Source organism: Panicum virgatum, chromosome 3N, assembly GCF_016808335.1.
Source record: "Panicum virgatum strain AP13 chromosome 3N, P.virgatum_v5, whole genome shotgun sequence".
NCBI lineage: Eukaryota > Viridiplantae > Streptophyta > Magnoliopsida > Poales > Poaceae > Panicum > Panicum virgatum.
The window spans coordinates 24082979-24221230 of NC_053147.1; the positions used below are offsets into that span (position 1 = coordinate 24082979).

General features: G+C 46.1%; 14 protein-coding genes and 2 long non-coding RNA genes across 42 annotated transcripts in view; 7 read left to right on the plus strand and 9 right to left on the minus strand.

Moving 5' to 3' along the window:
* Window positions 1-190, minus strand: part of LOC120665252 — a 1537-nt gene extending 1347 nt beyond the window's left edge. Inside the window, exon 1 of the long non-coding RNA XR_005671124.1 lies at window positions 28-190. This is a non-coding gene — a long non-coding RNA (uncharacterized LOC120665252). The remainder of the gene's footprint in view (window positions 1-27) is intronic.
* Window positions 191-962: 772 nt separating this feature from the next.
* LOC120665250 lies at window positions 963-5569 on the minus strand. Of its 11 annotated transcripts, XM_039944755.1 has the most exons (4): window positions 5245-5569; window positions 3924-4161; window positions 1730-3359; window positions 967-1408 (listed from the first exon to the last, which is right to left on the minus strand). In XM_039944755.1, exon 3 carries the CDS (start codon window positions 3254-3256, stop codon window positions 2573-2575), a length of 684 nt encoding a protein of 227 aa, XP_039800689.1. In that variant the 5' UTR covers window positions 3257-3359; window positions 3924-4161; window positions 5245-5569; the 3' UTR covers window positions 967-1408; window positions 1730-2572. The 11 variants fall into 11 exon arrangements, with proteins under 11 accessions (XP_039800694.1, XP_039800693.1, XP_039800692.1 ...); XM_039944760.1 differs by lacking the exons at window positions 3924-4161; window positions 5245-5569 and having other exon boundaries at window positions 963-1408; window positions 1730-1775; window positions 2508-3907; XM_039944759.1 differs by lacking the exons at window positions 3924-4161; window positions 5245-5569 and having other exon boundaries at window positions 963-1408; window positions 1730-1861; window positions 2508-3907.
* A 3077-nt stretch (window positions 5570-8646) lies between these two features.
* LOC120665253 lies at window positions 8647-11779 on the minus strand. 5 transcript variants are annotated; one of them, XR_005671128.1, is made up of 4 exons: window positions 11358-11779; window positions 11035-11129; window positions 10837-10932; window positions 8647-10491 (listed from the first exon to the last, which is right to left on the minus strand). It is a non-coding gene; the product is annotated as an uncharacterized LOC120665253 (long non-coding RNA). The 5 variants fall into 5 exon arrangements; XR_005671127.1 differs by lacking the exon at window positions 10837-10932 and having other exon boundaries at window positions 8647-9881; window positions 10361-10491; window positions 11358-11766; XR_005671129.1 differs by lacking the exon at window positions 10837-10932 and having other exon boundaries at window positions 11035-11089; window positions 11358-11777.
* Window positions 11780-12318: 539 nt separating this feature from the next.
* On the minus strand, window positions 12319-14824 carry LOC120665254 (laccase-12-like). Its single transcript, XM_039944764.1, has 3 exons — window positions 14573-14824; window positions 12902-14399; window positions 12319-12804 (listed from the first exon to the last, which is right to left on the minus strand). Exons 1-3 carry the CDS (start codon window positions 14699-14701, stop codon window positions 12674-12676), a joined length of 1758 nt encoding a protein of 585 aa, XP_039800698.1. The 5' UTR covers window positions 14702-14824; the 3' UTR covers window positions 12319-12673.
* Window positions 14825-27954: 13130 nt separating this feature from the next.
* LOC120665256 (probable glucuronosyltransferase Os01g0926700) lies at window positions 27955-31400 on the plus strand. Its single transcript, XM_039944766.1, has 2 exons — window positions 27955-28468; window positions 30026-31400. Exons 1-2 carry the CDS (start codon window positions 28357-28359, stop codon window positions 31168-31170), a joined length of 1257 nt encoding a protein of 418 aa, XP_039800700.1. The 5' UTR covers window positions 27955-28356; the 3' UTR covers window positions 31171-31400.
* A 168-nt stretch (window positions 31401-31568) lies between these two features.
* Window positions 31569-37166, minus strand: LOC120665255 (ATP-dependent zinc metalloprotease FTSH 8, mitochondrial-like). The gene is made up of 8 exons (XM_039944765.1): window positions 36972-37166; window positions 36635-36863; window positions 36478-36555; window positions 36015-36148; window positions 34347-34832; window positions 33345-34112; window positions 32930-33157; window positions 31569-32317 (listed from the first exon to the last, which is right to left on the minus strand). The coding sequence occupies exons 1-8, from the start codon at window positions 37032-37034 to the stop codon at window positions 31838-31840; spliced, it is 2466 nt and encodes an 821-aa protein (XP_039800699.1). The 5' UTR covers window positions 37035-37166; the 3' UTR covers window positions 31569-31837.
* A 23013-nt stretch (window positions 37167-60179) lies between these two features.
* LOC120665258 (putative laccase-11) lies at window positions 60180-62918 on the plus strand. The gene is made up of 4 exons (XM_039944767.1): window positions 60180-60484; window positions 60614-60765; window positions 60902-62238; window positions 62365-62918. The coding sequence occupies exons 1-4, from the start codon at window positions 60365-60367 to the stop codon at window positions 62493-62495; spliced, it is 1740 nt and encodes a 579-aa protein (XP_039800701.1). The 5' UTR covers window positions 60180-60364; the 3' UTR covers window positions 62496-62918.
* Window positions 62919-68521: 5603 nt separating this feature from the next.
* Window positions 68522-71495, plus strand: LOC120665260 (peptidyl-prolyl cis-trans isomerase FKBP20-1-like). Of its 2 annotated transcripts, XM_039944770.1 has the most exons (7): window positions 68522-68620; window positions 69523-69652; window positions 69906-70059; window positions 70342-70475; window positions 70559-70638; window positions 70730-70822; window positions 71113-71495. In XM_039944770.1, exons 3-7 carry the CDS (start codon window positions 69909-69911, stop codon window positions 71255-71257), a joined length of 603 nt encoding a protein of 200 aa, XP_039800704.1. In that variant the 5' UTR covers window positions 68522-68620; window positions 69523-69652; window positions 69906-69908; the 3' UTR covers window positions 71258-71495. The 2 variants fall into 2 exon arrangements, with proteins under 2 accessions (XP_039800704.1, XP_039800703.1); XM_039944769.1 differs by lacking the exon at window positions 68522-68620 and having other exon boundaries at window positions 69906-70017.
* Window positions 71496-71963: 468 nt separating this feature from the next.
* Window positions 71964-78409, minus strand: LOC120665259 (probable protein S-acyltransferase 16). Its single transcript, XM_039944768.1, has 7 exons — window positions 77876-78409; window positions 74054-74146; window positions 73869-73970; window positions 73714-73791; window positions 73502-73600; window positions 73322-73417; window positions 71964-72475 (listed from the first exon to the last, which is right to left on the minus strand). The coding sequence occupies exons 1-7, from the start codon at window positions 78149-78151 to the stop codon at window positions 72365-72367; spliced, it is 855 nt and encodes a 284-aa protein (XP_039800702.1). The 5' UTR covers window positions 78152-78409; the 3' UTR covers window positions 71964-72364.
* Window positions 78410-80144: 1735 nt separating this feature from the next.
* LOC120667686 lies at window positions 80145-82791 on the plus strand. The gene is made up of 4 exons (XM_039947712.1): window positions 80145-81966; window positions 82090-82294; window positions 82375-82547; window positions 82622-82791. Exons 1-4 carry the CDS (start codon window positions 81345-81347, stop codon window positions 82789-82791), a joined length of 1170 nt encoding a protein of 389 aa, XP_039803646.1. The 5' UTR covers window positions 80145-81344.
* Window positions 82792-84581: 1790 nt separating this feature from the next.
* Window positions 84582-90825, plus strand: LOC120665261. Of its 10 annotated transcripts, none has more exons than XM_039944780.1 (10): window positions 84587-87515; window positions 87593-87632; window positions 87735-87772; window positions 87869-88042; window positions 88140-88328; window positions 88397-88654; window positions 88733-88966; window positions 89064-89219; window positions 89296-89454; window positions 89540-90825. In XM_039944780.1, the coding sequence occupies exons 1-10, from the start codon at window positions 84720-84722 to the stop codon at window positions 90521-90523; spliced, it is 5028 nt and encodes a 1675-aa protein (XP_039800714.1). In that variant the 5' UTR covers window positions 84587-84719; the 3' UTR covers window positions 90524-90825. The 10 variants fall into 10 exon arrangements, with proteins under 10 accessions (XP_039800712.1, XP_039800711.1, XP_039800706.1 ...); XM_039944781.1 differs by having other exon boundaries at window positions 84588-87515; window positions 87887-88042; XM_039944778.1 differs by having other exon boundaries at window positions 84582-87515; window positions 87593-87772; window positions 89070-89174.
* An 8670-nt stretch (window positions 90826-99495) lies between these two features.
* LOC120665263 (glycerol-3-phosphate acyltransferase 5-like) lies at window positions 99496-102169 on the minus strand. Of its 2 annotated transcripts, none has more exons than XM_039944783.1 (2): window positions 101176-102169; window positions 99496-100681 (listed from the first exon to the last, which is right to left on the minus strand). In XM_039944783.1, exons 1-2 carry the CDS (start codon window positions 101811-101813, stop codon window positions 99760-99762), a joined length of 1560 nt encoding a protein of 519 aa, XP_039800717.1. In that variant the 5' UTR covers window positions 101814-102169; the 3' UTR covers window positions 99496-99759. The 2 variants fall into 2 exon arrangements, with proteins under 2 accessions (XP_039800717.1, XP_039800716.1); XM_039944782.1 differs by having other exon boundaries at window positions 99496-100725; window positions 101220-102168.
* Window positions 102170-106956: 4787 nt separating this feature from the next.
* LOC120665264 lies at window positions 106957-111133 on the plus strand. 2 transcript variants are annotated; one of them, XM_039944785.1, is made up of 12 exons: window positions 106957-107224; window positions 107317-107431; window positions 108041-108111; window positions 108473-108519; window positions 108587-108731; window positions 108822-108875; window positions 108955-109153; window positions 109343-109404; window positions 109537-109637; window positions 109782-109836; window positions 109917-109964; window positions 110811-111133. In XM_039944785.1, the coding sequence occupies exons 1-12, from the start codon at window positions 107053-107055 to the stop codon at window positions 110987-110989; spliced, it is 1248 nt and encodes a 415-aa protein (XP_039800719.1). In that variant the 5' UTR covers window positions 106957-107052; the 3' UTR covers window positions 110990-111133. The 2 variants fall into 2 exon arrangements, with proteins under 2 accessions (XP_039800719.1, XP_039800718.1); XM_039944784.1 differs by having other exon boundaries at window positions 106959-107224; window positions 108819-108875.
* A 2848-nt stretch (window positions 111134-113981) lies between these two features.
* On the minus strand, window positions 113982-120079 carry LOC120665265 (GPI transamidase component PIG-T-like). The gene is made up of 6 exons (XM_039944786.1): window positions 119536-120079; window positions 118488-118819; window positions 116302-117495; window positions 115990-116139; window positions 115695-115869; window positions 113982-114458 (listed from the first exon to the last, which is right to left on the minus strand). Exons 2-6 carry the CDS (start codon window positions 118782-118784, stop codon window positions 114286-114288), a joined length of 1989 nt encoding a protein of 662 aa, XP_039800720.1. The 5' UTR covers window positions 118785-118819; window positions 119536-120079; the 3' UTR covers window positions 113982-114285.
* A 3559-nt stretch (window positions 120080-123638) lies between these two features.
* Window positions 123639-125839, plus strand: LOC120665266 (probable protein phosphatase 2C 49). Its single transcript, XM_039944787.1, has 4 exons — window positions 123639-124313; window positions 124428-124781; window positions 124862-124967; window positions 125087-125839. Exons 1-4 carry the CDS (start codon window positions 123921-123923, stop codon window positions 125452-125454), a joined length of 1221 nt encoding a protein of 406 aa, XP_039800721.1. The 5' UTR covers window positions 123639-123920; the 3' UTR covers window positions 125455-125839.
* A 60-nt stretch (window positions 125840-125899) lies between these two features.
* On the minus strand, window positions 125900-126545 carry LOC120665267. The gene is made up of 2 exons (XM_039944788.1): window positions 126232-126545; window positions 125900-126131 (listed from the first exon to the last, which is right to left on the minus strand). Exons 1-2 carry the CDS (start codon window positions 126415-126417, stop codon window positions 126084-126086), a joined length of 234 nt encoding a protein of 77 aa, XP_039800722.1. The 5' UTR covers window positions 126418-126545; the 3' UTR covers window positions 125900-126083.
* Between the last annotated feature and the right edge of the window lie 11707 nt (window positions 126546-138252).

A 138252-nucleotide genomic window follows, 5' to 3' on the forward strand; every position in this document is an offset into this window, starting at 1 on the left:
AAAAAACACGACCGCCCCTGCGCGTACCTGATCGATGACGATCCGCCGGGGAACCGGACCACTCCTTCCGTGACGTTTCGCGCCCTCCGCGCTGTCCCGTTCCGTGCCACCGCACTGCCCTGCCTGGCTGCCTCCCCCCCCCCCCCCCCCCCGAAACAGCACAAGACTACGCGAGCAAGGAGGAGCAGCCGAGCAAGCAGGCAGGCAGAAAAGTCCCACTCCCCTCTGCGACGCCAGCGCCAACTGCCACCGCGGGGGGGGGGGGGGGGGGGGGGGGGGGCATGGCATGGGGCTCGTCGCGCTCGCCGAGCCAGGGGAGGCCGGCCACAGCCCACAGCCAAGGACAGAGCATGAGCGCATAAATACGTCTCGATCTGCCTGCTCCCCGTGCCCGGTCGCCCGTATGATTGGAGCTCCCCCCCCCCCCCCCCCCCCCCGGCCCACGCCACGGGTTTGAAGGCGACCGAGCGCGCACGCGGCCGGGCGTCGGTATGTTAGGTGCCCCGTGTTCCATTCCGCATCGTTTGTTTTGTTCCGGCAGCGACGCCAGCGCGGGCACGCGGCGGCGGCGGCAGGCAGATATTAGCTGGGCGGGCCGGGGCTGGCTCAGCTCCGGCGACGGCGACGAGACCAGCCAGCGCGTCGAGAGGACCCGTCGGCCAGCTACCGATCGGCTGCAATTACACACGGGGCGCCGAGACTTAGTGCGATGTGAGTTCGGTGATGCATGCCTAGGTGCGGTTGCTGGAGGACTAGAAGAAGAATCTCTCGATCCGGTAGAAGCAGTTCCTTGCGAACAGCGATCAGATGGTTTCTATAGTATAATCTCCATCTCTTTGCAGCCACGCCAGCGTCTTTCTGCAATACCCGTGCGTAACGCTCGTCGAACGAGGCTACTTCTGCTGCTCAGCCGAGCACTTGCCTACTCACAGAACACTGGAAATCCAACCGTCCGACACCACTTCAGCTTTGAATAAGCTTAACAGAAGTTGAGAAAAGTCTTTCAGGAAAAAAAAAAGGTCATGGTACACACCGATTCAGCAGTACACCTTGGGGGTTTATTGACACCAACGAGATCCAAGGACAAAATAAAAGGGGATGATCCGGGAGGCAGGTTCGCAGGAGTTGGGACGGCACCGTCGTCCTTCGGCGCCGCGCGACCCGGAAGACGGCTTTTGTTCCTCATGATTCAAGGGCGTGGTGGGTGGCCCATGCCGCTCAACCACTCATCATGCACGTCACTGAACCCAGTGTCATGCCCAACCAACTTTTACCTCCCCCATGATCATGGCCCGGCACTGCATTTTTTTTAAATAATAGCAAGAGCATGCTCTGTCATATCCGGACTGCATATCCCCCCGCCCGGCCGGGCGTATTCCTATCCGGACTCTTGGCCCGTGTTTAAATCCTGTAAACGCAAAACGCAAAATTTTTGTAAATCACTTGTATGGTGTATTAAATATAGTTAAAAAATAAATTATATTATAAAAATGGACGGTAAATAGCGAGACGAATCTAATGAGCTTAATTAGAACGTGATTAGACACTAAATTACTACAGTAATGTTACAGTAAATATATTCTAATAATAGATTAATTAGGCTCATTAGATTCGTCTCGTAATTTATAGACGAGATCTGTAATTAGTTTTATAATTAATCTACATTTAATACTTCAAATATTAAAGATTCTTTTGTAAAAACATAAAATGTAAAATGAACTAACCACACCTGGTCAAATTTCTCTGCCGCGGGGAGGAGAGGATGGAGCAAATCCCTGAAAAGATTGGTGTCACCGCCCTCAAACAGGTCAAAAGATAGCATGTAGTATGCATCTTTTTTCTACCTGTGATGACATGATGGCTACTTCTACATAAAAAAGATAAGACCTGCTTATAAGAGAGAGAGAGAGAGAGAGAGAAAAACAGATAACGGGAACCACTTTCTCTCAGATCCTGTAGCGTTCGCTTTCCTCTCTCGAGTCCTGACTGACAGCTCCGTTTTTCTTCGAAGTGAATACCGACAGCCCCATTTGGCAATCCTAACAAGCAACAGCGTCCAAGAGATAAACAGCTGCGCGATGTGCAACTGGGTGCGATCCTGGTACGAAAAAGGGTGCTCGCAATTCTGTGGAACAATGAGTGTGGGGAGGTGAAGGGACTGTAGGAGCGGAGGAATTCCAAAGACTGCACTGTACCGTAGCTACAGCAGCGAGTGCTGTCCAGTACGGCCAGAAAGTGCCATAGAACAGATGGCTTCATTGATGGATTATTTCAGGGGACAAGGCTACAAGAGTATAACGAAATGTAAGATCCATGGAAGGGAAATTTGCCTTTGGAAAAAAAAACCTATGTTTGATTTGCTGAAACACTTTTTGTTCAACAGATCTATACAGCTGCTCCCAGCAGAGGAGGAGGGGAACACTTGCACCGACACTGACCAAACGAATCCAACCGAGAAAGAATTAGGACCTATGGAGCTGGAGATTACAAGTCCAGCCGCAGCGTACCTGTTCTGCGGTGCTGAACCGATCGAGGTTCTCGTGGCTCCATCAGAGACCGATGCTCTGCGGTCTCAGTGAGCCACCGCGGTCCGGGACTGCAGGGTGATGCTCTTCTGGCTCGGGATGGCGAGCATGGCGGTGTGGTCCAGGAAGTCCTTGAGGTCCACCACCGACTGCAGGATCCGCCTGAGGTCGTCGGCGCGCATGAACCCGGCCGCGCCCAGCCGGCGCACGGCGTAGACGTAGATGGTGAGGCAGCCCTTCCGGAACTTGAACCGCGCCATCTCGCTGCCGGTGAGCCCGCGGATGAGCTTCTTGTTCACGTCCCCGAGCGGGATCATGGCCGGCCACAGCTGGTCCACGGCCGCCTTCATGCTCTCGGACTCGAACACGAAGAGCACCACCTTGGACTTCTTGGTGCCCAGGCCCAGCGTCAGCGTGTGCCACGCCTGGTGCGCCAGGATGGTGAAGCTGGTGGGCATGTAGGTGGTGGTGGACGGGAACGGCAGGCTCTGGCACTCGCTCAGGTACGACGGCGGGATGTCCAGCAGCCGCAGCAGCTCCAGCGGCGACGCCCGCCGCACCGTGAACGACTTGACGATGAACTGGCCCCCGAACCGGATGCCCTTCACGTCGGCACACGGCTTGAAGTGCGCCGCCTGCTCCGTGCCGCCCTTCTCCTTCTCCTTCTCCTTCTCCTTCTCCTTCTCCTTCTCCTTGTGCTTGTGCTTGTGCTTCTTCTTCTCCTCTGCCATGGCGTGCTTTCGGCTGGACTGAGCTGTGCTGCTGGGATGGTGTCCGGGGGAAAGGCTGTAATGACGAGTCCCACAGCTCCCCTCCCCCCTCTCTGTGCTATGCCTGCTGGTACCATATCACAAAGGTGCTGTCAGAGTGAAGGGCCAGCCGCTTGGGCATTAAGGAAGATCTAAGCTTTACCATTTTTGTAATGTAATCGGACGGGTAGGTTGGTCAGACAACGCGGAGGCTCTGTTGGCAACGCTCCCCCATCTTTGCCATAGATATATATATATATAATAATAAACGTGCTAACACTTGTTTATTTCAGAATCTTTGTACACGCACGCATGCGTGTCTACTTCTGTGTTGATGTGTATAGTTTTGCCTGTTCCTTTTGGTGTAGTGTAGCCCTACAAAGTAAACCAACTAGATGATGCTTCTAAGTGCCTGCTCAAAAAGGCAGCAGCACATGATTCCAGGTTCTGCAAAGGAGCAATGAGACCCCATGGTGTAAATCTAGTTCCGAATTTCTTTTTCAGATGTTCTAGTGGTACTAAGTTCCGAGATGATCAGTATACATTTCTTGGAGCAATACCATGGAACTATGGGGACAAATAAGATGGATCTAGAGCTGCCAATGAGACAATCCAAAATAACAGCTATACAGCATATCTTGAAACGTACCTGTTCACGCAATTGATCTAGTAAGAAACATCCAATGCTCCAGAGTCTTGACCTCAGTTCACAGAAGAAGAAGCAGCAGCAAGTCTCAGCAGATCAGGTGAACCATTGCTTTAGCTTCTGCTGTCCTCTCCACTTCTCTGGTCACAGCAGCTATGAAAGCGAGTGGTCTCGCCGATCTGTCGGAGACTCCTCAGGTGAATATCTTGACATATAAGATTATCACCCCAGACAGCTGTTCCTACACTTGGAAGAATGCTATGCTTAAAAGAGAATCCATTGAGGAATCACTGCAACAACGACAGCAGAACAACTTATATTTAACCCAACACAATTAGATCATACTGAATATTGACACTGTACAGCAAGCTCCCAAATCTGCAAGCCATCCAAATTTGTATTGAATATCTCCTCTTGAAATATTATGTATCTGTAAGGCTTCTTTTCAAAAGGGGATTGACACATAGTTCATTTCAGTACATGTGGAAAGAATCAGATTTACCAACCTGGTAAAAGGTTTACATCTCAAATCAATCCTTATAAGAACAAAACCAATTTTCTTTTTTGAAAACTATAATTTTTTTTTGAAGCACGTACACGAATAAATCAAATCGAGATGCAAAACTTGTCTAAAAAGAAGTTCATTATGTTCCCTGCACAGCTCACGCTTAAATTGTTTTGGATTGAAATCCAGTGTCCTAGTTGATATATGGAGACCACTTAAAACACCAAGGTGAGCACATAATGTACACAAAACGAAATCAAAAGGAACAGCAAGAAGCAGGTCACTCAATGCAGATTATTGATTCGCTGGCACCAATGAGAAGCAAATTTTTTTTTCAAAATTCTGTTCTAGCAGCTCATCGGTGCTTGATGCTATAGTTACTGGGCAACCAATTTTTCAACTACCAGCATTTTTTAAGGAAAAGAAAACGTGATAGAATCATACTCTGCTTTGTTTCAGCAAACAATAATAAAATGTATTCTGGCTTTTGATTCGGACGAAACAAAATTTGGCTTATTAGATAAGACTGTTAAACTGCCACCCATGTTCCAAATGAGAAACATGAATTCAGTTGGACAAAATACCAGGCTAAAAGCTCGTTACATTCACAGCAGGAATGCTCCTCCACCAAAAGGCAGTGGGCACAACACGACCACCATTGCCTAGAATTGGTTCTGGAACCCTAGGGGCAATCATAGTGAAACGACACGGTTGCATTTGCACCACACAAGCAAGCAGATAAACAAGTCAATCGACGAGCATGGCGAAGAATCAACTACAGGCAAGCAAGAGACATCGATTCTACACGTTGTTGGTCACCTCCAGACGGAAGACCGAGCGGAGCAGCAGGCGTCTTCTCACCTCAGGCCAATACCATCGAGCACCTAGCCTGCAACCTAAAGCAAAACCTGATCGCACAACACGGACTCCAGCGACCCTGCTTCCCTCGGGAGCAAATGGCAGGTTGCTCCAAGGGAAGGCGATCGGGGGGTCTCGAGGAGAATTGGAGGAAGAGGGGGGAAGCTGTCATCCTGACACGAGTCCGCATCTGGTTGGCTGACGCAGCCCGGCGGGAGGTGAGCCGACGCGGCATCGCGGGCGCCAGCGCGGCTCGTCGGGTCAAACCCGGAAGAAGCCCTGAAAGGCAGAGGGGGGAGACCGGCGGTCTCTGCGTGCAATTCCCGCGGGCTCTGGCCGGAGGGGACGCGCGCAAAAGAATGTCGCCTTCGTGACTTGGCCCGTGTGGGCGATGGGCCCTTAGGCCCGGGCGAATGGCCACGGCGCACGGCGCCCTCTCGCTGGTGATGATGGGCCACAGCGCTGGGCCGAGGTCTGCGTACGGCCTTTTTAATTTTTTTATTTTTTAAAAATGTTTTTTACAGAAATATATTTTTGGTTTCACAATTTACAGTTTTATACCCCTGTCGGACGGTAGGGACCTATATATAATTAAAATTTGAGTGCTATCGCATGGAGGCCCCTACCGCCCGATGGAGGGGCGACAGGCAGGCCGACCGCCCGGCAGGGGGCGGCAGGCTCCCCCCAATATAAAAGCTGAGGTCCTCCCCCACACCTGCATTTGCAGCGAACAACATCCATAGAGGGAAAAAGGAGAGACGTGGAGTGAGGGAGGGAGTTGCAACAGCGAAGCCCTGCCGGATTCCGCAATTGTGATCTGCAGGTAAGTTATGTATGAATCCATTAATATTGTAAAGCAATTTAATTTAATTAATGCTATAGTATTAAAATTTCAGTTCAGTATTAAAATTTCAATTTATTTACAGACTTGTTTCTAAATTAATTATAAATTAAAATAGAATTAAGTTTTGGATAGTCAAATATAGTATTAAACTTGTTTCTAAATATTGCAGCATAAGGCAATGACTGCCTCCAATTTTGGAGGATTTTCATGGACCGAAGAAAAATCTAGTATAATACTTGAGATCATAACACATCTTGTAATCAGTAAGAAATTAGATCTATTAGCGGATGGTACGATAGAGATGGTGTTGTCAAAATTAGTTGAGTTTAAAGATTTCATATTGTTTTGAGGTATTACAACGCAAGATGTAAAGAAATACCTGCTAGAACGTCGGAAGATATACATTAGGGTATGTGAACTAGCGAATCATCCTAATGTTATTGGATTCTTACAAAGTACTTGTAAGATATGGATGCGATCAGAGGTGCATGAGATGCACGTTAAGGTAAGTCTTATTCAGTTCTAATCCCGTCCGTCATTTGTAATCCATATTTACGAAATAGTAAAATTATTGTGTAATTATATGCTAGGATTACCCCGAGAACACGGAGTTGATTAACAAATTGATACCAAATTTCCGTAAATTGGTATGTATCTTCGGTGGACTTATGCCACAAACTAGACGAAGGAGGTGGAGAAGATCTTCGGGTGATAGTTCTTGGCCTCCGCAAGAACAGATGACCGGAGTTTCGTCAAGTGTGGGGGGGCTCTGCTTTTATATTGGGGGGAGCCTGCAGCCCCCTGCTGGGCGGTCGGCCTGCCTGCCGTCCCTCCACCGGGCGGTAGAGGCATCCATGCGATAACACTCAAATTTTAATTACATATAGGTGCTGGGCGGCGGCAGGGGGCCGGCCGCCCCGCAGACGGGCGGTAGGCCCCCTGCCGCCCTCCTGCCGGGCGGTAGGGGTATAAAACTGTAAATTGTGAAACAAAAATATATTTATGTAAAAAATGTTTTTAAAAAATATAAAAATAGAAAAAACGCTGCGTACCGGGCCTGCTGATGGGCTGACGTCGGACTGACTCTAAATCACATGAAAAAAAAATCTATTTACCTCTCTCAATTGTGGGCAGAGTTTACGCTTCCATCCTGAACAAGAAAACTAGGTATTTTGACTCCTCGAACTGCCATACCGGACATATGATCTCCACTTTCTCTTAGTGATTTGGTGGTAGATATCCGTAAATATTGTTATTCCGTTTCATAAGTTTAGCCAAAATGAATTCAAATTCCACAAACCCATTTGAGTGGAAACCAAAACGAAAAAAGTAACATGTTGATTTTTACTAGCGTCTAGTGTTAATTGTTCACTAGGTGAATGCCGGTGCATTGCCACGGGTAACAGGAAAAAAAATTCATGAAAAACCACGTGAATATCCAAGATAAATAGAAGTCATCAAACATAATTTTCACACAATAAATAGATCATTGACCAAAGATAAATAGGAGTGCTCGAACATATAACCAGGACTATCATCAAAACACCTGTCACGAATGTTGGTCAAATTTGGACTCATAATAAGAAAATAATAACATACATTGATGTTCAAGGCCAACTATATGCAAACAAATGTACCACAGAATATGAAAAATATTGTGGATCTTTTTTGTAAAGAACTGTGTGGACCTTATCATCCTATTGTTTTGGGACACATTAAGATCCACGCACAGGAATTTCTTTTGCATTGGCTGATTGAATATATGCCTTCAGGAATGGCAGGATCTATAGTAAAGCAAAGAAGTAATGACATCTATTCACTGAAATGTGCAAGCATCGTAAATTAGTAACCATGGCTCTTCACTTCCTGATGAAGAGAATGAAAACAAGGTATTATATCTGAAGAAATGGAAAACTACAAATGCTGGTCAATGAGGGAAAAATTATCTTCTATATGCAACTGAAGAGATTCCGCATGTTTTTCTCTCTTTACTTCTATTCTTCTTGAAGATATCATTCAATATATCTCATGTTAATTATTATGAAACTGCAGTAGGCATATGATCCAACCTCGAAGAATCCCCAACTCTTTCCTGGTAAATATGTTATTGAACCTTTCACTACAAAAATATTTGCCTACTTTAGAAACAATCAAGACCATTTTCTACCTATTAGAAAAAAATCAAAACCAGTATTGCATTTTGAATAATATGATCTCCACTAAACATATATTTATCAAGTTCGAAAATAACTCAGGTGAATGGAAAAACTGCTGTGGAAACACATTGAGCCCACCTACTGAGTTTAGAGTTTGCAGTAAGCTCCTACTACCTTGGAGAAATTATTTATCTGGTTTCCAAGTTTCCTAAGAAATGGATTTCAAAATTTTAGCATCAAGAAAATGAAGGATGTTAAACAAACTTGCTATGAGGATATACTTCATATTGAGCAATAATGAAATCAGCAACCTACTGCTGATTCTAATCAAATCAGAAGTGCAATATCAATAGTACTAATATATATTTGGCACAAAAAAACACTTGTTATTTCTACTCATCAAAGTGGATGTATCAGGATTCTCACAATAGGAACTAACAATACTCACTAAGCACAAGAATGCCTCTTCCGTAATCTGAACCTTCCAGGCAATGAGAAAACACTTTCAGGGACATCGAAAAATGTTTCAGTTGAGAAATGACACAGTCGATCTGCCCTAACCCAAAAATTCCATCAACTACCCTATCATCCTTCGTCAGGTCTCCTAACTGTAAGCGCCTGTTGGTGCTTGCTTATTTCTTTTTTATAGGACCTCCGTTTTCAATTGTGCTTGCTTCTTGGAAAATACATTTAGAAAAGTGCCACCTTGATTTCTTGTCATGGCCAAGATTGACATCGTTCTCTGAAATTTTCACTTGTCAAGGAGTAGTGGTCATGTTAGCCTTCAGAATACCCTCCTTGTCAACCAATAATTGTATGGAGTTAAAATTAGAAAAGAGAATGTGAAGGAAAAAATGTTGAAAATAAAAGCTACACCAGAAATGATAGTTTTTCAAGTTCCACTTGCAGCCAACAATGGTATAATGTAGCTCCAAATGCCATGTGAGTCTAATCCAAAAGCTGCAAAAGATTCTTTGACTGGTCAGCAGTGGGCACTATAAGATATCATGCAATGCTATGTCTAACAGTGGTCACTATTCAAGCATCGAGCTTTATCACGGCAAATACGAATGTACAAAGGTTTTACTTATTCATAAGAATTAGAGAGAGAGGCATTCATTGTTTCTCCCAACTGAATAAGGAATCAGTCAAACTACAGATGTATACATGTGTGTGGCATGTGTTGTCCCAGCATTGTTTGCCCGAAACATGAGGTATAAATTGCAGTATAACAATGCTGGTTTTTTAAATAAAGGATTTTCTTATACAGCTATGTTCATGGAAATGCCATACACATCCCTCATCAGTAAAATCCTTCATTATCCATCATTGGTTTGATGTGCTCTGACTTAATTTTGTCTGAACCAAGAACCATGTGCTTTCTGATTTCAAAAAATAGAGTGAAATGCAGAAAAAAAAATTATGTGGTTGGTGGCAGAAAAGAACACACCTCACCCGCTGGTCCTCAAAATCCTTTGCTCTGTACACCACTTTTACCCCACTTGCAGCATCAGGAAATATACAATCAACTAATTGAATAAGCATTGTAGTAAAGATTTCTTTTAACAACAGAACAAAAATATTAACACCCATGTATCCTGTAACAAAGTGAAAGAGAAACCATGCCAATATAGACAGGTGGAGCACAATATATTAAAGGTAAGAAGCAATATTTAATATGGAAGACAATATATTAATCTAGTTACTCCAGTCGAATCAATAAACAGCATGTGAACTCATAATAATAAAGTATCAGCAAATTGTGTATGAAGTATATATATGATTGCCATCTAGAGTGGCTCATCATATATGGCTGGTCACTACATAAATTAGTTTTTCTTTGCACCATCAAGGAAAAAAGGCAACATGATTTATCTGCTAACATCAGCTCTTATTTATCAGCTGACAACAGGGCTTAGAGAAGATTACTAATTCAAACTGTACATCAGTCCACTCATGAAATATGTTATCTAATATAATGCGCACAATGATCTCAACCTTTAACAGGATAGCTGATAAGTAGTCCAAACTCATACTGAAGAAAACACACATCAATTATGTTTTGAGTGCATCTCACCAGGTATTACATTCTTCAACTTAGGAGTGCTGAAATTGGCATCTGATTGTGGAGCACCTCATTTCACAGTATATGGGTCTCTAAAAAGGGGCTTTTCTTTGAGGGCTCCAAAGAGGTTGCTTCAAAAATATCTACAAAGGATAACATCATCACTATAAAGAAAGGGAAAAAATAGGGAGCAATCATTTACTAAGATAGGTTCATGCCCGTGCGTTGCTACGGGGTAAACAAAAAAAATAATGACAACAATGGATATCTCATATAATGATTTACTACATTTTTATTAAGTTTAAAATTCTATCCCCTTAGGCTTAGCTTTTGTTATGCCATACATCCATATCAGCCATCCCATAAAGTGCTTATGACTTCCAAGTCCCGGCAAGCAGGTGTTTGAATGGCTATAGATCTTCGCATCAAAATTATCTATTGCTGAGAAAAGGCCAAGCTGAAGTTAAAAACTGAGAGAAGAATATTACAATTCTAGATGGGATGGTCTGGACATCGGATGCAGCTATCTCTACCCAACACCGGGTCATCAATTCTTCTAGCACCCATAAGTTTACCCGATTGACCTATTGTCAAAACCACTCAAAATGATTCTTTTCTTTTCAAATTACTGAAATAGTTTGCATGCTATGATATTTCAACAAATAGGGGATCTGCATGATGAGTACCTGTGGTCTGTGGATCCTCGACAAATGGTCTGCGGAGTGCGGACTTTGACTGAACCTGACCCTTGCCCATACACTGGAACAAATCAGAGAAGATCCTAGTAATGAAAACCAATTGAAACAATCGATCTGTCAGAGCAAATAAGGCATCACATTCTTTCCAGGGAAAGATGCAATCAACCCAATATCGGATGGATCGAGGAAGGAGGAAGCAGTGGAGAAGATCCATTTTTTTCGCGATTGTTGGAGGACTGGAGGAGGCGCACGAGGGGAGGTCGGAAGCGCGTGCGTGGGGGTGTGGGTGAGGAATCGGAGACGACGGTTACCTTGGCGACGTTGAAGATCTCGGACGTCATCGTGTACGCCTTCTCGCCCTTCTCGACGGATATCGCGGCCCGCACTGTCTGTCGCCCGTCGCCGCCGCGGGAGGCCGCTGGCCCGTCGTCCGTCTCAGCGGCTGCCGCCTGAGGCTGGCGCACCGGCCCTGCCGCTCATGGAGGCCGGCAGCACGATGCGACGGACTGTGCCGGCGGCGAGCGGGATTGGGGGGGCAGGAGGAGCGGCGGGACTGTGGGGGAGGAGCAGCGGGATTGGGTGCTGGGGCGGCGGCGGATCTAGGATGGGTCATGGGGAGGGGGGCGGACGGTTTTTGGGTGGGGCGCGGGACGGACGAAAACGAGACGGGCGCGGTTGGAGGAAGCGAAGCGGCGCGGCGGACGAAGGATTGAAAGCGTACTGCGGACCATTTTAAGCGTAAAAGACGAAAAAAAATCTCTCTTAGGAATTTTTTAGTAGTAGAGAAAACTAAAAAGATTCACAAGGTTATAATGTAACTCTCTAAACAATGACCTAGATATACCTTATTTGGCCAAATAAATGGGGAGTAATACCATCTACTCAAATCGTAACGAATGTCCCTACTATATATATCCATTAGTTGATTGAGCTGTACGGCTTGCTACAATGTATTCGAACATGTCATATGTACGGTTTGCTGGCTGTACATTTGTTGCATCAAAGTGAATGCCAATATCAACTGCTATACATCCATTTGCTGATCACTACCAACGACCTAAGCACTGAAATCATAAAATCATTGTTCTAAAAGCATTTTACAAGGATGCACGTGCTACGGAAGGAGGTCGATCACCTGTCTGTGAAAGTTATTATGAACCAGGCCTGTAATTGGACGGTGGCAAAGTATGTTAGAAAAGTATGAGATTTGAAACAGATAAGTATGCAACCGTGTAGTTCAACAACACAGACCATATATCGTCATCAAAACCATTATTAAAATTTGCACTCTTTATTAATTACTGCGGCAAGCAAGATGAAGGGTTACATTGAATTAGATACACGTCACAAAAAACCTTCAGGGCAAGCTTTTGAGCTACAAGAAAGGTGACAATATCGCGGTTCAATGAAACAAAAAAGAAAGGAAACACTTATCTGACATGGTCAGTCCCCTGAGCAATAATCAGTTAATTGGTTGAAAAAACACATGATCGATCATGTAATAGCAGAGTGAATGGCAACTGATGATCGAGCAAACGAAGCAGTGATTTGGAGGGAAATGATAGATGCATGTGAATTTGTGAAGCGATATTGGCCATTGGTCTTGATGGGGGAGTTCGTTTTGTTCCTAGCATTGAGGCAGATCCGACGGCGGAGGCGGCAGCTTCTGGTTCGGCAGGCTCCCGTCCTGCACCAGCCACGCCATCTTCAACCCCCAGCTCATGTGCACCTCAAGGTGACAATGCATGAACCACACGCCTGCACACACAGCAAGTACCATGGATCGATGAAGAGTTTAGCAAAACATCGCGAACTTGGGACACATTATGCAGAGACGTGCATGCTGTACACGCACCTGGGTTGTCGGCACGGAAGCGGATGGCGACCCAGCCGCCGGCGGGCACGCCGACGGTGTTGCGCTCGACGGGGTCGACGAGGTTGAACTTGGCCGGGTCGCTGACGGGGTCGAAGTTGCCGAACCCCTGGCCGACGACGTAGAAGTTGAAGCCGTGGAGGTGCAGCGGGTGGCTCTCGGCGCCGAGGATGCTGGTGTCCTGGAGCACCAGCTCCACGGTGGCGCCGAACGGCAGCACCACCACCTTGGTCCCGTTCATCACGTTGGTGTTGTTCGGCGGCGGGCCGGTGTAGTTGAACGGCACCAGCGGGAACGCCGGGAAGTCGGTGGCGTAGACGCCGTTGGACCTGCCGGCGAAGTGCGCCTGCAGCAGCGCCGTCGCGGGCAGCACGAAGGAGACGTTGTTGATGGACGCCGCGAACCGGGACCCGTTGGGGCCCTGGCAGGTCCCGTTCACGGCGCACGGGTGCGTGCCGAGCCCCACGGTGAAGAAGAAGCGCCGGTCGATGCTCTGCGGCACCGCCGCCGGGTACGCGGCGCTCGCGAGGCTGCGGAGCTTCGCGGTGTAGCTGGCCACGAAGTTGGTGTCGTTGATCTGCGGCAGGGTCGGCGCGAAGATTGGGAGGTTGCTGCTGCTGGCGGCGGCGGCGGCGGAGGAGGGGTCCTCGTACTCGAGGATCCCGGCGACGGTGGTGTTGTCGAAGGTGCCCTGCGTGTTGGTGTAGGGCCGCGCCTCCATGTAGTAGCGCGCGCCCGGGAACGCCGGCTTGGCGGCGAGGAGCACGTTGCTGGTCTGCCCCGGCGCGATGACGAGGGTGTCGACGGTGAAGGGCTTGACGTAGAGCGCGTCGACGTCGACGACGGTGAGCGTGTGGTTGGCGACGGAGAAGAAGAGCTCGTCGTTGAGCGCGGCGTTGATGAGCCGGAGCATGTACGTCCTGCCGAGCCTCACCCTCAGCCTGAACGTGTCCCGCGGCGCCGAGCAGTTGTAGAGAGGCCCGGGGAGCCCGTTGATGGTGTAGGCGTCGGAGACGTCGGGCCCGCCGCCGGTGCGCAGCGCCCGCGCGATGACCGCCTCGGTGTCGTTCCGCCACCACTCGCCGAGCATGAGGGGCACCTCCTCGTCGGGCGTGGGGAACGGGTAGGGCACGCCGGCGGGGGGCAGGATGACGATGGGCCCGTAGAGCGTGGCGCGGAGCCAGGAGACGTGGGCGTGCCACCACAGCGTGCCGCGCTGCCCCGCGATCCGGTAGCGGTAGACGTAGCGGCCGCCGGGCTGGATGGGGCACTGCGTGATGTAGGCCGGCCCGTCCGCCCACCCGCTGAGCAGCTGCCGGACGCCGTGCCAGTGCAGGCTGACGTTGTAGGGGGAGCGGTTGACCACGGCGACCTCGACGTGGTCGCCCTCCCGCGCGAACAGCGTCGGACCCGGGTACTGCCCGTTCACCGTCACGATGCTCTTCGTGCCGCACAGCCGCGTCACGCTCGCCATCCGCACCTGCCATGCATCGATTTGGTTGCGTCGTCAGCATGGCTAGGCCAATCGCCAACAATGCTCATCGATCGCTGCTGCCACTTTTAGCTAGCTATCTAGCTTTGCTGTGGTCAAAATTAAAGGTTGTTGATGCATGAGAGCGATCGAGGCGCGTGAGCTGGACCAAACAGACTTACATCGAACTGGTACTTCCTCGTCTCGGCCTCGGCTCCCACGGCGGCGAGCAGCAGCACCGCCGCGGCGACGGCGACGGCGGCGACGGCCGCGGCGGACACGCTGGAAGGGACAGCAGAGGAGGACGCCATTTCTCCGCGCGCTTTCCCCTCTGCTAGCTACCTCCTCCCTGCACTGCTGCTAGATCTCCTGGAGCTAGCTCCGCCGCCAAATGAAGCGAGAAGGCAAGCTCTCCGCTTCTGCTGTGCTGCGATGCTGGGGGAGGCACGGCGGGTGGCCTATATATACACCAGTGCTGGGGATCGGCCGGGGCACTCGATCGCATGATCGACAGGTAAAGGTTGCATGCAGACGAACGATGGGGGTCTCAGCGATCGACCAATGCATGGCTCGTATCCACACTCACTCGGTGATCCTTTCCTGCTGCGCGCACACTGTTGTTGCTTCACGATTGCGCTTGCACTGGCCGGGGCTTTTGCTCCGTGTAGTAGCTTTCGGTTGCCGTTCGGCTTCGGGCGATTGGTGAGCTCTCCCGGTCTCTCGCCGCGTCCCGGCTATAGCTAGCGGCTCGGCGCGCGTGCAAGAACTCCTTATTTTTGTAGCTTTGGAGTGCGGCCAAAGTCAACCTGCATGCTGCCTGCGTGCGTGCGTCGTCTGGTCTCTGTACTGTGCTTATGTCGAGTTGTTCTTCAATCTTCATGCATGTGTGCCTACTGTATGTTAATGTTGACACGCAACAATCGTCTCTTCTTCCAATCTGCAATCATGCCAACAACGGATACAGTGAGCTAATACCGTGCCTGTGTGGTTTGGGATGACAATTGCACTCGCGGACGCGGGTATCCGCGGATTTTAGACCCGACGGATGCGGGTTTGAGATTTCACCCGCGGGTGGATCCGCACCCATCCACAAACAAAGAAACTCTAACTCAACGTGCTTAGGTAAGGCTTATTCCAACTATCCTAACTATAAAATGAGCACAAAAATTTATAGATTTATTATTAGTTTGTCGTTAATACTTTGAATTTGGGAATTTGTTATTAGTTTGCCCTTATTACTTATAGAAATGTAATGTTTGACTATTTAAATTAAAAGATTTGTGCATTTTTATTATATCTTTTGTCACACCCGCGGGCGCCCGAAACCCGCGGGTGCGGGTGCGGGTGCGGGTGCGGGTGTAGAAATGCACCCGCGGGTCTACCTGCGGGCGGGTTTTTTCCAACCCCGCGGGTTTGCCTACGGGCGGGTTTTCATCAAACCCGCACCCACATCCGCGGGTGCCATCCCTAGGTTTGGATAACCACACCAACCTGGCTTGTTAGTTTCAACGGAAGAAAACTTGTTTGTTTCCTTTTCTTTTCTTTCCTTTTTCTTCTTTTCTAATTAGCATGCATGGAGGAAGGGAAACAGAATTTGGGTGTTTAAATGCCTCTGACACCTGAATTTCTAGTTACGGTCAATTTATGATTTACAGTTTCTAAGTAGTACATTAGAGTTACAATGATGTGCAGTTTCTAAGTAGTACCACTACCACACCTAAAAGATTTTTTTTTCTAAAAGTAAGTTGCATGCGTGCCACAAGTTTCAGGTGTGATGTAGACCTTGACTTCCTAATTTTGGACAACAGCAAGATTATTTGAGTGTTGCTTGTTCAGCAGTTGAGAGGAACCAAGGTGTGGGACTCTCATAATACTCGGTCACAACCTTGATAAAAGAATCCCCTTGCTTGCAAGATCTCTCCTGTCTGGTCTCCTTGTCCCGTTAGTACTCTCTCAAGAAGGCAGACACTTGAGGGCTGCTCATCAATTCAGGGCCAAGCACTACTAGCACTACTAGAAAACAGACCATGGAAATCGGTTGGAAACGGCCTTAGGAACCGGTTTTCCAACCGGCTCCCCCAAACCGAGACCAATAGCCTCAGCCTAAAACACCGGATTATTCACCCGGTGCCTTAGGCACTCATTGGTACCGGTTGGAAAGACCAACCGGTACCAAAGAGGCTATCATGCTGACGCAAGCTGGCAGCCCTTTTGATACCGGCTGGTCTTTCCAATCGGTACCAATGAGTTTTCTCTATTTTGTCCAAATTCAGTTTTGTTTTTTATTTATTACTATCTACTTTTTTATAATTGCTAAGCGTACCCGAGCTCTACAGTATTATACGATCATTGGTCGTGTTCAATTTCACAGAATATTTAAAACTAACTAAAAGTCAAATAAAAGCATATAATTAAGGTAATTAGCTAAACTAATATATTTACAAATATACAAACAACAATCACGTTTAGAAATATTTACAAATGTCCAAGTCATATTTATAGTCCAACTACTAGGCCCTACAGGACGTCGATGGAAATCCTCTATGGATGTGAGGTCGTGGTACAACTCGCCTCTAGGATCCAGGATCTTGTTCAAAAGGAATCCGGCGAGCTGCTCGCACACGGCATTGATCCGATCCGTAGAATAAACTTCATCCGCGATTCGACACATCTATCATTTAGGAGAAAAGGACCGATATATTAATTTCGCGTTAGTATAATTAGAAAAATGTAATAGTGAACGGTTTGTATGTACTTTTAGGTCCTCCGTAGTAGGCTTCCCGCATGAAGACATGATGTGCAAGAAGTCACATACGTAATACCCGCACCAATCAGTTCCTTGTTTTTGTCTCGCACACTTAAGGAGAAACAAATAAATTACTCAATACAGAACAATTTGGGATTACTTAATTAGAAAAATGTTCGTGAATCAACATACCGGATAATCCATTTTAACGTTCAGTTCGGGCCTCCATTGATCACGTCCTTTGTTCGTTTTCAACAAAAATTTCCACACCCTGCGCTCAAAGTTAAGTTTGATATTCGACAATTATTATAAACTAAAAAAAGATTTGATTGTGCAAAATGAACTTACCTGTTCAAGGGGTCTAAGATATGTTGGATTACGGACTTTGGTTTTCTCATTGAGTCGAACACTACAAGATTGCCGTTCTCTACGGCAAGTATGAGTAAAACCCAATGACAACTGCAGATATGGATAGCATATGTACATGCATTTGACTTAGTATTTATTTAGAAATATAAAAGAGGATTGAGTCGACCAAAACTTATCCATAGTTGTATGGTATGAATATATAGGATTTATAATTTTGCTTAGTCAACGAATCGTACATGTTTTGGCGCGTTTCCTTATAATTTTTGTTGAGCACTTTCTGGTTGACTAGCAACGGAGACATAAAACCGATCTGATGTTGCCATCCTTCTTTTCGGCTTCTTTGAATCTCCATACTAAACGATACAATAGAAATTATATAATGCACACATATATTTACGTTGCTTGTTAACAAAAAGTATTAATGTAGAGGTAAGTGATACTTACAAAATCCAAATGGTGATGATAGAGGCGTCGAGGGCTTTGTCGATGGTATATGTGATATAGATTGTCGAAGTACACCCAGAAGTCGTCCTCCCCGCGGAAGAAATCATGGTCACGATATTTGACTCCAAACATTTTCATTTCGTCATTCGACATTCGTAGGTACCATCTATGCAAATTGAACATCTGCGTGCCCAGACTCATCTCATGTTCCTCAGTGACAAAAGGTTTTCCATGCTCGAATGGAGCAACAACGGGAGCGACAGGGACATCCTCCTCTTGCCCCCTTGCCTGCTCTAGCGTTAATCCTGTTTCAGCAATAAATTGCGCCTCGTGTAGGTCCGCCTCGTGTAGGTCTGGCAACCTTGGCACTCGGAGGGGCTCGAGTTTTTTTTTGTTGTGTGCCAAGATGAGGAATGGTCTTGCCATATTTCTTCTGATTTCTCTTCTTGTGGGTCTTTATTAGAGTCCGATCATAGTCCGAGTGTAAGCTTTTCGGTTTTTGTGGGTTGTCTACGTTTGCGAGAATCTTTTTTCCTACCTCTAAAGGTACCTTTTCTCTCTTCGGGGGAGGGGGGGCTTTAGTCTTCAACTGTTCTTTTATATATCGAGCATTATCCTCTTCCAACTCCTCAGCGGTCTTCTCGTAGGTTAATTTTCTTTTGACCGTTTTCTGCTTCTTCTTTGAGGGTCCAGCCGCTGGGAGGGATGATGTCTTTTTCTTTCCTTTTTCCGGTGCTGGAGGAGTTGGAGTAGTCGTGGCCCTTTGCCCTGGCAGAGACGGTGGTGAGGGAGGTGGTTGTGGGGACGATGGTGAGGGAGGTCACAGAGACGGATGATCGGTCTCCACGGGAGCCATTGTGCTTGCAGTAAGTTTGATGTTGGCCTTGCGCCATAGAACGACCATGTGCAGTGTGTCTCCCAATGTCTTCTCTCTATCCCCTCCAATGAAGTTGAGCTCAAGATCCTCATTATTTCCAACTATATGCTCAACTGTGGTAGAGGCGTAGCCAGGGGGTATCGGCCTTTCATGAATTGTAGTAGAAGGACTCAGTGGCAGGGCTGACCCATATGCTACATGAATGAATATATTCTTTGCTCGCATATGTAGCTCTCATGCTGTCGCCATGGTGATATCATCCACTGGATACCTCTGGTCATCTACTGCCGGTGGCTCAATCTGGGGGTGCTGATCAGCTTGTACGTCGGGCGCCGCTGTGGATGCACAGCTGCTGCATCGCTGAGAGGCCGGGCTTATCGCAACATCCGAGTGCAATCCACCAATGCCCCTTTGGCTCAGAGCTAGCTGCACTGCCTCATTGACCCTAGTGTCCATCTGAGATTCCAAGGACGCAACCTTCCTGTTCATCTCTTCTTGTAAGGCACGGAGTTTCTCTTCTTGTTCGGCTTTGCTCTTTCGGTGAGTCTTGTAAGAGCAATCTCCGGCCCAAGCAACTTTCCATGGGACCACACCGATGCTGCGGGCTCATCCAGGGTGTTTCGAATTCTTTAATGCCCTGGTCAGTTCATCATTCACCCTTTGAGGCTGGAATGTTCCTTGTTGGGCCTCATCTATTGCTGTGACCAGATCGCGGGACACTTCTTGCATATGTTGTGGCACGATCAAAGTTCCATCCAATTGGTTTAGTGTCGCGCTGTTAGCAAATAACTACCACTTGGATCTATCCGGCCATTCCCAAGTCGCAGGCCTGATGCCTCTATCCATAAGGTCCTGCTCCATCTTCTGCCATTTTTTAACTGCCTTCTTATACCCTCCAGCCCCAAAGTGGTAGTTGTACTTCTTCTTTGATGCATTTGTCTTGGCCTGTTTAGATTTTCCTTGGGATTCCTCTGATAGTTTGTATTATTTGAACTCCTCCCAGTAAGGTTTAACCTAAGGAAGATCGTCCCAGTTCGGCTCCTTATCCTTCTTGATGTACTCGTCTCGATAGCTAAGCTCTTTGAGGTCTACTGTTGTCATTCCGTACTCGTCGATATCGACACTTTTTTCTGTCAGTTTAACTCATTGGCAACGAAATAGAGGGATCTTCAGCGGCCCATAGTCGAGTTCCCAGATCTCTTCAATGTAACCAAAATATGAGTTCGTTTGGCCACTAGAGTCAGTGGCATCTATACGAACACCACTATTTTGATTGGTGCTCTTATTATCTCGGGATCTTGTATAAATGTGTATCCATTAATTTCATATCCTTGGTACATCAGGCTTGAATTTATCGGACCCTTAGCTAGCCAAGCTAGCTGCTCGTGAATTTCATCGTTGGCCATGACTTCCTTCTGCAACCAGGTGGCGAATGTATCGTTATGATGTTTTGTAATCCATGTCTCAGACTTCAAAGGGTACATGCTTCGCACAATTTGCATGTGCTCCTCCATGTATGGAGCCACCAAGGCTGATTGTTGCAGAACTGTGAAATGTGCTTTGCTCAACGTGGCATGATCTGTGGCATTTACTGATTTTCTTCCAAGTGTGCCCTTTCCAATCAGCCGCCCCTCATGACGTGATACTGGAACCCCAATTGGGCAGAGTTCTTTCACATAGTCAACACAAAATTCGATGACCTCCTCTGTGACATAACCCTTTGCAATGCTTCCTTCTGGATGAGCCTGATTACGAACGTATTTCTTTAGGACTGCAAAGTATCGTTCAAAAGGGAACATATTATGAAGGAAAACATGATCGAGAATACTAATCTCTTTGACCAGGTGAACTAGAAGATGCGTCATAAAATTGAATAATGATGGAGAAAATATCATCTCAAGACTAACTAAACTTTGGACTACATCCTCTTGTAGTCTGATTAGACTCGATGGATCAATTGCCTTATGAGAAATTGTGTTGAGAAATACGCATAGTTTTATGATTGTTGCTCGAACATTAGCTGGTAGAATACCTCTAAGTACAACTGGAATTAATTGCGTCATCAATATGTGACAGTCATGGGACTTTACGTGTGCGAATTTCTTCTCTTTAAGGTTTAGTAGCCTCTTTATGTTCGAAGAGTAGCCTGATGGGACCTTGATACTGTTCAAACAGTCGAACATACTTTACTTCTCTTTCTTGCTAAGAGTGTAGCACGCAGGACCTAGGTAATGACGTCATTTATCTCTTTTTTCTGGATGTAGGGCGGCCCGTTGTTTCATACGTTGAAGATCTTACCGTGCTTCCAGTGTATCCTTTGGCTTACCGTAGACACCAAGGAAGTCTAGAAGGTTCATACAAAGATTCCTTATTAGGTGCATCACATTAATTGCATGGCGGACCTCTAAGACTTCCCAATAAGGTAAATCTCCAAAAATACTCTTCTTCTTCCACATAGGTGCACGTCTGTCATCACTCTGCACACTTCTGCTGCCAGGTCCTTTTCTGAATACTACTTTTATATCTTTGACCATTTTAAACACTATTTTCCCACAATGGTGCCTAGGTTTGGTACGATGATCTGCCTTTCCACCATAGTGAGCATGCCTCCTCCTTAATGGGTGCTTGATCGGAAGAAATCGACGATGACCCATATATACAATCTTCCTACAGTGCTTGAGATATGTGCTGTCCGTTTCTTCTAAACAATGGGTGCATGCCCTATAACCCTTATTGGAATGTCTGGACATGTTGCTTAGTGCGGGCCAATCGTTGGTGGTTACGAAAAGCAATGCACATAGGTTAAAATCTTCCTCTGCGTGCGCATCCCACATACGAACACCCTCCTCTTTCCACAACAATAGAAGATCGTTAATCAGTGGTTTCAGATACACATCTATATCGTTACCAGGTTGCTTTGGGCCGGGAATAAGCACCGGCATCATAATGAATTTCTGCTTCATACACAACCAAGAAGGAAGGTTGTATATATAGAGTGTCACAAGCCAGGTACTATGGCCACTGCTCTGGTCACCGAAAGGATTCATGCTATTCATACTTAAGCTGAATCTTATATTTTTCGTATCATTTGCAAATATTGGGAATGTTCTGTCCACCTTTCTCCACTGCGACCCATCAGTGCGGTGTCTCAATATATTTTCTTGCTTACGTTCTTCTTTGTGTCATCCCATCAATTTAGCATTAGTTTTGTTCATGAACAAATGTTTCAGACGTGGTATTAGAGGGAAATACCACATCACCTTGGCAGGCACCCTCTTCTTGACACGCATCCCCTCAACGTCGCCTGAATCATCTCGAGGGATCTTATACTAGCATGCATTGCATACATGGCATGAATTCAAATCTTCATACTCACTTCGATATAGGATGCAGTCATTAGAACAAACATGTATCTTCTGTGCTTCTAATCTTAAAGGACAAACAACCTTTTTTTGCCTCGTATGTTGTCTCCATCAAGGTGTTACCCTCAGAGAGTAAGTTTTTTATAAGTTTCAGCAACTCATCGAATCCTTTGTCAGACAAACCATTTGATGTCTTCCATTGCAACAATTCCAATGTGGTACCCAACTTCTTTTGGCCTTGTTTGCAATCTGGGTACAATAATGTTCTGTAGTCCTCCAACATACGCTTCAGATCTCTCGATTTCTTTTCTGTTTCGCAAACTTCCTCAGTTTCGCGCAGCATCTGACCCAGATCATCTTCTACGTGTCCTTTAGCATCTTCTTGAGGCTCACTCATTGTAGTGTCATAAAAAAAGGCATCGTAATTGCCTGCAAAGTCAGGAATCACGTCCTCTTCTTCTTTATTATTATCCATCATAATTCTTCTTTCTCCATGCTTGGTCCAAACATAGTAGTTCGGCATAAAACTACTATTGAACAACTGACTGTGGATGGTTCTTGATGATGAGTAATCCTTCACATTCTTGCAGTTTTTGCATGGACAGCGAACGGAACCACCGTACTTGTGTTTCTCAGCAACTTTTATGAATTCATGCATGCCATCAATGAACTCCATTGAACGTCGGTTCGTCATGTACATCCATTGTCGACTCATCTGGGTTCAGATTCATTTATTAGCATCAAACGAGTGTCAACATAAATCATTTATTAAACAATATTGGAAGTAAAAATAATAAATTAAATAAATCAATGATTGATTACGAAATAAATTGGAGTGTCCTCAAAATTATATACAATAAATAGTTATATTATGCATAATATAATAATAAAATAACCCAATTTCTAAATACATCTTATTAAATAGTTATCTTATGCCTAATAATTTATATAACAATAATATAAAACCATAAACTAAATCGGGCCCAAACTAGATCTACAAATATTTATCATGTGTATAAACTAAATCAAGTGCTAACTACATCTACAAAATTAATTTGCTAAAGCATTGGAAAAAGTATTACTAACCTTTTTAAAAAAGTGAAAAATCCACCTCCCCTCCTCGGCTGCCATAAACAGTGAGTCACGATAGGTTGGAGGGAGGAAGGGAGCGGGGTATTTATAGTGGCAGCACAAAGGCACCGATTGGTGCTGAACAATCTGTGCCAAATATTAGGCATCGACACCGGTTGAAGTTACCAACCGGTGCCTTTGCCCTGGGCACCTGGCGGCACCGGGTCATCGCAAGACCCGGTGCCATTGTCAGCGCATTAGGCACCGGGTGGTGCCACCATCCGGTGCCTATTCCTCCTTGGGCTTTTAGTACCGGTTGGTGGCACCACCCGGTTCCTATTCGCGAGTTTTGGTACCGGGTGGTGCATTAATCCGGTACCAAAAGTCCTCCTTTTGAGCGCAGCTGGCCAAAGGTACCAGCTGCAGCAGCTGGTATCTTTGGCCAGGACCTTTGGCCCGTTTTCTAGTAGTGTGGAAACCTAAATTTTCCTGTAGTTGGATGGAAAAGTATTGTATGAAGTTTCTGGTGGTATGCGCCATGGATGCGTAGCCATTGCAAATGGTGCTGTTAAAAAGGCTGATGTTCTGTCCGTTGCTAAGGCGGTTGCAGCATCAAATTCAGCATGTTATCGAAACATGGCCAAAGAAAATTGACAATTGCGTCAAGCAAATAGGTGCTTACATGAGCGTGTTGACCAGTTGGGCGAACTAACCAATGTCTTGATATTGGTACAAATCTAATTTCAATTTTGACCTTCAGTGACTTAGGACAGAAAGCTCCTATTAGTATTCGAATTCTTAACCATGATATTTTTTTCCCTGTTAACCATGATATTATCTTTCTTGTAGAATCTTTACAGTGATTTAGGAAAGGAAGTTCCATTAGGCTTAAAGAGTCGCCTTGCAGCATTAACAACAAATATAAGTACGATAGTGACTTGATACTTGTACATATGAATCCATTGTTAATTATTGTAAAGAGACGGTCCAGCTGTTTTCTTACAGCTAATTGAACTAGACCACTGATACATTTTGATGTTAGAAAGAGAACACAAAGTGCAGCAGTCATGAAGTGGCCTCATGTTGATGGTTACTATAGTTTGCAACTTTGCATCTTAGTTTAACTCTCATGGTAAGCTGTCAAAACTAATGTCCTCCCTTGTGTCAAAACATTCCTGCACTTGTCTAGTCACACACATACTAGTGCCATTGACAATTTGAGACTTTGAGTGCTTCATGCTTGGTGTTGGTCGGAACTTAAAAGAGTTCGATTATGTTTTACTAATTTCTAAAATGCGATTGCTTATTTACATGACTATCATTTTTGCAGTTACCTACTAGTTCATCTCACGCCGGAGATGACATGGAAGAGAAGGATGATATGGAACACGAGGACATGGAGGACCTTGATGGGGAGGGCCTTAATGAGCCTGACATTGATTAGGAGGACTTGGATGGGGAGGATATGGATGGAGAGGATTGGGATGGCGAGGATAGAGGTCAGGAAATGGATGGTGATGGAGAAATCATTAGCAGCAACAAAGGTGGATCAATCGACGATGACTTTCATGACTTCTGCAATGAAATTTGTTGTAAGAATGGCTGCTAGTGCAATCATCAATCAGCAGCAAACATGGTGCTGACTGACTTTTGTCTTTTGAATACATATACCTGTTTTTTGAACAACATATGGCTGGACAATGATTACTTATGAGTAGAATGATCATGTACTTGTCAGCTCTATTATGATGGCAAAGATATTTGTGTATCTAGTTGCCAATGTATTTGGTTGAACTCTAGCTTTGTAATATGGATGCTAGTGATGTGAAAAATTATGAACCATATAATGTTATCTTGAGCCTGAATATTTCTTGCAATACTATTACTATATTAGTGCCTAAAATGCTAGTCAACAGAATAAATAAAAAATCATGTCTGTTGTGTCCGACAGGAAGTAACTCAATTTTTTTGTCAGTCGGTTTGTCAATTTTTTGTGAGTAGACTCCCATTAGGGATATATTAATTACACTGATGGGGAACCTACAGAGAAGTTTGAAATTTCCCTGTCGGTAAGGTCCCATAGGGAAATGATTCTCGACGGCTTCTTCAATTTGACAGAGACAAATTTTCTTGTGAATTACCACACAGGGAAATCCCGTCAGGAAAATTATTTGTGTCGGGAAACCGGGAGGCCATTGTATTTTCTCTGTCATTTTGTCCCTGTCGGGATTTGCCTGCCGATTTGCTGTCAGAATTAATTTTTCTTACGGTTTTCCCTTATATTTCTGACTGTTTCTGGCACACATGGAAATTTCAGTTTCCAATAGCGAAGGTATAAGATGACATCAATTATTTGGTCGGATAGCTCTTGAAACTGATGGTTTAAGTCTAGCCAACACCATTAAGCACATCCAGTTTCTTCATTCTATGCCGTCACATATACAGCAGCCGGGAACATGACTGTGGCTAAGTGTAAAAACCTTCCGTAAGTTCATACGGATCCCAATATTGTTCTGAAAACATGTCTGCTAAGTGCCGTCATAAAAAAACATGGCTGCTGGATCGGCCGGTAGGTGAGCTCTCGTGACTCAGGGTCGCATCAAAGCCGGCCGTGGCTGGCTTAGCATGCTGCTGCTGATAAGTGATAGACCGGGAGCGCAGGCAGGCAGGCTGGCTGGCTGGTCCATGCAAGCACTCTCCGTAGCTTTGGAGTGCGGCCAAAGTCAACCTGCGTGCGCCTACTGTTTGTGTTCAGTTGTTCGAAATTCCGCGTGCGTTCATGGCTTGGTTGGCACGCACAATTGTCTCATCTCTTTCTTGCTGCAAATTTCACTAAAAACATTTAAACTGAAGCATATCCATCTTCCAAATGGTGGTTAAATTCTTGGTTAAACAGCTCAGGAAATGATGTAGACATATTTCTGTAATCGACAGAGGCTCACACTCACTCAGTTTCACTGCTCAGTTTTCCATCATGGTCGAATTTCTGATGAAATTTGACTTCCTAGAACATTCAGTGCAAGTATTAACCAGTTGACAGTCGATCGGTTGACAGACGTTTTATCGGTTTTTTAAGGCCCCCGGGGCTCCACCAACCCCTTAAAAATGTGTTAAATCAGCAGTGGTTGAGTTCTTCGCTTTATTCTTTCAAAAAAAAGGGGGAGTTCTTCGCTTTGAGTGACAAGTGACCTTTAGTGCAGATATCCACTCCAAGTCTGAACCTTTTTAGCCGATTTCAGGCCTCCTAACCCTTTACCCTTACATGCCAAGGGAGTGCATGCACAAGCAAATAAAAAGGACTTCGAAGACGGCGACATGACCTGGAGGAGGCTTGGCCACCCAGCTGACGATTCCTGATAGCCTTGCCACTGGTTCTGAAAGGCTCGACACAATCTATCATGCGACGATTACGCGTGGCGATCTTTTGCCCTTCCAAGTCTCCTGGGGAAGCAGAGAGGGACGCCTTAACCGACCTGGTCGTCTGGATGAGATGCCTGCTTTCCTCTGACTTTGTACATGGGAACAGATAGATGACCAAATCACTACAGTACATTGCATACCTTTTCTTTCTTGTTCCCTTTCCATCGTCCCTTGTCTTCTGTTCGGTATGAATGCATACTGAGTTACTGACACATTTCAATCTTCTAGAGACCATGTCGTAGGAATCTGGTGAGTGATTACAACACTCGGTCGAACAAAGCAGATTGTACAGGTTCTCTGATCAAAAGGCAACAGACTTTTCATCATTTTTCACATAGGTTCGTGAAGGATGCCAGTTTACTTCCAACCGAAGACATGTAGATAGTATAAGCATACTGGATACAAGTAAAACGGCTTATTTGGCTCAAGGTAGCATCTACCATGTCAGGTGGGACTAGCTCTCTTTTGCGGTATGTCATCTGTGGACAGGACTCTTCAAGAAGATAAGAGCACATGAGTCCGCAACGGAACGTCAGAACGTTCGGTGATGCCTTGAAAAGGGCTGGGGGTGGTCCCAGGATTTCTTTCTCAGGCAGAAATCATGCAATATGAGGTACTTGCTCCTCATGCTGCTTTATCAGTTCAGCTGTTTTCTTATAGGCCTCACCAACTCATTCCCTGACCTGATTGCATGCTTCCTGATAACCTGATTGCTGCAAGATCAAGCCCTACATTACCTGAGTGGCCCTACCTAGCTACCTACACGATGCCGTTACAACTTATGTGTACATTCGAAAATTTTCCAATCAGAACCTGAAAGGCTGAAACAAACTGTGAATTAGAGATTTTCCATTAATACGCCCAAAAAAAAAATCTACTGCATGAGGTAGTATTGTGGTGAAGGCTCAACATAGGTACATGAAACACATTGACAAAACAACATGAGGAATTGGCTTTTTACTTGTCAAATTGATGCATGGAAACCAATTTGAGTAAAGCATAACGATGCCTGTGCAATCAAGTATCTAGGATAATTAAGAACCCTTGCCAAACAAACCAGCATTTGTTGCCAAAATGCAACAGCATTGTCCATATTCAGGAAGCGGGCATGATTTAAGTGGCGAAGTATATTACCTGCAAACTATAGTTATGCACCAAGTTAAAATAACCATTGATCCATTCTAATAAAAACCATTTAGAAATTTGGGAGACATATCGATGGATCCTTGCTATTTGACACAAAGCGCCAGATAAATGAATGTGGGGTGTGTGCGTGAGCGGGGGGAGTGATGGACGAACCTCCATCCACCTACCTAGCAATTGATGTATGGAAGGCTAGGGAAAAATATTTAAAGATCAGCAAGAGACAGCATTCCTACCCTCTTTCATGATCCTTTCTCCCTCTGAGGTACGCATGTACTGTTATTGTTCCTGATATGTGATGTTGTCAGTGTGCAAGAGGAGAGGAGGAAGAATGAAGCAAGCCCAGGAAAGCTCCATTTCACCTCTCCACCAAACGCTTCTTGGTAGGAAAATTGGCACAAAAGCTTCCCCCTTGCCTTACACCTTTAACTACCACTGTGACTATTACCTAGCTCATGAACATGTGAGACCAGACAAGGGGAGGCTTGGGAAGGAGACACAGGTGCTGCCAAGGGGCTTGCGGGGAGCATAAAGATGAGGCCGGTCTTGGCAATCGCCATTCTTGCCACCACCGCTGCAGCAGTGCTCTTCCTTGGGTCTGAGGCGCAGGAGGTGAAGCAGGATCACCATACAGAGAGGATCTCAGGTGTGGGGCGGGTTTTCTTTTCCTTGTGCTATTTCCTTCGCGCTTTCCATCTTGCCTAAATGCTGTGATGTGTCTCCTGTATACTTCTGCAAAGAGTAAAACCTCCATTGCTTAAAGATGACATTAGCAAAGGGGAAGTGTTTACATTCCCTTGTTCAGTATTCAGTACGCATAAACTGCAAAGGGTAAAACCTCCACTGCTTAAAGATGGCACTAGCAAAGAGCAAATGTTTACATTCCTTTGTTCAGTATTCAGCAGGCATAACTGAAAGACAAAGAAAAAAAATCTATTTTTTCTTTGGAAAAATGTATGTTTTGGCTACTGTTGTAGAGAAGATCTGAAGGCAATAGGCTACAAATTAAAACAAACATTTGAGATCTTCAAGTTTGTGGTAATGTGGAAGTTTCAAATTTACATGAGTAGAAACTGGGACCTAAAAAATGCATCCTTCCTGCATGAGACAACTGGAGAGCAATACATCATATTTGGCTCTGAAAATTCCTCTAATTGTGACCTATGCCCAGAGGGTATTAATGTTGGCTTATGTTGCACTAGTATGAAACACAATAATCAATAAGGCAGGCAATCAGGACACCTGTTCATAGTTCATATCCTGTAGCTGTGCTGTTTCCATCAGCACATCCTTCTCCATGAATGGTCTTCCCACAAAGACTCCATAATTCAGGAACCAGTAAGGAAAAAGAAAAGCCGGTACTGAAAGAGAAAACAAAATATGAATAACAATTATAAGATGGAATTATTCATTTGTGCACAAAAATAAACACGACACCCGTTTCATCACTTTCATGTCAGGATTAGATTTGAGCGTAAGCCTGCTTAACTTGTGTCTCCAACTCCCCGAATTAGAACCTTCAAGCTACTAGTATATCCAGTTAACAGTAAGTGATGTACCTAGCCCAGCAATGAATGTATAGTTGTCAAGTTAATTGTATACTAGACCTCAGGATGTCATGAGAAATTGAGAACTGAACCAAAGCAGAAACCTTTCTTTGCTCACCAAAACCCTGTCGTGATAGCCACTCCTTTTTCGAGCCCGATGGTGCCAGCGCCAACCGGGGGGGGTGCTCCACGCTCTTCTGCACAACCACTGCCGGCGGTGGTGTCGTGGCAGGAAGGGAGCCGCGAGGAGGGGTACGGTGGGGGCGGCGCGGTGCGTGGAGGTCGCGGACGGCGGCCGTGATTTGGGGGGAGGCGGCGGCGCGGGGGAGGGAGGCCTGGGAGGGCAGCGGCGGAGGCGGTGGGGGCGTTTCAGCGTGTGGCCTATGGTGGAGCTGCTCCCCTCTGTCGAAAATTAAATCAAACAAATTCAGATGTGCTCATTCGCGATCAATGTGTCAGATGAGAGATGACAAACCATGGCCGTTTGGAATGTGAATTTCTAAAGAAACTGTATAATTCCTCCAAAAATACTACAAATTTCACGTATTTCAGACTATTGAGGCCTCAATTCTGCGCCAAAACTAAAAGATGTGTCATACACTACCCCACCCCACCCCACTAGCCTTGATCATCATTCTGAACCTGATGGAATGCAGGCAGTGCCGGCGATGTTCTGGAGGACGACGCTGTCGGCCGGCTCAAGGTCTACGTGTACGACCTCCCGGCCAGATACAACACGGCGCTGCTGGAGAAGGACCCGCGGTGCCTGACGCACATGTTCGCCACGGAGGTGTTCGTGCACCGGTCCCTCCTCTCCAGCGCCGTCCGCACCCTGGACCCCGAGGAAGCCGACTGGTTCTTCGTGCCCGTGTACACCACCTGCGACCTCACCGCCTCGGGCCACCCGATGCCCTTCGACTCGCCGCGGATGATGCGCAGCGCGATCCGCCTCGTCGCCGAGCGCTGGCCGCACTGGAACCGCTCCGAGGGCGCCGACCACTTCCTCGTCACGCCGCACGACTTCGGGGCCTGCTTCCACTTCAAGGAGGACAAGGCCGTGGCGCGCGGGATCCTGCCGCTGCTCCGGCGCGCCACGCTGGTGCAGACGTTCGGGCAGCGGCGGCACGCGTGCCTCAAGGGCGGCTCCATCACCGTCCCACCGTACGCGCCGCCGGCGCGCATGGAGGCGCGGCGCCTGCCCCCCGGGACCCCGCGCTCCGTCTTCGTCTACTTCCGCGGCCTCTTCTACGACGCCGGCAACGACCCCGAGGGCGGGCACTACGCGAGGGGCGCCCGCGCGTCGGTGTGGGAGAACTTCCGGAGCAACCCGCTGTTCGACATCTCGACGGAGCGCCCGGCGACGTACTACGAGGACATGCAGCGGGCGGTGTTCTGCCTGTGCCCGCTGGGGTGGGCGCCGTGGAGCCCCCGGCTGGTGGAGGCGGTGGTGTTCGGCTGCATCCCCGTGGTCATCGCGGACGACATCGTGCTGCCCTTCGCCGACGCCATCCCGTGGGCGGACATCGGCGTGTTCGTCGCCGAGGAGGACGTCCCGAGGCTGGACACCATCCTCACCTCCATCCCGGCGGAGGTGGTGCTGAGGAAGCAGCGGCTGCTCGCCACCCCGGCCATGAAGCGCGCCGTGCTGTTCTCGCAGCCGTCGCAGCCCGGGGACGCGTTCCACCAGATACTCAACGGGCTCGCGCGCAAGCTCCCGCACGGCGACGGCGTCTTCCTGAGGCCCGGGCAGACGGTACTCAACTGGACGGCTGGCCCACCGGGGGACCTCAAGCCGTGGTAGGTAGCTGGTAGCCGTCAAATCGCCATGGCTGAATGGTGATGATGGGCTGCTGGCCATCAGGCAAATGGACTTTTTTTTTTTGCTCTTCTTCCACCATAGAAGATAGCTGCAAACTGTTGTGATACGTACGTGAATGTTCAGCGTATGTGAATGTCATAGCCAAAACTTGCAGAGATTTTACTCCTGGTGCATGACTCATCACATAATGTCCCTGCAACCACCTTTTCCAATGTGCCTGTGCTCGTCTATGATTAGAACATTTGCCCAACAAAGCAGAGCACACCGGTTCCCTGATCAAATCAAAATTCAAAAGGCTATGACTTTCTATTATCTGAGTACGGATTCGGCTAAAACACAAGTCATTGTCATTTGCAGCCAAAAAAAAACATGCCTTCAGATGGGACAAGCACTCTTTTCGCGCCAACTCCTCAGTCGACAGAATCTTTCATTCAGGGAAATACAAGATTCAGAACGTTTGCAGATGCCATGATGATTGATGAGCTCAAGGCATTCTATCAACCGGACTGCCACCCTTGTGGAAATCCAAATGCATTTCCACATCGGCATAATCAGACGAGGGCGCTAATTTATACAGTTTTCTTATGCTGCAACAAACAAGAATCTATCGAACGAGCATGCAATGTACAGCTCTAACTTAGAGGAAAAACTACGTGGGTACAACCTCGCCAAGCGAGGGAGATGCATCATCATCAGGCAACTCGGCATTCTTTGCTGGTGCTTGGCTCTTGTCATCATCATCCTGGAACCCCTGCTTAAAGACGTCATAGTTGGTTGGTTCTGCTGCCTTGAAAGGGCGTTCTCCCAGTACCCTGGTCAGATCGTCCTGGTGGAGGACTTCCTTCTCGAGCAGCAATTCTGCAATTTGGGCTACTTGCTCCTTGTGCTCCGTTATCAGTTCAACCGTTCTCTTATAGGCCTTGCCAACCCATTCCCTGACCTCATCGTCAATTATGGATGCAGTTTGGTTGCTGTAAGGTTTGGTCATTTCGAAGCCATCATCCCTCTGAGGGAAGGATAGAAGCCCAACCTTTTCACTAAAACCATACACGGCAACCTGTGCATAGGTCATTTTGGTAACTTTCTCCAGGTCATTCTGAGCACCAGTTGAGATTTTGCCAATCAAAACCTGAAACAAAGCTCAATTAGAGCCTTTCAACTAATATGCTTAAGAATTTCTAATCGTAATATTGTAAAAGATTTAGTAGAGATCTATGCAAATAAATGGATATCCCAGCACGAGATATTGGAAGACAGGGAATTGATTTTTTTTGTATGTTCCAAGACATTTTTCAGTTACTTAAGATTATATACAACATTTAGAAGGCAAACAATTTGATGAATGTGGTTATCTCATCGTGGGCATCACATGGGCAGAGGAGATGGTTAAAAAGTCTGCTAGTTCCCTTAAATGTGGTCAAAAGTCTTATATGGTGCAGTATTTTGATTTACCAAATGAATTGAAAATTTTTCTACTGTAATAATGTGACAAGAATGACCCTATCACATGATAGGGTCATAATTCAAGTGGCGATAATAACAACCAAGCATACAATAATTAATGCCATTGTTGAATGTAGGAAGTTTAAAAATAACAACTGATTCATTCTACTCAAACCCTACAATGGCTAGAATTGGTTAGTCTACAAGAAAACAATTTGGGAGAAATATCCATGAATCCTAGCTATAGGCCTATAGCATGAAACATCAGCAAAAATAATATACGAAAAAAACTTCGTACCTGTTCTGCAGCACGGCCACCCAATGTCATGCACGTCATATCAAAAAGCTGCTCTTTTGTCATCAAAAGATTTTCATTTGGGACGTACTGTGCAAAGCCTAATGCAGCTGTTCCACGAGGAACAATGGTAACTTTTAGAAGATGCTCTGCATGCTCCAAGAACCATCCAGCAACAGCATGCCCAGATTCATGGTAAGCAACAGTACGTCGCTCCAGTTTACTAATGACCTGCAAATTGATTAACATGCTCAAAGGCCACAGCAAGGAATAAAAATAAATGTACACAAAAAATACATTACACACAAAAGAAGGCTGCTAAATTAAGTGGGATCCAAACGGTAAGAGATTCAAACAAATTTCACATATAAGCTTCATAGGTTTAGTCAAAGGAGTTAAAATATTGAGTCCCCATTACCTTATTTTTCTTCTCCAAACCACCAATAATCCTATCGATTGCAGACTCAAAATGCTGCATTGTAATCTGAGTTTGCTCGCTTCTTGCAGCAATTAAAGCAGCTTCATTACAAACGTTGGCAATGTCAGCTCCAGCAAACCCAGGTGTCAAAGCAGCTAGCCTTTGCGAATAAAATGAAGGTTCATTGTCCAGCTTAAGCTTTTTAAGATAGATGCGGAATATTTGATCACGACCCTTTATATCTGGCTTGTCGATTGTTATCTGGCGATCAAACCTTCCTGGCCTCAACAATGCCTTATCCAGGATGTCAGGCCTATTTGTCCCAGCAAGAACAACGACACCAGAAGTTGTTCCAAATCCATCCATTTCTACAAGCAGCTGGTTCAAAGTACTCTCACGTTCATCATTTGAGCCTGAAAAACCTCCACGTCCTCTTGCACGACCAATAGCATCAATTTCATCAATAAATACAATACTAGGAGCACACTGTCGAGCTTCTTGGAACAAGTTCCGTACCCTGGATGGTCCAACACCAACAAACATTTCCATGAAATCTGAACCAGAAATAGACAAAAAGGGCACACCAGACTCTCCTGCAGTAGCTTTGGCAAGAAGAGTCTTCCCTGTCCCAGGAGGGCCTACAAGCAGAGCACCTTTGGGTATTTTAGCTCCCAACTCTTCATACTTCTTGGGGTTTTTAAGGAAATGCACAAACTCCATTATTTCTTGTTTAGCTTCATCACAACCAGCTACATCCTTAAAAAACACCTGGACCAACAAAAAAGCAAGTGTTATTGAAAAGACATATTCAAGAATTTCAAGAAGCTTGCAATTTTTTTCTTAAGAAAATGGTAAATCTACTGTAAAATACTAAAATTAAGCAAGTGGAGTTTCAGAGCTCAAAAGTTAGCCTGTCTGTGATAAAACATTTTTGTTGTTACCATAAAAAATAGAGCCAAGCAAAAGTGTTAACATAGTGACAAAAGAAAAGAAACAACACACCTTATTTTTGGAATTTTTGTCCATCTTTGTCACAGTAGCTTTTCCAATGTTGAAAATACCACCTCTTCCCTTCCCAGGACCACCTCCAATGCTGAAACCACTCTGCATCCTTTTCCCCATCAAATATATCAATCCAACAAGAAATGCTGTTGGGGCAAACCTCATAACTTCTTGGAACCAATTTACTTCAGCAACATAAGTTACTGGGACAAAATCATGTGGATCTATTCCCATCGCTTCCTGGGCTTCCTCTAACTTCTCTTCAAAGGAATCAACACTACCAATATTGAAGTAATACTTGCATCTGCTAGGAGCAGGCTTGCCTGGAACATCAGTGGTAGAAATATGGGTATCTCTATTTTGACCTTGGCTCTTTGGCTGTGGTGAATTCCTGATATAAACCTTTGCCACTGATTTATTTGAAACAACAATGCGATCAACTAAACCAGGTTCTAGTAGCTTGTTCTTGAACTCTTGGAAGCTTATCTGCAGATATTTGAAACAAACGGTATTGTAATGACCATTAACTATAGTACATGTCCCATCCAATATCGACACACTCAAGGGAACATATATGCTTATGATCAAATGATATTGTTGGACAAAATTACCAATTACACAAAATAAAGAGCTCCCAATATCACATTCACATTCAAAGGCTAGTAAAAGAAAACTTCAGGTACAAAGCACATGACAGCAAACTAACGATTCTGCTGCACAGGACACTAAGAGTCTAAGACAGATATACCAGCACAAGTGGATCAGAGGAAGAACTTCAAGTTAGACCAGTAAATTACACAACGGCTATTCTGCAATAGCGTATTGTCCACACTCTATACAGACAACATCTCTCCCTCGTTTATATGTGTAGTCAGAATGTGAAAACCATGTAAGTGGAAAGTGATGATACTCTAGCTACTATTTCTCATGTTCATGATAAAAATCCAGTTATAAGTACAGTGCTAGCCCATAGCACTCCTTGTGTATATTATCTAATGCTAGCTAACTAATATTGGAAACCTGACTGTAGCTGTTAGTGGCTTAAATACAGAACTTAGACTTTTAAAGTCATTCCGGTGGTGATATAGTCTTTTTTGAAAGGATTGAAAGACTAATATTTGGAAGGCAAGAAACGATGCTGTATTTGAAAGGATTGCTCCCAGTGTTGATAAAGCCCTCTTGCTTGCAAGGGAAGAAGCTGAACTATGGACGCTTGCAGGTGCAAAACGGTTAAGTGCAGTGGTCGCTGTCGTGCTACCTGACTAGGAATTGCTAGCGACAGCCTAGTAGTGTTGTTGTTGTTCTTTTTGGCGCCAGTGTAATGTAATGTCTGTTTGAACCGCCAATGGCTGGGGCAGTGGTGTGTGTTTTGGGTGTGTAGTGGTGTGTGTATTTGGCTATTTTAGCCTTTCCTCTTCTTAATGCAATGATATGCAGCTCTCCTGCATATTCAAGAAAAAATATAGTATTTTTTCCTCCATTTCTTCTGAATCTTTCAGGGCAAACTAATTATGCAAGTGTGAACCGAACCAAAAAAAAACACAGGTCTACTGTTTATCTGTTCTATGGAACTAAACATAGCTCAAGAAACATAGGTTATCAGGAAAAGAGCAAATGAACTAATGATTTGCAGAATTATTTCCAGCAGAGTTAACAAAGTAAACTCACCTCCTTCTGTTCTGCCGTGCCAGACGACATGGATGTGAGCATCAGGCCAAGAATTAATAGAGGCGCAAGGAAATTCTGCAGATGTTTCATAGCACTCTCCTGGAAATTCCATCTCTCGTCTGTATTAGATTCCTCTGCGGACCACAAGGTTGCAGTCCCATCAAAAGCGAAATAGTTAGCACTGAATTCATAAACCTACGAATAGAAGCACAGTGCGCAAAAAACATTTGTCCATTTCTAGTCAACAACCATGTCAAATGATCAGTAAAACTATTCGCCAAAGCAGTTGCAGCATATGAAAATCCATAATCACATGCCGATTGCACATCTTGTTGGTCAAATATATTCACCGATTCCATTTTCTACGAGTGCATCAAAAGCTACACTTTGTCTGAACTATCCCGTGTATCCATAACAGGCTACCCTCCTCTACACGAACGTGAGAAGCATGGGGGAAACTTACGCTTCGATTCAGACTTTTTACTCCCATCTCCTTTTGGCACCTCCTCCTTCTTACCCTTAGGGTAGTAGTTCTCGTAATCTAACAGCAGAAGAAAAGAAAAACCTTTAAAAAGCAGGGCCATCAAACCCAACGAAAACCGCACAGAGGAGGAACGCACTCTTCTTGGACTCGTCCGAGAAGAGCCGCCGGAACTGCGGGCTGGCGAGGAGGCATCTCCAATCCACGGCCTTGCCCGCGGCGGGCCTCGCAAGATCCGCCGCCGACGCCGCGGTCAGGTACCCCCGGACAAATCCTAACCCGCCGCCCTCCCCGCCATGGACCGGCGGCGGCGGCAGCGGCGGCGCGGGCGGCGACCGGGCCCCGCCGAGGCCCCCGAGCTGGAAACCCTAAAAAGGAGCAGCGAAAGGACCGTCAGAGCTCCGCCCCCACACCGGGGACGCCGGCGGACGCGCCGCGAGAGGATAGGGGCCCGGGGAGGGAGAGGGGAGACTCGCCTGGCGCGGGCGGGAGGAGCGCGCGGACCTGCCGACGGCGCGGGCGAGGGAGGCGAGCGTCATGTCAGCCGCGGCGGCGCCGTGCGCATGGAAGGGAAGAGCTAGGCGGGGGGCGGGGCGTCCGGATCCGCGCGACGGGGAGGGGGGGCCGCGTCGAGTAGGGACTAGGGAGAGATGCGTTCTGTTCCGAGATTTTTTGGTGCGTGGGTGTGGGGCGGGCGCAGCTAATGAGCGCGCGCGCGCTAGGAGTCGTATCGGCGCTCGATCTCAGACAGCTAACGACTTTCCTTTTTAGGTAAATTTCTTTCTTCATAATTTTCTACTTTTGGAAAATTAGTTCTAATATATATGTGTACAACTTTTTTCAGACAAATATCAGGTGATCTTTTTTCAACATAACTGCTAAATGATATATTTTTAGCATAACTTTTATGATACTTATAATTTTTTAATTTTTACATATAATTTTTCAAACTAACTTTTTATAGGATAACTTTTTTAAACGGCATGTACAAATTTCACACATAACTTTTTCAGCCTTCTTACTAAATGGTAACTTTGAACATAACTTTCACGCACAACTTTGGAGCATAAGTTTGTCGAAAGCTTGTAAAAATACAACTTATCGAGATAAGTTTTTTAAAATTTTTTTGCAGAGGATAATTTTTCAGCACAACTTCTATGAAATTTTTTCCTAAAATCTTTGTCAAGAAAATTTCTCAAGAGAAAATATAGTAGAAATATCTTATCATCAGCAACGTACGGTAGTGTTTACCAAAAAAAACAAGATAGCTGCGACCATTACGAAACACAGAGAGGAAAAAATAGAAAGTGAAAAGAAAAAGTAAATCAACCTTAGCTTGTCACGTGGGTGGGTATGGATAGGCGGAGTGGGGGACAGCTGCATCGCGCGCCAGGAAGTTTAATAGCGCGCGATGGTTGTTTTGGATTTGCCGTGTGGGGCGCGCGGCGTGTCGGGGCGTCGTCCGTCTGCTCTGTTGTGAGGAGGAGGAGGAGGGGTCGCTCGTCGCCGCGGCGGCGGGTGGGCGTGCCCGTGGTTCGGGGGCGCGGGTGCGGGTGCGGGCGGGCCGGCGGCGCTCCCGGGATCGGGTGAGTTTGGCTTGGCGTTGCGCGGTTTGCCTGTTTCCACCGCGTCTACGAGCAGGGGAGGGAGGGAAAAAGCTGGCTCGGAAAAGATCTCAGTTCGCGTTGGCTGGACTCGGAATGGGGTTGGTTGGTGCCTGGATTCTCAGTAATTCTCGTCACTTGAAAATAGGAGTACTGAATATGGCCTGAATTTGATTTGAATTCTTTTGCTAACGAAGAATATGAACTCCTCTGCGTAGAAAAATGTTGGTTCTGAGGGTACGGCATGTAGGCTTGGTGAGGATTGTACCACGAGGGCAAAGTTGCGACCTGGAAACGGCTGCCGGTTGGCTCGTCGCGGTCCACAACTCCTTTGCCTCCCCCACACCGATCTTGTTTCCCAAGAAAGAAGAAAGAGAGGCTGGATTTCTTTGAAGCGGGCGACTCGGACAAGGCCCGATGCTCGCGAAGATGACTGGCAGCTTGCGAAGATGTGGGAAAGGGAGATAGCGATTAGCGAAGCGGTGACGTTAACACATGTGCCATGTGGACGAGCTTCTTGTACCAGAGGGACGACCGGGCAATTCTATTCATCGCGCGCGCTACTGTGTGCAATCCTATCGCAGAAGAGCTTCGCGCCGCTCGTTTTCAGTCCGTCTCGCTATTCTGGTGGCCCATTTAGCTAGGCGGCCCATATTAAGGTCGTGGTCTGTCTTTTCATTTCCAGATGCCTGCTTTTTCCTATCCCCTGTTCCTTCCATTTCGGTATCTCAGTTAGGGTTTCCTCATCGAGGCGATTCTGATTTTCTCCCATTTCCCGTGGATTCCTGTTAGTTGCCTCCGTCCAAGCATCTTTGAAGGGTTGATTTCATTCCTCCAACTTTGTTTCCTTCTACTTCTTCGCTTCATCTTTTTTTTTTGTCTCGCATCAGTGTTTTCCTCTTTCGCTTTCCGCATTCATCTGTTTCATATTCGGTTGGAGATTTGTTCAGGTAGCCTTGTTCCTAGTGTAGTATCGAACACTTTCAGCGTTTTATCTAGATTCTCATCTGGTTCCAATACTTTTTTGTGTACGAATTGCATCTCAATTGATATGTGCTGTCATCTTGATACTCATCTCGTTCCAATTTATTTTCTGTACGAAATGTATCTCAAATCAAATGTGCAGTTAGCTAGATATGTATCTGGATCCAATACTTTCTTTGTGTGTACGAAATGTATCTCAATTTTCAATTGTGAAGTTAGCTATATGGTCGAGATGTATCGCTTTTGATAATCTGAATTATCTTTGTCCTTTTAGAATGTATACCTGCAACGTTTTTGAAACTTGCTTGTATCGCAAATCCATATGTTAATTTTGTTTATCTTATTTCATATTTTAGTAATTAGTTTTTACTGTTAATTATGCTCCTGGATCCATGCAATTGTTCCAGTTTTTTAGTATTATACATTCATCTTGCTATTGACCCCCCATCTTTTGTATATGCAGTTAATTCTAACTCATTGCTCTATTTTTCCCCCCTTGTTCGTTTTGATCATCTTAATATCATTTTAATTATTAATTCATTTTTAGTTTCGTGATTTAAGTTCTTCCCCATACTTTTTGAGGCGTCTGTTGATGGTGAAACTTTTCATCATGATAATTCTATGAACTCAGATATTGCTTCAGAGGCATACCATATATCAATTGGTTCATTTCAAGTGAGTTATTTTTTATACTTTTTTCGAACTGTGCATCAATTTTCTTTTGCTTTTTTAATCAATTTCTTTTCTTTGCAGGTTCTACCCAGCTATAAAGCACTCATTAACCAGCACCGTGATTACTTGAAGAGTGATATTTCTGCACCCCTAAACGACTTCTGTTCTATCAGTTATTGACTTTTTCTGTTAGTTATGGAACTATAATACTATTTCTTGTTGTAGCATGTTATTTCTTGTTTAATTTTTTTTGGGCTGCAGCACGTTGCCAACTTCTAGTTCAACACATGAATTCTAAAGCCAAGCTTTTTTTCTTTTGAGATTTTACTTTGCTGGGCAGTTTGTGTCGCATGATTCAAGCTAAACAAAACTAAATGTATCTGTCTATTATTCTATGTTTGCTATAGAACATATCATGATTACAGTGCTTACCAAATTCACAATTGTTTTTGGGAATTTTCCCCTAATGTCAGAAATGATATTTTGGAATGGTTACCATCTTGTTTGGAACATTTTTTTTGGAACTTTGTGAATTGCTCTCGAGCAAAATTGATAACTTTGAAATGTTTACAAACATGTTTGAGAATTTTTTGAATGTTTAGGAACATTTTGAAAAGTTCTAATGTAACATTCTGAAATGTTTCCAAACAAATTCTTCAAGAACATTTTAAAATGTTCAAAACTTTTTTCTAAACATTTTCTAGCAACTATCCAAAACATTGTGAGTTGTTCTCAAAATATTTATTCATTTGACACTATTGAAATATTTACATACTTGTTCTGGGAACTTTTTGAATGTCTAGGAACATTTTGAAAAGTTCTAATGGAACATTCTGTAATGTTTCCGAATAGATTCTTCAGGAACATTTTGAGTCTAATGGAACATTCTGAAATGTTTCCAAACAAATTCTTCAGGAACATTTTGAAATGTCTTTGTTCGGGAACATTTTCAATGTTCATGAACATTTTTAAAAAGTTCTAAGGGAACATTCTGAAATGTTTCCAAACAAAATCTTCAAGAACATTTTAAAATGTTCAAAACTTTCTTCTGAACATTTCTAGCAATTTTTATCCAGAACATTGTGAGTTGTTTTCAAATATTTTTTCACTTGACACTTCGAAATGTTTACAAATTTGTTCGGAAACTTTTTTTGAATGTTCAGGAATATTTTGAAAAGTTCTAATGGAACATTCTGAACTGTTTCCAAATAAATTCTGCAGGAATTTTTTAAAATATTCAAAACTTTTTTCTGAACATTTCTAGCAACTATCCAGAACATTTCCTTAACAATGCTACTACTGTAAGTTATTGTACACTATTTCTGTTTTTCAGTTTTCTTAAATTTCAGTTCCTCAATAACCCTTTTCCCATATTTTTGTCCTTTTGGCTGAAATTTTTTTCAACGTTGGCTGTGGGTTAAATGTGTTATGTTGTTTTTTTTAAAAAAATGTGTTATGTTGTTCATTTTTCTCCATTGGTTTCTTTCATGATATGTAATCTCAACTATATTGCTTATATAGAATGTAGGTTTCTTCTAGATTAGCAGATGTCAGCAAGCAAATCTACATAAGCAGTAGAGTGACAGAGGCTTCGTCAGGAGTTCAGCATATGGTGTATTTTTCGTTTCAAGTTTCTTCATGAAACCAGTTTTTTGTGGCTGCTGCTTGATGCTACTTGATGACAGAGGTTTCGTCAGGAGTTCAACAGTTTTTTTATGGTGCTACTTCGATGCTTAGTAACACCAGTTTGTGAATAATTTAGTTTATAAAGCTACGATCAGTAACCTTTTTAATGTTGCGAGAAACGGCCTTGGTTGGCAGAAGTTCTGCAAAGTTTTAATTAGATACATTTCCAAGTGATTCTGCTAAGATCAGTTTTTCATGGTTGCTACAGATCAGTTTAATTTGTTTCATTGAACACTTTCAAAAGGACACTGTGAAATATTTTCCGAACAAATATGGAATGTACAAGATATAGAAACATCCCGGTAACAACATGTATTTTCAAACTTAATGAGCCGGTCGAACTTATGTAGTCTATATTCGATTAATGGGCCGAGCCCATCTTTTCGTGTCCGATTCCTCACGCGCGCTGCGCGCGCCACCCGCACCAACGCTTTCTGCGACGTGATCGACTGAAGTCGCATAAAGCGACGAATAGACGCCCCCGGGACGACCCCCCTTTAATAACACCGAGGAACCGCTTCCGTGGGGTCTGGGCCGTGCAATATGGATCAGCGTGATGGCGTTGCGCGCACTTTAGAAAGTTCTGAAAATCTTAAAACATCGAAGCAGGCTGCAAAAGAGTTAGATTAATAAAAGTTTCGGTTTCAGTGGGATTTGAGAATCCAAAGTAAGTTTTCGAGCGAATTTTAAAAAAATGTCTGTGTGCCCAATATTGGTGGCCTAAACATAACCTTCATTTTTCAAAATGTCCGTGTGTTCAATATTGGTAGCCCAAACACAACCTCCATCATATTCCACGGGGTCCGTACACGGAAATCCTATCTATCTTTTGGAAGAAAAAAATCTACTCATCTTCCGGTGTATAAGATTCGTGCAGCTTTCCTACATCGTCCAATTCAAATGATATTTTAGTTGCGAGAGGCCAGGCCACGAGTAGATGAGCGACACGTGCAACCAGTTCTACGTAGAAAATCAGCTTAGGGTGCATGGCATATCCACGTGTTGGGGAAAGAACGGAGGTGGGTGGACGTTAAACGTTTTCCTATTTTGAAATGATTTTTTCCCTAAACTATACATTCAATTTAAAATCCGTCTGAACCATAATGTTCGTGGCAATTAATACTACAGAATGAGATCCAATATGTTATTTTTATTTTTTTATTTTAGTATTTCAATATTTTAATATACTAGTTCAACATCTTCAATATATCACTCCAACATTTGTATTATACTATTTCAACATTTTTAAAATGTTGAATTAGTATTTTCGAATTGTTGAGTTACTTTTTTCAAGATATCAATTCAGTTTGTTAAGGTTGTTGAATCCTGCACTACAATAATTAGTAGAACAAACAAAACTAAAGATGATAAAAAATAAAGCACGGTGGGCTGAGCCTCCTTACGCGCTGACGAAAAAAGGCAGCGTCCCCGCACTTTGTCTGGTTCACGTGCTGTTTGCTACCGTTGTCCAATTGGACCATACGTTGCTGGGCTTCGGTTCATGGGATGTGCGATCGTTAAAGTTTCTATCACACGGAAGATATATAGGATCCCCCGTCCGTACACACCAGGTCGGCTAAGGTTTTTCTTTTCGGACTTGCTAGCGTCCTAACGTTTGATGAGAACTTTCCCATCAGATGGTCCATTGTAATATCAAAACAAAACATCTGCAACATAAAAAAAGTGCAATATTAAAAAATGCAATAAAAAACTAATTAAATCGTTTGACTCTAGAAAAATTGCCGCCACAATATGAACACCATGTTTCATGCAACCATAAAACATGCAGAAATAATAATTGTAACATCGAGATCAACTACTGAACCATACTCCCTCCGTCCTGAAATGTAAGGCATCCTGGGAGTGTTTTACTGTGTCCAGATTCATAGAATGTTCAATGAATCTGGACATACAGTTTGTCTAGATTCAGAGAATGTTCAATGAATCTAGTAAAATGTCAGGATGCCTTACATTTCAGGACAGAGGGAGTATGTCAGAGCATCTGATTTTTTTTTCTCCATCGAACGTCTGTATCTTAGCATTTTTGTTTCCTTTTCTATTATAGCCAGGTCGACTAAGGTTGGATTCGCTGCAGTCGGCAAGGCAAGCCTAGCCTGCAACAATTTTTGCAGCCACGGCCTAGCCGCATCGACCGAATGGGCTCGCATCTATGAATCTCACCTGATCTGGCCGGCCCAGCCAGCAGCAGCAGGCCATCATCATATATGGCCATATGGGCCCGTGCAATGTGTATACTCTTCATGTAGGCCCATGTACTCACAACCAAAGTCTCAAAAAAAAAGTGTGCATATTATCTGGTTTGCTGTTTGCTCGTCTCAACTTTGAATTATACGTCAGAAGATGATATGCTAGTACTAAAACGGCTCCCTAGTCCCCTCTTTTCGAAACTCTATAAAAAACATTGCTATTTCCCATAGAACTAAATTTAAAAAATCGTGAGACAGTAATGTAGTTAGATGAATTTGCTAGTGCTTATTACTATATAACATGGTTGTTCTTAGGGTGATAATCTAGTGTGACACCGTCCTCATCGCGATGGTTGTTGCCTTGGCGTGGCATGGTCTGCTTGTATCCGCCCTTTTTTTTTAACAAACTGAACATGAGAGGGGGATGTCCAACATAAAAATATAGATGTTCACCATAAAAGCAAGGCTAATGGCTTAGTCTGCTGCTGGGTGTAAGAATTTTTGCAGCTCATCTCTCAATCCATTTGTGTAGTTGTTTAGTTCTCCACCATTAATATATGGCCCACTTGTGTATCTCATATTTTTTTTTGATTTTTATGTCGAAGCTGGTTGTAAGCTTACAATCCACTTCTCCTCTCTATCATCTTCTCTCTCCTCCACCTCAGCATTCAGCCTACAGATAGTAGGCCATAATACTTGCTCTAAGCAGATGTTGTACCTCTGTTGCCTCAAGAGATCCAGGAGACCTGGAGCACTGCAAGCCTGCCATATCTTCTGCGTTATGACATTATTGTCAAGACACCACTGCACATCTGCACTAGTGGTCAGACTCAGAACCCCCCACTCACCTTGGGCGTTCAGTATTACCGAACCGATCTGTTGACATCATTTTTTGACACGTGTCAAGGAAGATGATTTTTGTGAAGAGGAGGTGGCCAATTTAGGAGAAACCAAAAGTTGCACAATGTTGGAATCGGCAGATGGAGTCCGTCCAATGGGCCAGAAGAATATGCTTTGAAGATACTGATCCGCTAGCTCTGGTATCCGACCGATTGAGAGTTGCCGATGAAGTCAAGGGAGGAGGAGAGGATCCGGACTCTACGAGAATCTTGATGATTCGGTTGTAGTATTTAAAGTAGTTTATTTTTATATAGTCTTTTCTTTTAAGTCAAGTAATGTTTGCCATAATCGGCTAGGACTTGATAGCGCTAGGCTATATATATATAAATATATATATATATATCAGTTGTAAGGGACCGGAGAAACTTGATACACATCCAATACAACAAACTTTACAATTTATTTGCACTTTTTCAGTGACTTCGTCTTTTCTCTTCTTTTTTTCGACGAGTTCTTTCAAGTTTATCAAGGACGTCTCACATTCGAGCGACTTGATTTGCTGGTGAGTTTTCATTTTACCGAGTATATTTGAGCTTTAGCTACAGGGCACATCGCTGTGGCTTCGTTCAAATCTATTCAAAAGTTATCGAGTTTATCTAGGCTTTGACTTCCGGGCTTATCGCTGTCGTCTCGTCTAGATTTATTCACCAATTATCGATATCGGCTAGATTTGTAGGTTTTCCTATATTTTTTGGCCATTATCACATCTAAAAACATACTAGATCGGCTTTAGGTTTTGGAGTGACACTTTTGTTATCTCAAGAGCCGTTTTAGATCTGTTTTTAGCTTTGCATCATCTAAATTACACATTCGTAGCTTAGATCTTGTCATACACACGTGATCGGCTATCCAAAAGTTGGTTTTGTTGTCTAGTGTATCGGCTGATCTTGCCGATACACTCCTTTACTATGCGCTTGCATTTAATATCTTTTTGTCGTCTATAGTATCGGCAAAGCTTGCCGATACGCCCATCTGAGAGATATTCGGAATCCCAACCGATACGCTTTCGAATTTGATTTTGTTTTCTCCCTTGTCAATTTCAGGTCAAATTGACTGGCACGCTTGGTTGACTTTCTATGACTCGGCGAACACTTGCCCTCGGATTCCAATGTGTTGATTTTTGCGTCAACACATCTTTTGGCACGCTCGGTGGGACCCGAAAAGCTTCAACATGGTGGAACTTGCTGATAAATCTGCAGTTAGTGAAGAAAACCAGATTCTTGTTCCTGAAGATAAACTCAAAGAAGAACAAAAGAAGGAATATGAAGAGCTGGTGGAGAAATTCAAACGTGAATGCCTCAAGTCGTACAGCATCAACAGATCTGGTGAGGTGATCAAGAAGTTTAATCTTCCATCTTTCCAGCCATTGACAGAGGCTCAACGTGAAAGCAAGATGATAGACGCAGTTGGCCAGGCTATGGCACAAGCCTTCATCAAGAGTGCAACAGTCATGGGCAACACGGTGCACAATGCAGTGGTCAAGACCTTTGCTGAAGACACGTTACCAGGGTGCATGGGTCCTTGCTATATACAACCAGATCAGATGCAATATACTCCCTTGGAGGTGTCTGGCAGCAGCCCTGTCGGCTCAAGATAGCCAGGCAGGAACAACCAATAGTCAAACTCCACCTCAGATGACTACTGCAGCATCGGCGGGTATAGCAGATCCTATCTACTCAACCACGCCGCCGATTGCTACAACTGTGCAAGATTGATCTACGTCTGTATTTCCTAAAGAGTGGAATCCTGCTACTGGGTATGGTATGCATCCGGATTTCTTTTCTACGCCACCCAAGATGCAGTTTAATGCATCGGCTTCTCAGCCAATAGCCTCTCAGCCTGATCCATCGGCCGTTCAGCCGATGGGTGCACAGCAGGATGCATTGGCAACACAGCCGAATGCACAAGGCGCATGGAGTCTAAAACAGATGGCGCAAGCTAATGCATCGGCGCCACCGCCGATGACCCCACAACAGCGTCTTGCTATCCTGCTCCAACCCCAGTCTCCTTCAGAAGTGTTATTGTCGCAATCTCCGCATCAGAAGGGAATCAACTGGGTATTCCACAATCAAGCAACTGGACAGATACGGTGTGTCAATGTGCCGTACATGGATATTACTGGTCAACAATCGGCTAACTCATCAGCTACACAGCCGACGATGACTCAGCAAACACCTAATCGGATAGCTCAGCAGATGCAATCGGCTGGACAGCCGATGAACCGTGTAGCTCAGCAACTTGCGATGATGAACAATGCAGCGAGCACGGTTTCCCCTCGGCAAATGCCAATAGTTGAACCGCAAGTTGATTGGAGCACAAAGATAGCTGAAGTGATGAGGGAGCAATTTGGTTTGAGGCCAAAACAATAATCCGTTATGTACAAGACTCACTATTCTCTGGCTTATGATCAGATTCCTCTCCCACACAAGTACAAGATGCCTGACTTTACAAAGTTCACAGGGCAGGGAGAAGTTTCTACGATGGAATATGTTAATAGGTTTCTTCTACAGTTGGGAGAAGCGGGCAACCAGGATGCACTCAGAGTCCGTTTGTTCTCCTTGTCTTTGTCTGAATCGGCCTTTGCTTGGTTCACCACTTTACCGGCAAACTCCATATTATATTGGGCTGATCTAGAGAGACATTTCATCAGTTTTTTTTCTCTGGGATTACTGAGTTAAAGTTGACCGATTTGACCGGCTTAAGACAAAGAAACGATGAATCGGTTGCTGCTTTCATCCAAAGATTCAGAGATGTCAAGAACCGATGTTACAGTTTGGTTCTGTCCGATCAACAGTTGGCCGATGCAGCATTTAACGGGCTCTTGCCGCACATTAAAGATAAATATGCATCGCAGGAGTTTGAAAGTATTAGGCAGATTGCAAGTCGGATGACAGGAGAGACTCGTCCTACGAGTCCAAGAAGCCCTTTCAAAAAAATATCAACTATGTGAAATATTCTGCTAATGATGAGTCTGAAGATGAGCAAGAAACGGTCGCATCGGCTGAGTGGATACAGAACAGTAAGAAGCCGGTGACGTGTCCGTTTGGAAAGAAAGAGCCTGAGTCGTATGGGTTTGACATCACCAAAGCCGACAAGATCTTTGACTTGTTATTGTCGGAAGGATTGATCAAGTTGAAGCCATATCACAAGATTCCATCGGAGGACGAGCTCAAGAATATAAAGTACTGCAAATGGCACAACGCCACATCGCATGATACAAATGAGTGCAAGGTCTTCCGACAGCAATTCAGATGGCTTTCGAACAAGGGAGATTGAAGTTTGAGGCTCCCAAGAAGACGATGAAGATCGACGGACATCCTTTCGCCACGAACATGATTGATGTGGCCAGAGATGAAGGTTCTTCTCAAGCTAAGATTCTGACGTCATCATCGGCCAAGAAATCTGGAGCTGTTGATCCTAAAGTGCAGATAGCGGCCGGTGAGGTCAAAGGAAAGGGTCCGATGAGAGATGCTGAACGTTCATCGGCACCACGTAGACGTGTAACGTCTCAAATGCTGTTGAACAAGTTTCAGCGTGATCGTGAAAGGCGGCAGCGTAGAGAAGAAGAGGAGCGACGCGAGCAAGATCATTGGAGGTGTCCTTTCTTTGTCTACTGTTGGGAAGAAGGGTTGACATTGCCATCGGCATATGATTGTCCCGAATGCAATGGTCAAGGCAGCCGATCATATGAAAGGTCACGTCATGAGCCCTATCGGCGTGAGCATACTCTTGTGCATGATCGGCTAGGAAAAAGGGTATCGGTGCATGATCGATTGGGGGGCAGGACAATGCTACGTGATCCTGCTGGGTGAAGAGTACCTGTATACGATCGGCTAGAACAGATGGCCAATGACAGAGTACAAGATGATCAGTCGATACGAAGAGATACAGAACGCGAGCCTGATCGCACGGATCAATCCCAATGGTGTCCAGGAGGTTTGACCAGGTCTCAGAAGCGACGTGTTTAGAGGTTACGCCAGCTGGAGATTATTGAGGAAGATCAATAACAGAATCTGCACAAGAAAGGGATCAGGTCACAAGTTTGGCGTGCTAAACCCAGAGCTGATAGTGATCAAAATTCTGGATCATCGGCTGCGCCAATTAATATGGTTTTCATAATGCCGAAAGAGTTTATGGTGCCAGATGATGAAGATCATGAACCAGAATTAGAAGAAGCCATGGCACAGTTAAATTTGGAACCATTGCCAGCAACATTTGAGAAGCCAGAAGATGATAAGAGGCAGCATCTTAAGGCACTGTTCCTGAAAGGATTCGTTGATGGCAAGCCTGTTACGAAGATGTTGGTTGATGGAGGTGCAGCCGTGAATATAATGCCCTATATTATGTTGCGCAAGCTTGGGAAGAATCAGGATGATCTGTCGAAGACGGCTATGATGCTTAAGGATTTCGAAGGAGTCATATCTCCTGCTTTAGGGGCATTATGCGTCGATCTCACAATTAGCAGTAAGACCCTTCCCACTACTTTCTTCGTTATTAATGGCAAAGGTTCATATAGTTTACTATTGGGTCGGGACTAGATACATGCCAATTGTTGCATTCCATCTACTATGCATCAATGCTTGATTCAGTGGGTTGACGATACTATTGAATTAGTATTGGTCGATTCGTCATTCAGCGTGGTATCGGCTGAAGCCCATATAGTTAGTTATGATCGGATGAATTATCTTTCTGCTCAAGCATGGGATAAGGATTTTTTTTGGATGGCTGATTATGAAGTCACATCGGCAAAGTCAGGAGATTCTTCAGATGAGTCTTGATCAAAGAGGGTTATGGCCGATTGTAGTATCGGCCGGATTTTGTAAATTATAGCCAATACTAGAAAGTATTGCCTTTAGTGCAAAAAATATGTGAAAGCCGATTTGCAAGTCAGATGCATCGGTTGTAACATGGCCGACACGATATGAGTCGCCCTTAGAGCAATAAATCATAAAGACAAGTTTCTGGGTTGAGATTAAGTTGTCTGCCGATTTTGGAGATTATACGAGATGTTTTTACAGTAATCCTAGAGCTTCCCGTATTACTTTTATCGCGCGCAGGCGGATTTGATCAATGTTTTCAATTACTTGGTTGTTATCTACTGATGAGCCAGAAATCGGCCGCAAACTCTTGTGAAGTTGATATGCTTGACGAGCATGCTTTTGCTTATCTTCCTCGAGTTTGGCAATGGCCGGTGAAATCTGAGAAAGATCGTGATCTGCGATGTCTATTGCTTGGTTTACCCGATTAAGTTCTTGCAAAAGACGATCCCGTTCAGCTTCCAATGCTGCCTTATTTCTCAGAATGCTGGCCTGGGTATCATTCAGAGATTTGATCTCACCAATGGCCGATTCTGCTAAAGCTTTGAAGTTATCCCTTTGCTTGATGATTTCTTCCTACTGAAGACGATCGGCGAGTTGTTTCTGGGCCTTGTTGAATTCTGCACGATGACTCTCGATAAAGGCTGCAGGAATTAACGCCTCTTCGATCGGTTCTGGAAGCTTACCCTCCAGTTCTTCCAAGATGGCTCGGATCGACTGTGCATTCTTGATTAGTTGGCCGATGTCTTGATTCAGAAACTAAAGGGATTCTTAGAGTTTGGCCTTGATTTCATCCGACAATACAACTGAATCGGCCAATGTTGCTTCTTCTCCTTCTTCCTGGGAAGTGGCTCCAATTAGAAAAGAAAACAGACTATTGTCTGGAGATTCTTGTGCCTGACAGGGAGATGTGATTAGGATGGCTGATGAAGGCGAAGGGATGATGAAATCAGCCAAGGGGAGGATGCTTACCTGCTTCAGGTGTATTTCTCCTAGATTGGAGCCAGCAGGAACGAGGGGTTGCGATGAAGAGTTCGGGATTTGCGGTGTTTGGCTGGCCAAATAATTCAGATAGTGCATGGTCGGCAAGCTGAAGGATGATTGTCAGAAATATACAGAATGCGTTCATGAGCAAGTTCTGAAATCGTACCTGTATCAATGGAGAGTCTGCCCTGGATTTCCTAGGAGTTGGAGGCGAGTGCTGTATCTGATGAAAACAAAAAGAAATAATATCAGATTCAGAATCATGAAAAGATTTAGATACTTGCTAAGTAAGCAGAATAATACCTGAACATTTGATGATGTATGAGAAGGTGTACTATGAGAGTCTTCTTCTCCTCTAGATTGGTGTTCAGCGACATCTTAATTATAAAGCAAGAATGTGATCAGCATTCAGATAAAGTGAAGACATAAGGTTCAAACTTTTACCTTCTGAAGAAGAGGAGGGAATGTCGATCGGAGTATCTGTTTGGGGTGCTGCTGCTGCTGAAGATTGGCTTGGAGATTTCTTTTTCTTACGAGTTGTCACCTTGGTATAAGATACCTTACGTTTTCTCCCAGTAGCCACATCTGTCAGAGTTGGAGCACCATAGCCGATATTTGGTTTATCGGCTGGCAGGGCGTAGTTGATCGGCTGTCCAATCCTGCTGATTGTTGGAGGATTCCGATCATCATCCTGCAAAGAGTAGAGGTTAAAGGCTGCAAACAAAAGATGTTAAGAGATATTATGGGAGGTATCTTAATTTTTACCTCATTTTTGCCTGATGGATAATTGTTATCCAGAGCCATGCAGTATAGATTGGCCGATTTGCAGAAGATATGCTCTTGCCATTCAGACCACCATTGGATGAAAGGGCTAGTGACAAAAGGTGCAATCTGCCAATCGGCTAGAAGTGTCATATCTACGTCAGGCTCCAGGTCTTTCAGCCGACTGTAAGAGAGAGAGCTGTTGTCAAGGGCTCCTCTAAACTGAACTTTGCTAGCAAAGAAGGGAAAAGGGGACACTTGGCCAAATCCCAATTGTCTGGCTGCCACTAATGGATTATAAAACTCATAGCTAGGGGTATTTTTTCCAGCTGTGAAGTTAATTGGCAGAATTCTTGGAGAAATTATTTCCTTATGATCTTGGTGGATTATTCATCGGTCTTCCATGAGTCGAGCTGGAATTTGAAGAGGTTTTCATACATGACTTTTTCATCCTGATATGCAAACCAGATAGTGGAGATTTCTGGGAACCCATTATAGAAGGACTTAAAAAAAAATCAGTAATGCCAAGGGTCTTGGGATCATTGGCAATCATGATAGCTGCTTCACCGAATGATGTACATCGGCGAGTGACGGTTTCTTTGTCTTCAGAGAAGTTTTCTAATGGGAATTCTATCTCTGACAATTCGACTGTCATAGTTTTGTGCATGTACATGTGCAGCCACAACTGAATAAACCACCAAGGGCCTCCCAAGTTAGTGATCGTCTGGTTCTTTCTGAGTCTGGATGATACTTGATGAAGCAGGTGGTAAACTGACCCCAGAAGATATTTGCCGAGAGGGACAGGATTGCCGGTAGCCAGATTTTCTGCCAGCTTGAGATTATTGTTTGTTGGACCAACTGCTTTGCCACAGAAGATGAATTTCTCAAACCACATGTTGAGAAAGGCAGTATGCTCTCTGACAGATACTGATCCAGTCTTCATGTTCTTGCCGATATATCCTTTCCACCCGCCAATGCTTTTAGTTTCAATCTTGAAAGATATTTTTTCTAGCAAACAAAAAGGTCTATCAGCAGCATGAATATTCAGGCCAGTGAGCATCACAACATCCATCAGGGTTGGTGTCATTGGTCCATGGTTAAACATGAATGCGTTGAGGGCATCAGACCAGAAGTAAGAGGCCGATATGAGCATAGGCTCGTTCCTGATCATCTCCGATAAAGATAGGTTCAGTCATTGGCTAATATCGTACTGTTCCCAATTGGTCCTTTGGGAACTCGCTATTCTGCGGAACCAATTTCTCCATCCGGGAGTAACATTCGGCCAAGATCTGAAGGTTGGAGTCCAATCTAGGTTCGTGTTGGAGGACTTGAGAAGGATCCTGCTGGTTTCCAGGTTAATTATACTAGTTGGATCTGGATCTCCCATGGGACCTAAGCAAACCATGCCGGATTGGTTTTCTAGTGGGATGATTGCGTTACCCCTAAGATTCTGAAAGATGAAGGCGGAAATAAGAAATGCGACTGAAGGAATCGGAAAAACAATAGGGGGCAAAGATGCAGATGGAGGAAAGAGCCGTACCTCTGGGATCTCGGAGATGGAAGCCATTGCCGGAGGGGGAGTTCTTGGACTTGGATCCTTGAAACCCTAGGAAGCTGCAGTGGCGGCGGCAAAGCGAGTGTGTTCTTGAACAGAGAAGGAAGTAGAGGTGCTACAGAAGAAGTGCAAGCGGAGAAGAAGATGGAGATATTTATAACCTTTGCTCGAGGGCAAAATGGGGATTCGATACAAGATTTAGATGAATTTGAACGTTGGCAGTAATGATTAACAGTAATTTCGGAGCAACAGATCTATTACTCCGAAACTGGGGGGCATGAGTTGACACCATTTTTTGACACGTGTCAAGGAAGGTGATTTTTGTGAAGATGAGGTGGCCGATTTAGGAGAAACCAAAAGTTGAACAGTGTTGGAATCGGCCGATGGAGTCCGTCCGATGGGCCAGAAGAATATGCTTTGAAGATGCTGATCCGCTAGCTCTGGTATCCGGCCGATGGAGAGTTGCCAATGAAGTCAAGAGAGGAGGAGAGGATCCGGACTCTACGAGAATCTTGATGATTCGGTTGTAGTATTTAAAGTAGTTTATCTTTAGATAGTCTTTTCTTTTAAGTCAAGTAATGTTTGCCGTAATCGGCTAGGACTTGATAGCGCTAGGCTATATATATATATATATATCAGTTGTAAGGGACCGTAGAAACTTGATACACATCCAATACAACAAACTTTACAATTTCTTTGTACTTTTTCGGCGACTTCGCCTTTTCTCTTCTTTTTTTCAACGAGTTCTTTCAAGTTGATCAAGGACGTCTCATATTCGAGAGACTTGATTTGCTGGTGAGTTTTCGTTTTACCGAGTATATTTGAGCTTTAGCTACCGGGTGCATCGTTGTGGCTTCGTTCAAATCTATTCAAAAGTTATCGAGTTTATCTAGGCTTTGACTTCCGGGCTTATCGCTGTCGTCTCGTCTAGATTTATTCACCAATTATCGATATCGGCTAGATTTGTAGGTTTTGTATGCTTTTTTGCCATTATCACATCTAAAAACATACTAGATCGGCTTTAGGTTTTGGAGTGACACTTTTGTTATCTCAAGAGCCGTTTTAGATCTGTTTTTAGCTTTGCATCATCTAAGTTACACATTCGTAGCTTAGATCTTGTCATACACACATGATCGGCTGTCCAAAAGCCGGTTTTGTTGTCTAGTGTATCAGCTGATCTTGTCGATACGCTCCTTTACTACGCGCTTGCATTTAATATGTTTTTGTCGTCTACAGTATCGGCAAAGCTTGCCGATACGCTCATATGAGAGATATTCGAAATCCCAGCCGATACGCTCTCGAATTTGACTTTGTTTTCTCCCTTGTCAATTTCAGGTCAAATTGACTGGCACGCTTGGTTGACTTTCCGTGACTCGGCGAACACTTGCCCTCGGATTCCAGTGTGTTGATTTTTGCGTCAACAGATCGGTTCGGTTCCTCAGTACTTATACAAATTCGGTTCCTAAAGAACTTGGTACCGATCGGTTCCGCGAAATACTCGGTACCGAAGGATTTCGGTATCAGTAATTTCGGTTCGGTTTCGGTATTTCCCGAAAGAATCGAACAAATAGATAACAATAGCGCAAAATACCTGGTGCACATCCTCGCTCCCTGGCTCCTAGCGCGGGCTTTGAACATGCAACGACGACGGCGTGCCCGCGTGGGGGCCAGCGGCGAGGTTGTCCTCGTGCTGTGCCAGGTGAGGCGACCGGAGACGCCACGAGCCTGCGACCACGAGGACGAGGAGGCGAGAAGCTATGGTGCGACGTGAGGGGCGATGGCCGATGGGGCAGCTCGAGGGCGGGACGACGCGTGGCGCGAGGGCGGGCGGGTGCCAGGGGGCGTCCGTATCTGTGCGTGCGGAGGCCGGGAGGCGGAGCGAGGGCGGACACCAGGGACGCTACGCACAATTTGGAGCAATGCGTGCGGCACGGAGGCGGAGCGATGCGTGCGGCGCAGGGGATGGTGACGACTGGGTGAGAGTGAATGCTGGCTACCTAGGGTTTCAGAATAATGGCTCATAGGCTTCCCTTACGTGGGCTGTTGTTGGGCCTCTTTAAACAAATTCGATACTTCAGTTTCCCTTCGGTAAATTTGGTACAATATTGAATTTCCCTCGGTACTTTGGTTCTCAAGAACTAAGAACCGAACAGGAACCAAATTTTTCGGTTTCGGTATTTTTCGGTGCAGTTTCGGTTCTCGGTATTTCGAGCCCACGGCGACCCCCCCCCCCCCACCCCTAGTCCCCAGATCCCGAGATGTCCCAAAGACTCACAACGATCCTAGAACAGGAGGCAGATCCTAGAATTCAGAAACAGTTCCAAGACAGGAGGCAGCTCTAGCCTTGGGACGGTTGGTTGGGGTGCGTTCGGTCGTTGCAGAAAGCCTGCCGGCCGGCCAGTTGGTAGCTGGCTTTCTCCGTCGTCAGATGCCACATCGTTTGCATGCACGGCTTTCCAAATCCACTATACTAGTAGTATGTCCCAAACGGCTAACGTTTCCGTTGCAAAATAACTGTTTAAAGTTAGTTCAGGATAGAGATTCTTCATGCATGTATGCTAGCTGAATTTCTTACGATCTGGATTACTGATGGAACTGATAAGGTCTGAGAATGTGGTCCTGCCTGCATGCCGTCCTGGTCTATGTTGTGTAACAGTGTGCGAGTGCGACGCAAGCCCTAAAGATTTCTTTCAGAGATCACGTTCACAACATCCTCATTTCTTAACATGTACTACTTGCAATTAAGCTTTGCTTTCTAGAACTTGATCATGCTCTTGCAAATGAAGCGTAGCTGTCCACGCTGCCGGCCGGCCGGTGCCGGGTATCTCTCTTCAAGTTCTTTATGGGAATGATGTCAGCTTCGGTCACTCCCAGCGATCATGTCAGTTATCAGGCTTTCCATGAACAGCATGCGGGAGGATCGGAGAAGAGGGTGTATATGATCTGACTGATGGCAACTCCACACTGACCATATTGTAGTTTAGTGGAGCACTGACTAGGTTTCGATCCTCCGGCGGCCGTGAAAAAGCTTGGGCCTGACGCTGAACCGACCGTCGGTTGCACTGCTAGAAAACGGCTCATTCGTCCATATACGTTAGTACCGGTTCCATTTTGGTCTGGTACTAACGGCTCAATTTAGTACCGGGCGGAACACACAGTGCCTATGGGAACCGGTTAGTACCGGCTGGAACCCCGAGCCGGAACTAAAAAGCGCCACCGAACTGAGCATCGAAACGACTAGCGACCATTTAGTACCGGCCGGTGAGTCCAACCAGTACTAAATGGCACCCAAAATATTTAATACCGGATAGAAGCTCCAGCCGGTATAAAAAATATCCTATTAGTACCGGGTGGAGCCTCCACCCGGTACTAACAACACCACGCAAAAAATATCTCGCCGGGCGAGTGACCAACAGAGGACTTTATCTGTTCATCCTTTCCTTCTCCTTTTCCCCACTCTCTTCTCTCGTTCCTTCTCCCTTCTCTCCTCTCTCGAGCAGACGGGTGGCCACGGTCTGGCGCAGAGATGCGCACGGCCGCGGCACCGGCGGAGCGCGCGGGCTCGGCACCGGGGGCTCAGCCAGGCAGCGGCAGCGGCAGCGGCAGCGGTCGCGACAGCGGCAGCGGCGGAGCGCGCGGGCTCGGCCAGCCAGCGGTGGAGGGGCGCGCGGGCTCGGCACCGGGGGCTCGGCCAGGTGGCGGCGTCGGCCGCGGCACCGGCGGAGCGCGAGGGCTCGGCCCGGCAGCGGCGGCCGCGTTACCGGCGGAGCCCGCGGGCTCGGCCAACCAGCAATGGCGGGGCGCGCGGGCTCGGCCCCCCAGTGGCGGCCGCGGCGGAGCGCGCGGGCTCGGCCCCTCCAGCGGCGGCCGCGGCGGAGCACGCGAGCTCGGCCAGTCGCGGCGGCGGTGACCGAGCGCGCGTGGGTGCGACCTGGCGGCGGAGACGAAAGCCCAGGCATCTGTTCCGCGCGGACCCTTGCAGGCGGGACGGGACCTACGCGCAGCCCAGCCGCGACGGCAGAAGCCCTGGCGGCCGGCGGTGGCTTGGCGCCTGCAGCCATTCCGCGAGGCCCTTGCAGGCGAGCGAGTGGAGCCATAAATCTTTTTTTTTCTTATATATAGTTGTTGAATCTTTTCTGGTTGAATCTCACATGTTGTATAATTTGTCTTGTAATCTTAAGTCTCCTGTTGTAATCCAATCCAAATGAAGCTTTTCCGGCTCCTCACCCATTTCTTTCTGCTCAGTTTTTTGTTTCCACCGCATCTGCTTATCTATTTTTTCTTTGTTCTTGATTCTTGAAGAACAGAAGAGAAAGAGGAAGCAGACGGTGGTAGAAAGAAAATCGAGAGGAGAGAGAAGGATGAGAAGCAGGAGAAGCAACCTAATTTTTTTGCGCCAAAATTTCTTTGGTACCGGCTGGTATTGATAATCGGTACTAAATGTACTATTTAGTACCGGTCAGCCCGACCGGTACTAAATGCAAACGCATTTAGTACTGATCGGACAGTACCGGACGGGAAACCAGTACTAACCAGGAGTTCCCGCCCGGTACTAATGACCACTTTTCTTGCAGTGTTGGGTGGTCAGCTCGGTACACGAGCCTGCATGGCCACGAGAAGTGCAGCGCAAGTGCCCAATGCAACCGCTCCCTCCACGACTCCAAACGCCGCCCGCCGCCGTCCGAAACCACGAGATCGTCGAGGGCTCGAGGCCGGTCGGCATGGAGGCTATAGCTTGCCAAGACGAGATGCTTCGGCTTCAAGCCACCAGATTGATCGGATGCATGCAAACCGCCCGGCCGGCTGGCTGGCCAGCCGCGGTTTACGTTGCAACTAACTGGACTGTAATGTCAGTCACATCGTAACCGACGTTAAATCTTCTGCAGGCCTAGCTAGCTACTGCAAATCCCAGTGCTGCATTCAGCACACTGGCCGTTTGGTTAATTGGAGTCCTCTGGTGCCTAGTGTATTTCAAGATTCAAGAGACATATCTTTATGCATTGGAAACCTCGCAATATGTGCCTAAAGTTATTAATTTTTCTTCTCATTCTCAATTCTTATCAAGCTGAGGTTCTTCTAGTCCAACTTGAATATTCACCGAGAAAAAAAAAAGTAAATTATCAACGAAGTACCTCCAGCCAAAAGGACCATCAGCCAACCATTTGATAAATAACTCTCACAGGGATTGTTCCATTTCCTTCTTTTTTTTCTAGTCCGTTTGAAAATTCAAACTTTGGACAATAACACAACATACATTTTTTTTTGTAATAGGGCAACAAACATCCCTTGCCTTTTCTGTATTAGGTCAATATATATGAGGAAAACATTTTTTGCATGTGAAGTTTCCATATAATAGAAATGCTTTTAAAAAGTAAGAATTGCTACATCAGTGGATTAAATATGTCACCAAACATCCCTTGTTAGATACTTTTGTGAATATATATTCTAGTAAGCATGGAAGTAGAGAGAGAGAGAGAGAGAGATCAGAGAGAGAGAGAGAGAGAGAGAGAGAGAGAGAGAGAGAGGGGGGGGGTTCTCTCACCTTAAAGCAATATAGATGTTGTATGTTGATTCAGATGTGTACTAGTTGTTGGTCCCCTAACCTCCAAGGCCTCCCTTGGCTCCCAAGACAGAGCAGGCGGGCATAATGAGACACTTTTCACATGGCCCCAGCTGCCAAAAAAAGGATTTATCAGATCACTAGGTGACATGCATATCCAATCTGGCAAAGAACAAAAAAAAGCATGAAGCTCCAGCCCTCCAACAGAAAAAAAAAGAAGCAGGAAGTTCCACTGCAACAACTCCTCGGCTCCATCCAATGAAGCAACAGCCCAGCACCCCAACATACAAAAACTTCGATTTCCTTTCTCTCTCTCTCTGTTGTGTTCCCAACAGTGACTTTAATCAATCTTGCTTTGGCAAATCTCATGGAAGATAAATAATTGGAGAAAAAGCTTTGCAGAGAAAAGACGTGGATTTGACCCTGCCGGGGCCATGGTTAACTTGAGAAGTTCACTAAGAAAGTTGCATATGAAGCAGATTGCAGATTGGTGTGGTGCCCGCATGGCAGCAGGAAGGGGAGGAAATCAGCATGGCCTAAAGGGAGGAAAGGCGGCCATAAACAGATGGTTTTGGCACTGGCGTTGGAGGTCCCGTAAAGCTTTCACATGTTCAGTTCAGAGGTGATCCTCCACCATATTACATGCATCATAATTAGTATCTGTTGGGGCACAGCACAATTATGAGATTATCATGTGTATTTTGAATGATTAGTGGCAATGGCATGCAACAGGGTAAGCCCTGGAATTTTGTACACACACTGGAAACACAAGGGGGATTGGGGGAAATGCTGCGTGCATATATATTGACCCACATGGTTTATCGCCTTTGCCGTCAATTAATGAGATGCTGATTGCACTACTCTTTATGTTCAAGAATACAGGAAATTCTGTTTGCTGTGGCTTTGGTCTCCAAAGCTATACTCCCTCGGGTCCAGTCACAAATGAATGATGATTTGGACACGATATGTTCTTCAAAATACAACTTTCATAAGTAGTTTTTGTTATATTTGTAACACACAACAGCAGTTGGTTTCATAAAGAAAAGATATACATTTGAAGTGGTTCACAATTAACAGAGAAGTCACTTCGTCTATAACGATAGTTCCTACAGCTAACATCACAACCTTTAAGACTCCACTTGTTTGTGACTAGAGGGAGTGTCTTGATCATAATCTTATATCAAGATATATATACCCCTTCCTTCCCAAAAAAAAACAACAAAATGTAAGTCACGTTTCAACCCGGTGCTGTCACCAAGACTACGCTTTAACCTTTAATATCTTTATTATATGGCTCGTGATCCATTATTTATGTTCTATTTCCCCTAATTCTAACTGGTTGGGGTATAAAGGAATTTGCGCTCTTCATATATACATACCCGCATGGTTGGGTATTAATTTCCAGTGATATACTTCTTATCAGTTTTAGTGAGAGATTGAGATAACTTTTTAGCAGGCATCTTTTGAGTCCAATCTTGAGTACTGCGTGTAAGTGTGTTCAAACACAGATAAACAGCACTAGCTAGTAGTTTTGCCATTACTGACACTTGGCTTGGTGAGTCAACCGGACCAGCCAACTTATCTTGTAGTAACAATACTGCGTCGTCAGGTCAGCATTTTCTCATTATTCTACCTACAAGCTTAACTGAAACTCTACGCACCTTTACGTGAAAACGATACTGATATTTCAGGACATGCCTGTAAAAATGTGCTAGCTGCGGCGTTCTGGTGAGAGCTAGCTAGCTGCTGGTAGCTATGTACTAGCCAGCACAGCACAGTAACACATACGCATACGCAGCTGAAACCTATTCCTGTTCAAGCGTTTCTGATGTTTCTAAATTGAATCTAATCGCAACTTGCATCGATCGATCGAGGCAACCACTCGCAGGATCGAGAGCGGCCTGGTCGCGAGTTTTCTATGTACGCCCACCAACCCCGGCCCAGCCAACCACTATCGCCGTGTGACCTCCTACCATGCACGACACCCGGGAGCCGGGATCGAGCGAGCACGCGCGCGCTCTCTTTTAAATTGCCGCTTCGCTCGCCCCAACTCATGCCGCTCACCATCAGCTCGATCTCCATCGATCTCTCCTACCGCCGTCGGCCGCTAATCGATCGAGCAGCAGCTAGCAGCAGCAATGGCCGGCGGCCGCCGTCCCCGGCGCCTCTCCCCTGCGTGCCTCTTTCTCGCCGCCGCCGTGGCCCTCCTCGCCATGCCGGGCCTCGCCGCCGCCCGCACCCGCCGCTACACGTTCAATGTACGTACGCACGCGCCTTCGATTCGGCGTCCAATGCGTGTGTCGTCGTTCTCTCAAGCAACCGGCGGCAATAGCTGATTGCTAGTAGCGAATGGTCTTTTTGTTCACGACGATCGATCCCATTCCCAGGTGACGATGGCGACGGTGACGCGGCTGTGCGTGACCAAGAGCATCCCCACGGTGAACGGGCGGTTCCCGGGGCCCAAGGTCGTCGTGCGAGAGGGCGACCGCCTCGTCGTCCAGGTCCACAACAACATCAACAGCAACGTCACCTTCCACTGGTACGCATGTCATGTGTGGTGATCGATCATATCGATCCTGGCCGGCTAGCTTAGCTTAGCCGATCCGCCTTGCTTGCTTGCTTGCTTGACGCGACCGGTCTCGGCTGGCACGGCTCGGCGCCATGAATGCACGCAGGCACGGCGTCCGGCAGCTGCGCAGCGGGTGGGCGGACGGGCCGTCGTACATCACGCAGTGCCCGATCCGGCCGGGGCAGAGCTACGCCTACGACTTCCGGATCGTGGGGCAGCGCGGCACGCTGTGGTGGCACGCCCACTTCTCCTGGCTCCGCGCCACGCTCTACGGCCCGCTCGTCATCCTCCCGCCGCGCGGCGTCCCCTACCCGTTCCCCAAGCCCGACCGGGAGGCCCCCCTCATGCTCGGCGAGTGGTTCAACGCCGACCCGGAGGCGGTCATCAAGCAGGCGCTGCGGACCGGCGGGGGCCCCAACGTCTCCGACGCCTACACCTTCAACGGCCTGCCGGGCCCCACCTACAACTGCTCGGCGGCCGCCGGCGACGCGTTCCGGCTGCGGGTGCGGCCGGGGCGCACGTACATGCTGCGCCTCGTCAACGCGGCGCTCAACGACGAGCTCTTCTTCGCGGTGGCCAACCACACGCTCACGGTGGTGGGGGCGGACGCCAGCTACGTCAAGCCGTTCGCGGCCACCACGCTGGTCATCTCCCCGGGGCAGACCATGGACGTGCTGCTCGCCGCGGCGGCCAGCCCGCCCGCGCCCGCGTTCGCCATCGTCGTCGCACCCTATACCAACACCGTCGGCACGTTCGACAACACCACCGCCGTCGCCGCCCTCGAGTACGCGCCGCAGGGCGCCGCCGCGCTCCGGAGCCTCCCCGCGCCGGCGCTCCCGCTGTACAACGACACGGGCGCCGTGGCCAACTTCTCGGCCAAGTTCCGGAGCCTCGCGAGCGCGCGGTACCCGGCGCGGGTGCCGCGGTCGGTGGACCGCAGGTTCTTCTTCGCCGTCGGGCTGGGCGCGGACCCGTGCCGGAGCCGGGTGAACGGGACGTGCCAGGGCCCCAACGGCACCCGGTTCGCGGCGTCCATGAACAACGTGTCCTTCACCATGCCCAAGACCTCCCTCCTCCAGGCGCACTACCAGCGGCGGTACGGCGGCGTGCTCATGGCCAACTTCCCCGCGGCGCCGCCGGTGCTGTTCAACTACACCGGCGCGCCGCCCAACAACACGTTCGTGACGCACGGCACCAGGGTGGTGCCGCTCGGCTTCAACACCACCGTCGAGGTGGTGCTGCAGGACACCAGCATCCTGGGCGCCGAGAGCCACCCGGTGCACCTCCACGGCTACGACTTCTTCGTCGTCGGCCAGGGGTTCGGGAACTACGACGCCGCCAACGACACCGCCAGGTACAACCTCGTCGACCCCGTGCAGCGGAACACCGTCAGCGTGCCCACCGCCGGCTGGGTCGCCATCCGCTTCATCGCCGACAACCCCGGTGAGCCGCCAGCTGTGTCTCCTTTGTGTTCACCCCCTGAACGTTGACTACTACTATACTCCTAGCTTTGAAGTTTGCTCCATTGCATCTTAGTAATAACTCGTCGAGCTCCATGACCTCATGCAGGTATCTGGATCATGCATTGCCACCTAGACGTGCACTTGAGCTGGGGCCTGGCCATGGCGTGGCTCGTCAACGACGGGCCGCTGCCGAATCAGAAGCTGCCGCCTCCGCCGTCCGATATCCCCAAGTGCTGATCATGATACGCTCTCCGCAACACTTATCTGTGGCGGTTTTGACCCGTGCAACGCTCGCGCGCATACACGCAGTTTCTTTTTGTGGCGGTCGAGCGCGATCTCGAGGAGGTCCCTCTCTCAATCGGTTGTCCCGTGGACGCCTCGCCCGTTTTGTGATGCTGCCTGATTTTGTTGCGGAGGCACTGCCCTCGGAGACAAACAAGACCGATGTGAGAAGTCCATTGGATGGCGGCATGGCGCTGCTGTGTGATTCTTGTTGCTATTTCTTGTCCTTTTTTTTTTGCTGTTGAAAGTTGCTTGTTGCTATTCTTTGATTCCACTTTTCGTTTTTTTTCACGCTGGGCATTGTTGTTAGTGTGTACAGTGTATACTAGTACGGTATAATACATGTATCAATCGAAGCAGCTAATGATTCTTTTACCATCCTCGTGTGCATTGCAATTACTACCTTCGCGCGAGCGCGACCATGACTCTTTGGTCTTTGCCCGGGGTCACAGGCGCCCGGTGGTCCACGGTTGGTCCGACTGGCACTGTGCTAGCTGCTCCAATTATTCCTGCGCGCACGGCACCAAAGTACACGTGAACTTTGAACGGCACGGGCCAGGGGCCACGCTGCTGCTCCTGCGATCGCAGTGTCCAATTGGCTCGTTGGCTGCGCCCCCTCCCTCTGCGCTAGCGGCACCAAGAAAAGAAATGCCCTACCCGAGCACAGTGCACGGCGCGGCGTGTGCAGCTGCTGGGCGCGCACGTCGCTCCGTGATCCCCGCCATACAATCGGACGGGCGGAGGGCGCTGCGCCGCCCGCCACTTGGTCCGTCGTCGCCGCTGCCCCCTTTTCAATTCGCTCGCGCGCCCTGCTCCTCTCGTTTCCCACTCGCGCGCATTCCAGGCAGGCAGCACACGTCGGCGCCTGCCTCCCATGGAGATGGAGCTGCGCGCGGAGGAGGAGGAGGAGGAGGAGGACGGCGACGACAAGCGCGGGCTGTGCAAGGGGAGGGGGCAGAGGGCGGCGGCCGTGCCCGCGCACGGCGGCAGCGGCAAGGGCGGCGCCTCCTCCTCCTCCTCGTCGTTCGCGCGCCGGTGCGTGGGGCTCGTCAGGGAGCAGCGCGCGCGGCTGTACATCGCGCGCCGCTGCGTCACCATGCTGGCGTGGCGGGACACATCCTGAAGATCAGAAGATGCGGCGGTGGGTTTTGGCTCGACCATCGTGAATTCGTAATACGTGCTGGTTAGAGGTGGAACGCGGCTGTAGCGCCGCTGCCAACTTGTGATGGAGATAAATTTCAGCTATTCACCAAGTTTTATCCGTTCTCTGTTCTTCTTCTTGGTGTTTTTTTTTATTGAAGGGCGTTTTGCCGCCTTCGAAATATAGTCATCTATTTGACTTTTCTTCCCAACTGTACTTTGGATCGGATGAAATGATGTGGTGAAGAGAAATGTGAAACTATTTTTTTTTTGAAAAGCTAAATGTGAAACTAATTAAGACTCCACGTTCCTCATGTATTTCTTGCATTGCGTATGATGAGCAACTACGGTGAAAAGTGAAAAAACACGGAGAAAACTGTGCCCACTTTAGCCTTCCAAATACGGTGTCTTCCAAATACGGTGCCCACGGAGAAAACACCATACAGGCGCTTCCAAATACGGTGGAGTCAGTACAAACAGCCATGCGTTTTGGATTTCTTGCAGCCATGTTGCTCTGCACTGTTGACTCCATCTCTGACGCCGTGCATGATAACTGGCACGCTGCTAAATGCCTAACTGGCATGTCCGCACGCGAGCATCCTGTCCTGTGTCCTCCGTGCTGCAACTTGCCGGCGGCCATTCATTCGCAGCAAAGGGAAAATAGGGCCGCTTGCTTGGACTGTTGTTGGATCATAAGTGATAAGAGCATCTCCAACAACCTCTATAAAATTAGTTGGCTAGGTAAAAATAGTAAAATTGAGTTTAAAATCGGATTTAACAGACTCTTTTTTCATCTACTCCCTCCGTTCCAAATTATAAGTCATTCCAAGAATCTTGGAGGGTCAAACCATCTCAAAGTTTAACCAAAATTATATAAAGAAACACAAAGATTTATGACATCAAATATGTATACTATGAAAATATAGCTAACAAAGAATTTAACGATATTTAATTGGTATCATAAATGCTATTATCTTATTATATAAATTTGGTCAAATTTGAAAAACTTTTACTCTGCAAAATTCTTAAAATAATTTATAATTTGGAACGGAGGGAGTACTTGTTGTCTCGCTATCCAAATTTCCCCCTTCGCTCGCTTTTTTTTGTCGAGAGAGTGCGGCTTGCCATCCTCTTCGCTCGCCCCTCCGCTCCCTCCCGTCGCTCCTCCCGCCCCTCCGCTCCCTACCTCGCCGCCCCTCCGCGGATCGATCACCTGCCGACCTGCGTGCCTAGGATCGTTCAACAACACACACAGGGCAGGCAGACGAGTAGGGATCGGTTGGTATCATGTCTTTTTAGTTATTGAAATAAAAAGCATCACGAGTAGCTGATTTATACCTGTTAAGCATTTACTGTTCACTCTTATTCCTATGTAGGGTTATAAAAGCTCAAGATTCACGCGTTATTTATATTTGACTTGCTAAAATTCAATTCAAGCTAGGCCGGCTAATGGGTTGGGTTGAAATGAGTTTTATGGGGTGAGTTTTGAAATAGAGTGTTTGAAATGAGTTTTATGGGGTGAGTTTTGAAATAGAGTGTGTTTGGATGATTTAAAATGGGTTGTATTAGTTAATGGGGTGGGTCGGGACGGGTTCTATATAAATGCGGATTGAGGCGGGTTGGGGTGGGTTGAAATGGATACTTTTTACAAAATAGTATAACTATATATAAATGTGGGTCCCACGTGAGAGCTGGACTCTGAAATTAAAACCACGTGTTTATATCAGAAAATTTTATCGAAATTGACTGAATTTTGTTGGAGATGACTCAGTACGACTGACAGCTATTTTGTGCAAAGCAGTGTGGCTAGAACTACCTGTGGGCCCCACATGAAGAGCCGGACCCTGGAATTAAAACCTCGCGTTCACACTATAAAATTTTATCGAAATTGACTGAAATTTGTTGGAGATGACTCAGTACGACTGGCAGCTACTCTGTGCAAAGCAGCGTGGCTAGAACTACACGTGGGCTCCACATCAAGAGCCGGACCCTAGAATTAAAATCTCGCGTTCACACTATAAAATTTTATCGAAATTGACTGAAATTTGTTGGAGATGACTCAGTACGACTGGCAGCTACTCTGTACAAAGCAGCGTGGCTAGAACTACACGTGGGCTCCACATCAAGAGCCGGACCCTAGAATTAAAATATCGCGTTCACACTATAAAATTTTATCGAAATTGACTGAAATTTGTTGGAGATGACTCAGTACGACTGGCAGCTACTCTGTGCAAAGTAGCGTGGCTAGAACTACACGTGGGCTCCACATCAAGAGCCGGACCCTGGAATTAAAACCTCGCGTTCACACTATAAAATTTTATCGAAATTGACTGAAATTTTTAGAGATGAGTCAATATGACTGACAGATACTCTGTGCAAAGTAGTGTGGCTAGACATATATGTGGTCCCCACATTAAGTGTAAAACCACTAAATTCCTCTGCATAGTAGAACCCATGGGTTTTTATGGGTTACCCGCTTATAATGGGGCGGGTTGGTTAGAGTTGAGAAATTAACTAATTGGGTTGGGTGGGGTTGGGTATCTAAATATGTTAATTTTGGGTGGGGTTGGATATGGTGCGGGTTCCAATCCATTAGCACGGCTAAGCTTGGACCTAACTTGGAGTTCGAGAGCTCCAACTATACAAGATTGAGGTATTCAATGAAACTTGAGTATTTCAGTTTACGTGGATATGCATGCACCTGCTACCATAATAATTAAACTAGATCTGGTTGTATCCATCATCCTACCCATCTTAGGTGCTGCTGCGACGCTTGCTACTGTTCTTTATTGTTATCTCCGGAGGGGGAGAAATGTCACAGGTATGCTATGCAACCACACCAAAGTGCGTGCTCTTTACTACAAACCGCAACTTTAAATTGCATCAAATCCATTTAGAATTTTATATTGGTGCACTTAATGTGTAGATTTAGAGGCTACTTTTACTTTTAATAATGATATAATTGAATAATTTATAATTGCTTTTACTTTTAAGGTGGAATTGCTATGCAAGATTTACTTGACCTTGACCTAGAAGAACAACAACTAATCGACTCCCTAGCTATTGATCTATGAACTCTTCGAACAGCAACAGAAGACTTTGGTTCGACTATGCGGATCAGCAGAGTCATCATGATTGTGCTGGGATTTTTTGAAATCAAGAGCGGAGCCAGCGTGGGGGCATGGGGGGCTCAAGCCCCCCTACCCCCAAGAACTCCATTAGCGCTCTCCTTCTTTTGGTGAGTCAATTCAGTTGAGTTATTAATTAATTAATTCAATTCGGTTGAGTTAAGGTGGCAAGAATGGTATGATATTAATTAATTAATTCAATTCAGTTGGAATCCATCAAACAAGTTTGGGAGCATTAGACCAACGGAACCATCTTAGACCTACTGGATTCTTCACTAGTGGCAGATAAAACTGTGAGATGCATCCACATCGGGCCGCTCTGCGTTCAAGATAAGGCTTCTTAGATACCAAAGATGTCGATAGTGCTAATTATGGTTAACAGCAGCGAGGCGCTCGTTGATCCATTGAAACCCCTAGCCGCTCGGCCTATTGTGTCCGACTCCGAGTCCGAGGAGGCATCTTCTTCAGTGCCCGCCAGAAGGTTATTGTCGGTGATCATGGAGCTAAAGGAGAGTACACCTAGTAGATTGAGCAGCGCACCTCGTGGATCGAGCGGCTCAGCTCCAAGCTCCATGAGGTCGCCGAGCAAACTAGGCGGTCTGAAGAGGTGGAGCGCGTGAGCTCTGGACACAGGAGAGCCGCGCCGATCATCCGAGAGAGAGCCACGCCGATGGTCCTGAGAAGCTGGAGCATCTGTGGACCACGAGCGGCACCTGCGGGCCGGTCGGGGAGGAGGCGATGCTGGCACAAGGAGCGACATGTGATGACCTGCCTAATGAATCTAGACTCCTTGCTATCTGATAGCTAGTATATTCAAACAGATTGTGGACCTGTTGGTCGGATTGGATATTTCTATGTAATATGATTTACCTATAATAACAATTTGATTTGTTGAGCTTTAATAATATTATGCATATAATTATTCTTATTTTCGTTTTATTTTGATTGATTGTTGTTAGGTTTAGTTTTTATTAATAAGTATATGTTTGTAACGGATACATAGCTAAATGGTATTTTATACTTAATTTTTCATAATGGCATTAGTGGGTGATTTTTAATTAGACACAGGGGTATTTTAGACTATTTTTTATCATAATGGCAGTGGTGGGTAATTTTTATTTTTTTTATTTTTCTCCGATTAACGTGTGAATTTCTAGACCATGGGAGCGAACGTGGAGGCTCCGTTTGTTGGCCAAATAATAAGGTAATATATTTCCAACCATTGAAAGTTAAAATGATAGGCTAGAGCCATGCATTAGCTAGCAAGCTATTGTATTGTACAAATTAAAATAGGTACAAAATAATATTCCATCTATTCTCTTTTCTATTTTGATAGTTCTATTTCATCTTCAATGATCAAGAGAAGAATTTTGTGTATCATCTCATTAATCATGATTTTTATTTTTTTTGAAAGTTTATGATTTTTATTTTCGATGTTATCTTATACTTACACTAGTACTTTTTCAAAGGAGTTACTCTGCACAGGAGTCGAATGGCCATCCATACTATTTCTAAGATGTTAATTCAAATGAAAATAATTTAATTTTAAAAATATAGCTATCAAAAGAAAATAGAAAAAATAAAGCTAAATGTCCCGATATACTTTTCTTACTTATTATCAAAATAAATATGTTTTTAGATTAATCTTAATATATAGTTTTATTGTAATATTTCTAATCGTGTGAATTTGGCAACCGATCCGATGAGTGTCATTGTCAGGCTCGAGCTCGGCTCATTGACAGCTGCCCTCCCGCTCAAGGCTCTCTACCGCTCAGGGCCTCAGGTTCATCTCCTCCCTCTGTTTCTCTTCTCAAACCCTTCCCTTCTCATAGGCACAATTCCTCTCGCGAAGTCTCCCGTCGCTACAGTTGAAAGAGGCGGAAAGCGGGTGCCTTGTCCTCCCACCGGCGAGACCGCCGTTCTCCTCCGCCTCCGGTGGCCTTCTGGGCCTCGGAGGTGAGGGGAACGTGTGGATCTCTGTCCGGTGGTGTAGAGTAGGTCCCTTTAGGGTTAGGGTTTGTCTTCCCGGCAGCGTTTGCAAGGTGGAGGCGGCGCGGCCATGGTGGAATAAGGTACTCCGACCCTTTCTCCACTTCGCTATCGCTTGCTCCGGTGATGGCGATGGGGTTGTGAGGCTTGAGCTCGCTGGATCTGGAGACCGAGTTGGAGCTCCGGTTCCCGTCAGCTCGTGTACAGGAGTCTGCTCCTCGACGTTTCAACCATGTATGGTTTGGGGGTCGGCGGAGTTTTACAGAGGGCTGGCTGTTGGGTTGCTGGGTGTGTGGTGGTTGGTCCGCTTCTTGTTTCCTGCTTCTCGCCGGCAGAAGAGGTGGATCCATGGTGGGAGGAGCTTGGGGGTGTGTCCCCAGCCGATGTGCTTCCGTGATTCGATTCTGTTGCGGCTCGTGCAAAGCCTTCGTGCGATGGAGCTCCTTCTTACCTGGGCTGCGAGGTCCTTGTCGTCTTTACCCTGCTCTGTCGATGGCTATGGCGGTGTCCGAGGGCGGCGAGCGACGACTTTGGCAAGCACAAAAGATCTTCTGGGCTTGTTTGTATTTTTCTGTTTTTGCAAGGTCTTTTGTGTAAGATGGTGTGGACAGCTGTCCCCTCTGTACTCTTCGAGTAGGTGCCTGTATTGGTTCAGTACTGTGTACAACTTTGATATGGTATAATACAGGTCCCGTATGCTTCTTGCATACGTTTATCAAAAAAAAAAACCCTTCCCTTCTCTCGAAGAGAAACTCTCTCCTGATCTCCTCCCTTGCTCGAGATCTTCCTTCCCTGGCGACGACGACTGGGCGGGCGGTGGCCCAGCCCTTTACCGGCGACGAGCGCATCCTCCAGGTATGCCGCGCCCGCCTCTTCTCTTTCCTTGTGCTATGCGAGACGGAACACCCCAAACCCTAACAAAACTGTCTGTATTCGGATCTGAATCCAACTACAGTATATTGATTTACCTACTAACTTGGATTTCGTTTGCAAGAACAAGAATTATCGGGTGGGTGTACATGTGTACACCCATGTCCTATGTTGGGTCCGCCCCTGACTCTAATGCTCTGGTATTGCTCTTGCTCTTTCTGAAATTCTGATCTCAAAGGTCATGGCAGAGACCATAGATTTATCAGGGGACGGAGGTGTTCTTAAGACGGTGGTCCGGAAAGCAAAGGATGATGCTATAGCGCCATCTGATAGTCTGCCCCTGGTTGATGGTACTCATGTTCATTCTTGTGTTTTGAGCAAGCATTGCATATGTAATGTTTCTTTTCATTACTCCTGTTTGGTTAGACAATACTGTGTAATTTGAGTTAGGATATGCGTTCCTCTTTGTTAACTGGTTCTAGTATTCTACTACCATCATTCAGCTTCTGTGTCCTTAGTTAACTGCTACATGCACTTTTTATGTTGTAAAGTGAAAACCTGCTGTTTCACGTTGTCATGTTCAGCTGTAAAATAATTTCAAGGTTTCAGATTCAAGTATCACCTGAATACAGTGCATATAAGGGTAAACGTTTATCTTTCTAACTTATCTGCAGTTCATTACGAAGGCACACTTGCTGAGAATGGTGAAGTTTTTGACACCACCCATGAAGACAACTCTATTTTCTCATTTGAAATTGGACAGGGGGCTGTCATCAAAGCATGGGATATAGCCTTAAGAACTATGAAGGTATGTAAATATTCTAGTTTCTGGTGTGGTCTTCATCATCTCTGAAGCATTTGTAATATGGTTTGGCATTTCCAAAATTAAAGGTTGGCGAGGTTGCAAAACTTACGTGCAAGCCAGAATATGCATATGGAACTGCGGGCTCACCACCGGAGATACCTCCTAAGTGAGTTTCCTTTTTCACCTATTGTTGCATTGATAATTTGAGCTTTTCGAGTTCGATAATGTTAGTAACTGTTGGAACTTTGTCTATGCAGTGCAACCCTCATTTTTGAGGTGGAGTTAGTTGCTTGCAGGCCGAGGAAAGGTTCAAGTGTGGGCAGTGTCTCTGATGAGAAAGCCAGGCTTGAGTAAGGCATTTTCCTAATGTTCCATCTGTAATATCTAAGGCATTTTCCTAATATTCCATCTGTAATATCCAGCACAGAAAAATTCCAGTTACGTGGTTTAGCTTTAGCATAACTGCAAGTTTGTTTGTTAAGACTCTAGTTCTCGAGTGAGTCCTTCATGACACTGTAATATTGACATCTAGAAGTCACAATGTTGTGTCCACATTGTAATCAATTATAATTTGTTCATTCTATTAGAGTCCAAGAATTATATAATGATCATAAAGTAATAGATACATGAATTTGAGCAGGGAACTTAAGAAGCAGCGAGAGCTAGCTGCTGCTACCAAAGAGGAAGAAAAAAAGAAGAGGGAGGAAGCAAAAGCCGCTGCAGCAGCCAGGGTGCAAGCAAAGCTCGACGCCAAGAAGGGGAAGGGAAAAGGGAAGGGAAAATAGATTACAACGTTGCTGCTGATTACTGTAACCTAGAAAATAATATGGGAGCATCCAAGTCAAGCTTGGTTATTTACTAGCTACTGTGCTTGAAGTGCGCTGCTCCCTTGCTTCAGTCTATAGGACTTCTGCACTAAAAGAGTGAAAGGTGCAAAATAAGGAGAGAAATATTTGGCATCTATGCAGATCACCAATCGTACCATTTGCTTTACCAATTGACATCACTGCTGATTTTGGTTAACATGTTCGTGTCTGATAGACTACCTGCATATTTGTACCTGAGTGACATTGAATAGTAGCACTCAACAAAGCTACTCCCTTAATCCCAGATTATTAGTTGTTTTGGCTTTTCTATTCACATAGAGAAACCAAAATGACTAATAGGAAGTAGTAAGCATCAATGGGCTCGGATTTCATATTTTCATTTATGTGCTAATTAAATAGCTGTCGAGTGTTACATTGGACCAAATTAGTAAAAGGTTTCAATTTCTTATAATCTTTAATAAAGAAGTATAGATTATAGAATCCCTAAAAACAATGTTATGACCCCGAGAACCACGCTCATCCAATCGCAGGCTCAGGGAATCTCAGCAGGTTAACTTCAGACTGCAGAGTGTTGTAAGCTATTTCCTCATCGCGTACGTGATCTATTGAAACTCCGGATGGCGAACACTTGCGCTTACTTGTACAGAACATTATACATAGCTCAAGCGCAAAAAAGTACATCAACACCATGAGTCTGAGCAAATGTACACAAATGAGAGGGCAAAACTGTTTTTCATGACCTTTGGCTACATTGGCTCTCAAAAAACATGAACATAACTTTACAACAGAATTGTTTTTCTCAGATTTTTGTAAGCACAGCCTACTCCAGATTACAAGCGAGGCAGAATATTTTTCTCAAGATGTATGTGAAGAATGAAAGAAAAATCTAGGTTAACATATTCATGTCTCGACTCAGGATAGACACCAGGAGAAAGCTTGTAGTAATCTGTATCTTGCAGTGCCCCAATTCAGAATTGTTCAGAACAAGCACGTTCTAGCAGCCGAATGGGAAATCCTTTCACAAATTAGCAACTACCTATGTGAATGTACTATTGTCTTTTTTAATCACATTGGTGGTGTAGACTTAGGAATATCATAAGATGTACGGTACCAAAGGCCATTTCCTGTAGTATTTGATATAGGGCAGAGCCAGCAGAATATGTTAGGCCCCAGAACCTACGTGCAACCAGAAAATTATGGAACATTAGTAACAAGTGATGCCACCCATGGTTAAAAAATAACTAACATAACATAAATACTCCTGTTCCTTTTTTTATGCTTTAGGCACTGAAAAGTGATCAGTTTCATTGGGCGTGTATGCATTCAAGTGTCATTATTCAATCTAACATTTAGTATAATTTAATAGTCCAAACCTCTTTGTTCATTGGTTGCAACTGGTGGCTTAGCAAACATTGATGAGGTTGTAACGTAATCCTTAATACGAGATTAAATCATTATTGCTTGCTAAAATCTGAATGGGTAGTGCTATATTCTTTATACAGATGAGGTTTAGGTCCTGACAAGAGTTTCTAACACTAACAAAAAATAAATGCAATCATATCTTATCTAAAGAAAGATAACATGCAAACTAACTTATCCAAAGCCATGCACTGCACTATGCCATCATGGTTAATGGGCATAATATGCAGCATTGCAGCACATAACAAGTTGCATGATTTTGAGACATAACTGTATTAGGCATATGGTCACAATTTACTGTCACGGTTTCACCACTTAATACATGTTACAAGTGTAAAGTATCAAATGAAAACAAAAGGAAGGAAAATTTGATATGTAAAAATGAATACTGCCAGCATAATATGCCTAACATTGATAAACATCATTTTCCATGTCATGTCTCCAGCTTGTTTCCTTCGATTTATAGTTGTCTTTAGATGGATGACAGATTGTGATTAACCTTGTTTCTTAGTCTTCACCATTCTCATTTAACATTTATAACTGGAGATGCAGAACATTTATGCTCTCAAAGAACAACAAATTATCAGTAAGGATAGTTCTTACTGAAATAAGATTGTCATAGACACCAAGGTCATATGGATGATGATAGAGATCTCCACCCTTTTCTGCCAACCACATCGCTCTAACTCCTTCATGGTACTGCATACCATAAGTAACAATCTTATCAAAACTTCTATAAACAAGAGTGCTATGCAATATCAAGAGTAATTTTGGATCACAAACCTCAATTGTAGTTTTGTTCTGTAATATGAGGTAAATATGCCAACCCAAGAGCACTGCCAACGCCAATGCTAATGGAGAAAGAATGACTCCACAAATAATCTGCCAATTTGATAAGTCTCCTCAAAATTCTTATTCAAATAGAGTTCCTATCAATGGCTCAGATTAACATGCAACAAGCTAGTTGCTCCAGTAAACATTCCCAGAGTACTCACAATGGATGTTCGAGAAGAATCACTGCCTGACTGTTCATCTTTAGGAACACTGTGCACAACGCTTCCTATAATCAGAATCTGAGATCAAATGAAACTTTTTAATTCGCTAAACCAAAGGAAAAATGGTTGACAGGAAATCAAAGAAACTTAACTACCATTGCATAGAAGCTTGCAACTACAGCATACAATACAAAGACCAAGAAAATCTTGTAGTTCTCGTGCCCAACACAGTTATTAATCCAAATGCAATGATGGTCCTGCAAATGTTAATTAGGTGAGAAATGTGAAGAGAACAAATAGAACTATAGAAAAATGACATCAGAATTAATACTAGCAGCACCATTTTTAGAACACATCTCTTGCAAACACGGCAATGGTGTGCACGTGGAGGTTTATAGTGGCAGCATTTCTGGCAATATCTCAAGTCACCACTCTGCAAAAGAAGTAGAGATGTTGGTAAACATACTAATGATAAGCTACTTTTCAGGTATCAGAAAGAAAGCATACAACAATACAACAAAAATGACATGGCGGGCAGCCCACCCACTTAAAGGAAAGTGCCAATCTCAGCTTACCCTATCCCTTCCCCAGCCCTTGATAACAAACTAGTAACATAACATTGTAGCCTGTAGTGAGCATTCACTTTGGAATTACTGAATTTAGAAATGAGAAGTCAATGACTAATGATCTCAAACAGGTTGAAGATAAAAAATCAACCAATAAAAACCTTAAATATCAGACTAGATTACTAGATCCATCCACCTCGGTGGGATGTACTGACTCAACTGTCGAATCTAATTATCTACGTCTAAGACATGTCCTATTCCCAAGGCCCAACTCTGAGCTAGAAAATACTAGGGTAAAGCGATTTGCACCAAAATTACTAACTAGTAAGCTACTGCCTCAAAATTGCATTTGTCAACTTTTAGCAAGGTTCCCAGGTTCCAATTAAACGGTGAAAAATCCCGAAGGAATGATTTGTATAAAAAATGATACGCGAAATTACTAACCAAGCTGCCTCTGAATCGCATTTGCTCAACTTTGAGCAAGGTTTCCAAGTTTCGAGTAACACAACAACAACAACAACAACATAGCCTTTTTTCCCAAGCAAGTTGCGGTAGGCTAGAGATGAAACCCGAAAGAAATAAGTTCAAGGTTCAGGCACATTGATAGCTAGTCTCCAAGCGCTCCTATCCAAAGCTATCTCTTTAGAGATGTTCCAATCCTTAAGGTCTCTCTTAACCGACTCATCCCACGTCAGTTTAGGTCTACCTCTACCCCTCTTTACATTATCGACTAGCTCAAGGATCCCATTACGCACCGGCGCCTCAGGAGGCCTTCGTTGGACATGTCCAAACCATCTCAGCCGATGCTGAGTAAGTTTCTCCTCAATTGGTGCCACCCCGACCCTATCCCGAATAACTTCGTTCCGGACTCTATCCCTCCTTGTGTGCCCGCAAAACCACCGCAACATCCGCATCTCTGCTACACTCAGTTGCTGCACATGTCGTCTTTTTGTAGGCCAACATTCAGCACCGTATAATATCGCCGGACGAATTGCTGTCCTATAGAATTTGTCTTTTAGCTTTTGTGGCACCCTCTTGTCACAAAGGATGCCAGAAGCTTGCCGCCATTTCAACCAGCCAGCTGAAATTCTATGCCGAACATCTTCATCAATGTCGCCATCCTTTTGTAACACCGATCCTAAATACCGAAACGTATCCTTCTGGACCACCACTTGCCCATCTAGACTAACGTCTCCCCCCTCATGCCTAGTCGCGCTGAAATCGCACATCATGTACTCGGTCTTGGTCCTACTAAGTCTGAACCCTTTCGACTCTAACGTGCGTCTCCACAGCTCTAACTTCCTATTAACCCCTGCACTACTCTCGTCAACTAGCACCACATCATCAGCAAAGAGCATACACCAAGGGATCTCACCTTGTATATCCCTTGTGATCTCATCCATCACTAAAGCAAATAAATAAGGGCTCAATGCTAACCCCTGGTGTAGGCTTATGTTAATAGGAAAGTCAGTGGTGTTGCCATCACATGTCCGGACAAACGTCGTCGCATCTTTGTACATATCCTTAATGAGGGTAATGTACTTGGTTGGGACTTTGTGCTTCTCCAAAGTCCACCACATGACATTTCTCGGTACTTTGTCATATGCCTTCTCAAGGTCAATGAAGACCATGTGCAAGTCCTTCTTCTGCTCCCTATATCTCTCCATCAATTGTCGTATTAAGAAAATCGCCTCCATGGTTGACCTTCCAGGCATGAACCCAAATTGGTTTTGGGTCACACTTGTCCCTCTTCTTAGGCGATGCTCGATGACCCTCTCCCAAAGCTTCATCGTATGGCTCATCAGCTTAATCCCACGGTAGTTAGTACAACTTTGAACATCGCCCTTGTTTTTGAAGATAGGTACTAATATACTTCTCCTCCATTCTTCCGGCATCTTGTTTGACCGAAAAATGAGATTAAAAAGCTTAGTTAACCAAACTATTGCTCTATCTCCTAGGCATCTCCACACCTCAATGGGAATACCATCAGGACCCAACGCTTTACCTCTCTTCATCCTCTTCAAAGCCTCCCCGATCTCTACCTCCTGAATTCTCCTCACAAAACGTCTGTTGGTATCGTCAAAAGAGTCATCTAACTCAAGGGTAGGACTCTCACTATCCCCATTAAACAACTTGTCGAAGTACTCTCTCCATCTATCCATGATCTCATCATCCTTCACTAGCAGTCGATCTGTCCCATCCTTAATGCATTTGATTTGGTTGATGTCCCTTGTCTTCCGCTCGCGGATCCTAGCCATCCTATAAATGTCCTTTTCTCCTTCTTTCGTGCCTAGCCGCTGATACAGGTCATCATACGCCTTACCTTTTGCTACACTCACAGCTCGCTTTGCAACCCTCTTCGCTAATTTATAGCCCTCGATGTTGGCTGCACTCTTGTCAAGATGGAGACGCTTGAAACACTCCTTCTTCTCCTTAATAGCCCTTTGCACCTCGTCGTTCCACCACCAGGTGTCTTTCCCCTCCTGTTTGCCTCCCTTACTCACGCCAAACACCTCTGAGGCCACCTTCCGAACACATGTTGCCATCTTTAGCCACATGTCATCTGCGTCTTCTCTTCTTCCCAAGGCCCCTCACCTAGCATCCTCTCCTTAAACGCTTGTGCCGCTTCCTCTCTAAGCTTCCACCACTTTGTTCTCGCAATCTTGGTACATTTGTCCCGGTGGACACGTACCCGAAGACGAAAGTCCGCCACCACAAGCTTGTGTTGAGGGACAACACACTCCCCAGGTATCACCTTACAATCTAAGCAATCACGTCTATCCTCCCTCCTAGTAAGGATAAAGTCGATCTGGCTCGAGTGTTGTTCACTACGAAACATCACAAGATGGGATTCCCTCTTCCAAGTTTCGAGTAAATGGTAACAAATTTCAAATCGACGATATGTACCAAATACGATACCCGAAATTACTAACCAAGCAGCTACTGAATCACGTTTGCTCAACTTTGAGGAAGGTCAAATGAACGGTGGCAAATTTCGAAGCAACAGGGCACCCTGCCACCCTCCCACCCGCAGATCCAAACCTCCACCAGCAACACCCAGCAACTCTGAGCTAGAAAATACTAGGGTAGAGCGATTTGCACCAAAATTATTAACCAAGCTACTGCTTCGGAATCCCATTTGCCAACTTTGAGCAAGGTTCCCAAGTTCCGAATAAACGGTGACAAATTCTGAAGCAAAGATTTTTTTGTACCTAAAATGATACACGAAATTACTAACCAAGCTGCCTCTGAATCGCATTTGCTCAACTTTGAGCGAGGTTCCCAAGTTTCAAATCAATGCCTAAATGGTAGCAAATTTCGAAGCAACACTTTGTACCAAATATGATACCCAAAATTACTAACCAAGCTGCTGCTGAATCGCGTTTGCTCAACTTTGAGCAAGGTCCCCAAGTTTGAAATGACCGGTGGCAAATTTCGAAGCAACAGGCCACCCTCCCACCCGCAGATCCAAACCTCCACCCGCAACACCGAGCAGCGAACCCAGGCCCGCCCGCCCTCCGGCCGAACCCAGGCGAGGGAGGGAGCGCGCGCGCGCGAGAGAGAGAGAGAGGGGGGCAACGCCAGCGCCAACGCACCTTGCGCTTGATCTCGTGGACGGTGCTCTCGGCGTCCTCGACGTCGGGCACGTAGCCCGGCGGCACGCGCCCGGGGTCCCTGCGCACGGCGACGGCGTAGGTGGCGAGGCAGGCGGCGGCAAGCGCCGTGAACGCGGCGGCGTTGGCGACCCCGGCCGCCGTGGACAGGCCCAGCCACCGCGGCACGGCCAGGAACACCGCGGTGTAGTAGACGTACCCGATCGCCGCCAGCACCGAGACGATCGGCAGGGTGAGGTACCCCGGCCGCCCGCGCATCGGTGGGGACGGGAGCCCCCCCTGCTTAGGGCTAGGGTTCTTCCGGCCGGCGGGGGCGCATCGGGGCGCGGAGCGAGCGGGTCGGGCGCGCACGCGCGTGCGCCCGTTTAACACTAGGGGAGGCCTAGCCGCTGCCCAGTCTATTCCTCGGGAACGAGGCGCGGCTGGAGAAGGGGAAGGCAACGCACCAGGCACCAGGCACCAGGCAGGCAGAGCCGCGGGGGCCGGCAGCGAGCGGGCAAAGCGCGAGCGACCACCAGCCTTGGTTGGTGGGTGGGAATGGCTGGTGACGTTGACGTGGACACGGCAACGGTGTTTTCCGCGTGCTTCTGTCTGAGCGAGCATTTGGTTGGGGGATTATTGTCATTTGGTTGGGGAATTGCCCGTTAGTAATTGGCTAATTGCTGTTAATTGGGTGAGTGTGGAGGCAACGGCGGCGTAGGATGGAAGCAGATGGAGATTGCTTGATTTGCTCTGGTGAGATACGACTTTGCGTGAGGGCAAAACTAGCTTGTAATGTTTGCTTTGATTAGAGAAGAGATGTGTTGAAGTTTGTACATGCTACCTCCTTACTGGCACCGACGGAGCTGCCTCAAGGCAAACTCAATATGGCAGTATTGTGTTGACCTAATACCTAATACCAGTACAAGACAGTATTAAGAACAGAACATATTTTTTTGCTTGGCTATTGGTGCAGTCCAAATTACTAATCGTAGACAAATTGATGAGCAAGCAGTGGTCATGCAATCCAATGTGTTCACTCTAGACTAACAATCAGGATACAGCAGAGCACTTGATTCTGCGTTGCAATTTTGCTAGGCAAGTGTGGGAGCAAATAGCAGTTTGGACACAGCAACTGGTGCAGCCTCCACAAAATGTGATCTAGATGGTTGGTGGCAGAAGGAACTCGCTCAATTGCCGAAGAAAACAAGGAAAATCAAAGCTGTGACGATGATGTATTGTGCGTGGAATCTGTGGAAGGAAAGGAACTGGGGTGTGTTTGACCGGAAGATGAAGACCCCGATAGAAGTGATGCAAGAGATCAAGCTTGAAGTGGGCACTCGAAGATTGGCCCGCTGAGGGGCCAAAGCTATCCTAGTTCTTATGTTATGCTTTTTCCCTTCAGAGTTTGAGACCCTGTTTTTCGAACCGGACCGGACCGGCGGTTGGACCGCTAAAAGACCGAACCAGGACCTCCACCGGCTTGGTTCACTTAAAAGATCGTTCGTGCAATCGAACCGGTATAAACCGGCCGGTTTTTTGTAAAACCGGTGAACCGGGCGGTTTTCTGTGGACCGGGGCGGTTTTTTTTAACTTACCCAAAAATACCCTCTGTGGTCTCAGGTCATCTGTTCAAGGGCATTATTGAAAAAATGTCTCAAAGTCACATTTTAGGGTTGCTGGCGCGTGGGGGGGGGGGGCAATTTCCCCATTTTCATTCCTTGGCCGGCGGCACATCTAGCTGCTACGGGCGAGCCGCGAGCGGGCAGAGGGGCCGCGGCTGCTGCGCACCAGGCTGGCGGAGGGCGGCGGCTGCTGCGCGCTAGGCTGGCGGAGAGGCGGTGGTTGCTGCTGTGCCAGGCCGGCGGAGGGGCGGCGGCTGCAGAGCTGCTGCGGGCGCTGCGGCACCGGCAGAAGGGAGACAACCGACAAGCGACAAGTACGACTGCTGCAGTGCTGTGGTGCAAAGCGGGAGGTGGCTGCCGGAGAACATGGCTACTAATGTTAACGGTGAGCATCTGGTTTTCGATTTCTGAGCATTAGCAACTCATGTAGTCTTACGATTTCTTTCTCGTGGATTCAATATTCTGTAGGCTGCAGGATTATTTAGTTATTTAATGATTGGTCATTGCTGCAGCTCTCTGTCTGTATGTTTAATTGTTTAGTGTTAGATTATGTAAGCAATTTCTAGATGTGGTTAATTTCTGAATGATTTTCATTAATTCATTCATGTAAACATTGATGACTTTCTTACTGTTTTTTATGGGTTTTCAGTCACAATGGATTCTTCTGAAACTCCTACTCCTACACCAGTTGGCACTAATAATAGTAACCAGAATTCAACCCCATCCCAAGAGGCTGCGACAGAAGGAACTCAACAAAGGAGTAGAAGGAAGACCGATCCAACATGGGGATATTGTACACAAATTATTGAAGGAGGAAGAAAGAAGATCAAATGCATGTTCTGTGACATGATTTTTCAAGGAGGAGGAATCCATCGTTTCAAGGAACATTTGGCCAAATACCCTGGTAATGTAGCTGCATGCAAGAAGGTTGATCCTGAGGTTGAGCATACAATGTATCAAAATATTGAAGATTGGAATGAGAAGAAAAAAAGATGCAACGGGACTATGTGGAAGGGCACCCATATGGGCCAGAAGCTGCAGAGGATGATGTTGTTGAAGTCTCCAATAACAATGCAGCCCCATCAAACAAAGGGAAAAAAGACCTGCTGCTACTCCTAGTGTTGGCAAGTACTTCAAGCCTAGAACCGGACCACCAGGGGATCAACCAACAATTAAGAGTGTTCTTCAAGGAGAAGCAGTCAAAGAGAGGACAGATATGTGTGTGACAAGATGGTTTCTTGATGCATCTATTCCATTTCATGCAGCTAATTCTGAATTTTATCAACCAATGTTTGATGTCGTGGCAGCATTTGGTGGAGGATACAAGGCGCCGCTTTGTAATCCGCTATGTGGTAGATATCTTGCAAAAGCTGTTGAAGAGACTAGGCAGTTTGTTGATGGATTCCGTCAAAATTGGAGGAAAAGTGGCTGCACTATTATGGCTGATGGATGGACTGACAGAAAGAGAAGGACCCTCATCAATTTCTTGGTCTACTGTCCCAGAGGTATTATCTTTCTTAAGTCAGTTGATGCCACTGATAGCTCCAAGACTGGAGATTTTTTGTTCAAATTGTTCAGAGATGTAGTTAATCATGTTGGGCCTGAAAATGTGGTTCATTTTGTCACTGATAATGCCTCAAACATGGTCGCTGCTGGTAGAAGGATAGAAGATGAGTTCAAATCCATTTATTGGTCCCCTTGTGCTGGCCATTGTGTTAATTTGATTTTGTCAGACTTTGGTAAGGAGGATTTAGTGAAGAATACTGTTGCTCATGCCTCAGTCATTACAAAATATGTCTATAACCATTGCTTCCCATTGTATCTAATGAGAAAGTTCACTAAAGGTCATGAGATTCTCCGCCCAACCCAAACTTGTTTTGCTACTAATTTTATTGCATTGCAAAGCATATATAAGTACAAGAATGAACTGCAAGCAATGGCTGTCTCTAATGAGTGGACAAGTTGTGCATATTATAAGGAATCTTCTGCCAAAAAAATTCACCAAAGCTGTGCTAGATCAAAAATTTTGGAAAGATTGTGCTATTGTTTGTCAATTATCAGAGCTAATAGTTCGAGCGCTGAGAATAGTGGACAGCGATGAACGACCTGCAATGGGCTACCTATTTGGAGCATTCCATGCTGCAAGAGAGGAAATTGTGAAGAGGTTTCAGAGAAAGAAAGACTTAGTAAAGCCTTTCTTGGAATACATGGATGCAAGGTGGGATAAACACTTTGATAAGAATCTTCATGCTGCTGGCTTTTGGTTCAATCCAAATAACCAATACAACACTGAACTTAGAGACAAGTACAGCTTCACCACTTCCGGAGTTCTTGATGTCATAGAGAAATATGCTGGCAAAGATGTTGCCCTTAGAAATGCTTTGACAAAAGAAATGAAGATGTTCAGAAATGAAGAAGGTGATTTTGGGCGTCCAACTGCTAAACATGATCGCCAACTCATGCTTGCTGGTAAGTCAGCTGTTCTAGTTCATTTCAGCAGCACTAAATTCTATTTTTTCACACATTGCAGCAACACTTAATTCTATTTTTTTCACACATTGCAGCATCACTAAATTCTTTTTTTTTTCACAGATGAGTGGTGGCAAACTTATGGCTGCAGTGCACCAAATCTACAGAAGCTTGCTCTTCGTGTGTTGAGCCAAACATGTAGTGCTTCTGGATGTGAGAGGAGCTGGAGCTACTTTGAGCATGTGCACTCCAAAAAAAGAAATAGATTGGAGCATCAAAGGCTAAATGATATTGTGTATGTGCATTGTAATCTGAGATTGCGACAAAGGTACCACTTATCTTGTTCCTTACATGGTCTTTCTTTAATTGTTTGCATAAATAATACATATATGTGAATTCAAATATTAGGTGCAAGTTGTCTACTCGCAATTATGACCCAATAATGTTCGAAGGAATTGCAACTGGAAATGAAGCTTGGATTGTAGAAGACAATCCACCTCGCCTTACCTCTGAAGGGCTAGAAGCGTTTCGCACTAAGCTGTCCGACTTGAATATACAATGCAGTGATATTATTGTCTCTTGTGAAATCAGTTTAACATATATACAATTTTTTGCCTATATACCCTCACATCTAAATTGATTAATAAAATTTCAGATTTGGAGCTTGACTTGGATTTGGTGGAGGCTGATGCCATGGATGAAAGTGATGAGATTATGGATGATCAGAACCTCAGTCACGAAGATGCATATGATTATGGTGGAATGGCATTTGATGTTGGAGGAGAACAACCTCAAGATGAATGGAATCCAATAGATTTTTATTGAGTACCATGCTTCATGTGTTTTTATCTTATTATCACGCACTTGATATTTGATTTTGTGAACTTGTAAGGCTGTGATTGTGAGACTATGTTACTGTGAACCTTGTGGCTGTGTGTGCGAACCTTATGCTTCATGTATTTTGAATTTAAAGACCATGTCATCCTATATTTTCATGATCTGTGAGCCTTATTTTCATTATATATTTGTATATATTCTGCTTCAATATCACACACACACACACACACACACACACACACACACACACACACACACACACACACACACCGGTTCAAAGTATTTGTGGCCGGTTCGATAAAATGGTCCAACCTTAACGAACCGGCGGTTCAACCGGTTCTAAACGGTTGGACCAATGAACCATTGAACCGACGGCCTCGCCGGTTCGATCTCCGGTCCGGTTCGAAAAACTATGGTTTGAGAACCTCTTTATATCAGCACTATAAGATACTATTTCTGCTTCTCCTTTTTTGAAGGACAAGGCAGTGATCCTGGTAGCTTTTCAAAAAAAAAACAGAACATAATTTTATTAAAAAATAATGTTCGCTATAGCACGCTATTAGCTTTTTAAAAGATTTACTGCTACACTATGCAATATTTGTCGCTTATGTCTGCTAAAGGATTTTACGAGATTTAGCAGTGCTAAATGTCTGATAAAGTAGCTTTTACGAGATTTAGCATCACTAAATGTCAAGTTGCTAGTAGATTTAAGTGGTACCATTCGCTCAAAGACGCAGTCAAAAGAACCGATACAACTAAATGAACATAGTATGAACCCTAGATAATGTAGCATGCGCACAGTTGGGTAGTTATGAGACATGTTATAGTTTATTTTTTGGCGTTAGACCAATAATGATTATAATTTTATATATGATTATTAATTATATTATCATTCCACTAAATAATTTAGCTTTCGCTATAGCCCGTTATAGCTTTGTATAGCTTTTAGAGAAGGCTACCACTAAACTTTATAGCCTGCTATTTATAACATTGTTAAAACAATAACAGAACATAAGTCTCTTCTTCCGAATGTAGAGAAACTGACAAGCTAATGTTGTTTTAGTCAGTAATCTATACATATGCACTTATATATTGAAGTTTTCACAAGACATGGTGCAAAGCACGTGTAAAATTAGTTGTGTGGCCTAAATAGTGAATTTTGCTCTTTTCTGTAGAATTTGAACCAACTGATGTTGTATAAAGTCGAATACTCTAGGGTTTGCACCTTATGGGTGAACACAATGCAAAAGAAAAGCTCTCTATTTTCTTGATTGATGTCATGTTAGATGACTACTACTTTTATTTAAGAAATCCATGAAAGATCTTTACTTTTTATGTTATCTTGAGAATAACAATCCAATAGGAACACTCTTCACTAAGCATATGCTTCCTTGGATTTTGATAAGGTTACAACCAACTACCTTGGTGTCAAATGTATACAAAATAATATAATATTTATCTTACAAAATAAATATCATTAGATGGATTATGTAATGCGTTTTTATATTTAATCTATTCGAAGGTATAATATAGTAATGCTTGTGTAAATTTGATCAAATTTAAAATTATTTGTTTTCTAAGTGAAAGTTGGATTTTTTTTTTTTTGGGGGTGGGGTGTGGCGGAAGTCAGGAAGCAATCCACACTCCACAGCATGGCTCGAAGCCTCGAACTATACTATGGATCCCGGATCCGTGATTAGAGTTAGAGAGCGCGATCCTTTTGGACCCGAATCAAGCTTATAATTGGCGTGATCTTTTTGGAACAGAGGGAGTCAGAGCGAGCAGAGAGCAATTCATCTGATGTGATTGTGAGAGTCTGACCATTCACTTCTCATCCAAGCCCTCAAGCCCAAGCCCACCCCGGCCGAACTAAAACCCATCGGAAAGATCACACATCCATCGCCGCCGCCGCCGCCATGGCTGCCGCCGAGGATGACGACAGCGATGTCATCCTCCTTGCCCACCAGCTCCCCGTCGACATGGACGGGCCCGACGAGGGCCGCCTCGCCCACCTCCTCCCACCGCGACACCGCACCCCTCCCCCGCCCCCGCCTCCCCCATTCCGCCCGCCGCCCCCACCCCAAGCCGTCGCCTCCGCCGAGCACCGCCTCTCCTTCCGCGGCTGGCTCGGCGCCCCGCGCCACTGGGACCTCTGGGTCGCCAAGCTGCGCCCGCTCCATGCCCCGCTCTGGCGCCGCCTCGGCATCCACGACGCCGTCCTCACCTCCACCTACAGGATCAAGCCCGACACCTCCCTCGTCCTCCACCTCGCCTCCTTCTGGTCCCCTGCCACCTCCACCTTCGCCTTCCCCTGGGGCGAGGCCACCCTCACCCTGCACGACGCCGCCCTCATCGCCGGGCTCCCTGCCACCGGCTCTCCTGTCCCGGCGCCGCTCCAGCCCGAATGGCGCCCCGACGAGGCAGCGCTCAATGGGGTGCGCCTCGGCTTCAACCGCAGCGCCTGCAAGAAGGCGCACCTCTCCGCCTGGATCAAGCACTTCCTCACCGATCACAACGACACCGTCCTCGAGCACGCCGCCTTCCTCGCGCTCTGGCTCACCCGCTTCGTGCTCGCGGGCCAGCCGGAGTCCACCATGCGCCAGGCTGTCTTCCCCATCGCCGTCCGCCTCGCGCGCGGCGAGCGCGTCGCGCTCGCGCCCGCCGTGCTCGCCTCCCTCTACAGGGACCTGCGCGACATCAAGGCATTCCTCGTCGCCGCGGGTGCTGCCGCCACAACCGGCAATGCTGATATGCTATCTTCCTTATCCCTCTATTCGCCCCTCTACATTCTTCATCTCTGGATATGGGAGCGCTTCCCTGCGCTCAGGCCCGGAAGGGAGAACCCGCAGGGGGATGGTGAGCCTATGGCTGCTCGCTGGCATGATTTATACAGAAAGGTCAGCCCAACACTCATACGTGAGGTCCTCAGTTCAAGGGACAACTTTCTATGGCAACTTCCTTATGCCGCCTCCCTCAAGAAGTACAGCGGCTGGGTTTGCAGCAGCGATCTCACCGGAAATGATCAACTGAGATTGCTGGCACACTGCTTGCGGCCTTGTGAGCTTGTGGGGATGGATTGCATTGAACAGTACCTCCCGCACCGTGTTGCAAGGCAGTTTGGACTGGACCAAGATGTGCCTATGGATGTTCGCCGTGCCAATCAAGATTGGGTGGTTGCTTGGCAGACCTATGAACTGGAGGGGAAGAATGTGAGTTTATTCATGCCGCAGTCTGAACCTGGGGTCACAGCGCGGTACGCACATTGGTGGAGGCAGCAATTACCACATTCTGATCTTCATGCAGGGGCACTAAGCATTCCCGTGGAGTCGAAGGCTTCTAAGCGCAAGGTTAAAAAGACCCCAGCGGCAATGGAAGCCGAGGCAGAGAAGGTGCGAAGGATGAAGAAGGCCCGTGTCTCACCTAGTGACAAAAAACGCAGGCTTGAAGAGTTGTATGATCCAAAGTTCTCAGGTTGGCTTGCAGCTGGAAGGAGTGGGATAAGTGATGCTGCTGGCAGCAGCTGCAAAAAGGGATACTTGCCGAAATATGACATGGAATCAGATGAGACATTGTTGCCTAATGTTGGAGCTACCAATGATGATGTTGTGCTACTTCTGCCAAGGACGCAAACACCAAGTCCTGTTGTATTTGTGCCCAAGAAGTATGATATCATAAATCCGGCTTTAGGTGATGATGGAAACTCCATAGTAGATGTGCCCCCAGAAATCTCCAATAATGAACTTGAAGGAGATGCTACTGCAATGCGGAAGGAGGAAAAACTTAATAATCCTGTAGACACGTCTCTTGATATCACAAATAAGCCAGAAGGAGACATGGTGGCAATGAAGTCAGAGAAGGAAACTATGGAAATTTCTGTAGTCAGGTCTGTTGGTACCACAGATAGGCCAGAAGAAGGATCTACTGTGGTAATGGAATTTGAGAAGGAGGCTACGGAAACACATCGTATTCCTGAAGACGATACTACAAAAGTTCCTCAATCAGGGTATGAAAACTATACTATGGTAATGGAGTTGGAGAAGGAAGCTATGGAAACACATAATATTCCTGAAGATGATACTACAAAAGTTCCTCAATTAGACTACGAAAAGTTAAGAGATGAAGCACCAATAGAGGAAGATACCAAGGAAAAGCGTTGTGCAGATTTCAAGGATCTAGCAGAGAAAGATGTAGATGACTCCACGGAGGTTTACACAGTAAAACAAGCTGAAGGGGAGGGACACAACTTGTTAACGGAGAAAGATGGTGATAATATTACTGATGCTCTTGGAGAGGGATATGACTTGTTAGTGGAGAAAGACAGTAATACTATTACTGATGCTCTTGCAGCAGAACAAGCAGCAGGACAATCCACATCATTGACAGAAAAAGGTATACACGGCCATGTTGAGGAAATTACTCTAGTGGAGCAGGTGGATGGACAAAGCGAGGGAGCTACAAAGATAGCAACAGAAGGCATCCCTGAAGAAATCGTTCAGGCACATGAAAAGGAATCTGATAATGATATGATGATATATTCCAAGAATTCAGCCAATTGTGAGACGCCATGTAGTTCAGCTCCTGTACAATTAGGCACGATGGAGAAGCAATGCAATCAGAATGTTGAGCTGAATAATCAGAGGGAACCATCATCTGATGCAGTTGCTATGAAGGTTGGAGGAGTATATGACCATAAAACCATGGATATGCATGAGGTGCGTGTGATTGTAAATCTCTATATCTGTGTTAACTAACAGTTAATCCAACACTGGTGACCATGCTTTTTTGGCAGGAAATGGCTCTGACATGGAAACATGACCACAAAATCATAGGTGAGAACAGGGCGACATCAATATTGGAAGGAAGCCATATGCTGGATAGTGGAGTGAAATCTGATTCGAGTGCTTTGGAGGCTGATGAAATTCACACTGCAGGAGGAATTCAAAACAAGGAAATTTCAGACTTGGAGCAGGTGATTGTGAATCTTCTTATCGGACTCATGAGGTTTGGCCACTCTTATCTGTCTTAACTATTAGTTAATGTGACCATGCTGTTTCTTTGTCACCGGGAAATGGCTCCAAAACAGAAACAGGACCACATAATCAAATGGGAGAACAAGGAGACAATGGTTTCGGAAGGCAGCCATATGCTAGATAGCAGAGTGAAATCTGATTCTTTGAAGAATGATGAAACTCATGCTGGAGGAGGAATTCGAAACCAGGAAATTTTTGGCTCGGACAAGGTGAGTGCGGTCACAGAATCTCTGATCATGACTTTTGGTCACAGATTGACAATTATGTAATCTAACTATGCATTTTATTTTATTTTTGTGGGGGGAGGTGGTGCAGGAAATGGCTCTGAAACAAAAACAGGACCACATAGTCGTATATGAGAACAAGGAGACAACAGAACTGCGAGACATCCATATGCTAGATAGTGGAATGAAGCCTGATTTGGTCATTTTGGATGTTGACGGAACTCCTCCTGCAGAAGGAAATTTAAACCAGGATATTTCGGATTTTAACAAGGTGCGTGTGCTTGCACACAAGCCCTACTAGGTTACTTTATTTGAATCATGATATTTAGTGTTTTGCAGCAACAAGGAATGAATGGAACACAGGATCCCGTAACTGTAACTGAGAACAATGAAGTGAACATTTCAGAGGGCGAAGATATTCCTGTTTGCAGTGGATATCAAATTGGACCTGCAATTGAGAACAACAAAATCAATATGTCAGAAGATGCAGGTATTCCTGATTGCAGTGAACATCGAATTGATCCAACAGGGATAGAGGTTAATGAGGTTGGGTCTACCAAAAATCTACAGAACCAAGAACTTTTGGACAATAAAGAAGTGAGTCTTCCTGCAAATCTGACCTTTCTCTTGTTTGATCTGTACCTTATCTGAATCCTGATATTTGGACATTTGCAGCAACTAGCAGTGGAGGTAGGACGACATCTAGGAACTACAATTGAAAACAACGAAATGAATTTGCCAAATGAAGCAGATGTTCTTGTTTGTGGTGAAAACCAAATCAATTCAACTGGTTCAGATGTTATTGAGGTCGAATCTACCAATGGTATACAGAAGCAAGAACTTTTGGACAATAAAGAAGTGAGTCTACCTGCAAGTATACAGGACCAAGAACTTTTGGACAACATAGAAGTGAGTCTACCTGCAAAATTAACTTTTTGTTTGGTTTGTGGAATCTTTACTTTTTTGAGACTATGATTCAGTGGAATCTGATTATACTCTTTTGCAGGACCAGATAACAGAGAAAAGAATGGAGTTGGAAATCGCATATGAAAGTGGTGTATCCTTGGAAGAGGGCTATAAACTTGTTGATGGAAATACCTGTGCGGCTGCTGTGAATGTTAGTGTTTCAATGCTGAACAAGGAAACTTGTACCATTGAGGAGGCAAGTGCATTTTAGAATATCTCCATCCAGTTAACTAACTATAACTTAATATGGCAAACATGTTTTACATCTGTAGGCAATAGAGGACAAGCAACACCATGAAGTTGAACATGTGAATGAGGAGATGATTTTGGGAGATACAATTATGATAGATAGCGGTGGATTGAAATCTGATGCTACTGATGTGGAGGTTGACATGGCTGGGTCAAAGGGGGGAACACTGAACCAGTGTGCTGTAAGTGTGGAGACAGTGAGCATAGTTTGAATCTTCAATGTAAACTTTTCTTTTGACTGTAGTAGCTGATGAATCTCGATTACAGGAAGTGGCAATGCAAGAGAAGCAGGATCAGGAAATGGCTGGTGAAGACACCAACAGAGATGTGGTTAATACGAATGCACTTGAATGTAGAGTGAAACCTGATGGAGCTGGTAAAATGACTCTGACTCATGAGACTCTTCGTACAACAGAATCTGTTGATATAGCAGGGTCTAAAATTTCTTCCGAGGACAAGGAGAAGGCAGCTTCCTTTGAAGAACACAATAAAGCAAAAGTTACAGGCTTTGAATCAAATCAAACTACAGGGATGGAGCCTGAAGTAGATCTTCAACTAGAGCCTAAAAACCTTGCAGAAGTGAAAGAAGAAAATTTGGAGAATGAAACTGGAAGATCCATTTTTAAGGAGAATGATGAAGTGTCTTGCAAAGATCAGACCTCAGCATGCGTTTTGATTTCTTCTTCAAATATTGATGATCAATGTGAGGATGATAATGGATGGGCTGAAGAATCGACAAAAAGCTATGACAAGTTAGCTTCTGATTCAATAAACACAGCTTGTCGTCACCCTGTCAAATTTGGCAAGTCAAGTAATGAAGAGGTTAAGAGAACACAGAACATCAGATCTATGTATTTAAAAGATATTAAAGAATCGCTGGGAAGAATTCGTGCTGAACCATCAAACAGAGTACAGGCCACCAATTTTGGTTATCCCTCTAGGCATGCAGTTCAGGAACAACACTCAGCTTGCAAGGAGATCAAAGTACCTTGGCGTGATAGTGGAAGGGATTTCGGGAGAGATCGCGCACTAGAGTTGGTTGTTACAAGTCCAGCAGAAGAGACTTCTCGTTGGAGACAAGAACAATATGCCCTTCAAATTTTAGAAGATGTGCAAAATGCTCGAATTGCTGAGAAAACTAGGATGGAGATGGAGATCAGAATACTGAAAGCGCAAATTGCTAGCATGGAGAGACAGGTGATGAACTTGGATCACTTCTCTGAGGTGAAGTCCAGATCAAAAAGGCACTAGCTATTTGCAGTTCCAACGCATGCAAGTGCTCGTTTCGCACAAAAAAAAGCCATGTAGAATTGTACAGCTTTAGTTTTGTAAAACAAGCACCAAAGCATGCAAAGCTTTGTTTCCCATCACCTACCGATTTAAGATTAGATTGTGTCTTTACTCTTGAGCGAATTTCATTTTACAATTAATGTTGTAGGGTGGAGGAGGTGGGATATGCCTTTGTGCATTCTCGAATTATCCCTGGTCTATGTATGGTGCCTGAGTTTTAACGTGCCCAATTTGATTTAATGATGTACTATGTTATCAGTGAAGTTCTGGTGCCAGCGTCAGTGATTCTCACCATTCTTGTAAGCTTGATCGCCTACAAAGCTAACATATTAATGAATTAAATTGTAGGTGTATTATAACATGAATTTGAGCTATGCCTGACCATATAGCGCAAGCTGCAAGAACTTTTTTTTTGAAATTATAATTTTGCTGCCTAGCTGCATAGGGGAAGCTAAGATAAAGTGCAACATTTGTGCACTATGTAAGCTAATATGTACATTGCTCTTCGTGTTTATTTTCATCAAGTAATACAATAAAAAACACCTTGTGGTCTTCAGCAAGTAAAAATATACGAGGTAAAGGAATATATAGAAAAAATATACTGGGGATCAAGGGAACGTGGTGCTACTTCTTGGTCATAGCAAAGGATGGTGTAGTTGTGATTGCAGGCTCGCAGCCCTCTCCCTCTACTAGCCACAACTGAAAGACAAAGTCAGGTTTGCTATTAGCTCAAACCCGTATGGAGGAAGCCCTTTTCCTTCAGATATCCTGCGAGAGGGGGCAGCTTGGTGACTATGTTGTCTAACAATGGGATCTCTACCATGGTACTAGTATCAGAGAGCTCCGCTCGCGTCGCCCCCCGCGTGGGCGACCGAGCGGCCTCCAAACCCTAGGCGCCACCACCCCCGTCGGCGTTCCCTCCCGCCTCGCCGCCGCCCGAGCGGGCCGCCGGTGGCTCGCTGTGAAGGCGGCGGGGCGGGGGCGGGGGGGGGGGGGGGAGGGGGGCTCTTCCCCTTCTCCTCTGGTAGTTCGGGGCGGGCGCGTCCGTCCTCCCCCTCCCCCCGGAGCTCCCTCGTCGCCGATCGTCCCTCTCGTGGCGGCGGAGGCAGGAGCCTCCAGATCTGGCATCGCCCCGGCCGGATCTGTGGGCTGCGCGGCTGGGGGCGCGTGGGCGTGCGTGGGGGGTGGCGGCCGGCCCGGACGGCACCGGAGGCCGGCGTTGGTCGGCGGCGGCGGCGGCGGCTCGGTGGCGGCTGGTGTGTTGGTGCATGGGGCGATTGTGGCCGTCGCGGTGGCGGCGGCTGCGGTCGGGTGCTGCCGGCTCTGTGGCCGTTGCGGTGGCGGTGGCTTCGCCTGTTCTGGGCCATGCGGCCTGGAGTGGGTGGGGCTGGGGGCGTCTCTGCGCTCGGGTTACGGAGGTTGTAGTGAGGAGGCTGGTGCTCCCTTTCTCCTCGACGGCGATGCTGGTCCGGCGCCGCCTTGGTGGTGGGGCTGGGGGTCTTGTTGGTGCTTGCTGGTGGCGCCGTGGTGGTGCTTCGGGCTGTGCCGGTCTTCTTTCGGTGGAGGCATTGCGGAGGCGAGTTGATGCGGGCTATGGGCTTGGTCAAGATCGTGTGGTAGGCATGGTGCTGAGTCGGGCGAAAGCCTTCACTGACACTTTTATCGGTGGCGATGGTGGCAGCGCCCTTGTGGCGCCGTTCTCCCTGTTGGTTCTTCCTGTTGGGGGCACCATTGGGAAGCACCATATTCCTACTGTACGGGGCTCTTTATGGTGAAAACCCTGTCTATCTTTGGACGTACGACGGCGGCGCCATTGGCGTCGTGTCCTCATTGGAGGCGTCGCATTTGGAGTTCCGCCTTGGCCAGGCTGTGGTGGTGGTTGGTTGGTGGTGTTGCCCGCGCGCAGCGGCAGTGGAGGTGCGCTTCGTTCGTGCTGTCAAAGAGGTGCAGAGGACCCATGGGTGCTGGTGGTCTTGAGCTGGCGCACATGGTGCAGTGGTGATCCCGGTGACGGCTGGGCGGAGGTTGATGCTTTCAGAGCGGTTTCAGATATTTGAGTCCTTGGCAGAGAAGTGTGAGGCGGTGGGTGAGGCGAGGCCCTCACGCAGAGTGGCCAGAATCAGTCTTTTCTATCGGCGCTACGACGGGAGTGTTCTGCTGAAGCATCACTGGAGCAGGGGGATCGACGGTCGTGTGTGCGCAGTTTGAGGGTAATAGTCCCATGGTGGAGGAGTTCAAACTGCCACTTAGGCCTGCAGCGGGTCGCGGCATTTGGCGTGGCACAGTGTTGGCGACGACGGCGCAATTCGCGGGTGGCTTCTTTTGGCTCCTCTCCCAGGCTGTGGTGGTGTAGTGTTTTGTTGTGTGTGTTGTTTGTGGTGGTGTTCGCTTCGGCCCATTATGTATGAATGCTTCTTCTTATATGATGCGGTAGTGCTCCTGTCTTTTATTTCAAAAAAAAAAGAGACTATATTGTCTATGTCAGGTCATGCACAATCAAGGAATATTGGTATCCAGAGTCCTCAAGGTATTTGCCTGATCATTCCAGTCACTAACCAGCTAGCATAATGAATGGCATTGTTTTCGACTCTATTAGTTGACTTATTATTTTCAGGGTGATCTGCAGGCTCTTCAAGATCGAAATAATGAAAGGTACCCCCAGCCCCAGGATGTTCCAATCAATATCATTCGACACAGAGGCAAGCATCACTATTACTGTGCTCACTGTGCTCTCGCATATTGCACACTTTGGAGCTCCAAATTGCCGCTGATGACAATTCTACTAGAATCCTAGTAGTTCCACTTTCAGCTGTGATGGTGCTCTCTACTGATTATGGCTGTATGATGACAAGAATGGTGTCACAGCTCAAGGAGAAAAAAGAAATAAATAAAAATCCCTCGCCGGGCCCACTCGTCAGCCTCCCCTTCCCTCCCTCCTCTCTGTTCTGCCTCGCCGCGGCACGCACGCGTCGCCACGCGCCGGCCATCCCCAGCTTCCGTGCCGCGCGCGTCCTCCGCTCGCCCTTATCCTCCACGACGACGCCGCGGCCTTATCCTCTACGCCCCCCCTCTCAAACCCTAGCCCTTCCCCTTCACCATTACCGCCGCCCCGAGCTCCCTCCCCGCCGTCGATTCGCCGTCTCTGGTGAGCTACTTCTCGATTCCTTGCGCAGGGAGCATCTCCTCCCTTCCCTCGCTCGATTCCACCCCTAACCAGGCCTCCTCCCTCACCGCACAGGGCCGCCGCCGCTCTCATCCGCCCGCCGCCGCTGGGTCACGCCGCGCCGCCGTTCCCCGCCATCCAAGTAGCCGGTGAGGCTCGCCGCCATCCCCTCCACCCCGTGCGCGCCTCCCCTGCCCCGCTTCGCCGCGCCTCCTCGCGCCGCCGCCGCTCGCCGTCGCCGCGCGCGACGCATGCGCGCGCTCACCGCGCGACGTCGTGGCCACACCCACGCCGGGGTCAAGGCTGGCCTTGCCTTGACCCGGCCTGGTGGGCCGCTAGCCGTGGACCCCGCCTGTCAGCCGCTGGGCTGGCCGGCTATGGGTGCCCCCAGTGTTTTCAAACATTTTTCTTTGTGCAGCAATCTTGCAAAATGTGTAGAAATTCGTGTATAATTTTGAAAAATGTGAAACTTATTTTGTTGGATTCCTCTAGCTTAGATATACTCAAGAAAAATATTTTTTGCATGTTACTTTGCTGTAAATTTATTATAGTTTTATTTTGCAAAAGTGAGTTTAATGCTTAGTTATTTGAGTATTGCTCTAAAAATTTCAAACTAAATCTTGTTAGACTCCTTGTGAGGTTTAGTTTTTAGTGGCGCAATTTGTTCACATGCTTCCTTGCTGTTTATCAAAGTTTTAGCTTGTTTTCTTATGCTTTATATGAAAATGGTTTAATATAGAACTTCTTGCTAGAAAGTGATAAAATGGGAAAACCAGTTTTGTTAGCTTTGTTTTCATGCCTAGTATCTAAGATAATTTTCTTGGATTTGTTTAGTTAAGTTTGTATGCATTTTATGATTTACCTTGTTTAGAGTGGCTGAAAACTAATATGTTTATGATTAATTATAGGAAAATGTTTTTGCTTCAAAACCAATTTTCATGAGTTCTTTGCAATGTTCTCGGCATGCTCAAATTATTTCATGATTTATGCTTGTTGTTTAGTCCATTTCTTAATTCTTGCATCGCATTCATGCATTATAGTGACCGAACCGTCGGAGGTCGAACCCGTGGAGCCCACCGAGTCCGTGGAGACCGAACCCGGAATCCCGTTCGTGGTCGAGCCTGAAGTTAACCCAGGCAAGCAGCTAAGCATAATTCCTTGCACCTATCTAATTTGACTAGCTTAGTTATCTCACCTGGGTAATGTTGGGTTATATATATTATGTATGTATTGCATTCTTGTACCTACTTTGATGCACTATCCTTCCTTGAATTGTTATCCATGTCTTTGTCACTTGTTAGTCAATGAACTACTTAATTTGACTAGATGCTTAGCCCTGCTTAGAATACTTATATTGCTTGCTAGAAAGGAATGGTTTGGAGTATCACACTTACCGATAATGTTTGATCGCACTGGTTCGGTTTGGGTGGTGATGAAGTGGTAGTACCGAGATTCGAGCGGAATGGTAGGGCCTAGAGAATGAAATCACAAGGGCATAGTCCGCTTGGATCAATTAAGGACCGAGTGGATGGCGTCGGTTTTGAGCACCTTTCCGTGCTACCACATATCCAATATAATGGTACGGATGAGCCAATTACCTTCTTTGACTTGATCATTGGGGCCCGGTCCCAGATACGTGGCCAAGGGCTATGTAGGGAGGCTTAGTGTGTCCCCGGGTGGAACTATGTGTAGGAAAGTTTAGAGATGTCCCCGGTGGAACTAAGTCTCCACGCGCAAGCTGAACGTACCCTCAACGGTTGAGCCTTGTTGGGAACGGTTGACGCGAGTACCCCCTTATCCAACTTTGGCCGGTTGGGTGAGTCGCATGGTCCTTGCGTCGTGTGGGTAAAGTAGTACACCCTTGCAAGGTTATAATCAATTCGAATTGTCGCGCTCTCGGTTATGAGCAAGCTCTTTATCCCATGAACTCATCGTAGAATTTCGTTTATGTTGGGAATGATTCATGTTACAGCTATGATCAGTTATAGATTATATTACTCTCTTAATCAACTAAAAGTGTTTGGGTTGGGCAAGATTAATTAATTCTGATAGGCGATAGTGTAGAGAGCTAATGCTTATGCAATAATTATTTAACCTTAAAGCTTTTACTTGAGCTATTGCATGATCCTTGTTTATTTAATCGCGTAAGTCTTGCGAGTACCTTTTGTACTCAGGTTGCTTTCTAAACCTAGTTGCAGGAGAGCCGGAAGTGGTGTTCGGCCACTTCTACCCCGCTGATCCAAATGCGGGGGAGAAGTAGGTCGTTGTGGTTGAGATGATGTCTTTGAGCTAGGCGTCATCATCTTAGTATGACTTTATCGTAATCGAGCTTCGTGAGAGCATGTAAATGCAATAAACTTTATATTTCTGTTTAATTTGACTTTCGTGAGCCCAATGCTTGTAAGTGAAGCTTGGAACCCACCTATATTGAACTTGTAATATTAAGTTTCGAACTCTATTTTTGATAAAACTGCTCTTTGTGGATTATTGGCGATGTATTCGATTGTAAACGGTATGTGCATATGTTGATTCTGGGCGTATGTTGGAGCACATACCGGGACTACCGGATTTGATATTATTTTGGATGAATGACGTGTCGGTTATTCGTGTCTCTAGATGTGGGATAACACGTGGCACGCTCTCCGACAAGCACGTATTAACTCTCATCTGGATGATAATGACCGGCGGTTCGTTTAAAATAGTATCAAATTGGGCGGTTCTCACAAATGGTGGTTGTACATAGACATAGTATTCTGAAATGCTAACGCATGACAAATACAGGATGGTCACGGATACTAGATGAACATCGCAATTATTGTTTCTGAAAAAAGTAGTTCAGTTGTTATCTGTGAATCGTGCCCTCGAGGAGTCGAGCTACATGGTGTGAGGTAGAAGCGTCGAGGGACCCTGAAATCGCAGCGCGCTCTTTAAAATATTTTGTTTTGTTGAGCAACATCATCAAATCAAGACGGCCGAGTTGGTCTAAGGCGCCATTGGCAGCGATGGGAATACTCTGATGTAATTTTTCATCAGTTAAATTGATTTTACAGATTTGATACTCGAACATTCTTGAGAAAACAACAACAAAAGGAATGATAGTTCGGATTTGGGTTTCTAGTTTGGCCAAGTAACTCGAAAATCCAACGAGCAAACAAAAAAAAATGCACCAATTTATTTGCATACAGGGAATCAAATACAAAAGGATATGAAAGAAACAAAGCTCAGGGGCTCGCAGCTCGCTCCTGAGTCCTGAATGCTTGATACTTGATGCATGGCTTGACCTTGGAGGGTCTTGGACCATATGGCTAGCTAGTTTGCCTCCCGCTCCGGCCTGCCGGCTCCGCCGCGCACGTCGCCGTCTTTTGAGACGAAGATCCACCAAGAGCCGTACCTAGATTCCCGGCTTCCCGTGTGCGGTCACGTGGTGAGCGAGGCCAGCCACCGGGGCGGAGGCGGATCCGCCGCGGCGGAACCGGCCGGCCGGTGACTTCGCTATACATCATATCTCTATTGCATTTGCATGCATGCCCGCGGTTCCGTTGCACCGTCTATTGAGCCAGCACCGTGGAAAACGTTGCCGCTGTGCCACCTTCCCAGTCGTCGCGTCAAATGCACTGCACTGCACCGACGTCGCGTCAAATGGAGAGCTGGAGCACGCAAGTGCCAGGCCACCCTCACAGAATGCAGACTCGCGGCGCCATGTCGCTGTAGGGCTTTTATTGTGCGGCCAAAATTACCTTTTTTCCCCCTCCAAAATTACCTTTTTTCAGAGGGGAGGGGGTGTTTTGTGTGGTTGTGTGTGTGTGTGTGGGGGGGGGGGGGGGGGGTATACGGGGCTTCTGCTTCATGGATGCAGTACAGGGTGGGGGATCCGGTGATGATTGGTGGCTGGACCAAATAAACTCTATCTTCCCTCGACGGCGAGCTTCGGATCAGGATCAGAGGAGATTGGGGTGCGGTCCCGATCGATGGGCTACAGGCGACCCTTTCATCTCATCCGTGTGGGTTAGTATTTACTGTGACTCTTCTTAAAGCCTTATGGCGATAGGGTTCCTCTAGTCCTCCTGATTTGGAAAAGACAGTGAACCGGCGATGGATTCTGGTGGCTTCCAGCAGTGGCGGGCAGAATAAGGTTACGGAGGATTGGAGGTGCAGAGGGTCAACTTAAATGTAATTTTGTTATTTATTAGGGGTCTATCTACAAAACACCTGTTGTATCTTTTTTCCGAATGTACCTGTATTTAAAACTCGACCTGTTGGGGGAAAGACCTCCCCCATGACATTGTATTAAGAAGACCTTCTCACACAGGCCGAGAAAACCCCCGAACCCCTGCACCCACCCATACACAGGGTCCGTCGCCTTGTGAGTTATGCCGGACCATACACGTGCTTTGGGCATAGGGCAGGCGAGGGGATTTTTTTAATCTCAACCTGAAATTCGCTCCCACGGGGAGTCGAAGCCAGGACCTGAGGAGTGCCGCTGGGTTCCCCTAACCAAGTCAGCTAGAGGCCCTTTGGCATGTACCTATATTTGTACGGGTCTTTTTTCAAATATAATTGTATTTATACATGCCTTTATACTATATCCTTAACATCAATACATGTCTATTTTGTTAAAAAACATACAATTACTTTTAATAAACTTTTCAAAAAAATACTTTTAATAAGCATAGAAAAGGCTTATGTTTTGCCCTCAGGTCCTGCGTGACCTTCCTGTTCTCTCTGTAAAGTCGGCATACCCGACCTTTAATATTGGCGTTTGTTACTCTATTGCTTTCTAAAAGCTGGGTTAATCCTGTTTCGAAAAAAAAATAAACATAGAAAAGGGCTTTTATTTTGAGCTGATCTCTTCTCCGTCATCTCGCATGATGGCCTGATGAACAAGCATGGAATGGGCACCTGGTCATCAGTGGGCTGGGGTTGACGAGGTGCAGAATCTGGATGGAGCTCTGCACGACTAGAAGTACTAGTTCCCGACCTTTTTATTAAACTCTCGTTGTCATGTAGCATCAACCGCCATCTGGCGATTGGCTTTCTTCCTTCCTGGCGCAGCACTGCTTTACTTTCCAGAGAAGTAGTGTCCGGTTCCGTGCGCGTGGTCTTCAGAGTGTGTTTAGTTGGTGAAAAATGTTAGATTTTGGTATTTTAGTATATTTTGTTGTTACTTGATAAATAATATTTAATCATAAACTAATTATTAATTATTTTTTCAACTTCATTTAATGTCTCATGCATGTGTCCGAAGATTCGATGTGACGGATAGTGTAGAATTTTTTTGAAAACTAAACACACCATCAATTCACAACCTGGCGTCGCTTGCGATTTAACTGCTCCACCTACAGTAGCTGGGAAACTACACTATGCTAGTACTCCGGTAGTTCTTGCACGAATAATCTAAGCGCAGCGCAGAAATACGCAGTACGAGCGCCAGGCATGGAAAAGCGAGCACATTGAACCCGGCATGAATGGCCTAGCTAACATGCAGGCACCTCTCCATGTCCTGGAAAAAGGAAAGAACACGAGCCCGCCCCCCGTCCATGACAGCGAGACATGTAGCATCAACCGCCACGTGGATGGCTGTGTTGGCGTCATCACGTGTACGTTATTCGTTCACACAGCTGCGTGTATAGTAGTAGAGCAGCCGACTATGACTGAGTAGTGAAAAAAAATCTATGACCATATTAAAACTCCCTGGGTAAGAAGAAGAGTGCGAATTGTAGATGGATGCCCAACAGCCAGCAGTCCAGCACAGAACATACTACTGTTGAGGTTGATGAGGGAGCAATCTGATCTTTACTTACAACCAGTAGAATTTGCCAAAAACATTTACAGATTAAAGTAAAATGAAAAGAGCATGCAATACGGTGCAAATTTCGTGTGTAAGAAAAAGCTAAAAACTATATTTTTTGCTAGGAGTGCATTCTTTACGTGACTATACGTACATGTATAAAGTGTATAATAACTCATTGAAATTGGTGAGCGGATCGAGTATTTGACCAGAGCTACGTGGCGTCTCTCTCTGCAACTATAGTGGTTAGTGGAGCAGGAAGCCGAGGACCTCCTTGACGCGGCTCTGCCACGCCGCCTTCCCGAGCGCCGCCGGCTTGGCGGCGGTGACGATGCCGTCGTTCCCGGCGAGCACCCTGTACTTGTCCTTGCGCGTGAGGCTGGTGCACTCGAACCCGAGCGTGGCGGCGAGTATCCGCTGCACGTAGTTGGCCACGTCCACGGGGCTCTTCCCCGCCGCGCACGTCGCCTCCGCGGGGAGCTGGTTCAGGAACGTCACCTCGTACACGGGCCGCGGGTTCATGAAGAAGAAGATGGGGTCCATGGCCTTCCACCCGCGCGCCGTCGTCGGGTGGAAGAGCCCCACCCGGTAGTTCATCGCCACCGGCACGATCCGGTCGCTGAGCTCCGCGAACAGCGCCGAGAAGCGGAGCAGGAAGGGCTCCCGGCAGGTGGTGCCCTCGGGGCACACGGCCACGTCGCCCCGGGCCAGCTCCGCGCGAATCCGCGCCGCGTCCACGCCCCGGTCGCGCGTCAGCCGCACCGTCGGGATCGGGGACAGGACCTCCGACAGGCGGGAGATGGAGTAGGTCACGGCGGCCACGCGGCGCCCGAGCACGGTGGCCAGGACCACGGGGTCCATGAGCGTGCGGTGCGTGCAGACGAAGAGCACGCCCGAGGGCGAGCCGCCGCTGTCCTCCACGGCGGCGTCGCTGCCGCGGCGGACGGGGGGAGGCGCGCGGCCGTGCGTGATCACCGCGCCGCCGAAGATGGGCGCGATGTAGGGGATGGTCCAGATGGGCACCATGAGGCCGACGGCGATGCGGACGAAGGCGACCAGCGCGCCGAGGGGCAGCCAGAGGAGGATGACGAGGGACATGAGCGCCGTGGGACGGCACACGAGGCGCCCGTCGTGGAAGATGACCGGCCGGAACGGCGGCGCGGCGGCGCTCGGCGTCGCGGCGCCCGCGGTGAACGGCGGCTCGAGCTGCTCCTGCAAGAACGTAACACGCACACGTGCTCATCAGATAAAAGTTCACTGCTTAATGCTTATGCTGTAGTAAGCCATAAACTTGCTTATTAGTATATCAAATTATTAGTGTTTTGTGTTGTATTTATTCATCACGATGAGTGTTTTCTTTGACAGAAATTCCCTTGCAAGTCGCATGCCTGAATTAATGCGGCATGACTCCTTGTGGCTACTTGCTCCCATGAACAAATGGTACAAAATGACCAAGGCGATGTGCAGTGCCTGTGATGGAGTTTATGGTTCACATTTGCCCGTGTCTTACAGGCAGGAGATATTCCTTTTCAGCACACGGGTGGTGCCGTGGTGGTGCGAAATCTGCTGCTACTGCTGCACTCCGTTTGAATTTCCCGTGCCGTGCTAGCACACGTCTTGCCCAAAGGAGGAAAAAAACAAGGGAACTGGTTGACAATGAACGAGCTATTGCCATGTGAAACCTTGGACGATGATCGGTGCCGTACCTTGCAGAGTGGCAAGAAGGAGCGCGCCATCTCTGACCGGCCGATGCCGAGGTCCGGGCGGTCGCCGCCGGCGAAGAGCGCGCGGACGCGGCCCGCGACGGCCTCGCCTCCGCCGCCCCTGAGGAGCCCCGTGCACCGCCTGAGCCGGCTGTACTCGAGGTCGCACCCGACCACCTCGTGCGCGCCGAGGTGCTCCCTGGCGAAGCGCTCCACCATGACGCGCGGCAGCCGCGTGGCGACGACGACGCGCCTCCCCTCGCAGGCCCCGAAGGCCGCCCAGGCGCGCGGGTCGACGTCGTCGGCCATGAACTTGGGCAGCACGGCGCGGGACACGGCCTCCACCTCGGCCCGGGACACCCCCGCGGTGGCCACGAGCGCGGCGACGCGCAGCGCCAGGCCGCCCCGGCCGGCCAGCTCCAGCAGCCGCAGCAGGGGCCACAGCGCCAGCAGCGCCGCGAAGCGCGGCAGGCCCGACGCCTCGAACGCCACGAGCATGAAGTAGGGGAACGTGTCCGCGCCCCGGAGCAGCGCGCCCTCCAGCTCCGCCACCACGGACCGCCGCGCGCGCGGCGGCGCCGCCGGCATCGTCACCATCGGCGCGTTGGCGGTAGTCCTGACCGAGCTAAGACTTACGATGAGTCCAAGGAAGGAAAGCGGGTGCAGAGACGAGAGAGGACGTGCGCGAGGATATAGGCTGAGGCCGCGGCGGTGGGCAGCGTTTGGCTTGACCACGCGCGCCTGGCGCGCGCGCACGGCGCCCGGTTCGGGTAAGCGGCCGCCAACCACCTCGCACCTGCGGCGGAGCGGTAGGATTAGGAGGGAGGACCGGGCCGCGCCGCGCCTGGGCTACCTGTAGGATCGGATTAGCAGCGGAGTGGTAGTGGCGCGCGAAGTGAGCGCGGGCGGGGCGGGAGAATAGGAGATGGATCGGGGTGATCACCTACCTCGCAACGAACCCGGTCGGATACTATATATAATCGCCTAGGTGCGTGTGAACTGACGGGGATGGCTCGGTGGCCGTGGAGCACAGCAGCCTGCGTGGGAGGAGGAAGAACGGGGCGGTTGCGTGACTGACCGGGCCGCGATCGACGCGCTGGCGAGGCGTGGCGAGGTCGACGGGATTTAAAGGCGATGGGCACTGAGGCTGCTCGCTGGACCGTTCCCGCCGGGGCTCGCGCCAGACGACTCCATACCGATCGCCGGGGTGGCGCGCGGCAGGTCCTACATGCGGACATGCCTGCGGCGGCAGCCTTTGCGTTGCGCGGCTGGGCGGGGCAGCCTGTTCCCGGGAGGCCGTGACCGTGATGGCTCTTGCGAGGCTCGGTCTACGACTCCTCCTCCCCTCGGTCCTCGTCAGCACAGTGTTTGCTTCGAAGGCTATTAGCTGCTCCCTCCGTTGTAAATTAGAGGTTATCCTCATCTTTCTAGATATACTCCCTCTGTCCTGAAATGTAATGCATTCTGGCATTTTATCAAATTCATTGAACATTCTCTGAATCTAGACAAACTATATGTCCAAATTCATTAATCATTCTATGAATCTGGACACAGTAAAACACTCGCAGGATGCCTTATATTTCAGGACGGAGGGAGTATAGTTTTTCTATACAACTTCATATACGATAGGCGATATATGTAGTATATATAGTATTATTTTAGAAAAGTCAAAATGGCTTGTAATTGAAAATGAATTGGTATGCCTCCGACCTAACTTCATCTAACACAACAGCACTGACATGAATGCCCTTCACAAAAACGCTAATAAGTCAGCGTGTCCATCGTTAAACGCGTCATCCGTCCGTTTTGTAGCGTCAACGTGCACTCGTACGTACAGACTGCACAGTGCGCTGCCTTTCCTCGAGATCTCGTGCTCGTGCACCATGCAAAAAAAGAAGAAGGAAAAACTAGTAGGAGCCGATAAAAAAAAGTATTAGGCACAGGAACAGTATGCGACGAGAAACGCACGCCGTGTGTTAGAGAGAGGGATGGTTTAGTTTGATTTTTTAGGCAAGTCTGTCAGTTTGATTGTTGTTTGTTTGAAGAGGGTACTGCATGCATACTCTTTTTTCTACTGTGCAGTGGCATGTGTAGATAACCTTATCCTTATCAATTTTGAAATGCGAATGTCTTATGCGGAGCTGCATGCCTGCAAGGCTGCAATGCAACTGCTGCCGGTTTGCCCTGCGCGCGCGCACTACAGTCAATACTGTACTGCAGTCTGCGGACCAGGTCACGGCAAGCCGGTAGCCGGCCGGCGCTTCTTCGAGCGCCCGGCCGGCGGACCTGGCCAGCCGCCTCCAACGTGCGCCCATCCTGTGCAACTGGTCCGTCGGGGTGCCAGTTTGGTGGGTTTCCACGCGCCCTCTGGTGTTGACCACCCGCCAGGCCGGCGATGGGAGCGCCCGGCGCCGGCGGTCTCCGTACGCGGTACGCCCTCGCGCCACCCCTCGTAGGCTACAACGGGATGGGGTGGAACGAGAGCTGTCCGGCCATGGGGGCGGCGCCGCACATGCAAATAGTCAACGCGACAGCGATCGTTGTGTTGGTGTGATTGGTTGGTTTTATGAGCGTACATGAACAGTCAGCTCAGGGCATATATGCAACGGGGTCCGCGTCCGCCACAGCAGGGCCGAGCACGCCCAGAGAATCGATCAACACGATAACACTAAAAGCTGTAGTAGGCTGGAGGTGACTCGAAGGGCTCCACTCCGTTGCATGTATCCACCCTGTCAGATGAAAGGCTTTAAAACTACGGCTCCAATCATGTTGCAATTGCTCAACTGTCAACTGTATATGAGACTGAAACAGTCAAACAGAGCATTCCCATCTCGGCTTCTCGCTGTACAGTTCCATGTACCAAGGTTACAAGGTAGTACCCTGCATGGTGTTCAGTGACAGGTGACATCCCAACTTCTTGTTCCCATGAAGAGGTGAACTAAACGTCAAAACCTGTTCCACAGACAGAACAGATGGCTGCGATCGAAAAGGGAACGCAGATCGCTTAGCCGACATGTCAGAATTATGCTGTAACCACAGCCCGTAACTCTCGAAATGTTCAGCTGTCAACGCCGCTCTTAAATAGACCTGTCGCAGTTTCCACGGAGTCCTGGACTCCGCAACCCGCGAGATCATGACGTGGACCGCGAAAGCGGAGACGGAGCTGACAGGTAATAATGCTCTGATTAAAACTGTGCGGTCACCTAGCCACTTGGGGTCGCAGAAGAAGTTTCTCGGTTTGGAAATCATAATTCATAAATCGATCCCCAATTAGTTACTAGCGGTTGCTTTCCGTTTCGTCGTTGCCATGGGGAGGCTGGGCAGCTCTTATTTCTGATAACAAATCTTTGGAAGTGGCTAATCTGCAGGCAATAAAAGATGTCAATGGGTACCTGTGGATGTTAACCTAGAAATAAAATTCCTGTACAGTGAAAAGAAGAGTATATTATTGAAAGTTCATATGGCATCACCACTTGAATTCATACTCTCATAATCACCTAAATGCTGCTCACTCCGTTTCAAATTGTAAATCATTATTCCACTTTGTTGGAGAGTCAAACTATTTTCATGTTTGATCAAAATTATAGAAAAGATTATAAAAACTTATATCACCAAATATGTATACTGTGAATATATTTAATGAAGAATCTAATGATACTTATTTGGTATCATAATATTAGTATTTATTATATAAACTTGATCAAATTTGTAATATTTTTAATCTTCAAAAAAGTTGGAATGACTTACGGTTTGAAACAGAAGGAGTAGTAGCATTTCTTTGCCCGGATCATAGATTTCCACTGATGCGCATCTAGTAGCGTCTGTCTTAGAAGGTCGTCCTAAATTATCTGATTCTCCAGATAAACATAGCTTTGTGATATTTTAGAGACCCCCCCGTTTTCTATAATTAGTTTTCCGAAAGTTGGGACCGTGACTTGTCAAATCAGCATAGGCTGCTAGGGCTGAGTTAATTCAGATTGGACTCGGAACTAACCGGTACGCAGCACAATATCATACTTGTGTCAAGCTAATCAGTGGCTCTGTGTAAGTCACTCGACGTGAAAGGAATGGCCCCTTCCTTGTTGCCGGGGTAATACCTAATAATGGAGGAGGAGATATGGAGCCGACATCAGTCGCTTTTGTGAAGTTATGGAGCTGAAATCCTCAGTTTCTGACCAGTTTGGCGAATAAAAATCAAACACGACTTGTGCTGAGCTTGTTGCCAGTATGTGATGTTTTCCACAAGAATGGTGTGGGTAAAACGGTAATTGCTGACCTTGTTGCCAGAATAATTGCTGACAAGTCGGAACAGCATCATAATCATAGGCATCCACAAGAATGGTGTGGGTGCTGTGCCAGCAATTACCGTTGGTTAGCTCTGCTCCGCTCAGACTCAGATTGCTGTCTTCTGCTAACGAGCTGAGCTCCTTGTTAGTCGTTGGGCTGGCTACGGGGCTTTGGGCCTATGGGAACTGAGCCACATTCAAAACAAAAGCCCAAAATACTCCTTTGCATCTCGGATGTCTTCCGTCCTTCGCATTAGCAGACAACAACAGTGTTTAAGAGTTTATTAAAAAAAACAGTGTTTAAGAGTGTTATAAACTTACTCTAGGATTGATGCAAGTTAGTACATGTCATAGTACCTAGATAGCACAAACAACACTAGTTAGGGCCTAGTTGCATCCAAAATTTCAAAACTTTACAAGATTTCTCATCACATCGAATCTTTAAACGCATGCATGAAATATTAAATGTAGCTAAATAAAATAATTAATTACACAGTTTGTCTGTAATTTGCGAGACGAATCTTTTGAGCCTAGTTAACCCATGATCGGATAATAAGTACCAAATACCCAAAAAAAATGCTACAGTACTAAAAATCCAAAAGTTTTTGCAATTAAACAAAGGCTAGGTCTTGTTTAATTGCAAAATTCAAAATTCCAAAACTATCACATCGAAAGGGAATCTTACATGCATGAAGTATTAAATTTAGACGAAATAAAAAATGAATTGCATAGTTTTCTTGTAAATTGTGAGATAAATAATGAGCTTAATTAGACTATGATTAGACACTAAATGGTTACAGTAACCGTTACAGTACACATGTGCTATTGACGGATTAATTAGTCTTAATAAATTCATCTCGTAGTTTACAGACGAGTTCTGTAATTAGTTTTATAATTAGCATATGTTTAATACTTCAAATGTGCAAAGATTCCTTTTTAAAAACTTTACACACGCAACTAAACAAGTCCTTAGTTAGTATGCGTCGTCCTAGGACTTTGTGCTCTCGCCAACTCGTTATGCAACGACTTTACTAGTTAGTGTTTATATTGCTATACCAGTCATTACTTTCTGTGTTGCTTTGCTGCTGTTCGTGTTGTCGTTGTGTTTTCTCGTTTGTACATACGTTTTTTTGTATTTTTTTATTTTTAGTTTTTTTTGCTCTTGTGTTGGTCAAACTCTGCTTGGTTACATCAAAATTGTGTTGTAACTATTTTCTTTTAATGAAAAACGTGATCAACCGCAAAAAAAACAGTCATTACTTTTTATGTAAGATTTTGAGTAATGCAATTTAGCTTTGATTACACACAAATGTTTGCTTTGGTACGAATTTTTATGGAAAGAAGTTTGGTTTGGTATCACTTCTTTATGGAGAAGATTTTTCATAAAAAATGAAAAATGTGCCAAAGCACGGCTTCGACTTCTGACAGCGCCGATTCTCGACTTCAGGGTTTATGCTTCTTCCAAACCGAACACGTCGCCGGCACACCGCTTCGACCCCTTTCCAGAGTCTCCGCCGCCGCTTGGCGCCTCCATACGCGCAGGCGCAGCCATGGCGATGAGCTCGATCCGATCGGCCCTCGCGAGGGCGTTCATTGCCCCGAAGCTGCGGGCCCCCCACCGGTTCGCCGCCACCGCTGCCGCCGGCGAGACGCAGCCCGAAAGGGTGGCGGCGGAGATGGTCCGTTACGCCCTCGGCGGCGCCGTGCACCGGAGCTCGCCAGGTTTTCCCCTTGTCCCGCTCCCCTTGTGCTGCTAGCATTAGGGCTGGGAGGATTCTCTAGTTTGCGCTGAACCGCTGTTGCCGGCGTGCCAGAGGAGGCGATGCGGATACTGGAGCAGGGTGCCTCGAACCTGCAGGGCGGCGGCGAGGGCAGCTCCGAGGCCGTGGGGCTGCTCATGCTCGCCATGTCCACGCTGCTCTATCGGAGGTACGCTGCGCCGCTCATTTCTGTTCGAAGCTCTAATCGGAACAAATTTCTGACAAGTTACCCTGACACTGCAATTGTGGTGGATTCGGCGGTTTGTTTGGGTCGATTGGCCTTCTGTCACTGATATAGATTTCTATTGCCTAGCTTCGCATATCTGTGGCATTTATGAAGGGATTCAGGCCCAGTAAACATTGTGAAACAAACAAGGCTATAAGAGGATTTAGAGTGGTCGTGTGTTCCGGTTTGCAAAGTAGCTGACTATTGGCAGATGATTTGCATTGCAGATGGTACATGGGTGGAGAAATTCATACATTTGACAGATGTTTATCGTTAGCATGGGAATACATAATATGAGCGTTATCTATGGTGATAATTACTGTTTCATTTCAATGTGACATAATGCGCTTGAGTTACTAGCACATGATAACTCCAATTGGATCCTTGATTTATCTCCAGTTAGACTTTCCCATTGTATGTGGCATAGTTAAGTTGGGTTGCTGGTGATATAACAACTCCAACTGGATCCTTGATTTCCTATTCTAGTTAGACCTTTTCCCCATTTGAGCAGATTCGAGTCGTTTGAGTAAAATTATGTGATTCTCCATGCAGTGGAAGACGCCAAGATGCAATGGAAAAGCTCAAAGCATCCCAGCAAGTTGCTCCTTCTGCATCCTTCAGAGGTGATTTTCTAGCTTCCTTTTTTATAAGGGTAGTTCTATATATTTGGGAGTACTAAACTACATACTGTGAATCACTTATGGTTTAAACATATGAAACAAAGAAGTCTTAAGTCCTACACTTGTCTCCCATTTTTAGTACAAATAAAACTCAGAAGTGTTCTTATTTGGTGGCTGATGGTCCTTCAGCTTTCTTGTGTTAAAAAAGAAGAAATCAGTGGATCATTTTGTTTCTTGTCTAAGTTGACTAAAAATTAAAGTGAAATGAAGTTTTAGGTCTTTGAGAGACGGAGAGTTGGTATTATTACTTATTAATTTAGGCAACAATCTTTAACGACATTTCTGATTGTGATTGATTTTGCAGTTGCAGCGTGGGAAGCACTAATGGGATTACACATGGAGGCAGGACAGGTTTGGTCCTAGATGCTCATTTAGTCTTCACTGGCCTTACGTGAAATTTATGTTATTTTAAATTCAGGATATGCCCCACTCAATATCCCCAAATGATTCAGTTGATCTGTCAATCAAAGATGATAGCCAATGGTCTGATCAGGATCATCTTAAATTCCGGGTTAATGCTATCAAAGGACTTATTGCACTTCTGAATGGAGATACAGAATCAGGTATTTTGATGTCCCCAAATGTTGTTGCTAGATTAATAGGGAATAAGGTGTGACAATAAAATTTAATCTAAATTTTCTCTTTATCAGCAGCCCAGCTTTTCGTTGATGGGTGCAGGGACTTTGCTGGATGCAAACACCAAACAGGTATAACCATCTCTGAAACAGAATATTCACATTTTATCTTCAATAAGTGCATACATGCCTATTGATGTTCTTTCCTCAGAAAATGCCGCCGTTTCATATGGTGAATATTTGCATTGTGTTGGGGATTTTCCAATGGCAACACAGGTGTATGAGAGTGTTCTTGAGGCAGCTCGCATGGAAGATATGTCTGGAAACCTTTTAGCAGCTGGCAACATGGTTCCTGAAGAGGTTTCTCTTGGTGCCACTTGCTCATATGGCCAGCTTTTATCTCAATCTGGGTAAGATTCAGAGCAATCTCTAATGTTCTTTGGTTAAGTTTGTTTAAATGCATCCAATATTCTATTTATAAACCTAAAGATCATATTTAAAAAAAAAAACTACAAATCATCTCTACTGTTGTTTGTTTGACTTAACTGTTTCTAAATCTGTACCCTTTTATGGAGGCTTACCTTTTCCGCTTAATCCAGGAATTTTGGTGATGCAGAGGATTATCTCACAAGGGCACTACAAAAGGGTGAAGAACAATTTGGTATGTCATATTAAGTTTATTAAATGAATACTAGAAAACAGTGGCATCCAAGCGTCAAATATGAACGGTCGCCCAAAAAAAGTGTCAAATATGGGCCACAATTTGATAATATATAATTTGTAACACATGCAGGTGCAAACCACCCAAAGGTTGGCATTGTTTTGACCTGTATAGCTAGAATGTACAAACTGAAAGCAAAATCCGAAGGTTCTAGTTCAATTATGGTTCAGGAGGTCAGTAAATAACTCTTCGAATAGTTTTCTCTCCACAAGAAACCATGCTATCCATCCTTACTTTCTCTTTCGCATGCTCTATGGAGGTTGTGCAGGAAATTTATGCTTGGACTCAACGACCTGTTTTCTACTTTATGATTGCAGGGTTTGTACAGGAAGGCCTTAGAAGTATTGAAAGCCCCTGCTATTAATTCTGAGGGTAAAATAACGATATTATATCTATGCTGGGGTTTGTTTCCAACATTTGAGTGACATATTGATGTTATTTATATGCTGCAGGTACCAGCAAACAGATGGACTGGAGAGATATCATCTCCCTTGCTAGAGGTTATATCTTTGGACTATTTAGTTTTTTAGCATCTCGAACCTTAAGGCCCTTATATTAAAATTAGTCCATGCAACTCTTTACTAGCAAGTTACTTAATAGAACAATGCTGCTGCCATGACAACATGTTACAACGATTGATTCAGTATTTGAGTTTGCCATACAACTCTTAAGAGCAAGTTACTTGTTGCAACAGCATGCATGGGATATCGTTCATTATCTGGTATCCGTAATCAGTTGATGAATGTATATCGTCAGTTTATTCTGAATCCACCCTGCCTCGTTATCCTAGTACAATAGGATTTCATTTTAAATCCTCCAACCATGGAGAAGAATGGTTCGAAATCCTTTCAATTGTGGTTTCCATTACTTGCCGTACATGGCTCCCAGCAATCGGTAAGCCTTAAAATTCAGTCTTGACAAATCTGACAGGAGCAGTTTAAATACCAAACGATCATTGCTAGCAGTTCTTTCTTGCAGGAACATTACTACTTTTAGATGATTTTCTTCCCGTGTGGCTTGTTCTCCCACTCTTCGGGCTTGTTCGTTTTACCCCCTCCACAAGGGGATTGGAAGGGATTGGAGGGGATTGATGGATATTTTGAATTGTTGGGGTTTTAATCCCTCCCAACCCCCTCCAATCACCTTCAATCCCCTCCAAATCGAACAAGTCCTTAGGCCATGTTCGTTTAATCCCTAGCTGAGAGGGATTGAGGGGAATTAGATCCCCTATCAGTCAGTTGGGGATCTAATCCCCCTCAATCCCCTCTGATCCCTCCCATCTTGGGAATAACCGAACAAAGTCTTAACAGTTTGGGGTAGTACTGAAAATTTCCCTCAACTTGCAGGCGAGTACGCAGAGTTGTTGCTAATCCAGTCCAATCGGAAGGCGGAAGGTGAACGGATGAAGGAGTGGGCTGAAGATACTTGGAGGAACCGTAGGTTAACTCTAGCTCAGGCACTCGAGTTTTCAGAACCTTCAAAGCAGACTGTCGTTGTTGACACTCGAATCGGCAGGGTCCTGTAGCTCCCATAAATAATCTGATGAAACATACCGTGAAATAATCAGTGAGCCCACCTCTGATGTAATATAACTTATAAAGAGGAGTTGCTCCGTTACCAGAATCTGGTGCCCGTTTATATTTTTAGAGAAAAGGTTTCCTCCGTTTTATTTCCAAGAAGATAAAATGTTCATAACCTAAGGAGACACGGTTCCCCTGAACATTTGCTTCAGGTTCATCCCATCAAGCGTCAGCTAAGTGATGCTTTTTTCATTTGAAATATAATAGAGGGCCCAGTATTGAATTGCTAGGTTAGAATTGCCGAACCACTGGTCCTCCCAAAATCTCACCTTCCTCCCATCTCCTATTTGGCAAGAAACCTCCATCTGAGCAGCTTTACTGGACCAGAGAACGCGTTTCCAAAAAGGTGATGTTTCCAGGACAGGGCTGCAAAAGAGATTAGGGGAGTGATTCCTATATTTGTAATCCACAATCTTTTTTCAATGCACATGATTATTTAAATGATACCTAGAGATCCAAGAGGCTACTAATTAACAGCTCGTTCGGATGGACTAAACTGGCTGGGCTGATCAGCCCAGCCGCTTGCAGCACAGGTCCAGCCGAACAGCTGCTAAACAAACCGTTGTATTAGCCGTGAATCATGTGTCTCTACCGCACTTGCACGGCTGGCTGGAGACTTGCTGGAGCTGGATTGGCTGGCTGTTCCAAGCCAACCAGCCCATCCACTTTATTCCAGCCCAACAGGGCCTAAGCAGAAATTCATGTGTTGTAAGTTTGGAATTCCCAGCTATTTATGAAACTACATTTCAAGACAAAGCTATTTACATGTTTTTATATTTTCAAACTCAATCCAATTTTTTTTTATAGTCAAAGTTTCAAATGTTTGACTTAAGACAAACTCAAAACGACTTCCTTCACTAATGCGGAGGGAGTACTAGCCAGACAGGACTTAAGTAAAGTCAACCTTTCCCCAAAAGAAATAAGTCTTCTGCCACTCTATCTAAGATTTTATCAAACACCGGTTGCACGTCCTCTCTCCTCAATTTAGTGTAATGGAGAGGGACCCCCCCCCCCCCCTCCCCAAAGTACATAAAAGGGAGCTGGCCCACTTTGCAACAAAACAGCCTGGCAAAGTTATTGATCTCCTCTTCCTCCAATCCTAAGAGCATCTCTAAGTAGTTCTCCAATAATTGGTATTGGAAAATGTCTCAATAGCAGTTTATGAATTATGAGGGGAGTTGCTTTTGCAATCTCCCAATACAACAACATATTGAGAGAGCATGAACCATCCCTTTATTTGACGAGAGATGAGGTAAAATATAGGGACATCCCAATAGTTGGTCTTGGGAAATTGCTGGAGCACATTCTTTTTCCAATAGTAGGTTATTATTGGAGAATGGAGGAGTGCTGGAGATGCCCTAATGTTACCGTATCACTCTTATCATAATAAGCAGGTTAACAGCCCTGTGAAGTTTCTAGCTTTTGTCAGATTATTTTCCAAAAGGAGCAACGTATCATCAACGTACTGCAGTGTACCTCCAGACACCACTTCAGGTAGTAACCCAGAAATGAGGCCCTGTGCTGCAGCCTTAGACATCATTTTTGTAAAAACATCCGCTACTAGATTGAAAAGATGGGGAGACGAGGAATGGCCTTGTCTCAACCCTTCCTGTTGTAAAGTAGACCCTATTCTCATCATTAATCCTGATGCAAAGAGTGCCATCTTTCACAATTTTTCTAATCCACACCCTCCAAAAAAAACTTGACCTGTGGGGGAGTCCGCCCCCACAACATTATACTAAGAAGAAGACTTTCACACACAAGTCAAGAAAACCCCTCGAAGTTCTGTCCCACTCGTACATAGTGGCCCGTTACCTTTGAGAAAGGACGAGCCCCAACTATGCTTTAGATATGTGACAAACGAGGAGGTTTTTTTTTTCTATGCAAGCTAGGAGTCAAATCCCCAACCTAGTGGTTTCCCAACTGGTACTCCCACCAGCTGGGCTAAAGCCCTCTTGCCTAATCCACACCCTCCACTTGGGACCAAACCCCCTAGATGTTAACATCTCATCCAAAAAATTCCAACTCACGCTATCATATACTTTTTCATAATCCAATTTCAAAATGATATTGGATCGGAATTTTGAATAAAACGGTGGTGGATGCCGGAGGAGGGGGGGTGTCTTCCTCCCCCCATCTAGCTCTGCTCCCTAGACTCGATAGGAGAGGAGGTGTTGCCGCCTTTTGTGAGGGAGAAGGGGGCGCCCAATCCCCTTCCCTTTTGGGGGTCGGACCAACTCGAGGGCAGATCCGGCAATTCTCAAAAGGATTTCTAGGATGGAATTCCGACATGCCTTGCTCTTGTCTGGTTGGGTTGGACCGTAGGACGCTGGGGTCGGACCAACTCGAGGGCAGTTCCGGCAATTCTCAGAGGATATCTAGGGTGGAATTCCAACATGCCCTCCTCTTGTCTGGTTGTCCGGTTGGGTTGGACCGTTGGACGCTACTGATTGGAGACTCGTGCAGCGTAGGTAGGGATGTAAACGGATCGAATATTTACGGATATTACTGTTATCATATTTTTTTATATTTTTGTTTGAATACGAATCGAATATAGATAGTGTTAGTTTTTGCCGGATAAGATATCGACATCGTAAAAATATAAGTTTTAGTATCCAAATACGGATCAGTTACGGATATTGAATATCCAGAATCGAATATGAACGAATAAAAACTCTTCCAAACTAGATCGAATTCTAATACGGTCAGAAAATATCCATACCATTTACATCCTTACGCGCAGATATGGGCCGTGGATAGTAGGACGAAGGGTGTAGTAGTCAGAACTCAGAAGCTCATGCATCATATGCAATGCCTCACCGAATCAGCCACATGTTATATATCTGCTCCGATCGATTGCACGTGCACGCGTGCATTCGATTTGCTGGTTGAAGGACAGGGCCAGGGGCAAGAGATACGGAATAAGATGGATTGGTGTAGGTCAAATCCAAGATCAGCACCTAGCGCAGTTCATGGAAGATTCATGTGAGCTGTCACATACAAATGCACAATGCCACAAAACAAAGCGGCAAAAATGTGGTTACATCAACTTCAGAAATGTGTATCGGGTCCCTGGAAAAAAAGTACCTGGTGCAATCAAGGGACAGCTGCTGCTTTCAAGAATCTAGGGTGGCAAAACAATGCCTGGATGCAGCAAAATTTACAGGCAGGCAATACATATACTACAGATGGTACAATCTACCACCGTGGCTCCATAGTCGAAACTAGCCACTGGTAACTCTCAACTGTTGTTTGAGAAATAGTGAAACAGGACTGCAGCTACGGCAACAAATACAACCTTGAATAGCAGCTTCTTTGATCCAGTCGATTCAGATGAAGACCCTGACTCCGTTGCATCAACCTTCTGCCCCCTCAGCTTAGCTAGCAACAGAGGAATGAGCCCGTGCCTTGTGGCTGTGACAGAAATACAGAATTAAAGACTGTTAAGAAGCATGTTACTGTTTTCCAGGGCAAAAAAATTAACAACGATATTTGCAACGAAGAAATTCAGAAGGTTAATATACATCACAATAAAGGTGAATAAGAGGTAAACATCAATATAAAATACGTAAAGTAGGTTGCAGAAAAATATGACAAGGTCGCTTCACAGAATACAAAGGATTCACAGTGAAGTTAGCAGTGAGAGTTCAGCTAACAGAGGTCCAACTCCTAACTTGGTCTAGATGATACAGCAGTCTGTGATGTCATCAAGGATGATTGAAGAGAGTCTAGGTAGACTTGCAGGCCTAGAATACACTTAGTGAACAGGGAACCTCTTCTCTAAAAAGGTCCTGCTCCAAACATTATTTTCCCTTCGCGTATAAAAAAGGAGTTCTAAGCACAATATACTGCTATAAAGATCAAAAAGTAAAGTTTCTATCTTAGAGACCATGTAATTTCGGAAATAGGACATTCATAAAAGAGTGCATAGTTCTGAACCTGTTTTGAACAATACTTTCTCCAAACCAGGTATTGTCAACTTTGCCATTACATCTAATTTTTCCTAGAACAATTCATCAACAAATTTTCTATAACAGATGCTTGCTAGTCACCGCTTCTTCACTATAACCACTGTAGCAGAAATATTGACCAGCTAAACCTAGAGCAAGCAAACGGGCATATTGTGCAGAAGTAATCTGGTGTGGGTGTAATTCGAGGTAGGGCTAAAACTTGTATCTAGAACTAGAACAAATTATTTTTAACAATTCAATTCATTCAACATCCAAAGGACCAGGTGCATTTCATATTTTTCATCAAATTTTGAAGAAACAATTTTTTTATCTCTCAAAGAGCAGGTATGGATGACAGTGTAAGGAAAATAAAGTTTCTTTGTTGAATGTAACTTTTGTACAGGTATCTTCGTTTCCATACATTTAGAGCACAAGCTGTGTGGTACCATGCACATTAACCTATACTAATCATATAAATTTGACAATTTAATGATCCTAGAAGAACACTAGTTTTGAATTTAGATTCAAAAAGAAGAAATAACATCAACCAACCCCTGATGCCTATGTTAATATCATCCTGGAGCACTAAATTTACCTTACCATCAGCCAAATTATCATCTTAAGGCTGAATTGATCATTACTCTGCAACATAAGGCATAAAAAAAAACAGAAACCAAATAACATAAATATTTATGATTACCTGTTTTCTTCAACTCCTTCTCTTCCTCGCCGATCCTTCGTCTCAAAGCATTCAATAACGAGCCAAAATAAAGAGCTAAAATAGTGCATGTGAAGGTGATAACATTGTATGGCATGCTGAAATCAGGAGTTGTCAGGGGAACGAGCAATACTTCCGTATATGACTTCACAATAACCTGCAGAAGACAAAGATATTGCAATGATAATGAAGCAAAAAATATTTGTATTCACGTATGACATGGAAATAAGCTAGTACTAGGCCACTGATCCGCTCATGACATCTCTGAAGGATTTACCTGGAAATTTTCTAGTAAAGGAGATCCAAGTAATGGATCAGTTTCTGGAAAATTTCTAGCAGATTTGAACTCAGGAAAGCTAATCAAAGCTGATGGAATGTCAAATCCTTGATTAGCATCAGGAGGATATTCATCTATATGCAGGAATCCCTGAAATTTCATGAAGGAAATGTTTAGTCATGAACATCTTATTGAGACTGTTCAAGGGACAAATAACAAATGAAGACTCATGCAGAAGCACCAAGTAACAAATATGTGAATTTCCTACCCAATGGGGAGGTACACTGAAGTAAATTAAGCAGCAGAACACACCTTGTCAAAATCCAATGTCAGAGTAGCCGACTGCATACTGCAAGGGAATCTTAGTAGCATCTCCAGAGTACCAGGCAAAAGCTTGTCTTCTGAAGGAGTGACATGAATCTTGTCAACTACATCTGATACAGTCTTCTTGTTCCCATCTATAAATATTTCTAGGCTGTGATAATAGACCTTAACATACCATGGAACAATCTGGAAAATGATTGCCTTTATTGAACAATCATTTGGGCTGCCAAATATCTTCTTATGAAGATTAGTGGATGTAAAGGACAGAGCAATTGACCCTCTTTCATTTCCACTACCCATAAGAAATCTGCTTACATGAAAAGGTGAGGGGGTGCAAGACCATATAAGGGGAAGCTTCCAAGTTATGCCCACATCAAAAGGCTTTTCCTCACTGTAGTTACTAACATCATACTCGTACATAGAAGAAGATTGAACTTCCAAGTTATTTAGGACTTTGATCAACCTGTCCGGACCATTGGACAATACGAAGAATTCATTATTCCAAGAAAGATCACATCCAGATTTGTTAATTTTGTCAATAATACCTTTATCAACTTCTATGAATATTCTGCTGGATTTAGAAACAAGGCATTTCCCTGACAGCTTTCTGTTGAAAAGATGTCTCATGGACCAGCTGGGCTGAAGTTGTCTGTGACTAGAATGTAGCTGTTTACCATTAATAGTATTTGGTTGCAGTACAACAGTCAGTGTTTGATCAAGAATAATACCAAGTGACTGGGATGATCTTAGTTTCAGTTTCTGGGAATGGTAATATCCTTTGTAAATTGAAGGTCTATACAACAAAGAAGCTATCCCAGCTTTATCGCGACATGGAAGAAGTTTCAGCCAAGGTGTCAGATTCTCAGTGCATACCGCTTCACGAGGCAATGCACCATATCGCAAATTGCCTTCATTTGATTTAAATCCCCAACGAGGAGCAGAAAATGAAGTGGAAGACTCTAAAAAGTTGATGGATGCACAAAACAGGCCAGATAGTGTATGGGTCAGGTTCTTCCATGTTGCATCAATCTCATACAAAGGAAGATCAAAAACTGCCCATAGCTCAACACCAGGAGGCTTTGCATTACTTGTTGAAATTGGATCAAATCCACCCCACTGTTCATAGTTCCATCTTCCCTGGGTGAAAGATAGCTCCAACTCACTAATATGATATTTTTTGACCTGGTGTCGACAAAACAGAATGATCTTAATAGTGGTTCCCAAACATTTTTAAAATGTGGTATAAAGTGTTGACAGCAATTAAGAAATGGAAGCCCCTTCTGCGTTCTGTTGCGACTTAAAAGACTAAATGAGTAACAGGCAATGAAAAAACATATACAGATATTTTTACGTTGGTTACTGAGAGATACTAAGTGCATGACGAAGAAAGCTTGCTAATCTAAAAAGTAACATATCACAAAATAACGGCAGCAAGCACAAATGGATGCAGATTGTATGCTACACAGATCTGTTCATTGTTTCATATAACCTATGTGCTGCTCCTCAAGGCTAGTTCACACTAAGAGCAATTGAAGGTTTGAGAATTTGATGGTATGTTTTACAGCATTGGCATTCTAATGCAACAATCCAGAAGGTATTTTTCAAATTGTTAGCGCACAGAGGTTATCTGCATATTATATGGCTTGTTTCAACACATACACGGTGTTTGACAGGACCACTTAAATTATGGTGGCATAACCATAGCCCAAAGCATGATCAAGAAGTCCAAACAGTAAGACAAGTCTAGTCAAATGCAATCTCAACTATCAGACTTTACAGACATTGAAGAGCAGCTCAATTCAAATTTGCATAAAACATATAGGCACTTGGATTGCAAAATTCAACTAGTTCCTTGACAACTTGATGCACAATGATTCTGGGCAAAAAATGAAACAAATGAAAAGTAAAGATTCCCATTACTGCAACTACATAGAGTGTGTCAAGAGAATAAATTTGCAGCAATTGCTAATCTCGCTGTGCCAGTGAAGCACCATTAAACAGATTGTTCATGTCAATTGATCCACATCAATAACTACCTATCAAGTTATATGCTAGTCCAAGCTAATCTACCAATATGCACACCAAATTGAAAATAGACAATTGGAACACACACCCTAAGCCAGGGGCATAAGAGATCTGCTTCTGAGTGGAAGGGGGGCGCCCGGGACACGCACCAGCTGGGAGATGGCCTTGGGGAAGAGGTGGTGGTGCCGTCCGACAGAGGCAGCTGGGGGCGCGGAGGAGCGGAAGTAGAAGTGGGCCAGTGCCTTGCGGTCGGGGAGCGGCCGCAGGAGCAGCTCCTCCGTGAACTCCTCCTCAGGCGCCGCTGCTGAAGCCCCTGCGGCAGCGGCAAGGAGGAAGAGGAGGACGAGGTGCATGAAGAGGGTTGTCGCTGGAGCTGGAGACGGCGGCGCCATCAGCGCCGGTGAGGGAAGGGCGGCGCTGTTGCCACGGCGTGGGTGGCGCCACATGGACTGGTTCCGGGGGCTGTCGGCCGGTAGCGTGACTGCATAAACCAAAAAGTGAAGGGTTAGTCCTTTAAGCTGCAACCAGTGTGGCGGAGCTGGCAGAACTTCACGCCTAGGGCCACTTATCTAAACGCTTAAAGCACTCAAAATAGACCACGCACTGACGCACCTATAGTTACAATAGTGATAGTTTAAAGTGCTTAAATTGCATAATTTGAGGTATATCCCCATTTCCAAGTCTAATTGTACCATTATCTCAATAAAAATTTAAAGAACTATAAAGAAGTACCTAACTAGTGTGAGATGGTTCATCCCTGTCTATCAATTTATCTTTTGAAGCCTTCAAAATATACGATCTTTTGGCAGCAGCCCTAATGTCTGGATGCATTTGCTGAAGTGGTATGAAAAAAAAACACAACATAATTAAGTACAACATGAGGATCATTGCTAGCACCTGTTGTTTGTTTCTACATTACTGGCATCCGTATTGCTAGCTCTAGATGCTACTACTATGCACGCTGTACTGCACTCTCTGACTGTTGTTCAACTTCAACAGAACGTGGGCTTAGTGGTTCAACAGGCTTAAGAGACGAAAAAAAAGGATCTCAATGTAATGGTAGTCATTTTCGTTGTGTAACTCCAGTCTACAGAATGGTAGACTGGGACATATATACAATAATCTCATAAGTTAGTCTGTTCAAGTTTAACAAAGAAAATGGGGATTGCATTGCAGGATTGGTGGAATCAATCTGACCTTCTTGCTGCTTGGTTGCTTCTGTTTGTGCTTTGCCCGTCCGCCTGCAGCCGGCCGTCCGCGGCTCCGCGCCTACGCGGTGCGCCTGTCCGGCTCCAGGCGTGGCCCCACGCCCGCGCTGGATCGCCGGCCTCCAGGCGCCGCCGTCTCGGGCCTCCGGCCTCTAGGAGCCGCCGCGAGTTCGCGCGGGCTCGCCCTCCTCCTATCCTCCCGATCTGCGCAGGGCCCCAGACTGCTGGCGCCGCAAGCAGGCGATTTTGCTAGGGTTGGGCGAGGACCAGACGGGCAGACCTAGCACTCGTCCCGTTGCCCGCTCGGAGATCGGAGGCGGGCGCTGGGCGGCGGCGCGGCCGGGGGCCTCGGGGACGGGGGGCCGGGGCGAGCGCTGGGCGGCGACGGTGACCGGGGGCCGGGGGCGCGGATGGCGCGGGCCGGCGCTGGGCAGCGGCGGGGCACGGGGGCGCCTGGCGGCTGGCGCTGGCGGCGGCGGGATGCCCAGCCCGAGCGCGAGCGGACACAGCGGCCAGCGGGACTGTGCGCGAGACCTGAAGTGCGGGTGCGGCGTGCCGCGTGCGGGACAGGGTCAAGGGGCACAGGGAGGAACCGGTGCTATTTACGAATTCCCCCCGTTTGTTTTTTTTTATTAGTCACCGTTCTCTCGTTCCAGTTAACGAATCGAATTCGGCTCAAAAAAAAAAAGTTAACGAATCGAATTAATCAAGTAAATTTGGTTTCCGAGAAATAGGAACTGATTTTCTCAATTTGGTTCTTTTGGTTCCGGTTCTTGATTCTGCGGTTCGGTTCTTGGTTAAATTTGTCCAGCCCAACGGTGCTGGCAAGGCAAATCAGGGTGAAGGGGTGGGGCAAGTTGGTGAGTCGCGAAAGAAGTCGGGTCGAATGACTAAGACCATCCATCAAAATGTTTATTGGGTTATTAAAAAAATAGGAAATATAAAAGAGATCTTTTGGGCCATGTCTACGATCGTGGCCCTAGGCCCATATCCACCCCAGGCCACCAGCCTCCACCGCTGCTGGTCGCGCCTCCAACAAGCCGCCATCCACCCCGCCATTCGTTGACTGAGGAAGCCGTTCGCTCCCACCACTAGATCGGAGCCGCCCACAACGCCTCGCCTCGCTACCCTCGATCCGCCACCGCTAGATGCTCCTCTAATCCAACCAGCCATATGGAGCCCTCCCTTGACAACCCCGAACCCGAAACCCAAATACAGTCACCATCATACCACGATCCAAGAAAAGGGAAGGAGGAGGACCCAACTCGTCTTGCCAGCCGTCTACTACTGCCCACTGGTGCTGGACAAGCTCGAATCGAAGGAGGAGGAGCTGAAGCTCGGATGCGGATGAGCGAGATTTATGGTGCATTTGGCAGAGCTCCCAGAGCTGATTGTCTCCTGAATTCAGCAGGAGCTCTGCCAAATAGTTATTCAAAGAGAAGTGATTCTCTGCTATTTCTATGAAGTGATAGTGAATGAACTAAGAGACCGAGAGCTGAAAAGGGTTGCTTTTTTTCTGATTATGTGATGTGATTCTTCATCATAATTTTAAGAGTTTATGCTAGAGAATAAAAAAGAATCACTTTCAGCAAAAAAAAACATTTCTCTTAGGCTCTATTTGGATGTAGATATTGAGATGGTTGGAATTGAATTGGGTTCAATACCAAAGCAGTTGTGGTATGGAAATGGCTATAATGCCAATAGCATTGCTTGGATGGTCATTGAATTGCCTTTTGGAATCATAGCAAGTAGCTCAAATCTGATTCCTGTTTGGATGCAAAAGAATGGAATTGAAATATGGTACGAGATTGACCAAAGGGGAGTTCGACGGCAGCGTCCATGGCGAGCGAAGCTCGACCTAGGGAGAGCTCGACAGCGGCGTCCATGGAAAGGGGGTGGATCTCAATAGCAGATCTCCCTCGACCACGGCCAGAGCGAGCGGAGCTCAACCTCGGATGGGAGATTGACCTAGGGAGGAGCTCGATTGTCGGCGTCCATGGCGGACGAGCTCCGTCCTCCTCCGTGCTGGACTCGCACCGCCGCCGCCGAGCCCCGTCCTCCTCCGCGCCGAACTCCAGCCGGCATCCATGTACCGCGGAGAGATTTGAGGGGAGCGGCGCGGCCTGGGGCCTTGCCAGTGTAGGGGAGGGGCTCGGGCCTTGTCGTCGGAGGAGGGAGGTGCAGGGGAGCATGCACGGCTTGGGCCTTGCCGGTAAAGGGAGACGCAGGGGAGCAGTGGGGCCCGACCCGGGGCCTCGCCGATGGAGGGGCGCGCAGGGGAGCAGCGTGGCCCGGAGCCTCATTGGTGGAGGGAGGCGCAGGACCTCGGTGGCGACGGAGGGGAGTGGCGTGGCCCGGGGCCTCACCGGCGATGGAGAGGAGCTGGAGCGGCGCGGGACCTCGGCGGCGGAGACAAGCAGCCAAGGTTGGACCTCGCCGGCGGAGAAGGCTGCACATGGGAGAGGGGAGCGATGCAAGAGAAACGGGGAGAAGCATCGATTCTTTGCAATACGGAGGGGAGGGGCTCGGTATTGAGGAAGGGGTTGCGGCAGTAGGGGAAATACCGCTTGGTATTGTGGTCGATTTTCAATTCCAATTCCAATTCCTAGGTTATCCAAACAATAGGTATTCAGTGGATCCAATTCCAATTCCGAATCCTAGGGTTCAATATCTACATCCAAACGGGGTGTTAGAGAATCAGCTCCCAAGCACCACGTAAATGACATTTCATGTGCTAGATGGATACCTCGGCGCCGTCATGTCTTGTGATGCCAACCCTGGAGTCCATAAACGCATTTAGTTCTTCTAAGGGTCCAAACGGGAATATTTTTCTTTAAAAGGTTAAATTGCAAAAAGTACCGCGAGGTTGTGTATTTTGCTTCTTTTTTTACAACTACAAATCTGTGTATTTTGTTTTTTTACAACTGCAAATCTGATGTTGGCAATGAGGAGGAGTCCATTGTTAGGCCCCGTTTGGATGTACACGACGAGACGAATCTTCTGATCCTAATTAGTGCATGATTAGCTATAAGTGCTACAGTAACCCATATGTGCTAATGATGCGGTCAAAGTCCTCAAAAGATTCGTCTCGTGATTTTCTAGGTGAGTTCTGAAATTATATTTTTTAAATTAGTGTCCAAAAATTCCTCCCGACATCTAGTCAAATATTCGATGTGACATTCAAAAAATTTCATTTCACTAACTAAACACACCCTTAGTTGCAGATGAATAGAGGAGTAAACAAAAAAAGTTAAGTATACAAATATATACTTCAATTTACCATATAACATTATCCCAAAATGCTAAAAGGATGTTTAGTTGGTGAAAAAGTTTGAGTTTGGATATTGTACCATGTTTCGTTGTTATTTAACAATTAATGTCAAATTATGAATTAATTAACATCATTAAATTTATTTCGTATGAACCAGTTAAACGGTGTAATTAATTATTTTTTCAACTATATTTAATACTTCATGCATGTGTTTAAAAATTTAATTTGACAAGTACTGTGTAACAAAATTTGAGAACTAAACGCTGCCTAAAAAGTAGGAGTAAGACAAAACTGCCTCTACCATGGATCCATGATAATTTGATGACAATCGCCAAGCGCGCAAAGCCGCGTACAGTTTCTAGTGATGGCGACGAGACTCACGGCGAGGAAGCCGAAGGGCGCACACGTGTTCGATCCCTCCCCCGGCCCGACAATCCGGCCCCACAAGACAGTGAGGCGTCCACGATATTTTAAGCCACGTCGGGCACCACCCCCACGCGGTAGGGCCCGCGAGAGTTCAACTTAAAATTCGCTGTCGAGCCGCTGTCGCGCGCGCGCCCCACCAATCCATCAACGCGACGCCGCCACGCGTCCCCAATAATCACTCCCCTCCCCCACGCCGCTTGTTCGTCTCCGCTGACAGCGGCACCACCGCACCAGCCGACATGTGGTTGCCTCCGCCAGCAGCCGGCGCCCTGTCCCCTCCACCCCCTCCACGTGTAAGGCCGCCGCGGCCGGCACGACCGGCCAGCCTGGTGGCGCCTCCTCCGGCCCTCCCGCGTGGGGGAGGGGGGCCGCCGGGGCGCACGCTTTCTTATTGCCCCCGGGCGCGGGAGCCCGCCCGGTGGCTCACGCGGTGTCTTTTCGGTGGTTGCTCCGCTCCGGGTTCCCCCCGAGGCCGACGGCGACGCGGGTGGATTGAGGGGAGATGGGGGAGGAGGAGGCGCCGTGGCCAAAAATCTAGCGCGCGCGTCGGTGCGGTGGCATTGCGCCTCGGCCCTCCTTTCGTGCGTGCGCGCGTTCGTGCCACGCGTACGCGGGGGACGGGAGCCGATCGCCGTCGCGCCCCCCCGCCGTCTTCTCTTCGCGCGCCACGCCACGCCATGGCCGAGATTTGCTGCGACGATGCCAAGTCGGCTTCGGCGTCGGCCGTCACGGCGCTCGCCAGGCGCCGGCCCAGGGTGGAGCTGGGCGTGGCCGGGGCGTGCCGCCCCACGCCGGCCGCGGCCGCGGCCGCGGACGAGGGTGGCGGCGGCGGCGGCAAGCGGCGGAGGGTGGCGTGCGCGGCGCCCGGGCGCTCGAGCCGGGGGCCCGGGGCGGCGGGGTTCGGGTCGATGTGGTGGCCGAGGTACGGCGTCACCTCCGTCTGCGGCCTCCGGCGCGAGATGGAGGACGCCGTGTCCATCAGGCCGGACTTCCTGCACGGCGGCGGCGCCTCCTCCACCTCCGGCAAGCACCATTTCTTCGGCGTCTTTGACGGCCACGGCTGCTGCCATGTATGCGTGCCCCGCCTCGTGTGCATAAGCGACGAGCGTTCCGGCGTATGCATGTGTTCAAGCTGTGTTGACTGCTGAGCGGATGGTGTGCTATTGGTGTTCTTGTGCCTCCAGGTGGCCAGGATGTGCCAGGACAGGATGCACGAGCTGGTCGCGGACGAATACAACAAGGCGGGCTCCGGCGATGGCGCAACCGCGGCGGCGGCGGCGGCGGCGGCGTGGAAAGAGGTGATGGAAAAGGGGTTCGCGCGGATGGACGACGAGGCCGCGAGCTGGGCCGCGACCCGCAGCGGCAATGACCTCGCCTGCCGCTGCGAGCTGCAGAAGCCGGCGCGGTGCGACCACGCCGGCTCGACCGCCCTCGTCGCCGTCGTCGGCCCCACCAGCGTAGTCGTCGCTAGCGCCGGCGACTCCCGCGCGGTCCTCTCCCGCGGCGGCGTCCCCGTCCCCCTATCCGTCGACCACAAAGTAAGCTTGGCAATGCCGCATTTGCCGCCTGCTGTTTTGTTTCGCGTTCTTTACCTTACCCCCATCGTGGCATCGTTCAGCCTGACCGGCCCGACGAGCTGGAGCGCATCCAGGCGGCGGGTGGCCGCGTCATCTTCTGGGACGGCGCCAGGGTGCTCGGCGTCCTCGCCATGTCTCGAGCCATCGGTGAGCACCGCGGCGCGGTTCAGTTAGAACTCTCACTAACATTTTATCCACTCGAGCCAAGAATGCGTGCGTGTTACTCGGGCGGCGTGCCTAGTCTGAAACCGTTCGTGCGCGCGCAGGGGACGGCTACCTGAAGCCGTTCGTGACGGCGGAGCCGGAGGTGACGGTGACGGAGCGCACCGACGAAGACGAGTGCCTGATCCTGGCGAGCGACGGGCTGTGGGACGTGGTGACCAACGAGATGGCGTGCGAGGTCGTCCGGGCGTGCTTCCGGAGCAACGGCCCGCCGTCGCCTGGCGCGCGGCCGAGCGCCGCCGCGGCGGCAGCGCGGGAGGGCGACGGCCCCGCGGCGGTGAAGGGGGTGGACAGGGCCGACTCCGACCGGGCGTGCTCCGACGCGGCCCTGCTGCTCGCGAAGCTCGCGCTCGCGCGCCGGAGCTCGGACAACGTCAGCGTCGTCGTCGTCGACCTCCGGCGGGGGTCCTGAGGCCCCCTGATTCTTTGGGGAACATGATTGGATTGGATGCCCCCGCGGTCCCGCCCTTGTTGTTGCTGTCCCCGCTACCTGCTGCATGATGGGTTAAATAATAGGTCTAATTCCCTGATCTGCGCAGAGTCCTCATCATAGATTACTGTTAGTTCGTCGTAGGGTTAGCGGATCGCGAGGTCGTCGCAATCAACTAACTGAATCATGTCCGGCAGATGCAGAGCACCTGATTGACCGGCTGAATTATGTGGGAGCACTTCGGATAGAATCCTGTCAGCGTCATGTGCGCTCTGCCGCGATCATGTTACGCGAGAGCCGGCCAGCCGGGCACAGCATGCGTGGATGGTGCACACTCGTTCGCAACGCGTTGTTCTTGCTTTGATTATTCGCCCAACAGCTTTAGATTCCTAATAATCCGGTCGATAATTACTGTACAACGATCATGTCCAGGCCCAACTCCTCTGTCACAGACACGTGGGGCTCCAACTCCAAGTGGCTGACACAGGCTGAGCATTTCCCAAATCACACTCGACTTCTCACACCTTATCTGCAGGAGATCAGGCTCGTCGGCAAGCAACACCAGAGTCCATCGAGACGAGGACGAAGGTCGCGACCGCCATGGCGAGGGCTCACTCCTTCTTCCCGATGCCGTGGGACATGTTGTAGATCCCGCGCCCCTGCACGCACGCAGCAGACAATTAGTACAATACGTCGATCAGCACAGGTGTTTGAGAAGCGAGGTCGTTGAGATGCGCGCGGGATGGGCGGGGCACGTACGACGAGGTACATGCTGGAGACGGCGAGGGCGAGCGGGATGGCGACGGAGGTGATGGCGTCGTAGCGGCCCTTGAGGTACGTCGGCCTGTGGATGCTCTGGAAGTACCTCTGCTTCTCCACGATCTTCTCGCGCGGCCGGAACGGCGGCTCCGGCTCCGACGACGGCGGCGCCAGCAGCGGCGACATCCTCTCTCGCTCGAACAGTCACAGCAGCAAGCTTCGCACCCGAGATCACCCTTCACAGACGAGAGTTACTACTGGTCAGCAGCAAGCGAAGGCACGACGCAAAGGATCTGCAGAGCTGGACTGCCTGTGAGTGTTGGTGCTGGTAATAGCATCTTTAATAGACGACCGAGTCCTCGACCAGAAACCCCCAGAAGCGCTCAAGAACAAAGCTACTACGGTCATGTGACTCGTGTCCAAGAGAGCCCTTTTTAGTTCCCACCCGTAAACGCAAAAACACAAAATTTTGCGAAGAAATCTTGCTAATTTAAAGTACTAAATGAAATCTATTTACAAAATTTTTTATATAGAGGGACTGTAAATCGCGAGACGAATCTAATGAGCCTACTTAATCCATAATTTGCAGCAGTGATACTACAGTAACCATCCGCTAATTATTGATTAATCATAGATTAATTAACATCATTAGATTCGTCTCGCGATTTACAACAAATTTGTACAAAAAGTTTTGTAAATAAACTTCATTTAGTATTTCAAATTAGAAAGATTCCGTTGAATTTTTTTTTGCGTTTATACGGCTGGGAACTAAACACGGCCGGAGCTTTCTTCTCCGTCAGACGGCGAACCCCACCACCACTGTCTAGCTTGTTCGGTTCGGTTCGGCTAGATCTGACGTCTCGAAAATCGTCCGGAACTTTCCGGGGTTTGCCTGAGGCCGGAGCTAGGGACGGCCGGAGCCGGGGCGGAACAGAGGATCCCGCGCTTCACGCAAACCCTCCCGTCTCCGGCCCCGGCAAGGCGGCAACTCCTGTGGCACTGCCGTACTGTTTCCGTTATTAAACTCGTACTGTTTATAGACCGGGCCCGTACACATCTCGATTTAGCCGCCCCCCACCTTGGAAGGCCCAGTAGTTGCTTCCGATCCTGGGCCGAGCCTGGCTGACTCAAATAAACACTGCATTGGGCTTAGGCAAAGCTTGCGGGCTCGAGCCCTCTTCAGCTCACATTCGCCTCACATTCACTCTTTTCTAATAAAAAAAGGATTGACTAGACATCAATCGCCTAATTTTTTTTATTGTGTATCAGTCGAATTTTGTGTCCAATGGTATTGTGCCACGTCATGTATCGAAAATAGCAGATTCGAGTGAAGAAATGAAAGATAATTACTCGGATTTCTAAATGGCGGCAACAACAAAAGTGACTGAAAAAACTCACAACACTCAGTCGAATATAGCTTTGGCCACATAACCGCATGGCTGTCTCTTGACTGTTCCAACGTAACAAAGCTAGGCATGCAACATTAAGGTACTGATGGACCATCCATAGTTTTAAGGGAAAATTCGATTCATGCCACCACAACTCCGTGAAATTGGGTGTCACGTTGAAAATCATGCCACTCAATGGCATGATTTTCAACATGAAATCCAATTTCAAGAAATTGGAGTGGCATGGATCCAACTGACCCTAGTTTTAATAGGTGTACTGTTTGCATATAATACTGACGGTAAAAAATCATTACATTCACTAAGAATTTGTTAGCTAGTTTATTTTAACAAAAAACATTACAGACGAAATAACATCCACAACTCACAACCTACCTCAATTTACGAGACCCCACCTTCCATCAAAGGCTCGAACGTGAATGGATGTGTTCCACCGTATGCAAGCTAAAATACTGAGTTACCTACAGCAAAGCTAGTTCATATTATATCGGCACAAATTAAAGTACATATTACACATGGTATCTACAAGAGATATGCACAAATATTAAAATCCAAACAAGGTACCAATATCTCTCTAAATGAACTTAGATTATACAAGAATAGGATATATAAATAACAAGACATACGTAAAAATAGAGCTACAAAAGATAAATTGCAAAATAGCCTTGCACATAAGAGAACCTAATATAAACGGTAGAATTATTGGTAAACAAGATAAAACGAGAATAAGAAAGTAATAAATAAATAAAGATGAATAAAAAGGAAAAAAAATAACAATGACACATCAAGGCTAGAACAAAGTGCGTACTCATAATTATTAGCAATTCACAGGGTACACTCCATACAAAGTGAGAAAAACAACAATAGATAGAATGGGCCGGAAAGATAAACGAAGCCCACAAATGAAAAAAAGGCAAGTACAACCGATCCAGGAGAAAGCAGCCCACGGCGGGAGGCTACTCAAAACAAAATTCGAGTCATATCTAAGGAATAAAATCACTCAATTGTTATTTAGGAATTACCAAAAGAAAAGTAACATTCATTCTGTTGAAACATGGCCTATTCACGGATCGCTGATCCATTTTCCCTATTCCCAATCCCAGAAAGAGGCTTCGAGAGATTGTAGATTGGATCTTGTCTCTCATCCCAAACCACAACAGCAAGCACACAAGAGTCAGGTATGTAGGTGAACTCTATTCTCATTAGTCATCAATAGAGTACAATAGGGTATTATTTATAGACTTGGGCCCTCTAGGGGCATCTTCGGTATTAAGTCCATTAACCCTAATCAGGGTTTCTTAGCACTCCCCCTTGGGCGTATACCGCGACCAACACACGTCTCATTAAAAACTCCTTCCAAAAACCCAATGGGAAAAATGAATGGAGAAAAGAGTACATTGTTGCCGCAAGTTGTATTGCACTTGCTGCCTCGTTAAAAACCTTACATCAGAAACTTCAGTTAACTCACCAAGTAAAAAAAAGTACAACACTGTCTTCAAGACATTTGTAATCTTCCGTATTGTCTTATGTGATTCTTCAAGAACCTGAACAAGAACTCACTATTAAGTACATGCTCTCCCTGACCATTGCAAAACTGCCCCATTACTCACTCTACTTCTAGAATTGGTGAGGTCAGGATATAGAGGTAGCAAAAAGAGTAAGTCCAATCTTTTAGTGGTGTCAATCTGCTAGATCTATATTTTATTTTGTGATAGAAACTTCACCAAAAGTTTAAGTGATGATTATTATGATGCCTTCGAGGCACATCAATCATAGACATTTTGAGTCAAATAAATAATGACCAACATGTAGTGTACGCTCCCCCTGATGACCACGTCTGTAGTTTTATTCAGAGACAAACATCCTTCTGAGATGCATACAGATAAGGATAGTATAACAATACTAAATCCTCAACAATTAGTCTTCGAGACATTTATCTCATCCTTCTTCTGGAATACTGAGAGTAAAGAATATGGGAGCCATATATTTTATCACTATCACACACCACAATAAATATAATTATGCAATACAAGCTATTTATCCTTTCATAGGATTTTGAGGGGTTATATAATTGCAATATCACGCATCTTCTGGGTGTGATACATCAAGCACCCAACTTTTATGTCATTGCAACAATTTGATAATTTAACAACAACCAAGTGTCCTTCAAGGACTGACCAAGAATCCTTCAAGGATCTCTAATAATTAGTTGCGCGCTACATAGTAGCATAATTTAGTCCGACATTCTGGCAAGCGGGGATATAACTGCCAGTAACAATGAATATACCCTTAAGGTATTAGAGGATACCGCCATTCCAAATCTTCTGGTGGAAGATGCTCTACAGTAATAACACGAGTGTCTACATATACTTCAAGTATAACTCGTGAAATACATAAATGCTCATACGACACACTTCTGGTCTTTAGGTTCCTCATTTCAATCTATCGGGTTCTAGATGGGTCATATATCCCTTCACAGGGATTATTCAACTATTGGTATATTCGGACTATAAGAAATATTCAATTCCTTCGGGAACATTCCTTCTAGGAAATTCTCTCTTCGGGGGAGATAGTCTTTTTTCTAGAAAAACAACTTTCTTCAAGTCAAGAAAGTAATATTTGTATGAGATTTAATTTACATGTTGCATTTTCTTTATTTATAGTTTCAGGTCACTTTAGGACCTCTTCATGTTTTTTTTTGAATCCTATAACTGCATATTTCAATACATGCCATTTGCCAGATACACTATATAATGGAACATCATATATTCAGCACACGTGGGATTGGTCTCATTTTAGACCTATTTGAACCATCACATTTCACCACCTTGTTAGTAATGACCCATAAGTATCCGAACTCCAGGTTCGTGACTTTCATTTAGCGATTTTGGTTCAACCTCAATTGCATATTCCAATTTTGACCCGATATGAGAGCTTCAAGCACTCTGCCATGGACTTTGTTCCAGATCCGGGTTCTCTCTTAGAGAATCACTAGCAATTATAGAGGCATAGTGTGTCGACACATTTATTTTCCACTTTAATATTTAGATCTTCATCATTTCCCAAAATAATAGATCCGTCATTATTCCATAGTCTTGGCACCATAATTTGTGCGCACTTAGTGCCAGGACGAACCTCTTCGTGAGGTACCTTCGGAGTGAAGTATCTTCAGGAGTACAAGAGGAGGATTATTCAAAAACATATGCTTAGACTATGGCTGATGGATCTTTTATTCGCAGGCGTCCCCACATAATTAGATCAAACCAAGTCATATGTAGATATGATATTGAATCCCGGGTATATCCGCATCTACTTCAACTTCAGGTAGAAGCATTTACTTATACAAATAAACCAATATGATTTCTCCTCAAGAATAATAAATTTCTGGCAAGACTCCATGCTTATACCAAGTAGGAGTTATGAAACTACAGGTTCAGTTTGGCTTTGTGCATTTTATTCCTTTCAAGAAATATCAAGGCATTCAACAAGATATGGGCATTTATCTCCCCCTAATGCCGAGATAATTTCTTTATAGCATACTAAAAGTAATCCCCTTATTATGAGCATAAGATTGAATGAACTTTAAGTCCATCATATATCCCCAGCTTCGAGTGATGGCCCATAAATGTATGCTACGGTGGTGATATATCTTTGGGAAATTTATGCACTTTGATACGAGGGAGATTTCAATTATAAGCAGTGAGCTTAGACTTTAACAATGCAGTGGCATGAATACTGCATGTCTTCCTCCTTCTTCCGGAGGGTGCCCTCAACATCCGGTTGGATTCACAACTCTCAACTGTTGGTGGATTACTAATTACAAATCTATAATTTACTGTGCTACCAAATACACACATATCTAGGAAACCACATATATGTGTCAACATATTACAACACATGCTTTTAGCCAAACATTCTTCAGGGGCTAATGCTCACAAACTGCCGTTGAAGACAGTAGTCGATTTCAGATCGACATGCACGTAGACCTTCAAGTCATATGCATATGGAGGCAATCAATAGTGGCATTGCACATTTTGGCGTGTTGAGCAGAGTGTGCACAAATATGGTAGCAAGATGCACAGCATCAAGTCGTCTGCCAAGCAGAAATTTTGAAGGCAAAGTTAGTTTGTAGTCTAGCTCATTTCTATTATTGCCCAATGTGGACCCAATTACTCATACCATATTGAAAATTGGGTCATGAATCGTTATGATCATTGCAACATGTTCGTGTATAATCTTTGTGGTGAGGGAGTATTAAAACCACACATACTTGTCCATTAGGCACAGCCAAAGAGAGATACATAGTACCTCAACAGGTAATCTTCAGGAGTAAATCATAATGTATGGACATAGACAGAGAGTACATATGTGCATGGCAAAAGCGCATCTAGACTTCAAGCCAACAATCGACATGGCAATATCGGGCAAGCATCTCCAAATGCAAGCCTCGATGTATCAGTTGCATGGTGCTAACATGTCTAAACTCCCTAATAACATTAGTGGCGGTGCACCAATCAACAGGGTATGGTTTCCCCTTAGATCATACACTAATTGTTCTATACAAAGCACTATGTTAATCAATTCATTGTTCTGCATGAAGAGAAGCTTTGGAATAGAGCACGAAAGGCCAATTTTTATTATTAAATTGGAAATATAGTCTAATGCAAAGTTTCAGACTAAGCAAAAGAAGACGACTGCTTGGCAAGAGCATAAATGACCAATATCCTTCTGGGATGAACTCTAAAGAGGTAGTGCGACTCTCATATAGTTTGACATCAAAGATGGGGAGTAATCAAGAAGATTTCAACAGTCCTCTAGAGGATCGTTAGGACCCTTTCTTAATTACAAACCCAATCATTAATTGGTTTCATCACTGGCAACATTTTGGTCAAGATCCATAAATGGCCATTCGGAGCCTAGATCAACTACTATGACCAAGAATTGGGTCAACAACTGAAAAAAACTTCTAGATCTGTTGTGATGTGGGATTCTTATTCATCCTCCTGCTTTCAACTTCTGGTAGTAGGCAGGTAGTTCTCAGTTAGAAGATAAGGGTGTGAAAAAAGGCAGGTCTACTGGCCAGGACATCCACACCTTAACCCCTACACTCATGTCCTTCATGGACTTAGTCTTTACCACATGGCTTTATTCTTATATTCGACAACACATTCAATAAATTTCCCCCTGTTATGCCTTGTCTTTTCAGCGATCATAGGGGCACAATTTGTTCTGAGTCATGATGTGCACTTCAGGAGCAACAATGGTCAAATAGGACAAGCAGCGTGATCTTCATCAGGAAGGTGCGCTGCCGTTTGCACCAACAGGGTAACAAATATCTTAGAAAAATGTTTTGTTAAGCTTGTTGCAGAGAGGGATGCATTGTCTTTTATATTATATTAGAAAAACAGGAAACCTCCATAAGTATTATGCCCCATGCTTGGCGGCAAAAAGGGAAATATGCTGACTTCAGGTTGTGCAAATAAGCCTGTAGTTATTTAGCAGTAATGCCCTAGGTAAGGTGGTAGAGTATTTGCCATTCATGGCGGTTGCACAGAATCCCAATATATGATGTCTCATGGGTCAAGAAAATTTCATGTATTAGTCTACTTCTGGTAAACCTAAAGCATGAAAGAGAGCGCATAAACTAAATAATAGTCATAGAGATATTGATTTAATTTCCCAAAGTTTTTCAAGCATTACAGTCTCATCGCCAATGACACCGTCGCTAATGCTCGATTCTGTACTAGTGGTTATTTAGCTGAAATTGCATGCTATAAAAACCATGTATTGCATGGTTCTACAGGACCAATGTGCAAAAAACACATGAACATGGACTTAAGTGAGCAGCCGGTCCAGATGTGCAGGTGGTGAGGCCCAGATGTGCACCTTGTGTGGCCGGCAGCGGATGACGCATGCTGCAGGAGCCACCGCAGTGCTGGTGCACGAATGGTGCAGAGCGGGCATAGGCACGGCAACCGTAGCTCGGCGCGGCCTTCTCTATGGCCTCGCGCATGGCAAGACTACCCAACAAAGAGTGGGACCATGAGTAGGGCGCTATGTCAGAGTGTGCAAGGTGCCGTCGCATTGGGCATGCACAGGACATGTGGCACCCGACTGCGGCATTGAACATGTAGCGGGTGCGACCGCCGGCCGGCTTCAGGCGACGCAGGGTTGCCAGGCGACGATGCTAATCCAGCAGCGCTATTGCACATCGAGCCGTCGACAATGGGACCTGAGCAGCAGCACACTAACGCTATTGCACATCGAGCCGTCGACAATGGGACCCGAGCAGCAGCACACTAACGGAAGCGATGAGGCACGAGCACAATCGGTGGGCGCGCGGTGGCCAGCCAGATCGTGGCAGGCACAGGCGTGGCGGCCAGCGGGGCCGCGCGGGCGCAAGCTAGGCGTGAGACGGCCAGCGGGAGGCACGACGGCGCGCGCGACTTGGGGCCAGCGAGGCCAGGCCGGCGCGCGGAAGCACGCGTGAGTGCGAGGAGCGGCGCTTGCGGCTGGCGGAGCCGCAGCAGCGCGAGCCACGCGGGGGCGGTGGGCGCCGACAGGGCCACGGGGGTTACTTGCGCTCGATCGGGTGTGTATGCCGGTCTGCCGTCCGCGACGGGGGCGGCGGTGGACGCAGGCTGCGAGCGGCGGTGACAGAAGTGCGCAACGAGATCGTGCAACAAGCCAACAAGCAAGTAGATTGCTAACTACGACCAGAAAAACAAATAGAAAGATCACGCGATTCAATCTACTTGTTTATTCTACCTGCGGATTGATTAATCTACCAGCAAAAGCCGATCTGATAAAAGACTTATCTGCAGGTCCTCTGTCGGCGTGCTAAAGATGAGTCGACGTTGATGACCTCTGGCGTCGATTCCGCGGCAGAACACTCGTTCGTGATGCATGTTCAGAATGCATGCATGGCGGCCTTCTTCTTTCGTTGCCTCGTTGGTTGTTCCACACGCATACATCCGTGCGGGGCCGCCGGCAAGATCGCAACGAAGAATGAACATACATCAAAAAGTCAATCTGACATCAATATTCGAAACGGATCAAAACAGACCAATCTAATCATCATCGGGAACGACTCACCCAGTAGAATGAGCTGCTGATAACGTGTTCAAACATGGCCTATTCACGGATCGCCTGATCCGTTTTCCCTATTCCCGATCCCAGAAAGAGGCATCGAGAGATTGTAGACCACAACAGCAAGCACACAAAAGACAGGTATGTAGGTGGACTATATTCTCATTAGTCTTCAATAGAGTACAATAGTGTATTATTTATAGACTTGGACCCTCCAGGTGCACCTTCGGTATTAAACCCATTAACCCTAATCAGGGTTTCTTAACACATTCTACTGCTGCTGCCGTCTTTTTTTTCTTTTGTGGGTGTACCGCTGCCGTTTTGGCTCACGCGCTGGAACAACTGTTTCAGCAATAACAAAAAAAATTAGCAATAAAAAATTATTTCGCTATATGTGATGATTTGACTATCAATTACATGTGTAACTTCTAATATATAGAATGATATCTGCTATACCGCTATGGAGAATCGTGCCTGACTTATATAGTTGGGTCAAAGAGCACCTCCAGCAGGGTCTTTATTTGGGTGACTAAATCCATATTTTAGTCATTTTACTCAAATTTCCATCTCCAGCAGGGCCCCTACTTCGGTGACTAAAATGAGAAGGTGACTAAATTTCCTCTCCCACCCCCTCAATTTGGTCACCCTCTATTTAGGCTGCCAAAAGTAGGGCCCATCATTTTTTTTCTTTTTTTCTCTTCTCTAACATATTTAGAAGTTTATTTAGTCGGTGTTGCTGTAGTAGAGACTACATTTTAGATGACTAAACTTGAAAATTGGGTGACTAAAATGAGTTTTAGTCACTCAAATTTAGTCACTCTACTGGAGTTGCTCTAAAATATCAATATTTGTATGTTTACACTCCACTCTTATGGCTGCATCCGCTCAATGGTCAATAGTTCGGCTCATTACCACTTATCAACCAGTAGAGCTAAACAAAAAGCCGGTACAGCCAGTTGAGCTAAACAAAAAACCGGTAGCTCGTTAGTTCGCTCGACTCGGCTCAAATCAGCTCGTGACTAAAACGAACTGACCTGAGTCAAAAATTTTGCTCGTTAGTTATACCGAGGACGACGTTAATGCGCCACCTGTCGCGCAGCGGGCGCAACGCGCGACCCATTTCCTCTACACTTTACTTCCCATGTGCAGCGTGTCATCCAAATCTATATCTAGCTTTACATAAAATAGCTTTGTAAAAAATATTTTATCTCATTCTTACAAGCTCAATTTTAGATACCGATTGCGCCGATGTATTCTACGTGATGGGCCGGTTAAAACTAGATCCCACTTATATATATTTTGATGATGTTTTGTACTGGTAGTAAATTGCTATATGTTATACACGTAAGTTGCCACAAAAGCAGAATGTTTCATACACATAAGTTGCTACACATATAAGATATAAGTTGCCAGTGGCGAAGCCAGGAATGGAAGACAGGGGGCTGGTAACCCTTCTTCTTCCTTGCTCCCTCCCTTCCTTCATCAATGATCTCCAAAATTTTAGGGGGGCTCCATGGAGTTTTGGGCAGTAGGGGGGCTGGAGCCCCCTCAGCCCCCCTGTAGATCCGCCCCTGTAAGTTGCTACACATATAAGATACAAGTTATCATAAAAACATAATCTGTTATAAACATAAGTTGCTACAAATAAAATCTATCATATACATAAGTTGTCACAAATAGAAAATATCATACACATAAATAGTAGAAAAGAGAGTCAGTATCGAACTTATAGGAATTCTCATAAAATAAAAGTTGTCACAAAACTAATAAGTTGTTACAAAAATAAAGTGGACACAAAAGTATAATTTGTCACGAAAATATAGAGGGCCATATACATAAGTTGTTACTATAATAGTATGGTATACACATAACTTGCTATAAAAAGAGAGTAAGTCATTACATAAGTTGCTACTTTGCTACTAGTGTAAAATATTATTGAAATATATGCAAGTGGGATTTAGTTTTGTTCGTCTCGTTGCGTAGAACACTTTGGTGCAACCGGTTTAAAAAACGGAGGTAATATGAAGTAGATAAAAATATTTTTTTGATAGCTTTATAAAGAAAAAGGTTCATTTTCTATTCACGCATGCTGCGTGCATGACAAGCAAATGCGATAATATTAGTACTGCATATTGTCATGTGATGTTGGGTTGTAGACACGAGGTAGCGAAATTGCTGGGCCGCGACGCAAGAAAGGCCAAAGACGGGCCAGCGCGGTCGCTGATTGATGTCTTTGTGGTAGAATTTTCATAGAGGTTGCGTAGACTCTAATGATTATTCTCACATATTATTTGGAAATCTGATTTCATTGAGTGATCAGTGTGATCACTGACCTTATTTATCGAAACAAGGTTACTTGTATTGCTTGGATACAAACAGGTTATGTGGATGCAATTTTCAATATTGCTCACAAAATGGTTTATCCTCATGTGTTGTGATACATTTGAGGAACAAATACCTTGCAAATTAAATATGCGATTATTTCACAAATTTATTAGAAAGCCTCTACCATATTTCACACTTGGAAAGTGTTGGTTAGATTGGTACGTGATGATTTTGACATTTGCAAGGTTCAGGGAGAGTGTCCTCTTGATTTAACCTGTTAGGTATCATATTGCACTCTTTTCTTTTTATGAGTTTTTCCCTTGGGGTTTCTCATATAAAAGTTTTTAATGAGGCAATATCAATATAAGGATATATGTCATATCTTCTATTTTTTCCCACGGGATTTTTTAGAGGAAGATATTCAGGACATATTAAGGATGTGCATTGCTCTCAAAATTCTGAAGGAATTTTGTTTTGAGCAACGGTCGTATATGTCATATCATTTTCTCCTTATTTTTCCTACTGGGTTTTGAAGGAGTTTTAATGACATATACATGTAGGTTCCTCATATTTTTCCCATAGGGTTTTTGGAGGAACTAATCAACTCATTGATCACAGACTAGAGTTGATCAAGGGGGAGTGTTGTGAATCAATTTATTGGTGATCAACACTAGTAACCGCCGGTGACAGTTACTTGCACACCCTTTCACCATGCGTCCATGCCCCTTCATCTTGTATATATATGTACAGACAGATCAATGGAATACATAGAGATTTCACCCTTGTCATTTGTCTCTCATTTGTGTCTCTTATTTACATTCGAGTATTACTACTCTAAACACGTTATCAGCACGATGTCTCTCCACCTTGAGAAAGAATATGTCGACGCCGACGACACACTGTGATCTTCCATGACGCCGACGCTCGCTGTGACGAGAAAAAACGAAGGGAGAAACAAGAGCAGTTTGTGTTTCTCGACTTCACCATCTGCGACCAGAGTAGAACGGCATCGTCGCAAGCATCCTCCTGTTCTTGAAGAATTTGTCATCTCGGGCTTCTTGGCAAATTCATGGACAAATCATGGACAAGCAAATAGAGAAGAAGAGGAGGAATCGATTTCGAATCCGAGAGTTCATCTTGAAGCATCATGTCTCGCGGATCGAGAAGAATCAGAGAAGATGGACTCACCATCATCGGTGGA

Bases quoted from the DNA above. Each gene is read 5' to 3' on its own strand.
- LOC120665250 (XM_039944761.1), bottom strand. From the start codon at position 3,256: ATGGCAGAGGAGAAGAAGAAGCACAAGCACAAGCACAAGGAGAAGGAG.
- LOC120665254 (XM_039944764.1), bottom strand. From the start codon at position 14,701: ATGGCGTCCTCCTCTGCTGTCCCTTCCAGCGTGTCCGCCGCGGCCGTC. The intron at 14,400-14,572 runs GTAAGTCTGTTT...GATGCATGGCAG, and splicing joins CGAGGAAGTACCAGTTCGAT to GTGCGGATGGCGAGCGTGAC. The intron at 12,805-12,901 runs GTGCGTGTACAG...CTGTGTGTGCAG, and splicing joins CTTCCGTGCCGACAACCCAG to GCGTGTGGTTCATGCATTGT.
- LOC120665256 (XM_039944766.1), top strand. From the start codon at position 28,357: ATGAGGCCGGTCTTGGCAATCGCCATTCTTGCCACCACCGCTGCAGCA. The intron at 28,469-30,025 runs GTGTGGGGCGGG...GATGGAATGCAG, and splicing joins CCATACAGAGAGGATCTCAG to GCAGTGCCGGCGATGTTCTG.
- LOC120665255 (XM_039944765.1), bottom strand. From the start codon at position 37,034: ATGACGCTCGCCTCCCTCGCCCGCGCCGTCGGCAGGTCCGCGCGCTCC. The intron at 36,556-36,634 runs GTGCGTTCCTCC...TTCTGCTGTTAG, and splicing joins CTCGGACGAGTCCAAGAAGA to ATTACGAGAACTACTACCCT. The intron at 34,833-36,014 runs GTGAGTTTACTT...AAATATCTGCAG, and splicing joins GCACGGCAGAACAGAAGGAG to ATAAGCTTCCAAGAGTTCAA.
- LOC120665258 (XM_039944767.1), top strand. From the start codon at position 60,365: ATGGCCGGCGGCCGCCGTCCCCGGCGCCTCTCCCCTGCGTGCCTCTTT. The intron at 60,485-60,613 runs GTACGTACGCAC...TCCCATTCCCAG, and splicing joins CCCGCCGCTACACGTTCAAT to GTGACGATGGCGACGGTGAC. The intron at 60,766-60,901 runs GTACGCATGTCA...GAATGCACGCAG, and splicing joins AGCAACGTCACCTTCCACTG to GCACGGCGTCCGGCAGCTGC.
- LOC120665260 (XM_039944770.1), top strand. From the start codon at position 69,909: ATGGCAGAGACCATAGATTTATCAGGGGACGGAGGTGTTCTTAAGACG. The intron at 70,476-70,558 runs GTATGTAAATAT...CCAAAATTAAAG, and splicing joins TAGCCTTAAGAACTATGAAG to GTTGGCGAGGTTGCAAAACT. The intron at 70,639-70,729 runs GTGAGTTTCCTT...TTGTCTATGCAG, and splicing joins CCACCGGAGATACCTCCTAA to TGCAACCCTCATTTTTGAGG.
- LOC120665259 (XM_039944768.1), bottom strand. From the start codon at position 78,151: ATGCGCGGGCGGCCGGGGTACCTCACCCTGCCGATCGTCTCGGTGCTG. The intron at 74,147-77,875 runs GTGCGTTGGCGC...CTTCTTTTGCAG, and splicing joins TCCACGAGATCAAGCGCAAG to AGTGGTGACTTGAGATATTG. The intron at 73,792-73,868 runs GTAGTTAAGTTT...ATTTGATCTCAG, and splicing joins TTGCAAGCTTCTATGCAATG to ATTCTGATTATAGGAAGCGT.
- LOC120667686 (XM_039947712.1), top strand. From the start codon at position 81,345: ATGAGATTCTCCGCCCAACCCAAACTTGTTTTGCTACTAATTTTATTG. The intron at 81,967-82,089 runs GTAAGTCAGCTG...TTTTTTTCACAG, and splicing joins TCGCCAACTCATGCTTGCTG to ATGAGTGGTGGCAAACTTAT. The intron at 82,548-82,621 runs GTGAAATCAGTT...ATAAAATTTCAG, and splicing joins CAGTGATATTATTGTCTCTT to ATTTGGAGCTTGACTTGGAT.
- LOC120665261 (XM_039944771.1), top strand. From the start codon at position 84,720: ATGGCTGCCGCCGAGGATGACGACAGCGATGTCATCCTCCTTGCCCAC. The intron at 87,516-87,592 runs GTGCGTGTGATT...CTTTTTTGGCAG, and splicing joins AAACCATGGATATGCATGAG to GAAATGGCTCTGACATGGAA. The intron at 89,220-89,295 runs GCAAGTGCATTT...TTACATCTGTAG, and splicing joins AAACTTGTACCATTGAGGAG to GCAATAGAGGACAAGCAACA.
- LOC120665263 (XM_039944783.1), bottom strand. From the start codon at position 101,813: ATGGTGACGATGCCGGCGGCGCCGCCGCGCGCGCGGCGGTCCGTGGTG. The intron at 100,682-101,175 runs GTTCATTGTCAA...CGCGACGCCGAG, and splicing joins GTTTCACATGGCAATAGCTC to CGCCGCCGCGCCGCCGTTCC.
- LOC120665264 (XM_039944784.1), top strand. From the start codon at position 107,053: ATGGCGATGAGCTCGATCCGATCGGCCCTCGCGAGGGCGTTCATTGCC. The intron at 108,112-108,472 runs GTGATTTTCTAG...TTGATTTTGCAG, and splicing joins TCCTTCTGCATCCTTCAGAG to TTGCAGCGTGGGAAGCACTA. The intron at 109,965-110,810 runs GTTATATCTTTG...CTCAACTTGCAG, and splicing joins TATCATCTCCCTTGCTAGAG to GCGAGTACGCAGAGTTGTTG.
- LOC120665265 (XM_039944786.1), bottom strand. From the start codon at position 118,784: ATGTGGCGCCACCCACGCCGTGGCAACAGCGCCGCCCTTCCCTCACCG. The intron at 116,140-116,301 runs GTGTGTTCTGCT...ATGAAATTTCAG, and splicing joins TGACATTGGATTTTGACAAG to GGATTCCTGCATATAGATGA. The intron at 115,870-115,989 runs GTAAATCCTTCA...TGTCTTCTGCAG, and splicing joins CTTTACTAGAAAATTTCCAG to GTTATTGTGAAGTCATATAC.
- LOC120665266 (XM_039944787.1), top strand. From the start codon at position 123,921: ATGGCCGAGATTTGCTGCGACGATGCCAAGTCGGCTTCGGCGTCGGCC. The intron at 124,314-124,427 runs GTATGCGTGCCC...TTGTGCCTCCAG, and splicing joins ACGGCCACGGCTGCTGCCAT to GTGGCCAGGATGTGCCAGGA. The intron at 124,968-125,086 runs GTGAGCACCGCG...GTGCGCGCGCAG, and splicing joins CGCCATGTCTCGAGCCATCG to GGGACGGCTACCTGAAGCCG.
- LOC120665267 (XM_039944788.1), bottom strand. From the start codon at position 126,417: ATGTCGCCGCTGCTGGCGCCGCCGTCGTCGGAGCCGGAGCCGCCGTTC. The intron at 126,132-126,231 runs GTACGTGCCCCG...GCGTGCGTGCAG, and splicing joins TCTCCAGCATGTACCTCGTC to GGGCGCGGGATCTACAACAT.